Source organism: Ascaphus truei, chromosome 18 (genome assembly GCF_040206685.1).
Source record: "Ascaphus truei isolate aAscTru1 chromosome 18, aAscTru1.hap1, whole genome shotgun sequence".
In the NCBI taxonomy this organism is placed as follows: Eukaryota; Metazoa; Chordata; class Amphibia; order Anura; family Ascaphidae; genus Ascaphus; species Ascaphus truei.
Window position 1 is genome coordinate 13,306,836 of NC_134500.1, and position 112,953 is coordinate 13,419,788.

The 112,953-nt window shown below is 44.6% G+C and overlaps 2 protein-coding genes and 1 pseudogene across 3 annotated transcripts; all 3 read right to left on the reverse strand.

The window, feature by feature from the left end:
• Positions 1-8,709: 8,709 nt before the first annotated feature.
• Positions 8,710-15,685, reverse strand: LOC142468918 (transient receptor potential cation channel subfamily M member 7-like). Its single transcript, XM_075575601.1, has 6 exons — positions 15,650-15,685; positions 14,527-14,725; positions 13,769-13,982; positions 12,336-12,460; positions 11,612-11,783; positions 8,710-8,888 (listed from the first exon to the last, which is right to left on the reverse strand). Exons 2-6 carry the CDS (start codon positions 14,668-14,670, stop codon positions 8,710-8,712), a joined length of 834 nt encoding a protein of 277 aa, XP_075431716.1. The 5' UTR covers positions 14,671-14,725; positions 15,650-15,685.
• Positions 15,686-30,970: 15,285 nt separating this feature from the next.
• TRPM7 (transient receptor potential cation channel subfamily M member 7) lies at positions 30,971-101,896 on the reverse strand. 2 transcript variants are annotated; one of them, XM_075575602.1, is made up of 39 exons: positions 101,627-101,894; positions 71,143-71,222; positions 67,063-67,101; positions 66,329-66,527; positions 65,844-66,057; positions 65,009-65,133; positions 64,750-64,921; positions 64,333-64,507; positions 64,104-64,227; positions 61,124-61,196; positions 60,907-61,007; positions 60,247-60,381; positions 59,128-59,181; positions 57,976-58,116; positions 57,371-57,508; positions 56,489-56,769; positions 55,269-55,497; positions 54,528-54,677; positions 52,510-52,653; positions 51,869-51,997; positions 49,498-49,806; positions 48,345-48,519; positions 47,398-47,524; positions 46,376-46,560; positions 45,790-45,922; positions 44,356-45,074; positions 43,686-43,765; positions 42,656-42,752; positions 42,235-42,308; positions 40,868-40,908; positions 39,462-39,487; positions 38,656-38,706; positions 38,495-38,560; positions 37,109-37,392; positions 36,815-36,897; positions 34,375-34,580; positions 33,791-33,842; positions 33,451-33,557; positions 30,971-32,054 (listed from the first exon to the last, which is right to left on the reverse strand). In XM_075575602.1, exons 1-39 carry the CDS (start codon positions 101,627-101,629, stop codon positions 31,930-31,932), a joined length of 5,646 nt encoding a protein of 1,881 aa, XP_075431717.1. In that variant the 5' UTR covers positions 101,630-101,894; the 3' UTR covers positions 30,971-31,929. The 2 variants fall into 2 exon arrangements, with proteins under 2 accessions (XP_075431717.1, XP_075431718.1); XM_075575603.1 differs by lacking the exons at positions 30,971-32,054; positions 33,451-33,557; positions 33,791-33,842 and having other exon boundaries at positions 34,381-34,545; positions 101,627-101,896.
• On the reverse strand, positions 78,340-78,444 carry LOC142469361 (U2 spliceosomal RNA; annotated as a pseudogene).
• Positions 101,897-112,953: the final 11,057 nt, after the last annotated feature.

Genomic DNA, 112,953 nt, shown 5'->3' on the forward strand with positions numbered 1-112,953 from the left:
AGGACAAGCTGGTCATTCAGAGAAGCGTTGGTGCCTGAAAACAACGAGGCAAAAAAAATGTTCCAATGGTTCTTTAAAGTCGGAAAGTACGGAGTAGTTTAAAGATGGCCACCCAACGGCAAGACGTATGGAGCAGCTCAACCCGTACTGCATTATCTTGGCATGTGCGGGGAGTTGTTATGTTCTTTCACTGCCAGTAACATACGTGTGGCATTAGTCTACAGTGGAAAGGATCCTGGTTGATGAGGACGTGTTCCTACTATCCTGCTTCAGCAACTTCTTGCAGGCATCTCTTAGATTGTAAGCTCTTCGGGGCAGGGACTCCCTTTTCCTAATGTTACTTTTATGTCTCAAGCGCTTTTCCCCATTACGTGTTATATCATTAGTTCCCGTGTATTACTGCTGTGACGCGTGATGTACATACAAGGCGCTATATAAATAAAGATGTACATTCATAATAAAGCAGGTGATATACAGGACAGGTTAAAGCTCCCAGCTTTGCAAACCCAGGGTCAGATACACCAGTGGTGCGCAAAGAGGGGGCGTGAGATTTTTTTTTGGGGGGGGGGGGGGCGCGGGCGGTTGTAGAGGTCCCGCGCTCTCCCCCCAGGCATTTAAATTAAATGCTGGGGACCGCGCGAGGCCTCTGCAACCTCTACTTACCGGGATTCTGCCGGATTCAGCACGCTTGACCATGGCAATGTGGCGTCAAATGACGCAGTGGGGTTATGTGATGTCACGGTTGCTATGGTAACGTCACATCAATGGACGCCGTGGGTCACGTGACGTCACACTATCCCGCGGTGCCATTTAACGCCGTGCGAGGTAAGGAGGGGGGCGACCAACGGAGAAGGTAAGGCAGGAAGGGGGGACGCCGCAAAAAAAAGTTTACGCGCCCCTGAGATACACGAAGCTGCTTTAAATCAGGGTAAATAATGTCAGGTGACCTGAGTTAGTAAAGGGTCGTTATTTTCCCTGAGCTTAACGTATATATCCGCAAAAGTAATTATTTGCACGAACAGTCATTGCTGAACTCCTGAGCATGGGCGAAACAGCAGGTTAAATAAGCACTGGTCTGCGTTAGCTTCACATAAGGCCGGCCTAACCTAACCGGGCACTATTCCCATCCAGGCCCTGGGGTATGGGTTTTCAGAGTGGGAGAGGGGAGCTGGAGATTGGGTGAGGAAAGGTAGTGGGGAGTGGGGAGCAGGAGTGGGGAGCGGGAGAGGTAGTGGGGAGAGGTAGTGGGGAGCGGGAGAGGTAGTGGGGAGAGGTAGTTCAGAGCGGGAGAGATAGTGGTGAGAGGGAGAAGTAGTGGGGAGCGGGAGAGGTAGTGGTGAGAGGGAGAGGTAGTGGGGAGCGGGAGAGGTAGTGGGGAGTGGGAGTGGTAGTGGGGAGCGGGAGAGGTAGTGGGGAGCACGAGAGGTAGTGGGGAGCAGGAGAGGTAGTGGGGAGCGGGAGAGGTAGTGGGGAGCGGGAGAGGTAGTGGGGAGTGGGAGAGGTAGTGGGGAGCAGGAGAGGTAGTGGAGAGCAGGAGAGGTAGTGGGGAGCAGGAGAGGTAGTGGGGAGAGGTAGTTCAGAGCGGGAGAGATAGTGGTGAGAGGGAGAAGTAGTGGGGAGCGGGAGAGGTAGTGGTGAGAGGGAGAGGTAGTGGGGAGCGGGAGAGGTAGTGGGGAGCGGGAGAGGTAGTGGGGAGTGGGAGTGGTAGTGGGGAGTGGGAGTGGTAGTGGGGAGCGGGAGAGGTAGTGGGGAGCACGAGAGGTAGTGGGGAGCAGGAGAGGTAGTGGGGAGCAGGAGAGGTAGTGGGGAGCGGGAGAGGTAGTGGGGAGCGGGAGAGGTAGTGGGGAGTGGGAGAGGTAGTGGGGAGCAGGAGAGGTAGTGGGGAGCAGGAGAGGTAGTGGGGAGCAGGAGAGGTAGTGGGGAGCAGGAGAGGTAGTGGGGAGCAGGAGAGGTAGTGGGGAGTGGGAGAAGTAGAGGGGGACGGGAGATTGGGAGGGAGAGAAAGAGAGACAACTGGTTACATATGCTAAATGAAATCCTTTGAATATACTTTGCATATCCAAATATGTAAATTTCCCAGGTGTCTCAGCGGTGTAATCTCTCTCACATCAAATATATACAATATAAAACATATTCACCTTTTAACAGCGCTGTAAGTATCGCAACATCAATGTCCTGATGTTTTTCAGACCTGACATGAAATACAGTTATCTGGGAAACAAAAATAATATTAAAAACATCGTCCATATATCAGAATAGGGTCTCCCGTGATTTATTACGCCTGGTTTATGCCCCGAATGTGGCTGTGAGATAGACTAGCAATATCTTGCAAGTCAACACATACTGTAGCTGGATAAGACTGAATCTGGCCTTGTTGAATTGATATATAAGTTAGTATGTTTGAATGTAAAAAGTATTTTTTTTTTTTTTCCTCTTAACTCTGTGCTGTTAATTGACCAAATGGAACAAGGTGACTGATTGGGGAGGGTCATGTGACCTTTTTTTGTGTATAATACTAACAGCTCAGCTGCATTGGGCAGGAACTGCATTAGGCAGTGTGGCATTTAAAGTGAGGTTTTTAAGTGATACAGTTAGACTACAGTTAGACTAGAGGTGACTGGGGACTGCTTTTTTCTGCAAACTCTTTTACTCACTACAACAAATGGTAAGCTATTCAGATCACACTATGATCCCATGCTTGTTAGCCTGCATAGTTTAACCCCCCACCCCTTTACAACTTCTTTCACTGCAGCCTCTCCCAAAACTGACTGCACAAAACACTGAAACCCTGACTTGACCCTAGCATTGCAATGCAGCAAAACACATGACAAGGTACAGGTTCACCCCTGCTGTTTAGTCTGCACACACTCACTCTGCTCATAACAGCTCCATGCAACACTGCCTACCTCTGGCATCATGAACCTGCTATGTCTTCTAATTTTTTTCTTTCTCCTGGCCTCATGGAGATGTTACTCCCTCTATCCACTACAAACTCCTCCATCCTGGCCCACACCCAACATCACCATACACCCTGGACTACTCAAAAGCCTTGCACTATCTACTGAATGTTGGTGGAGAACTCTAAAAACCAGCACACCAACCACTGCTCACTCTAATGGAAAACACCACAAATTTACAACTTGTAAACAACTACCCAAATTTCTTCTCATACTATTACTCTCTCTAGCAGGTGATATTGAAACTAACCCAGGTCCTCCCATTTCAGCTCTGTCCCATGCCCCTGAGAATTCCACCTTTAAATTCCAAAAAGGGCTATCTGTCGCCCATATAAACATCCGGAGCCTGCTGCCCAAACTAGACAAACTAAGGGCATGGTGCCTTATGCATAAACCCAAAGCCATCGTTCTTACAGAAACATGGCTATCCTCTAAAACCCCTGATGCAAATATCGCCATTCAGGGATACTCCATTTTTAGGAGAGATAGGTCAAAGAGAGGAGGAGGGGTGTTATTTTATATTGCAGACACCTTACAATTTACACTGCTACATTGCCCACCAAGTCCACCCTCTTTTGAAACTCTAGTTGGCAAAATCTGCCTCCCCTTTTCTAAGCCCATCTTGCTTGCTGGCATCTACCGCCCCCCTAAAGCCCCTCTACAATCCTTGACTGATATCACCCAATTTCTTGCCTCCATTTCCTCTCTGAATGAGAAGAGTGAGCTGCTAGTTCTTGGGGATTTCAACTTCAATTGGCTTGACCCTAAAAACCACAAAACCCAGATACAACTCAAGTCACTTAACCTATCGCAACTCATTTCCCAACCCACACGAATAAACCTGAAGTCACATAACCATTCCTTGCTAGACTGGATTCTCTCCTCAAACCCCAGCAGAATCCAATCCTCTGGCATCCTTCCTGACATTTTCAGTGACCATGCAATAGTGTACTGTGTAAGGAAAATTAAACCGCCCCATTCAAGCCCCAAAGTTCTCCTCACTAGAACATTTAAAAACTTTAACCCACAACAGTTTCTGGATGACCTTACCAACTGCCCATGGCACAGAATCGATTTAATCCCCGACCCTGACTCTGCGCTCGACTATTTCCAATCCGAGTTCTTAAAACTCTGCGATACCCATGCTCCACTACGCAAAATAAGGGTACGGGGGGCCCACCTTCCATGGGTTACACCTGACCTTATAGCACTCTACCAGTTCAGGGATGCCTTGTGGAAAAGCTACAAAGTAACTGGCACTACCAAGGATCTCAATCACTACAGATGCCAGCGGAACGTGTGCACAAGGCAAACAAGGCATGCAAAAGCACAATATTACTCTGACAATCTCCTCCAGAATACATCAAACCCAGCTAATTTCTGGAAGGTTATCAACAATATATTCCAGCCTCCTAACCATCAACAACCAAGTAATATCACTAAGGGGGATATTACTCTGACAAACCCCACTGACATTGCAAATGCATTCAATGATTACTTTGTGGGGTGTGCCACTAACTTATTAGCGAAACGCAGCACAAACCCCAAACCTGAATCTCATCCTGGGAGTACCCCTATAGTTCCACCCCCTCCCAACACTGCCCACAATTTTCAATTTAGCCCAGTATCTGAAGAGGAGATTACACAAGCGCTCCTCAAACTAAAACTAAGCAGCCAATGTGGACCCGACTTACTACAATCTAGGTTCCTACGACTTGGTGCCCCAGCCATTGCCAAACCAATTGCGTCCATAGTCAACTCTATCCTGTCTGCAGGCCATATCCCTAAGACCTGGAAAACTGCCAGAGTTGTCCCAATCTTCAAAAGTGGGGACAAAAACACTGTCTCAAACTACAGGCCAATCTCACTTCTCCCAATTCTATCCAAAGTAATGGAAAAATGTGTCCACTCCCAATTAAGCGATTTCTACACCAAGACAAATTTCCCTAGCCAATTCCAGTCTGGGTTTCGTCCCAAACACTCCACCGTAACTACCCTGCTAAAAGTTTGCAATGAAATCCAGTGTGGAATGGAACGGGGACAACTCACTGGTGCAGTATTCCTAGATTTTGCAAAGGCTTTTGACACAGTTGATCATGCTATCCTGCTTAACAAACTCCAGAGCTCTGGAATAGGGAAACATGCTTTAAACTGGTTTCAGTCCTACCTATCAGGAAGATCCCAACATGTGTCCATCTCAGGCTCTAACTCCAACCCCCTGGATATCACCTGTGGTGTCCCGCAAGGCTCTGTTCTGGGGCCCCTACTCTTCTCAGTGTTCATTAATGATCTTCCCACAGCTTGTAAGGAAGCCTCAATACACATGTATGCAGATGACACAATCCTGTATGCACACAGCCATAGCCTCTCTGACCTTCAACACATACTTCAGTCTGACTTTTTGAGACTCGAAAACTGGATTTCCCAAAACAAACTGTTTTTAAACACTGACAAGACTGTAACAATGGTATTTGGGACCAAGACTAAATTTGTAAAGCTTCCAGTGACTGAGCTCCTGATTAGAACCAACGCTAAAACCACCCTAACACCTGTCACTAGTTTTAAATACCTGGGCTTATGGTTTGACTCCCACTTAACATTCGGGATGCACATTGATACCCTGACAACCAAGACCTATGCCAAACTAGGGGTACTTTACAGGAACAAATCCTCCCTAAGTCTCCTGGTCAGAAAGCGTATTGCACAGCAGATGCTAATGCCAATTATTGACTATGGAGACATCGTATATGGCTCGGCTCCTCAAACCCACCTTAGCAAACTTGACACCCTCTACAATTCAATTTGTCGTTTTGTTCTCCAATGCAACTACAACACACATCACTGCGAAATGCTCAAAGAACTAGATTGGTCATCACTAGAGTCTAGGCGCAAAGTTCACCTTTCCTGTCTCACCCTCAAATACTTTCTGGGCAAGCTACCCAGCTACCTGAACAAGCTCCTCACCCCTACCACATGCAGTACCTATCACCTGAGATCAGACTCCAAAAGACTATTCATGGTCCCAAGACTCAACAAAGTATCCGGACGTTCCTCCTTCTCCTTCCGTGCACCCCAAAACTGGAACAACCTACCAGAGACTCTCATATCCACCACCAGCTTAAGTTCTTTCAAATCTAAGGCTGTCTCACACTTTAATCTGGTCTGTAACTGTTTCATACGCTCATAATATATATTTTCTTTAACTGTGCATGCAATGTCTTGTATATAAATGTATACCTTGTTCATTTATGTAACTGTATTTGTAACCATGTATTATTTGTTTTACTCTGTGCCCAGGACATACTTGAAAACGAGAGGTAACTCTCAATGTATTACTTCCTGGTAAAATATTTTATAAATAAATAAATCTTGCATGCAAAATAGAGGAGTACAAATTGATTGGACTCCTAAGAGAATTCACTTAACTGTACACCACTAATTAAAATATAACCTTTAATGAATGACTTAAAACATATATTACCAAATGAGTGTATAACGTAAATAAAAAGAGATTAAATCAAATATTAATGGTAGGGTATAGGGGACTGGTAGTACAAATAGTCAGGGTAAAAACCCCTCTGGGTCAGCTTGCAGGACAAATAATAAATGGGTGGTAACAGCAGTGAGGGAGAAAATAGCATAAATGAATTGATTGAATAAAGACTCCACCTAATGTTAATATGTGCTGTTCAAACACCCTAATACATAAGTTAATACAAAATACAGGGTGTAAACACCATAAGTGTAGCCAAATTGACTAACACTCGTAGTGCAGCTAGCGTGACAGTGAAATATATCCACAGCACATGAGCTGCAAATAGCACACTCACAGCTAAGTAGAGAGCTGATAAACTCACTGGCTGACAGACACTAAACCAAATAGAGTAGTGACATATGAACTCTGCAAGCCGAAGCATGCATATCTTTTATTATATAGTGCCGACAGTGTTCTCAGCGCTTCCCAAAGACAATACAGTACAGGGAATTATAATAATACAGTAAGTGCAACAAAGTCGGACAATAGGAAAGGAAATCCCTGGCTCAGAGAGCTTACAATCCAAGTGGTATGATGGGAGACTTACAGAGACAGCAGGTGAGGGAAGAAGTGCAGTAGATGGCAGTGCTTGGTTACAGTGGTTGGTAGGAGTGACTGTGGGTGTGGGACAGTAGCCAGGAGTCCAGGCTATTGGAGTGCTTCATTTAAAGCTTGTCTTGAAGGTGGGGAGAGAGAGTGCTTAGCGTATACTGAGTGTGATCGAGTTTAACAGGTAAGGAGCAGCCAGGGAAGAGAGTTTAAGGCAAGAGAGTGCAGTAGAAGTGGAGATGTCGAAGTTATGGGTAGAGCGCAGGAGACGAGCAGGGGCAGAGCGAGAGATCTTAGCTGATATGTAGGGAGGAGCAGAGGAGTGGAGCGCCTTAAAGGTAAGGAGGAGAACTTTGTGGGTGATCTGAAACTTGATGGGAAGCCAGGAGAGGGATGTAAGAAGGAGAGGAGCAGAGACTGTTCTGAGAGACAGTGAAATGATTCCAGCAGCAGAATTTTGCATAGATTGCAATGTAGAAAGTTGTGAGGCAGGGAGGCCTGTCAGCAGTAGGTTACACTAATCCAGACGGGAGAGTATAAGGGCATGCATTAGGGGTTTAGCAGTAGATTGACAGAGGAAAGGATGGATCTTGGCAATATTATGTAGGAAGAAGTGACACCTTTTGGCCAATGTCGTAAATGTGAATGGAGAAGGAAAGAGTCAAACGTCACTTCTAGGCAACGTGCTTTGGCGACAGGATAGATGGTAGTTCCAATTAATGTGATGGGGAAAAGGGATATTAGGCCAGATTGAGGGGGGGGGGAATGAGGAGCTCAGTTTTAGCCATATTAAGTTTAAAGCAGCGGAGTGCTATCCCTGAGTATACAGCCAAGAGACAATCAGAGACTTGGGACTGGATTGCAGGAGGGTCGGGGTGGATAGATCTGTGTATTATCTGCATAGAGATGATACCCAAAGCCTAAATAGTTGATAAGGTCACCAAGTGATAGTGTGTAGAGAGAGGAGAGGTCCCAGAACAGAGCCCTGAGGTTACATCAACAGGGGACGAAGACATGTTAGGTGCCCGAGACAGAAAGTGTGCGATGGGAGAAGTGAGATGAGAACCAGGATAAGGCTTTGTTGCTTCTTAAAAAACAAACAAGGTACTGACAAATGGAAGACACTCACAAGATCTTTAGTTCCCATACAAGCCATTAAAGTCTGAAACAGGTGAACGGCCTCACTCTTGTAGAGATTGAATGTCTTTTGAATAGTAGCCGTTATATCGGATTCAGCTCCTTCTGGGAGATTTCTAATATGAGGAGAAGGAGAGAGAAGGCCCAATTAAATGGCTAATGTAGAATGGGATCTTTTACATTCAAAGTGGGGTTTGCAGACAGTGACTTGTGGGTGGGGACTCGGGGGGGGGGGGGGAACGAGGGGTGAGGACACGGGAAGAATAACGTGGGGAGCACTTGGGAGGAACAAGATGGGAGGACTCGGAGGAACGAGATGGGGGCTCTAAATGTGAATAGATTTGGGGGTAATTGAAATGGAGTAGGTAGTAGGATGATGTAGCGGCACAAGGCAGGGGGGGAGGTTTAGGAGTTGAGCGGAGACTCATTAAAGTTGATTGGGGGAGGGGTCTTCAGCTTCTAATTGTCTCCTTCCACGTACAATTATACAGCAAATATACATTTATTTCCCTGCTGTTTAATGGGCTTTTCTTACCCTCTCCGATCCGTTTGTTTATAAACATACGCCAGGAGGTCCGCAGCCCGGCCACTCCCCTCACAGACTACAACGGGTACCGCAGGGCTGCGCTGAAGGTATTCCAAGACAGTTAGGATGACGTTGGGTCCACCTTCTAATATAAGAGCCACCAAGGGAACCCGCCGGCCAATCCCTACAGGAATAAGAGGAGTTTAACATCCATTGGATAAAACCAATAATCAATAATCAATAATAATAAAGTATGCTCATTACAAGCAAAAACGGAAGCCTGGAACTAGGATAATCGTGTGTTATAATTACATGTATGAATAATATAGGAATTGCTTTTTCTTTCTGTAAGCAGTGTTATACATCAACGTTATCAGTCCCTAAAGCTGTGGTTTCCAACCTTTTTTTGGTTAAGGAACTCCAAGTGAAATTCTGAGAAACCCCAACCCTCTCTAATAGCGCGTCTGAGATCAGATGCATTGTAAGGAACCCCAACCCTCTCTAACAGCGCGTCTGGGATCAGATGCATTGTAAGGAACCCCAACCCTCTCTAATAGCGCATCTGGGATCAGATGCATTGTAAGGAACCCCAACCCTCTCTAATAGCGCGTCTGGGATCAGATGCATTGTAAGGAACCCCAACCCTCTCTAATAGCGCGTCTGGGATCAGATGCATTGTAAGGAACCCCAACCCTCTCTAATAGCGCGTCTGAGATCAGATGCATTGTAAGGAACCCCAACCCTCTCTAATAGCGCGTATGAGATCAGATGCATTGTAAGGAACCCCAACCCTGTCTAGTAGCGCGTCTGATATTAGATACATTGTAAATTCTTCTGTATTTGATACAATTTTCAAATGACCAGAAAATTGCAGGGAACCCTTTAGGCTGAGTCCCCAGTGCAGGCTGCGGAGCGCGCTACGGCATGTGCGCCACACCCCAGCCCTCTATGGGGCAGGCCCCAGTGGCTGTGTGCGAGTGGGCGCTCTATGCGCTGTGACATGTATGCTGGCAGGGAAGAATTTTGTCTTCCCATGCTGCGGTCACGTGCTCAGTGGGCAGCCAAAGGAAGGGCAGATATGCCCCGTCATGGCTGCGCCCCACCCGTCATGGCCCCGCGCATCCCATCGCTGCCCTACGGACCGCAGATCGCGGCTGTAATCCGTGCACGCGCCGCCAGGCGCGCGTGCAGCAGTAAGTACGGGGGCTGCAGCCTTATGGAGGAGCAGGGAAACACTGCTGTACAGAGCTCAGATTTGAGTGTGCGAGACATGGAGAGATACAGAGACTGGACCAGCAGTTCTAAAGACCTGACAATGGGAACTTCAAGCTTGAAACGCAAAAAAGAAAGAAGCAATAAAATCCTATAGAAGGTTATACAGATACATATATCTGTGTTGGCATCTGTAAGTATATATTTTTATGTATTTAACTTCTGTAAATGGATTTATATACTGTTTTTTTTTTTTTGTATATCCTTTTGAACATTTCTTTTCTTGTAACTATTTGGTAATATTCAAAAGATGACCACAGAGAAATTCAACTGCAGTCACAGCACTTCTGTTTTAACCTATCGTAGTACAGGTCCAAGGGTCAGAAGTAAAACAATGATACTTACCTTGTAAGGAATAAACTGTTCTAGCTACACTGTAGCAATCTATGGGCAGAATAATGATTATGGATATATTACCCTCACCCCCACAATACATATGATAAAAATATCTAGTGCTGCCACCTATGTCCAACAGCCCTCTAAGCACAAACAGCGATATTGGAAGCTAATTAAATATTTAAATATTTGATATTTGACTAAGGATAACTTCTTAGGCTAAGAATCAATAATTGTCTCGTATTTACGAGTATTACTGACCAAGGACTCTATATTTTGCACTCGTCGTATTTATGTTGATACCCCTTTATTTTAATAATTAAATTAATTAAATTATTTTAAAGCATTAAACTTTACATAGCATATTAGGGTACTAGAGTGCTTTCAATAACCAGGTTCTTGTTTTCTTTGGTTTCTATATTATACTTATCCTAGGAATAGCACCGTAACACAACTAGATTTAGCCGAGATGGGGTCGCTTCCTTTCCATTAATTGCACCTACAAAGTCTCTGCACTGGTGTCACTATTGAAACTGCGGCTAAAACCCGTTTGATACATGTATCTCTTTGAGCTTAATTTTTTCCAGAAAAATTACTAGTGTGAGGAGTTGATGCGGTCAGAAAGTGGGCAAATCCAGAAGCAAATCCCCTAACAGATATCAGAGAAAAGTCGCACTGATCACCGGTGCTTTGCATGAAGGGTGACAAACCAAAAACAAATTCAATTACCGTTTCTCATTCACCAATTCAACATCTCATTTCGGTACGTAGCCGGACTATAGACAGTTTACTGCTTTGGGGCTATAATGCAATGGTTGTTAGGCAAATGCTTCCGAGTTAAAGTATTAAGATCTTTAGAGCGATCTTATCCCCCCATTGTACTATGTTAAGCAGATATTCAGAGAAGCCATGACTATCAGCTGCTACATCTGTATTCGGACAAGGAATAGCTCAGTGAGTTTAGGCGCTGACTCTGCAAACTCCGTGTGAAGCAGGGTTCAATTCCTGGCGTCGGCTCCTTGTAACCTTGGGCAAGTCACTTTATCTCCCTCAGGCATCAAAATCATAGATTGTAAGAACATCTGGGCAGGGACTGTGTCTGTAACATTCCTATGTGCTGCGTACTGCGCGCTATACTGTCATTGTGACGCGATTTGAATCCCATTAGGAAAAAAGCGCGATATGAAACAAAGTGATTATAATTATTATAATCAGAGAGATTTGATGAAAGAGAGTGACCTACGCTTTTGCCAGCCAAAATAACGCCATGATTATTCAAAAGGAACAGTCAAAACTCACTTGCGTCGAATTGCTGAAGACTGATTTGGTTCTCCAGCTTCCTTCTCACATGGACCTCTTCACCGTACTTCCCAACGGTCCCATCATCCACCAGTAGGAAATGGGAATGGATGCTATTCAGGACATGGAGTTTGCTTAGAGGGTTTAGCAAGGATTGATATGGAGTCACAACCTAAACCAAATAATCACCAATTAAAAACTAATTCTACGTGGAGGAGAGCAGAGCACTTTGGGGGCTTATTCTAGCAGCTTCGAAATGTGATGTAACGCATCTAAAATGCTCTTAAGTGATTATGCTGTAAGCCGTTATCGCATGTCCAAATCGCCTGAAAACAGGTTTTTTTTTTTTTTAGATGTGATGTCACTCTTGCTCTGACCATCTGATTTGTTGGGTAAAAAAAAAAAAGCGCAACAGGCATTTTTTTACCAACAACGGCAATTCTCGTAGCTCCGTAATGCAAATCGCGCTGAAATACTCGCTTTTTGAGGGAAATCGCACCTTCAGGTCATTTCGCTGGTAAAGCAAGGACAAAATCAGGCGGTTTGTCACTTTTTATAGACGCGCTATAGAAAATGCCATTTTGCAATAGAGAATACCGGGGGGTTTTTTTTCTGCCCATTTCATACCGCGAGTTGTGAACATGTCATTGCCGAATCGCACGTTTTGGCAGCTTCAGAGATACTAGAACAAGCCCCTTAGAATGAGAAGGGAACGGGGTCTTACATTTTTTCCAAGAAGATCATTTCTGCTTTCAATGACCCCCCACGGAGCAATCCCAACCGTGCAAATCTTATGCGACACTCGCGAGGCGCCTTCCTTCAGGGCGTCGCCAATGTGTTCTGCGACTCCTATATATACGCCAGGAAAGGGTAAGACAGGCAATGTTGTACCACAATGTCCTCTGTCAGCAGCTGCGTCAGCTATATCTGCACAATATTTAGGTGTAGTGATGGGAGCTGTATTGGTCCAGGTGAGGTGTAGGTTTGCTGCAGGTTATGATAGGGCATGGGTGGAAACTCCAGTCCTGAAGGGTCACCAACAGGTCAGGTTTTCAGGATATCGCCGCTTCAGCACAGGTAGCTCAATCAGTCCCAGCTTCAGCACAGGTGGCTTAATCAGTCCCAGCTTCCGCACAGGTGGCTCAATCAGTCCCAGCTTCAGCACAGGTGGCTTAATCAGTCCCAGCTTCAGCACAGGTGGCTCAGGCAGGGATATCCTGAAAACCTGACCTGCTGGTGGCCCTTGAAGACTGGAGTTGTCCACCCCTGTGATCTGGCTTCGAATGAAAACTAAAGTTCTTCTGTAAAATGTAATGTTAATCCGGCTTTTGAGACCCCTCAAGTCTTTTCTTCAGAAGAACCGTAGTGTGTGCAATATTACAACTATATCTTTCCTCCTTGTGTTCCAGCAATAATAACACCATGCTCGTTACCTCTCTCAAACAAACGGTATTACATGTCACGCTGTATTGTTATAAATCACATATACTGCAGAAAGCCGTTCGTTTATTTCACACTGTAAACCCTGCCCCGGCACTATTATTTTGATGTACATACAGTAGGATAAGAGGACTCGGGTTTCACTGCCACCATATATTTTGAAGGGGATTTTCACAGATGTCCCCCCCAATCGTGCTATGTTAAGCAGGTAATAAGGGAGAAGCCGCGTAAGGCTTGCTACATCTGTACCGGGAGAAGGAGCGGCTCAGTGAGTAAAGACGCTTACTCTGATAACACTCAGGTTCAATCAGGGGAACCTGGTTCAATCACCGGTGCCATAATACATTATTAACGTGTCCCACAGTTTAGAAAAGGTTGGATCCCCCTGGCTTACAGCTGATGTAGTGCCGGCGCCAGAGATCAATGACCATATTTATTAAGAGATGCCAAGTCATTAGGCTCCATATGGCTCATTCATTTGAATCAGCTGTAATTGCTTAGCAATTAGCACCATATGGCCCCCAGTGAATTTCCCAGCATCCCGTGCGCCGCCGCTGCTGCCGCCGCACTGAGATATCCTAAAAACCTGACCCGTTTGGGGGGCTGGAGGACAGGAGTTGAGCCCCCCTGCATTACAAGGTCTTCCAATCTGTAACTACCATACACTCCTCCAGCACAAGCACGACACCCCAATATGAACAGACATAGAGCCATTACCATTATTGACCCCTCCGGTTATAATCCAGGCCCCTGTCGTCACTGCGGCTTTAACGAACCCCCTGCTCAGCGTTTCTTTGATGGAACAATGGAGTGGAAATTTCTGCATGCCGCCATGTACAGAGATAACAAGCTTCGGCAGCGCCATGCGCCATTCCTTTACCATGAGCTGCAGGATATCTTCTGTTTTACTGTCATTTGATAATCGGACGTACTACAAAAATATAAAGCGGTTAAAATGTATCCAACAACACTCTTTCTTTCAAGGACATATTTTTTTTTTTTAATATCATTGCATATAGTCTTAGGCCCAGATCCGCTAAACCGTGCGAAGCGTTAGCATTCATACGAATGGGCGTAAAGACGTGCTAAAACTTGGCACCCTTTTGTGGATCTGCACCGTAGTCTGCTTTTAAATTGAATACGTGTCAGTCTGTTGTAACGCAGGTGTCGTTCTTTTGCCGTAAAATATCATAGTCCTCCCTCCCCTGTCGCTGAATATGTTGACGCCGTACAAATAAAAAATAAATAATAACGTGTAAGGCCAAAACCAGAGGGGAAACAAAACGCTCTATTTTGATGATAAATAAGGAAGGCGCAAATAGTTAAAAGTTGCAATGGATTACAGCACTTAATGCAGTAGCAAGTACATCTGGAAAGTCAATGGGTGAGATGACGAACTTGATAGATTTTAGTCATAGAGTTGGCTTTGGCTGGTATGTCCAGCTGGATTATAATACACTGGTGGTCTCATATACCTTTGCTTTGTAGCCATGTGATCCCCCCTGGAAGCTGATGGTGCCAAAGGCATCTGTTGAGCTTTTCACGGTGTGATTTTCCACTGTCCAGCGTTCTGATTCCTGATTGGGATCTGCCCCCAGATACACATCGGAGAAGCTCATACCAGGATTTCCAGTAGAACAAGCATGTTGTCCGACTAACCGGCCACAGCAACATCTAAAGGAGACAGCATAAACACAGGCATTATTCTACTCAGGACTGTGTCATTCATTACCCAACGATTACAATCCACCACTCGCCACGTTTATTAATGCCTGTTGATATGTATTGCAGAAGACAGCGTTTTTTCACTCCTAATGAGACTACTGTGTGAATTATAGTCTAATCCAGGAGTGGTCAACTCCAGTCGTCAAGGGTCACTGACATGTCAGGTTTAAAGGATATCCCCTGCTTCAGCACAGGTGATGCAGTAAAAATGACTGGGACACTGATTGAGCCATCAGTGCTGAAGCAGGGATATCCTGCAAGCCTGACCTATTGTTGGCCCTTGAGGACTGGAGTTGGCCTCCCCTGTTCTAATCCCTTACAAACCACGTGGTAAAGGTGCTATTTACAAAGCAGTGGTGCTGTGTGTGAGCACAGTACTTTAGAACAGGGGTCTCAAACGCAGTCCTGAAGGGCCACGGACAGGAAAGCTTTTATGGATAGCCCTGCTTCAGCAAAGGTGGCTCAACCAGTGGCTCAGCCGAAGACTGTGCTGCAGCTGTGACTGATTGAGGCACCTGTGCTGACGCAGGGATATTTGTAACACCTGGCCTGCTGGTGGCCCTTGAGGGCTGAGTTTGAGACCCCTGCTTTAGAACAAGAGCGTAAAGCATTGTATACACCAATTTGAATCTATATATATGTCTAATACTAAAATAGAAAGGGGTATTATTATTAATTTTTTTTAAAGATCCACTATTGTTAAAAAACAAGTCGAAATACTAAGCAGCTGTAACCTATGTTCCCACGTAGCATTAAACTTCAACCACCAAGCCACGTTTTCTAGGCGTAACATTGTATAGTTGTTGCAGATGATCAGACATTATAAAAGGTACATATTGCACTGACACGATCATTTATAAAACAAGAAATTACCGGACAAGTTGCTGACAGATCTGGCATCCTGGAACACACCTAAATAATAAATCAGGGAAGAAAAACGCACCTTTAGTTACCACAGTAAGCGGAAGAGGATCAAGGAACAAACTGCAGTTGCACAACCTTCCACGGAAAAGAAATGGTTTCCAACATGTTTTTATCCTACTTAAAGGACACCGACAGTCTAAATTGTAACCGCTTCACTGCCAAAGGGGAGAACAAGTGGCTAACACGGGAAGGAAAAGACCCTTGTGGGACGCACTCGAACCTCTACTAATAGTAAAATAAATCAATGTTATTAATAAAATGTATTTATTTTACTATTAGTAGAGGTTCGTGTGCGTCCCACGAGGGTCTTTGCCTTCCCGTGTTATCCTGTATACTCACCCCGACGGCACCACGCTAGAAAGTTAGTGATTTCGGTAGCTTGAGCAGGCATCGTGTGTGTGTGTGTTTGTGAAAACAAGTGGCTAACAGAGTAGAAAGATACAAACTATTTGAACAATCAGATCCCTTCTAAGGCTGCGTCCATAGAAGGACAAGCAGCGCTGAGGCGTGCGGACGCTCCGCGCGGAGCCCCTGCATCCTCATTTAGGATGCCATGAGAGGGGGCTCAGGCGAGCGTCCGCAGGCGTGCTGAGGAGTTGGATTTTTTAGCCGACAGCCAAAGCTGTTTTTCAGCGCGCTGTCGGCTGAAAACATCCAATCAGCGCGAAGCAGCGTCAACGTCATGGCGCCGTGACGTTGACGTCAGTTTGTCGCGGGCTGTTGGCCCAGCGACGTCACTGCCCCGCCTCCGATCGCGCCCGCTGGCTCAGCATCAGCGCGGTTCAGCACTGCTCCCCCCTCTATGGACGCAGCCTAAGGCTACGTTCATGGAGGGGGGAACTGTGCTGACGCTGAGGCTCGCCTGCTCGGTCAGGAGCGATTTCATGGACTGGCAGGCGAGCCAGCGTGCATGATCGGGGGGGGGGGGGGGGGGCGGGGGGAAACAGGGCAGTGACGTCGCTGGGCCAATAGTCCGCGAAGCGCCAACGTCACGGCGTCAACGTCATGACGCTGCTTCGCGCTGATTGTGTGTTTTCAGCCGACAGCGCGCTCAGAAACAGTTTCTGCTGTCGGCTGAAAATCCCAGCGCCTCAGCACGCCTGCGGACGCTCGCGGGAGCCCCCTCTCAAGGCATCCTCATTGAGGATGCAGGGGCTCAGCGCGGAGCGTCCGCACAGCTCCCTCCTCTATGGACGTAGCCTTAGGGTTGCCAATAATCTGGGATTTAGTGGAACCAGTGATGTGTTTGTAGAGGAAAAAAGGTGGTGAAACGCTAAGCCAGTGGCGGCCAACAGGTCAGGTTTTCAGGATAATCCCTGCGTCAGCACAGGTGGCTCAGTCAACTGAGACACTGATTGAGCCACCTGTGCTCAAGCTGGGACCGATTGAGCCACCTTTGCTGAAGACGGGATAGCCTGAAAACCTGACCTGTTGGAGGGTCTTGAGGACTGAAGTGGCCACCCCTGCTCTAAGCAAAGAAAATGGATTTATATCTCAATTACAAATAATAATTCAGCTTTAAATGTAAAGAGTACAAAAAGCATGTATTTATTTGAATAAAATATTTTACCAGGAAGAAATACATTGAGAGTAACCTCTCGTTTTCAAGTATGTCCCGGGTATCCACTCTCAGATAATATTTCATCCCCATTTCTGATAATGTAATCATTACTCTATGGATTTTATGGTTGATCCCTAAAAACAAATCTGCTGGAAGAATATTGAAGGTAACATTCTCTGCCCAGCTTTAAAAAAAAAAAATCTAAATCATAAAGAGTACTGATGATGAATGAATACCTGGAGTGAAAATTTAGTGCACAAACAAGCGCTGTTATCGCAATGAAAATACAATACGTGTTGAAAATACAAAATATATATATATATATAATTAGTGTCACTAGCGGTGAATCCAATTCTTCAGATGACCATTGGCCTCAAGGAAAAGGGAGACAAAAACATGGAAAACACTACCCATAGGGTACTACCCAAGTGGCAAATTGACAAAATAATTGGCAGCGTTGCTGGCAGAAACTATTTAATATTCCATATGGAAATAAGATTGAACATCAATCAAATAAACTGTGTACATGACAATATTACAATATAAAACCGAATGCTTCTTGCACTCAAAGGATATCTGCTCCGCCGGTGTGTAAAACTTGGAATCCTACTCACAGCAGGTGACTAGGACATGAGCCTTAGCGTGGGTTTCACCGGCGCCTTTCACCGCTCTTTGGTAGGTGTTGGATTTCCGTCCTCTCAGGATGCCTTGCCGCCCAGACTCCTCCAAATCCGCTCCGCTCGGCACCTCTGCTGACGTCGACCACAAGTTTCTCCTACTACGGTGTCCGCGCTGTGCCACAAGTCCGACGCGTTTCGAAACGCACAATGACGGGTCTCTTCATCGGGGATAAGCGGTGAATCAAGGCGCCAGTGAAACCCACGCTAAGGCTCATGTCCTAGTCACCTGTTGTGAGTAGGATTCCAAGTTTTACACACCGGCGCAGCAGATATCCTTTGTGTGAAGGAGCATTCGGTTTTATATTGTAATATTGTCATGTACATATTTTATTTGATTGATGTTCAATCTTATTTCCATATGGAATATTAAATAGTTTCTGCCAACAACGCTGCCAATTATTTAGTCAATTTGCCACTTAGGGAATACCCTATGGTAATGGTTTCCATTTTTTTTGTCTCCCTTTTCCTTGAGGCCAATGGTCATATGAAGATTTGGATTCCCTGCTAGTGACACTAATTATATATTGCACGTAGGGTGTTTCTTCCAACCACAGCGCCAGAAAGGTGTGTCTTGTTCTACATTAATGAATACCTGTATGCCCACTGCTGTCTAACTAACGTCGTAGCTGTAGATACATTAAGGATGTCATTTTCCAAAGCAATGGAATACTGAACTTGTTCAAATGAAGTCATATGTAACGTTTAATCCTGTGCCTTATATTTGCATTGATAGTAGTATTATCTGTGGTACCCCCTTTCTATTTGGCACTTACAGTATGATACAATTAGGGTTGCCAGGTGTCTAGTATTGAACCGGACTGTCCTGTTTTTGGACACGCTGGTCAACAAAAAAATGAGAGGTAATACCGGACATGTATGTGAATACCGGTATTATCTTTCTGGACATAGTGACCTGAACCGGCTTGGGGGGGCCGCGGGATTCCCCTGAGCAGGGAGAGAGCAGAGATTTTGCTAGGGGGCTGGGCAGCTTCCGCCATCATGTTTGGCTGCTGCTGGGTAATACAGCCGATCAATCAGGAGGATATCAGGAGCCAGGGGGTGGGGTCAATGAGAGGAGGAAACAGCATGGAGCGGAGAGAGGTGTGTGTCTTTCATGATTATGTCCAGTATTTTTGGCCAAGCCGTCTGGCAATCCTAAATACAATCTGCGTTACTTACCTATGAGGTTCTTTTGAACTTGGTATTATTTGAACACATTCCCGCTTAGAAAACGTCTTTTCGATCCAGGACTTGTGAGACTGCAAAGCAAATACACAATGTGAATGAACAGACCCTCGTACAGTGCTGGGTTTTGAACTCGTCGTCTTTCCTAGATCCTGCAATTTTACAGGGCAATTTAAAAATCGAGGTAAGGAACTAGGTGGTCTGTACAAAGTACATGGGGGACACAAAAAATGTGAAACCAGAACTGGCAGAACCTGCCCTGATAATCTGAACTCGGGTAAAGATCAAGCCCCCAGAATCATCATGCTCCGTTACGGGTTATGGGTTTCGGTGGATTAACGCAGGGGGTGCTAAACTCTAGTCCTCAAGCCCCCCGCAACAGGTCAGGTTTTTAAGATATCCCAGCATCAGCACAGGTGGCTCAATCCATCCCTGCTTCAGCACAGGCAGCTCAGTCTTCGACAGCCACTGATTGAGCCACCTGTGCTGAAGCTGGGATATCCTGAAAAGCTGACTGCTTCGGTGGGGGAGATGTCAAGGACTAGAGTTGAGCACCTATGGCTTAACGTTTTAGTAATGAGTTGGGAATAGCGGCAGACGGCACACGCCATGCTCAGTAATATTGATCCCTGGCTTATTACGTTACTTGTTGTTCCATTCTAAAGTGACAGATAGTTTAACCAGTTAAATACTTTAAAAAAAATAATAATACAATTCTCCCTTGGGTATCTCCAGCACGTATTTCCGTCTAAACGATCTAACTCGTGACCCCCCTCAGAGGGACAGGCTGAAAATGTTAAAAATCTGGGTGTTTGGAACCTCATTGCAGGAGAATAAGTCTTTTGGGACTCAAAGTGAGATTAAGAAATAAGAATGATTAACTATCGGACTAATTGAATGTAGCCCCTCCCTCCTACATTGCTAAATGTGACTACATATTATTTTCTCCCAAAATTTTATTTTTACATGTTTGTAAAAACGTTCAATAAAATGGTAATATATATATATATATAAATATATATATATATATATATATTGTGTGGCGAGTAGATTTTTTGGTGATTTGTCAACCACTGGCCGTGATAGTGCAGAATAAATGAGTTCTTCAGTATTAGGTGATACCTTTTTTATTTGGACTAACAATTTATGTCATAGGACAAGCTTTCGAGAGTTTTCCTCTCTTCCTCAGGTCTGGCAATACTGCTATTGCCTGACCTGAGGAAGAAAGCTTGTCCTATGACATAAATTGTTAGTCCAAATAAAAAAAAGGTATCACCTAATACTGAAGAACTCATTTATTCTGCACTATCACGGCTATTTCCGTTTTATATATATATACTAGCTGATATACCCGGCGATGCCCGGGATGTAAATGCGTAATAGGTAGTATTATTTATAAATCGTGGAACAATTGGTTGAGTATTTGTTGGAAAGGTTGGATAATAATGTTGAAAAGAAAGATGGAAGAAAATGTAATACGATGTTGTATAAAAATGGTTTATTGTAAACACACCACAGTACAATGTATATTTTGGTGACATAAGTGATGTAAAAATGTGAGGCGTGTGTCCTGCTAGGGTGTGAGCGTGTGTGAGGCGGCGGGTGGGTGTTCAGTACGGGTGGCGCGTGGGTAGTGAGTTCTGGCTGTGGGTCGGGGTCCTGCTAGGGTGTGAGGCGGCGGGTGTGTGGTGAGTGCGGGCGACAGCTGGTCAGTGATGTTGGTGCGTAGGGGCGGGAGGAAGCGGGTGTGTGTCGAGTGTGGCGGGTGTCTGTTCAGTGCGTGCGGCGGCTGTGTGGCGCAGGGGTGTGAGCGGTGGGCGGGTGAAAGGCAGAAGTTTGTGGGGGATGGGGGGAGGTGAAGGGGGGAGGTGGGGGATGGGAGAGGTGAAGGTGGGGGATGGGGGAGGTGAAGGGAGGTGAAGGGGGGAGGTGAAGGGGGGATAAAGGGAGGTGAAGTGGGGTAAAGGGAGGTGAAGGGGGGTAAAGGGGGGAGGGAGGTGAAGGGGGGGAGGTAAGGGGGGAGGTAGGGGGGATGTAGGGTGGGAGGTAGGGTGGGAGGTGAAGGGAGGGCGACAGGAGGTGGAGGGGGGGCGACAGGAGGTGGAGGGGGGGGGCGACAGGAGGTGGAGGGGGGGCGAGAGGAGGTGGAGGTGGAGGGGGGGCGAGAGGAGGTGGAGGGGGAGCGAGGGGAGGTGGAGGGGGAGCGAGGGGAGGTGGAGGGGGGGCGAGGGGAGGTGGAGGGGGGGGCGAGGGGAGGTGGAGGGGGGGGCGAGGGGAGGTGGAGGGGGGGCGAGGGGAGGTGGAGGGGGGGGCGAGGGGAGGTGGAGGGGGGGGCGAGGGGAGGTGGAGGGGGGCGAGGGGAGGTGGAGGGGGGGCGAGGGGAGGTGGAGGGGGGGCGAGGGGAGGTGGAGGGGGGGCGAGGGGAGGTGGAGGGGGGGCGAGAGGAGGTGGAGGGGGGGTGACAGGAGGTGGAGGGGGGGGCGAGAGGAGGTGGAGGGGGGTGATGGGAGGTGAAGGGGGGGAGGTAGAGGGGGGGAGGTAGAGGGGGGGAGGTGGAGGGGGGGCGACAGGAGGTGGAGGGGGGGTGACAGGAGGTGGAGGGGGGTGACAGGAGGTAGAGGGGGGGGTGACAGGAGGTGGAGGGGGGTGATGGGAGGTAAAGAGGGGGGTGGGGAGGGGAAGTGGAGGGGGGTGTGAGGGGAGGTCAAGGGGGTGGTAGGTGAAGGGGGAGGGAGGTGAAGTGGGAGGGAGGTGAATGGAGGGGAGGTGAAGGGGGGGCGGGGGGAGGTGAAGGGGGGGCGGGGGGGAGGTGAAGGGGGGGCGGGGGGGAGGTGAAGGGGGGGCGGGGGGGAGGGGAGGTGAAGGGGGGTGGGGGGGAGTGGAGGTGAAGGGGGGCGGGGGGAGGGGAAGGTGAAGGGGGGCAGGGGAAGTGGAGGTGAAGGGGGGCGGAGGGGAGGTGAAGGGGGGGCTGAGGGGAGGTGAAGGGGGGGTGGAGGGGAGGTAAAGGGGAGGTGAAGGGGAGGTGAAGGGGGGAGGGGAAGGTGAAGGGGGGATGGGGGGGAGAGGGGGAAGGGGGGAAGAGGGGGGGAAGGGGAAGGGGGGAAGGGGTGGAGGGGAAGGGGGGGAAGGCGAAGGGGGAGGTGGGGGAAGGGGGGAGGTGGGGGGAGGTGGGGGAAGGGGGGAGGGGAGGTGGAGGGGGGGTGAGGGGAGGTGGAGGGGGGGTGAGGGGATGTGGAGGGGGGGTGACGGGAGGTGGAGGGGGGGTGACGGGAGGTAGAGGGGGGGTGACGGGAGGTGGAGGGGGGGTGACGGGAGGTGGAGGGGGGGGTGACGGGAGGTGGAGGGGGGGTGACGATAGGTATGAACATAGCATAGGTATGCATTGCATAACGTTGGATTAGCCATTCGTTGTAAAACGAGGACTGCCTGTATTGCTGCAGTATCCCATCTGCAAGAACTAATATTTTTCCTTTGCAGGTAGACAGGAGGAGTTTGTTCCATGTTGTGCCATCCCCAAAAATACCTTACCGGGGGGAACCTGTTTGCATTGCCCCTGGGAACTTATCAAGTAATCGTAAAAGTACCATAATGCCAGTTAACCCTATCAATGCCAAATGAGCCTTCCCTACATTGAATACCAAATCAGCAAGCCAGCCACTTTGGGGGAGATTTATCAATGTAAAGAAAATGCAAAAAAAGAAGTTTATTTTTACGGATTGTTCCATTGTCTCCTCAAATTTGCGTCAAATGTAGGTATGGCAGTGTTTCTTGCATCTGACACAAGTTGTTGGCGGATCTTTGGGACGCAAAGACAAGAGGCAAAAGTGACGCGCGGAGACGCAGAGTTTGCACCATCTCTTTATAATCTGCTCCCTCACACCCCACTCCGCAAGGTGGCGCAAAACCTGGAGCAAAGATCTCGATACATTGATGCAAAGAGACGCAAGATGAAAAAAAACTCGTACAACCTATGCTAAAAGGATGTTATCCATATGGTTTTGATGCTTATAAATAAACCCCACAGATAGAAGCAACAATCCTAAAAGCGAAACATTTTTCTTATAACGAGTACAAAAGACCTTGACGTTAATACGGGTAACATTTGTATATTTGGGGTAAATCTAGCCACGATTTCCCTGTTAAAACCAAATGATCTTGTTAACAAAATCAGATTATTCGAGTAAAGCCAGTTCCCCCCCCAGCAATAAAACTGTTCCCCTTGAACACCCCCAGTGGCAAAATGATGGAACCCCAGTAAGGAAGAACCCTCGGCAAAAAGATCAAAGTATCCCAGTGAAATCACATCCCCCAGTAACAAGACCCATTTTCCTGTCACCAAACCAATTAATTCCAGTAAAATCAGAACACCGCAGTAATCAAACAAAAAGTTACCCCGGTAAAATAATATAACCCCCTGTAATAACGACTACATTCACGTGGGAAGATCAAGCAATACCAGTAAAGATAGATCACTCACAATCTATTTCCATCGTTAAAATCAAATCCCCCCCCCCCCTACACTGTTAACAAGGCTAAGTTATCCCAGTGCCAAAGTAAGGTAACCCTAGGAAAGCCAAGTCAATTCATCCCAATAAAATCAGATGAGCCTAGTGATAGTCCCAATATTAAATGCCTCTCGTACCATTCTCATTCAGACGCCTCTTTGGGATCTCTTCCACGCGCAATGCGGCTCCTTGCAGGTCTGCAACTCTACCTGCTCCTCTTTGGAATCTGCGATACCAGATCGGACTGGTACGAAGTGACACACGGGAGGAAGGTAGTTGGGTTTCTTGCTCAATTTGATCCCGCATCACCGGAGTATTAAGAGAGCATGTGAGGAATGTCACCTTCCACCTGTGCGAACTGCTGCAGGTTAGAGAGCCTTTGATGTACATGCTGGTTTTAGCCACGAGTTATAGGCACCAGGGTGTCAGGAAGAGAACAGACTGATCTCAGGCAAGAATAGGGTGAGGTTCTTCTGGGAACGTCTTCCACCCACAAAATCTGTGGAGTGGTCACGTAGTCTTTAAAACTCTAGTGCCACTCAGAAGCAAATATTAATGTGTCAAAGTAAATGCACCAAGATACGTCAAACCATTCATACCACTGTTAATTGAATTTGCACTTAATCAGGGCCGGTGCAAGGGTTTCATGCGCCCTAGGCGAAACTTAAAATTTGCGCCCCTAAAATAAACAGTGGCGGAGCTAGCAGGGCTACAGGAGGTGCAACCGCACCCCAGCGCGACGCAAAATAAAAATAATAGGGTGTCAAAATACCAGAAAAAAAAGAATAAAAAATAAGAGGAAAAAAATTATTATTATTATTATTAATGCGTCCCTAGGACCTTTACGCCCTTTACGCCCTTTACGCCCTAGGTGACTGCCTAGGTTCAATAGAGTGCTTAGCACTAAAACCAGGAATGACCCAGTGAAAGTGATGCGCTGGTGATTAGGTGAACAAATCACTCACAAACATCTGCAGGAGGATGGTCTGATCTTGTGAATCTCTCTCTTAAAAGACACATGGAGAGTACATAGCATAATACAGTTTTATGCACAAAAACAGATGGATTCAGATTGGGAGTTCCGTGTAACCCTTTCTGTGCCAGAGGGGACAGTTACAGATGTCAGACGGCGCTGCGGGAGGGGGGGGGGGGGGCATGCTTCCGGTTGAAATCCCCCAGAGTGTATATTCTCTAGCGCTGCAGTTGGGTGACCACAGCTTATCGCGGTGCCAGAGACACTCAGGTTCGCTACATTGGAATGCTAGCACTGGCACTGAAGAGGTTAAACACTCACAAATTTCCTTGATGCTGTTTCCCTTGAAGAGCTGAATAAAGAGGACATTTCAATACTACCTGAGTTACGATCTAGGACATTCGGGGGTGGCCGTTCTGCCGCGACAAAGTTGCCACAAGGACATCTCTCCGCCGGCCGTTTTGTCGCTAAGGTAACCTTACCCTAAGAAACCCTAATCTTAATAGAAACGCTAATCACCTACCCTAAAAACCTAAAACCCCTTACCGTGATTCCCTACCCTAAAAACCTAACCCCTTAATCTAAAACCCCAGGGAAGCGGCTCCGGCAAAGGGTCCCTTGGTAGCCAAATGACAGCAGCGCTCCAAAAATGTTCTACATGCGTGCTCCCGCCTTCACCCGACCGCTCCGACAGAAAGCGGGTTCTCGCCACGCTTGACCAGCCAGCTAGGATAAGCGCATGTTTAAATGTCCCGAGCGGGACCGCTACACCGCACGCTCCAACACGCCATCTTTAAATGTTCGTGCGGGACATTTAAACATGTGCTTAGCCAAGTTGGCTTTTCGGGCGAGCGCTTTGTCGGAGCGGGCGCTCAGGCACCGGACATTTTTGTAAGCGCGGTGAAATATGAAGCGGCGAGGTGCCCTGCGGCCAAACTTCCCCTTCCGGGCCTATTCATAAAACGGCGCGTTTCCCCACGCAAAATCGGGCAAACATAGAATACAACGTTTGCCTACTGCACGGATTTGTATCTATTTGTTGCAGTTTGGACATGCGAGAGCTATTTTGGAAATACAGTGCAAAAACATTATTCACACACTATGCGTCTTATAACCACAAACTACTGTTTTTATGATAGAACCTTTCAGTTCGTCTTTTCCCCACTAGCTAGTGATTTTAGCTAGTTTTCCGACGCTTCTCCTACCTTTTATGCCTCAGGGCGTTGTTTTCGCTAACAAGGTTACTGTATTACCTGTTTTCCAGTACACAGTGAAATTAGGATTTTGGAGAACGCATAAACTGCAAAATAATATAAAGCACAATTTAGGCTTGTGTAAGTAAAGCGGCCTATGTAGCAACGTACAGAAAACCGTGTTTCCCGCTGCACTAGTTTTACGCCCAAATGGTGTAATTTGTACAAAGCCTGTTGCTCCAGTTTCATACATTTTTTTTGCCAGAAAGCCATCACCTCAAACCTGGCAGATATTTGGGCGCAGATAGAAAGGAGAAGATGGCATGCAGACATGTACAGTTTGATACCCGCGCGCCATGTAACTCCTCAGCACCTTTTGACACTCCCTACAAAAAACAAGCTGATGCAGACAGTGCTAAAACTGGTGCAAAGTGCTGGTCAACGACTGAGCCATCGGTGCTGAAGCAGGGATATCCTTAAAACCTGGCCTGTTGGTGGCCCTTGAAGACTCGAGTTGCCAACCCCTGCCCTAGGCAATGGATATTATAGGCCATCATGCCCTGTGCGTGTACAGCGAATGAGTAATATGTTAACACCTTGATCTCACCTCTCTCCCTGCATCTCAGTATGCCCTCCCATTTGCTGTTTTCTCACCAACTTCCCCACTCCCCTCCACCTTTGTGCCCATACCGTGCACCACTATTTGCACACCTCTTTCTCAACAACTTCTACACACCTAAATAAAAAGCACCCCCACAAATCCTCTATTCACCTCTTCTCTACGCCTCCTCCTTGCTGCTGGGGATCTCTCTCCTAATCCTGGACCCAGCCATATACAAATCTGCTCTCATCCACACCTCCTGCCCACCTCTTTCCCTGCTAATGTTAACCCATCTAATTTAATACCGACCAACCTTAAAACTCACATAACAAAAGAATTATCCCAAGAGCCTGCACTCCTAGCTACTGTCCCACACTCAGTCACTCCTACCAACCATTGTGGCCAAGCACTGTCATCCACTGCACTTATTCCCTCACCTGCTGTCTCTATGTCTCCCATCATACTACTTAGATTGTAAGCTCTCCGGGGCAGGGATTTATTTTCCTATTGTGACTTTGCTGCGCTTATTGTATTATAAATTCCCTGTGCGGTATTGTCTTTGTAAAGCGCCAAGTACACTGCTGGCACTAGATAACGATAAATAGATCCCACTCAACATAAACAAATAAAATGCAATCTACTTTCCTATCGTCTTTAGGAGCTGGCAAGTTGTCTTCTATCACAAAACGAATCAAGCTACAAGGATGTGTAGAAAGAGCAGGAGGGAAAAGCATGGTGTCCAATACCTGATACACCAGTATTTCCTGGGGAGCGTGTTTCAGTAAACTCTTCATACCAGTTTAAAATGTGTTTTTCCGCCTTACCCAGTACACAAGATAAGTGTCCCTTTGTGCCTGCACCTCTTTTTTGCATGATCACTGCCAACCACATTTTTTTTTAACCCTTTGACTGCCTTGGGAGTCTGTCAGCAAAAGGGTTATTGCAATTCTCAGCAATTTGACACGCTTCCACGTCATTGTATTGTAGCAGCACTTTGGATATAAGCCCGCGTCCATAGTAAGCGCGATGGCGTGCGCACCGCACACAAAAGCCTGTAAGGCAATGCGCACGGCCATAGAGCTCGCGCGTGCACGAGCGCGAACGATTGCTCGCGAGACAAACACTTTTGATTTTGCAATGCGACGGCCGAATCACGTGCACAGGTCACCCAAATAAGGGCGAACCGCTCACATGACGTCACGGGCACGTCCCCCCCCCCAAACACGGAATTGCAGCTGCTCTGTGTTGTTTCCTCCTCCAGACCCCGCAGGCCATGGATCGCCTTTGCGGCAGGCGCGGCGTGATGTCGCGCGCCAACTATGGACAAGCCCATATGGTGCCAAGTGCTAAGCAGTATGGCTGATGACTGCACCGTTTAGTAAATCTTGGCCAATATAGATCAGCTGGTAGACTTACAGCACTGGAAGAGAATCGTTTTTACCAAGTTAATTCCCACACAGTACATATATTGGGGTTAGAATAAAGTAAAAACATCTGTAATAACCCAATTCATCATTCACATCACTTAAAGCAAGAACTTAAAAAAAAAAAAATTTACACATTTTTTACTTAATGTCATTAAGTTCAGCACCAGGGACCCCCTGCTTCTGGAGATACTTACCTCCGTGGGGCAGGGGGGGGCTGGTAGCCGGCTAGCAGGGATCAGGTAATGGCCCCTTTCAAAGCTCCTGCGCCTTGCGGGCCAATAGAAGCTATGACGTCATCCGGTGCGGCTTCCTATTAGTCACACGGAAGCTTTAAAAAGCAGAGAGATACCGGCATCCCCTTCAGATGTTAAGTATCTCTGGAGGCAGGGGATCCCCAGAGCTGAAACTAATGGGGTTCAACTCCGGGGACTCCCGGTGTAAAAACAAAATATAAAAAAGAAAGCGCTTGGATTGCTTCTTTAATACAACTTGCACCTGAAAAGCCTAACAAAGATCACAGTATCTCAAATATATTCAGTATGTAACCCATCTACCCCCCTTCTCCCGGGAGATACCTGCGGTTGGTGCTACCTGTTATGCTCAGGGCCTTTCGTGAGCCTCTGCCGATGTTGTTGGTGATAGACTGGACAGGCTTTCGGCGCTTGGATAGTTCTTCTCTTGATGGTAGAGCGCCTCCATTCCCACAGGGCCTATCCCAGATGGGTGCAGTCCCCTGTGGAAAAGGCGCTCACACTCCCCCAGCATAACTGCAGCCTCAGGCAGGAGTATATAACAGATAACTTGGATCTTTATTCTTTATGGCACAGCATCAGCATGCTGACATCATACGGTATACCTCAGTACACCCTTCTCTTTGTAGCAAGAGCGATTAGCCCCACTGTACCCTACATAACCCAGTGGAGTGGCACCTCGCAGCTTGCTATTCTCTTGGTCCCTGGACTCAACCCCCAGGGCTTGGGGCCCCAAGGGTCCATCCCTCACACGCCCTGGTGGAGTATGGGGTAGGGGATCCCATTCCCCTGAGGGAGGGGATAGAAAGTGAACCAGAGCCCTGGCTCCTCACTTCTACAACTACTAAATTTGGAGCTGCAGACCCTTTTTGTTACCAGGGGAAGGCTCCATGTCTCAGCTCCGTATGGGCAGTACCCAGGCCATAAGCCATCCCCTTGTCACTCAAGGGAACTGCTTACTACAGTATGGCAGATTTAACCCTAATACTGCCTGCGCTGGCACCAGGACTTGTGTTAGACAGTGAAATTAGTAGCCCAGAGGGTTACCTGGCTACACATACATCAGGTCATTTTGGGTTTACCTGAGCAAAACTCTAAAAAGTTAGTGATTAGGGAAAAGATATACAGCAGATGTGTAGATCACAATTATGCCCAGTTTTAGAAATACCGTCAGAAAAATGTTTTTATGTTCTACATTCTTCCAAAACCAAGAACAGCTGGAGTGTGTCACAATGAAGCATGCAATGAGGATCAAAAAAAGAGAGAAAGGTAAAAGCAGTTTGTGTAAAGCAAGTCAATTTAAATCATGGAATTAACACATTTTATTTATATTTTAATGCATACGTGTGTGTATACATATACACACATATATATACATATATATACATATATATATATATACACACACACACACCTAAGTACTTTTACATTGACAGAGAGAGTATGTATACACACCATATACAAGCAAGCACACTCCAGACACTTACTGACCTGCATGATGTACAGTTGACAGGATTAATGGGAGAGGTTGCATTTTCCTCCCATGTGCAGCCTGGGAGCAGAGAGGCAGAGGAGGAGCGAATGAGTATTCAGGCTGCTCAATGGCGCCCCCTGCTACGCCCCCTCCCATCCTATGTTTGGAAGCAGTAACTGCAGCCAGCATATTCCAACTCCAGAAGGCAGCTAATTGTGGTCCTGACCTACGGCACTTCTAGCAGCCCAGGGAAGGGGGCACATTTCCCCTATTCCACCCCCCCCCTCACTAGTCTACCCCGACTAAAATTAACTACATGCCCAATTAAATCAGAGGTTGCCAATAAAACGACAATTGCTCTAAAACTATAATGTAAAGGACCTGCAACTTTAAGTATAAAAAGGAGCAAACACACAGATTAGTGTTTAGGACCTGCGATATTATGGTCATACCTTGAAAGTGTCTCGCAGGCTTATATGCTTTGGCCAAAGGGTTAACTAAATGACCCCTTTTTTCAAGAGATATATAGGTATTTCACTGCGTATTTTTGTCACATTGGATGTTGCTCAGGACGTTTGTTTCTTGTTTTATATAAAAAGGAGCATTCCAAGTTAAACGCCCTCTCCCCCACCCCTTTTTGTTCAGCCTGGGTGGGAAGTGGGAGGGGTCTTTGGAGCTGAACTGCATTCATTTCAGCTCCGAGGACCCACATGTTCCGGAGATATTTACCGGGGAAGGTGCCGCAGGTACATGATGGAGGTTTAAAGCTCCCGCGTCACGCATGCCAATGGGAAGCCAGCATCATAAGAAAGGGGTCCACAGAAATGTAATTAACGCGGAGGACCGGAATCGGCCGTGACCAAGTCTCCGCTGGTGTGTGGTTGCCGAGGAACCCTTCGCCGCCGCGGGACACTTAACTGCCGCGTTTCATCAATAAGGTAAGTTCATTTAAGGGGTTTTAGCGGTTAGGGCAAGGGGTTTTGTTTTTTTGGATAGGGCGTAATATTAGGGGTTTTTAGGGTAACGGGTAAGGTTAGGGGCTTACCTTGGTGAAGAAGCAGCTGACAGGAGCAATGTCTGGCGGCTAAACGCCGGTGGCGATTTGGACGCGGCAAAACGGCCACGACAAAATATACTAGACCGAGGGTGGAAGAGGTTAAGAAAAAAAATGTTCTGTAGTGGGAACTGATCCTTTAAGGTTCTCAATTCTTATATAGCTTAAAGGCTCAACTGGTTTTAGCTGGATTACATAAGATTTTCCGCTCCTCTACTTGTGTCAGGTAACTTCAATTACATATAGTAGAGATATTTCTATACACAGGGCAAATTAGTGCAAATTATTATGGTCAAAATATGTATACAACTGGCTATAATTAACAATTGTTCGAGGACAACAAAAAGTGTGTAAGGAAACCGGATCAACATTTGTGTAAAGAATAAATTTATTTTTAGATTTTTAAAGATTTAAATGATATATAAAATGTATACAGTATTATATTTTAACCCTTCCCCATCAACATAAAACAATTTTAACAGCTATTTTGTTCGTGCCTTTATAAAGGACTGTATCTATAAGATACACTAATGAGTAAAAACATATAGAACCGTATATTGTTCTGTAGTTAAAACTTGCATTTAGTACCTCTAACAAAATATAAAATAAAGTTCATATGGACATATCTTCTTGTTGTGTAACATTGGGAATAATTAAATTACATTTCATTGGCCAAGTTGTATTGCAATGTCCCATAATTTACAACCACTTATTACTTAAAATAGGTACCACATAACAATGAAGATCTTTATACAGAAGTTTAAATACATTTAAAAATGAATGAGAGATTGTGTACATTCTCATTTGATATACAGGTTGTACAGTCTGAGGTCTTTGGAAGATAGAACTTCTAAAGCAGTCATGAAACACAGGGGGAAAAAGCACTTGCTGTATTTATCTCTCTACAAGGCAACGTTTTGGAAAAAGAAAGCTTCTCTCTTCCATACATACATAATTCCCTGCTGATCATGGCGTTATTAAAGAACTGAAACAAATTGAAATGTATAAAAGATAGCCACGATGCACAGTTCAATCTTAAATTACAATCGCCTTGCGTTACATTTTAGCGACACGTCGTTGCAGAGTGAGGCTGCAGCACATCGCACCGCAGCGCATTGCAACCTTTGCAGAGCAGATCGTTATTCTGTGTGGCTTGGAGGAGCACAGGCAGGACCCTTTCAGAAAAGGACATTTAAAAAAAAAAAAAAAAAAAGAAACACTTAGCAGCGTGCACGTGTTTGTGCAATTCCTAACTCCGCAGTCACTTCTTGGGAAGATATTAGGCGTTAGGCTTTGTGAATTGTCATAAACTGGTGCTCATGCGGTTACAACATCAGCCGAATGGAATTCTTTGATTCTTCGGTGGAATTATCAGGATCGGTTGACGAATCCGCGTTGTCGTCCTGAGAGAATATCACTTTATCCGGCGTGTAGTCGTTCCTCTTCAAGTCTTTCACGGGGGAGGGGGAGAAATAAAGTAAATAAAATTAGCCTATTCCGGGAAAATGTTAAAACTATTTCAATTATTCTAAAATCAATTGAATTTGGTTTCCACAACGACAACTACAATATTACATTTTTCTTTCTTTATTGTCAAACAAAGAGCACAAGAAATTTGTGCTCAGGATTACACGACCGAAGTGGAGTACATTTAATTATTTTTAAACGGCAGTGAAATTTAACTTGCAACTTTTTGTAAAATGACAAAGCAACGAGAGCCTGACCCTTTCAGCAAATTAACGCAAAGTCGGCAAGCAAGACCACGGGTTTGAGATTGCTTTACCTATTATGGAATATTGCAATTTTGAGCAATCAAGTTACAGAAAAAAACACGTTGCGTCTGCTGTAGATAACGGCCTGCTAAAATAATACAAATTTTATTTCATATAGCGCTTTTCTCCCAATAGAACTCAAATTGCTTCACAATTACAGTATAGCGCGCGGTACGCAGTACATAGGAATTTTACAGACACAGTCCCTGCCCAGCTTACAATGTATGTTTTTGGGAGATAAAGTGACTTGCCTGAGGTCACAAGGAGCCGACACCAGGAAATGAACCAGTTTCCCCTGCTTTAAACTCGGTTCTCAGTCAGCGCCTTACACTCACTGAGCCGCTCCTTTAGCTCTTCAACACCTCATTCAAAAAGGTTTATTACACCCCTGCCCCCCCTTTATGGGTGGGAAGCAGGGGGACCCAAAAGCTGAACTGCGTTAATTCCAGTCACCGAGACCTCCAGGTACCCATGATACACACTGGGAAAGGTAGCCACGTTACGTCCGCATATTTAAATCCACCTGCTTACAAGGGCCAATAATAGGACAGCCGTCCTTTGTGACACAGACGATTGAAACAGCCACTTTGTTTCGCCTGGAGGGTACGGTACCAGCGCTACCTTTACAGGTATTTATATCGGGTGCCAGGGACGGTTCAGATCTGGGACCCCCCTGCTTCTAGTCCATGTAAAATAGAGGGGGCAGTGGGGCCTCCTCCTTTAAGCTTACTTGCTATACTACATCTTAAACTGTACAGCAGTCGCTCACTCAGGTTAAATGTTATATGAAACACAAAAGCATGGCCAAGCAGGGGGTAAGGCAACTCCAGTTCCCAAGGGCCACCAACAGGTCAGGTTTTCAGGATATCCCAGCTTCCGCACAGGTGGCTCATTCAGTGGTCCCTGATTGAGTCACCTGTGCTAAAGCAGGGATATCATGAAAACCTGACCTGTTCGTGGCCCTTGAGTACTGGAACTGCCCAGCCCTGTGTTATTATTTTTTTTTTTTATTAATACACACACACACACACACACACACACACACACACACACACTTTTTTAAAATGTATATACCTGGAAGTTTGAGCTTCCTGCAGCAAGAATTACAGTGATGCCTCGCACGAAAATTTTTGATGGCATCATCTCCAAGGTTTGCGGGCCCAAACACCATATCTGATGATCTGCAGAGCAAAAAACACACAGATTTAAAAAAAAAAAAAAGCTCAATACTATTTTATTTACGCATGCAGAGGATGGGATTTCTAGATATACATTATGTAACAGCGGCCTATTAATCAATTTAAACTAATCAAACCATAGTGGAACGTTAAATTAGCAAACTTTCAAATGACTTTAGTACAGGAATATATTAATAGAAATAAAATCAGTTTGTTCACATGAAAGTTTAACCCACCTTTTTTCTCCAGACTTTATGACTGACGGGTCTGTTAAATTTTCACCGACACCTTTGTAGAGAGAGATTTTTTTTTGTAATGTAAATCGTTAAGCCACAATCATTAAAGATTTTAAACATTTATAAGAAGTTCCCAACGGGAATTCTATGCTAGTGGCCATGCTTTTGAAGTGCCTCTTTGATATTAGCAGAAATGTATAACAGCCACGTGCATGGTTATTGTTCTATTATATACGACTGTATGTAAAAAGACTGCAAAACACTGACTTGTCGGATTTGTACCCAACAAGCAGCTGGGTTTTACCGAACCCCTACTCCTCTTTCCCATACCCGGCCACCTCAAACGCCTCACCAGCATCCCCCAGCTTAAACATCAACTCAATATAGGTTTATTAGGCCTTTTTCAGAAAGCGAGGGGCAGCATTCAAGAGAAATGTCATTTTTATATCTGAAATCTTTCTGGACTGCATTCATTCACATGTAATAGATCTTAAATGTGTCAGCACTTTCCTTGGTATGAAAACCGCCTTCACATTCAAGTGTATAATACACATACGGTACCGTGATGGCAGTAGAAATCTAACCTTGCAAATCCAGCACCAGAAGCTCCCCTCTTGTATATTCGAAGGTCCAGTGACTGAAAGCGAGCATGGTTTCCTCCAGCACGTTGGTGGCAATGCTCTCGTCTCCGTTGTTGTTGTTGTATTTTCTGAACTCTCCGGTCATGCACTCCTCAATAGCAAACCACTGCCCAGCTGAATGACAATATAAGAGAAAAACTTCCAGGAACCTTAAATACAAAGAGCGACACGCATTCAGGAAACGGTACATCCTCACGTTATGTTTTCAAGGTTCGGTTTCTACCAATCGTTCTCAATCTGGTGTTACAGATTTTACAGCAGGGGTGCTCAACTCCAGTCCTCCCAGCAGATCAGGTTTTCAGGATATCCCCCGCTTCAGCACAGGTGGCTCAATCAGAGGCCGTCTTCGACTGAGCCTCTGATTGAGCCACCTGTGCTGAAGCTTGGCTATCCTGAAAACCACACCTGTTGGGTGAGGCTTGAGGAGTGGAGTTGAGCACCCCTGGTTTACAGGATTCATCTTCGCTGGTTAGGTATACAGGCAAGTGTCTCTAATGTTCAAACGTCATCGCAAAGGGTGGTTACTGCTGCATTTTGCGAATACAGTATTTAATATACAGCTTCCAATATTATAACTTTCTACATTGAAGGTGTGCTTCACTAATGCAGATTCTGCTGAAGATGACATTGTATTGTTACATGCTTCTACTTTAGACATGCATTCTTCATTAAGAGGTGTTACCTCTACCAAGTGAGGCTTGTATTGCATCAACATATTTCTAGGACTTGGTTTGTTAAAGAACACATTCCTATATGCAGTTAATGACAAACAATACTAAAAGTATCAACACATGTGCATGACCCATGATTTCTAGGTTGTCCTAAAATGCCAATACTTAAGTCGCCCATCAGATTTATTATGCAAAAAATCAAGAGCTTTCCTTTTTACTCCAGTGCACAAACTATTCAAGCTTTGCACTCTGGTTTTACACCAATAGAGCTTTTTAGTACGACGTTCAAGAAGAACGCATATAAGCTAATGAGGTGGTACCTCACCCCATTAAAACTTTCAAAATGTATCCAGGGGTTACTCCTCCATGTGCCCCAAACAATGTGGAAAGCCGGCGGATCTGTTACACATGCTGTGGGGTCCTGCCCTCGGATAGCCCCAATTTGGGAGCGAATTCGAGATTGGCTGGAGAGGATATTGGGCCTCGAAATTCCCTGGGACCCCTGGCTCTTCCTGCTAAATAAACCAGCACAGGAACTAGCCAGAGTGGAAAATAAATGAGTTGCACATTTTGCAACAGCAATGAGGTGCAAGATAGCAGCATTGTGGAAACAAAATAAAATTCCATCTATTGATAAAATTAGAAACAGAATTTGGTTTGTTTGCCAGATGGAAAAATTAACAAGTTTAGTTAATGACACTGGCACAAAATTTCAAAAAGTCTGTCTGCCTTGGTTGGCACAGACAGATATCCCAGGGGTGAGCAATGCCACCGCTTGGCTATGATAGTGTTAGATGCGTTCTCCTCTGACGGGTGGAGCTTAGCCACACTCCAGACAGGGAACCGCTGGACGAGTCAGATGACATTTCACATAAAAAAGTAAAGGAATATCTAAAGTCTGTGGCACAGAGTTAAAAAACAGACAAGAACTCTGCTATTCCCCCCCCCCCCCTTCCCTATCTTACCCTCCCAATGTGATGTTCTATGTTATCAGTGAAAATAGGTTTTCTGACGTTTAGTCAGGCATATATTTGAAAACGAGAGGTAACTCTCAATGTATTACTTCCTGGTAAAATATTTTATAAATAAAAAATAAAATAAATATACCTGCTAATACAAATTTAAACATTAAATTGTGGGTAAACACCTGCTGCGCCAGAGTTAAGATGCAAAGACCTTGTTTGCTTGACTTTATGAAAACTCAATATAAAATTTAAAGTTGAGGGAGGGGGGGGGGGAGCTTTTTATTTCGAAAAACTGGAGTACAGCTCAACCCCCTTATAACGCTGTGCTTGGGGTCCAAACATTCAAATCGCACTATAAGCGGATCGCGTTAGAAATAATGTACAATTGTATGCATGGTACAATAAAGTATTTAAGATACCAATAATCGTGTTGTAAATCATTCATAAGCAGAAAAAAACCTATAGGGAGGAAAGTGGAACACTGCGCAGGGACAAAGTGCAGGAACCGGCACACCAATAGTAAAAAACTGGTTTATTGAGCGACTAGGTGAGACACCAACAACATAGCCACCACCCACTCTGACGCGTTTCGGGCTAAGCCCTTTGTCATTCATAAGTACAAAAATTGGGAGCCACGCTTGCATCGCGCTATAAGCGGATCCGCATTGTAACAGGGTTGAGCTGTATGTATTGTCAAAAAATAAATAAAAATACTACCCTACAATGTTTATAACGATACACACTTACCTTGGTGAATATGGAATGGATTTTGGCTTCATTGCATTGAAAGCAAATGTCATTTTCTGTGCTGCCCTCTGCTGCTGTATTTCCTATGAATCAAAGTTAAACGGTTAATAGAACATTTCATTTTTTTAGCTCTGAATATAGCACGTGGATAAAATAATATTAATTCAAGGGTCACTTGTGTCCAAAAAGGGCTGCCTAGTGCAGTCATTTGTTGCTTGTTAGGCCTTTTAAGAACAAATGGATTATAATCACAAAATACAAACACGTGTCCAGTTATGAGTGATGGTCACTTACTTTAAGGCAGAGATGCAGGACAGTATCTTCTTTGTATATCCCTGACCAAGTATTGACAACCTCAGGGAGAAAAGACTTGATGATATACAGGTGGCCGGATTTGAGGATGTCGTATTCAGACCAGGTGCAAGCGACTTTCACGGCGCGTCTCAGCCCCCCGCCCATCTCCTCTTTACTCAGAAATTCAATCTTAGCGCACAGCCCTTTCTGGGACCAGGAGGACATGCTGTTATTCAGGATGTTTGGGGAGCTTTCTTCCAGGCGATACACAGTAACCAATTCACCTGCAACATTTATATACAGCAGCATTAGTGCAACTCCAACGACATTTTATTCTCATCGGTGCTGGGGGCGTTTGCATTGCGGTGGAAGGTGCAACATACACTATTTGCCCAGAGCATCTGTAACTAAAAAAACCAACAACAAAAACACCTTATTGCTGCTTTAATTAAAGGATTGAAGCAGGTGGTTCTCCAGAGCCGACCTATGTCATTTTCAGCTCCGGGAACCTCCTGCTTCCAGAGATACCCTCTCAGTAGCAGGTGCCGGTATCTCTTTTCAGCTTAAAATTACCTGGTCACATGTGCCAATAGGAAGCCGCGACGGATGACTTCACAGCAGCTTCCTATTGGCCCACGTGACATTTAAACTGCGCCATTATGTTAGGCACAAAGTTTCTCTCACTGCAGAGATACCGGCACCACTATAGAGGTAAGTATCTCTAGAATCAGAGGGTGTCCGGAGCTGAAATTAACACACGTCACCTCCGAAGGCCCCCTGCTTCAGTCCTGTAGTAATTAAAAATACAAAGTGTAACTCGTATTGCTGCTGTAAACGCATGTAATCCCATTTAGTGCCAAAGTATGCAATCATTTGATACCGCAAAGTATATGCCTTTTTGCTACAGGTTTCTAAATATAGAAAGATGTTAAATTAACTCAGTTGGGATCTTCCACATTTACTTTTTTGGGGTAATTGATCTCCATAAGGGGATACAAGAAATCGACATTTGAACAGCTAAAAGGGACAATCCCTCCTAGGACCAAAGTGAAGTAATTCCAGTAACATATTTAAGGGGTCTAAATTGTTTCTTTTGGGGGTGGGGGAGGGGGTTATAGAAGGGGGTGGTGGTTTGATTCACTGGTTGTTCCTTTTTGTGATCAGCAAGTGCTTGTACAGCCAGTTCCCCCCTCTCAACCTCTCCTTATCTTTGTTGGTTCTCCGAGAAGAACAGGGATAAAGAAAACACTCGATTGTCAACCATTTCCCCATTCAGAGGCCCCCTAACAAATTCAATTGGCCGACTATGTGGGATTAAAGAACTGGGAGAAGTGTATATGTTTTTGCGCTTCCAGTGTTTCGCTGCAGCTGGTGACACAATCTTACCTTTTGGAGGTACGGGAGTAAAAGGAATACTCTGGGACAACCGCATCAAGTTGTTTCTCTCCACAGCTAAATGCAAACAGAAAGTGTTAAGTAGTGGAATACAGGCGTGCCACGTAAGGAAGGCAAGTTTCTGCTCCGTGTGAAGGCTGCAAGTAACTGACCTGAGTAACAATAATTGATGTCCACAATAGGTTTGAATGGAGAACCTAGACCTGGGAAAATAGTGGGGGGTAAAAGGTAGATCAGTACAGTGCTAGTAGTTCTATTATTTCTGGGGAGCTGAAGATGTGTTGCAAATTGGTCCCTTTAAAAGGGGCAATTCCTCCTAGGATCGAAATGTACTAATTCCAGTGACATGTTTAAGAGGACTTATCTGGCTACATTTTATTCAAATCCGACAACTAGAAGTATTTTTATGTATATTTTAAACTAAGGACTTGGGAGGTGTTTGATTCCCTCTGGCTGCTCCCTTCTGGGTGATGTCACTGTGTGATGTCACTGTGTGATCAGCGAGCGCTTGTACAGCCAGAGTCCCCCCCCCATCCCACATCTTTATTGGCTCTGATAATGACAGGGTTAGATATGGGGGGGAACCCCACTTGATTGACAAACACTTTCTCATTCAGAGGCCCCTAAGAAAAACAACTCATTTACCAAAATGAAAGGTATTATTAGATTTGTTTTCGGAATGCCCGTTAGTCGGCCAGAAAACACACTTAATCTTAGTCTATGTGGGATTGCGCCATTAAATGGACAAACCGCAGAGCTCTGCGTAGATATAAGCACAGAAGACTTTCCCAAGTCTCCTTCGTAGATATACTGCTACAACATTAAAAGATATTACTCTGCTCCCGGGAGGGTATGGGGCCTGTGAGACATTCCACCAATGACAAAAGTGGAAGTCCCCTTTTAATCGTTGGGGTGGTTACCACTCTGAGCCATTAGAATCTCCCAGTTCCTTTCTTACCATTTAAAGCATCCTCTGCAGGAGGTCTGTAAAAACAAAGGTTATTGTAATATCTTTTTAATATATACAGTATATATAAAATATTTTTTCTGATGTTGCGCACATAGAGAATATATATGTAGGGTGACCAAATGTCCCATTTTTTTTTTTTGTACTTTGTCCTGGGTCCTGACTTTAATTTTTTTTTTTTTTTTATAAAATCCCATTTTTTTTGGTGCTTGTAGGCCACACATGCGCAAAATTTGTCCCGGGGAAAATATGGTCACCATCACCATATATGTCACGAACTGGCCACTGACACTTTATCTTGACAAAAGGTTCACAAACAGACCTTGTGCATTAAATGTATGATCTTTGGAAGACCAGTGGAGTGCCCAAATTTTTCTATTTCTAGTACATCTTTACAGATACACAGAAATAAACACTGCCAGGGCTGTATACTGTAATCCGTGCTGTAGTGGGGGGTGGGAATTCAGTGTGTATGTGTATGTATGTGTATGTGAGAGAGTGAGAGAGTGAGAGAGTGAGCAGGGGGGGAGAGAGGAAGAGATGGGGGGGGGGTGAGAGAGGAAAAGATGGGGGGGGGGGTGAGAGGAAAAGATGGGGGAGTGAGAGGAAGAGGAGGAGGGAGGGGGGAGTGAGGGAAGAGGAGGGAGAATAGAGGCGGAGGGGGTGTAATAGAGGGTAGAAGAGTAAGAAAGGGGGAGAGTAAGAGGGGGCAGAGAACATGGGGTGAGGCAGAGAATGAGAGGGGGGTGAGCAATGGGAGAGAGAGAGGGGGTGTGAGCAAGGTGGTGTGTGAGAGGGGGTGGAGGTGCCTTCAGGGATATTGGTGGAAACGCTAGAATTATTTTGCGTTTTTTATTTGGGGGGCCCTTTATAAAAAATACAATTAAAAAAATGTGAATCTTCAGGTAGAATGGTACGGTATACCGTCTGAGTTTTTCTTTTTACAACTACAGCACTGACTGTAACAAATGCCAACAGCTGCATTGCAAATTGTAGGAGCTTCTATTGCACAATTCACATATTGACTGTTTTAGTGACTATGAATCCGAAGTGCTGTCGCAGCAATGCAAATGGAAAATGTCTGCTTCAGTCCTGGGAGACAGCAGCGCTTTTACTCTGACTGTCGCATAATCTCTTACATAAGAAAGTGTCATAATTCCCTGTCTTGCCAATCACCCAATACAATGTAGAAATAGCCACAATGATTGCTGTGAAGATGGGGAAATGTATGATGTAATAATCGGAGAGACTGAATACAACCGTAACCGTATATTCTAACGTCTAACCTGGTCTGCAAGATTTAAAAGGCCGATCCAATTAGATTTCAATACTGACATACTTCACATCTATTACTACAGTACCATCACATTACAATTCATAATCAGTAGAAAACTTACTTTGGCTTGCTTGAGGAAGAGGAGTGAGCTTGCAACCAATCCTGGAAGAATAATATCACATTACAATGTACAAAAGGCCATGACTTGTACATAATCTTACTAGCAATGAGCATGTGAAAAAAAAAACGACATTTAAATGGGTAACATTACAGAAAACAATTCACAACAAAGATCTTAAATACAGCCTTTCCCATATATAATGATGGCGTTCTTGTCACTTTTTCCATTTGTATTTGTGTACCTGTGGTAGAAGAAAAGCTAATTCTGTCTGTGCACCAATTACCACCGCTCTTTCGGCAACACCTTCTTTTAATGTGCCAATCCAGGCGCTTTTCTTTTTTTATTTTATTTTTTACACAGGATTGAAGCAGGGGGTCTCCGTTAATCCCGTTAGTTTCAGCTCCAGGGACCCCCTGCATAGTAGGTGCTGGTAGCCGCTCGGCTAGGATCACGTAATGGCCGCTTTTCAAAGCTTCCACGGCCTATGGGCCAATAGGAAGCTGTGACATCAGGTTAAGCTTTCTATTGGCCAACGTGACTTGGGCGTTTTTAAACTTTAAAAACCAAGCTAGCTCAGCCGGAGCGGCAACCCCTACGGAGGTAAATATCTCTGGAAGCAGGGGGTCCCGGAAGCTGAAATGAATGGGGTTCAGTTATGGAGACTCTGATTCAAACCCGTGTACAAAAACATAAAATAAAAAATATGCTTGGATTGCTCCCTTAATCACAATTCAGCAAGAGAAATGTAAATGTGTGGGGAGAAATAGACACACTGCACAAACAAATAGAAATGTTATATGTAGATCTGGTATGGCATTTTAAAATCATACAACATTGCTAAATCACATAACTTCATTCTAAACAATACTTCTCTAGAGAACATTTTTAAGGTGCAGTCCCGTCTAGGACCCAGAGTTCAAGACAAATGCTCATGGTAATTGTTAATCACTAGACTTTTTTTCCGTTACTTTAAGGGGTAGATTCAACAAGCGCCGGCAAGGCTTAGTAACGTGAATGGGCGTTAACGGCGGCTTGCGTGCGCTAACTCGTACCTGCGCTTGATACATCTGCCCCTAAGAGCGTGCTGCTCCAGTTTCTTAACACACAACCATCACATTTGTAGCATCCATGCTTCCAATCTGTACCCTTTCCTCAACTAATTCCGTGAGAATAGTGGTGTCCTTGACATTTTGTTTATATATTGTGGTGTATCATGGTTATGGCAATAGATTGAATAGATGCATACAAGGCCATCTGGTTGAACGTCTGTATAAGAGCTGTAATTTTGTCTGTGCTGCTGCCATGAATGTGAATTATTTACCATTCCATTATTTTTTCCCCTAAAGCAAATCATCGTTTGTACAAACCGTTAAAAAGGTTTCCTTAGAATCTTCCAGCTTAGTATCTTCCGTCAGGGATGCTCTCCTACTACTGATGTGCACTAGAAAACATACATGTTACAAGGTGGTTACAAGCATAGAAGGGATATAAAACTTCTATCCAGAACCAGAAATCATACTGGTGACAGGAGCGATTGAAGGAACTTTAACACTATGTAAAGCTACCAAACATGCCCCAGTTTACCAGAGACAGTCCCAGTTTGCAAAGTTCTGTACAGAAACAAAAACCAGGTCAAGCAGAACTGCGAACAGCATAAATATGTGTTAAAGTATCAGCGGATTACATTTTGCGAGCAGCACTTAATTTGTATCCAATATACTCCTGCTTCATTTAAACCGGTCCTGGTTAAGCCGATCAGTTTAGCACATAATGCTCTGTCACACTTACACTTGTCTAAGAACAGGGACTGGGAGACTTTATTGAGCTCCATAAAACCAGCACATGACCTCACTTGTTTCAAGCTGGAAGGCGGGCACACATCCACCTGGAAGAGAAGTGGGTGGGGAGGGGGGGGGGGGGGGGTGAGAGACTATATTTTTTTAGCTAGTTTAATATATTTACCCGAGTAACGTTTGAAAATATACAAAGCCAAAAAGTTTGACCATGTTTACTACGCACATCATTTCTTACAATGTAACAACGGATATAAAGGCCACTCCACTTTTGGGGCATTGCATATGCATTAGGATTGAGAATAAAATGATGAAAATATGTTCACATTTCTCTCTTGCCCGTACATGCAAGGAAAAACAAAGATGGCCGAGGGGTCACCCAAGCGGAGTATGCAAGGTCTTCTCATGATGAGGTCACAGCTTTGCGTTGGCTGCCAGAATGAGGTGGACCCTCTGGCCATACAGTTTCTCCCGGACAAGAATGTTTGTAAGGGAATTTTAATATTAAGCATGTCCAGCACTGACGGGTCACTTAGGTTGTAGTGCTACGATTCAACTGTGGAAAACGATTGGTTTACAAAAATACAAATCAATATATATCTAAAAAGCAATTGAACTGCACAGATGACTGATTTAAGGGTTAAACCCCTCACAAAAAAATCTAAAAACCAAAGTACAGTGTTTTCATTTTTTCTCTCTATTTTTAAATCCCAGAAATAATAGAAAATGCATTTAATTATTAGAAGGCACGATCAATTTTTAGTAGAGACATGGCAGTCCTTTTATATTGTCAACAGAATAACTTTGGCAGAAACGAAGAAATAGAAAATAGCAGAATCTAAAGAAAACTTTCAGGCTTTCTGTTTATCTTGATGCATTGTTGCAGAGATTGCATGTTAAGAACAAATATCACCAACAGGTCATTTCTACATAGCACGTCTACTGTGATGTTAGTTTTAGGTCTGCAATTTTGGTAATAGGCAAACAGGTCATGTTTTACGTTACTGCTAAATCAGGCGTCTTACCACATCCACTGGCTTTGCTTCTTCCTTGCTTGTGTCTTCTGGCTCTTTAAGTTTATGCAACATTACACTGTCTCTGTGACCTGAAGGGTTAAAACATACATATTTATATATATATCCGATTGATTACAATGCATTCTCTACTTTATTCACTTACAAGTTGCAGCAACTACTGTTCATGTAGGCCTTCCATAAATTAGAATACATGAAAGCTTCCCAAATGTTGAACCATAACATCACACCAAACTTGTGCCAGAACTAGGCCATGGTCAGGATGTATCCCACTGTACAACCAGGCTATCCCTGCTTTAGCACAGGTGGCTCAATCATTCTGACTGAACCACCTGTGCTGAAGCAGGGATGTCCTGAAAACCTGAGCTGTTGGTGGCCTTTGAGGACTGGAGTTGGCCACCCCTGACCTAAACCATTATCCCTGTCCTACATCCTCAGTGACCACATGGATACTAGTATATAGGAAATGCTCTAAATATGTCAACATCTAGATGGAAAATGTCACAAAATAAAAACAAAAGTAGACCGTTTAATATAAGAAAACTTCTCGTCTACGACTAAAAATTCTGACTGGAAAGTGTAACGTAAACTGACCAAATACAATGAGAACGTTGTAAATGTGAAGACACTGCCAGACCGTAAAAACACCACATTTACTTACCAACAAATGCCCCAAATTCTACACTATTTTCAGATTCTTTCGCCACTCTTTCATTTACAGGCTTTTCCTGCTTATGTGCAAGTGCCAACTGGCTTCTAGGACCAGGCTGTGTTGGTGTGCTCACAAAAAATGTCGCGGTTTGGGACGGACAGGTTGGCATGCTACTAGCAGAGTTACCAGCTTCCTGGTTTCCAGGAGCGGATTCCGAAACATCTGCTCCTTGTGTGTTTATCTGTAGTTCTGGAAGGTAGTCAGTGCTAGCAAGTAAGGCACATCCAGAGGTACCAGCCTCCGGAATATTTAATGTCTCTCTCCGAGGTGGGAAAGATAAATCCTCGCTCATCTTGTTCTGGGCATTTCTTTCATCCCGCAGAGAGATGTTGAATATAAGATTACTGTTAACCTCCGGACTTCCTTGTGGAAATGAAGACCCAAATACATTTCCAACGCTCTGTTTCTTCCTCATGGAAGACCGCAGGGGGCCGTCGTCCACTAGATTCTGCCCCAGGTGCTTTGAAATGCTTAGCTCACGGGTTATTTCATTGTGAACCTTGCTCGCTTCAGATGCCTTCTGGGCAGTTAGAGTTTTTAAAGTGTCCACAGTGAGAGCAGAAAGATCCTGCAGGTGACCAATCTGCGAATCCAGCGAGTGCAATGAACGCTTAATATAGTTGACACGATCTCCAACTTCTTTAATCTGAATACACATCTGCTCCACTCTGCAAAAACCCCCCACCAAACAAAACAGGTGTGAAAGTATGTTTCAAACAGGATATATGCTGCAAACAAAAAGCGCTAATTAAAGATGGACTGCCATGCTACAAACTTGCCACTGTTTATCTCTGCAGTTTACCAAAGTACATAGAAGGTGACAGAAAATATTTAGTTGATTAAGGCCGTGATTATACCGTAAAACTCTTGCAGCGTCGTATGGCGCAACGCCGCGTGGCTCAAAAACAAAAGGCATTAATCCAATTTCAGTTAGCATTCCAGTAGCGGCATTAGCGCAGCCTGGAGCTGCAGGGCAGACGACTGGAGAAGAGAGGATTTTGTTATTGGCGGTGACGGTCGCGTCACGTGAGTGGTTCCGCCAATGAGGGCGAACCGCTCACAGCCAGGCCCCCAAGCCTCCTCTGCTACTGTCTGCGCCCGTCTCCCTGGTATAATCAAGATGCCGCTCGGGGGCAGGGCGACGTCACAGAATAGCGCTGCCGCCCTGCAGCTCCTTGTATAAATCGAGGCCTTACAGCTCAACAGCCTTGTAATCTTTTTCTAACAGCCTTGTAATCTTCAGTATGACACGGATATATTTAATGGTATTTAAAATTGTGTGGCTTCAACAGTCAAAATGCATGGAGCAGTGAATGGAGGGGAGTTTTTCCCCTCAACCAACAAAAATGTCATCTGCTAAAAGAATGGTGGCTTGTGTTTTACCTTTCGGATGTAACACGAATTCTCTCTTCACTTCCCAAGTGAAATTTGTCATCCTTCTCATTGAAATACATCTCAACACATTGTTCCTCAAAATCATGCAGCTTCTTTTGGTCTTCCTCTGTTAAGAAAAGTTCTAAAAGACAAAAACACAGACTAAAATAAGAACGATTGCCACAGCCTGGTAGACATAATAAGATGGAGTTGGACATATTTTTTTTATATATAATTTTTAGGAATGCTGAAAAAAGTTTTATTAAAAAAAACAAAAAAAAAACCATTTAGATGAGGCTTTTGACCAGTTCATTTTAAAAATCGGCAGCTTTTTGTGTTAATTTAGATATGGATGCCAAACAGTACATCAGAAATCAGAGGCAAAACGTAACAGTTCTTGGGTCCAGATACCCAAAAGGGGGCTAATGACTGGGAGCAAAAGGGGTGCTCACGTTTAGCACCCTTTTGTGGTTCTGAGACTTAGTATCCAAGCCGGCATTAAATATCCAGTAACCCTCCATGAACAAGAACATGCTGCAATCAACAAGATACAGAGTAGCCGAGAAGTATAGAGTAGATGCAGCCAGATGCTTACTTGGTCCATCTGATGCTTTGTCTTTTTTCCTCCTTTTACATACAAAGCAAAACAGGGAAGCCAAATGACTTAGGATGATTAAGGGCGGAGGAAGGACAGGTCTCTCGTGATAAGCCATAATGAAATGGTAACGCTGGTACTTCCACACAATGTTGGATATGGCCTTTACCTGGAAGTATACATTGCTGGAAGGAGAAACGGTTTATTTTGGTTCAACACATATTAAAGTTTTAAATACCAAAGTAAACTGCTAAACATGAAGCTATGGGTGTTATCTGCAGGCAGCAAAACTGATACATCTGAGGGTTTTTTTTTTTTGTGCTAGTTCTGCCACAAAGAAAAGTTGATGCTTTTTGGTTTCTGTGATCGAACCGATGCGGTTTCTTTTCACGAGTTGAATTCATATTTTTTATACTGTAATGGGTACAATATGAAAGCAATTTACATTCTTAACTACAACCTGAAGTTTGTACTACATTTTTCAGCGATTAAGGTTGGAAAAATATTTGAAAAGAAGGGATCCCATGTTACTTAAAGCAGCAATACCGTCTACAACTGAAATTCGATTCTTTTTACAGTATTCGGGTTGGGGGAACCCCGGGAGCTGAACTGCACTGTTTTCAGTTCTGGATACTACACCCTCTTCTCCTCCTCCTCCTAAACCCCCCCCCCCCCCCCCCGGTTCCTGAGATACTTAAGTTTTCCGTGCCAGATATTTTCAAAGATGGAGCCCGCAACCATCCAAATGGAAGCTGCAACATCATCTGTTGCGGCTTCCTATTGGCTGGCAGTTTGGTGGCTGTCCTGACTTGGGAAGTAGAGGAGACACCAGCACCTAAAAGTAAGTATCTTGGGAACCGGAGGTCTGTGAAGCTAAAAAGAGAGTGGACCAGGTCTGGGGGACCCCCTGGTCCAAATATTTGCCGCTTTAATTCGTATCCAATGTCTACTCAAATCATCTTCAACTTATTTTAATCCTCTGTAATAGAGGTGTGTAACAAATTACCAAATAGTTCACTTACTTAAAAAATGCAATGAGAAGATTGACCATAATGATATACTGTACAAAGAGGTAGACTGCTTGAAGAAATGGGGTAAGCCATGCCCCAACACCACAGAGGCTCTGTACTTGAGAGTCATTGGCGCAGGCTACAGAAAGAAAAAGTGAAATACAGTTTATAGCCATGAACCCATTTGGCAAAAAGCAGTTTGTGTTCCTCCTCAGCCCATTCTGTAACTTCCGGCGATCAATCCCCTTTTCAAAATGTACACTGCTTGTTAAATTCAGATGCATACTGTATACCGACTGTAATTACTTTAACGTGCTTAGTAACAGGTCTGCACCTTTATATCACTCAATCTGACCAACTCCCTAAGAAGGCGCAGTGGCCCAATTGTACTTAAGTTTACAAAATGTAGCCAGACTTTCTTTATCCCTGAAGCAGCGGCACAAAGAAAATCCATGGAACGAGGCCACTGACCACTAAACACACGGCCGCGCTTCAGCGGGGGAAACAGCGGCAAACTGTGCTTGCGAGGAAAACGTTGTGTCTGATCTGTGTATAGCGGTAACAAGGAACTAAACACAACAGGTATTAGTATAGTGAATTATACTACACTCAATGGATTGCAAGCTCTGCTGGCAGGGTTTCTGCCTTATGTGCCCTTTTGTTTTGTATTATAACAGAATTCCTTGTATGCCAAGAAGTGCTGCAAAACAGTAATAAACAACCAGAAACAATCCTGCCTGCAGATTCCAGGCCAATTACCTATGTATGGTTATTGTAGGAAATCCTTCATAGGCTGTAAGCTGTTCGGGGCAGGGACTCCCCTTTTCCCCATGTTTTTATTTACTTGTTGCTCTCACCCTCGCGGTTTGTACTTTTATTTTCCCTGTAATGCAATTTTGTAAAGCGTTGCCTGCCCTGTTGGCCCTATACAAATAAAAAGTTACATACAAGAATCTCACCATCTATTTCATAAGCGTACACTTCACCAAAGATCATCCAGTATGGCTGGAAAACAATATCTCTGGCAAGAGTCCAAGATGGCTCTTCATAGGGGTAGAGAATGGCCTTTCTTGGAACACCGAAACTCAGAAGTACAACAGCCATAATGACAACTATGTAAAACATGTTTGCCACCTGTAGGTAAGAGAATGAGAGAACATCATTACATTCTTAAATACACAAAATCAATAAGATAGTGTTTTTGTGATATAAAGTAGATAAGTTAGAACTATATAGTCTTATTTTTTAACCAATCTCATCTAGGCATGGGTTGAAGAAAAGGTATACCTTCAAATGAGCACAAGATTTGTATACATTATATGGAAATCTCATCTTGAGAAAGGTCCATGTTTATTACTGAAATGTTGATCAGATTAAATAAATGTTTTTATTATGCTTTAAAGGTACATGTGAGGGCTAACTTTTCTTTTAACCTCTCCTTGGTTAAGGAACCCTATCATAATGTGAAACTCTGCGGGACCAAAACCCTCTAATAGTGCGCCTGAGATCAGATGCATTGTAAGGAACCCCAACCCTCTCTAATAGTGCGTCTGAGATCAGATACATTTCAAATTTGTCTGTATTTTGTACAATTTTCAAATGACTTGAAAACTGCAGGGAACCCTTTAGGGGTGTCCGGGGAACCCAAGGGCTCCTAGTAACCCCTGTTGAGAAACACTGTACTAAGTGATACACACAGTTATTCCAGCTGAGCTCTCGAGATATTTCATCTTCAGTTATCGTGACTGCCTTTTCACTATAGACTATGGACAGCTCATCACACAGCCACAAAACAGATATTCAACATTGATTATTGATGCACTTGAGTATCCCAAGTTACAAATGAGTTGGTTGATTGTTCTTCATAGTTTACTTCAGTGGACTTTCAAACTATATATGGTAGATCTGTGTCCCATTAAATAACTGTGCCCTCTGTTAAGGTGTGTGCATGAAAAAAAAACAGGTGACACTTTGGGACATAAAATACATTTACCCTGAACACAATTATTCCAAAAACCAACACACAGGAAATAGCTAATAGAAAGGGGGAAAAAATGTGACTGCATCCCTGTAATTGCATTTTTTTTTTAAGAAATCTGTAACAAAACTTACCATTTTTCCGATCATCATTACATATGGTCCAGCTTGCTGATTAACAGCCAAAAAATCCAGTAATCGGACGTACCAAAATATAATATTGAGGCAGTAGGTCAGCCTTCCAGCCACTAAAATATATCCCCCATCAGGGAGGTCGCCTGATGTCTCCTCATCTGAAGGGTTTGAAGCAAAGTTATTCGCTCCCAATCTTAGTCCACATCCAATGAAGAAAGTAATGATGGCGATTGTGTCTGTGATGTTAAAATAATCCCCAAACCACACCTTCACTTTCTGATTAATCTTTCCAGCTTCCGACATGAAGATCTGTCATCATAAAAAAAAGCTCACATTACATTAGTGATACAGTTGAACATGTAATGCTTTCTTATATTAAATGAATGAATGCGCAAACTATTGGCCATAAAGCTGCAGATACATTTCGTTCCAAAGTGACGTCGGCAGTGAAGGGTTTTTATTAGATGGCATTTTGGTATAAGTATTTTAAATCATTTGTGGTTTATTTTGTACGGCTCCTCTACCACAAGGATAATGTCAAAGTTTATGCATCGTAAATACAGTAAAGGGAAAATGCTGCACACTTTAAAAAAAATTAAATAAAGGATACAATACCGGTGCTCCTGATTCAGGACTCTCTGTGATAATCCAAAGTATAATGAAGCGTAAAGGAACAGGGCTCCACGGATTTCTAAACAAACTAATTTATTGCCAACAAGATAACTTGAGGTTTCGGCCACACTTGGCCTTTCTCAAAAGCAGGATGGCATGATGACTTTGAGAAAGGCCAAGTGTGGCCGAAATGTCAAGTTATCTTGTTGGCAATAAATGAATTTGTTTAGAAATCCGTGGAGCCCTGTTCCTTTACCCTTCAAAGTTTATGCAGCCCCACTCCCGATTAAAGAACCAATTAGGAAAGGGGTGTACTTAAAGCTGCAGTTCAGTCTTTTTTTTTTATTTTTATTTATTTTTTTACTTCAATAGTTTCATGTGGGCAATCTCTAATTACCTAAAGAACTGTATAGCTGCCGGTCAATTCGTTCTCCATGTATGGATCGGCGAAATTTGGTAACAATTAGTGAAGGGATCTGTTTATATTCTGCTACAGTCCAGCAGTGGAAGCTCATGAATATTCATGAGCACTCCTGCACTGACATGTGCAAGAGGGAGGGCAGGGCTGACAAAGGGGTGTGCCAGGGCTTGTGACAGGACATGAAGGGGCAGTGCCTTAGCAAATGGCTGTTAAAATAGAATACAAGAAAATTGGTCTTTCAAAGTTGTTGTTTTTTAAAACAGAAAATGCTAAAAGTATTTTTTCTTACTACAGAACTGATTTAGTAAAAAAAACACACATGCAGGATATTGACTGAACTGCAGCTTTAACACGGTATCACCAAGATCCCCTATAAAAACAAACATCACTGACTTTCGCTCCATTTCGGTCCTATGTGGGACAGCATCTTTAAAATTCTTGTTTAGGACCAGTATTTAAAGGTGGCGGCAGTAAATAAAATATAAACGGTCAATGCAGAAAAGCTCAGCACCATATTTCTGTTTGAAATAAAAATGGTAAGCACAAATATTTAACATGGCTACTTACTACAATATCCATTAAACCTGCATAAATAAATGTGCTTTTACCATGTGTGTGTGTGTGTCATTGTTTATATAGCGCCATCCATGTATACAGAGCTTGACAGCAGTAACACACGTGACATAATATAACAGATAATGGGAATAAGTAATTCAGGACATGCATAACAATAGGAAAGGGAGTCAGCCCTGAGGAGATTAGAATCTAAGTGGTAAGAATTTACAGAGACAGTAGCAGGGTGGGCAAGAGCGTCTTGAAAGGCAATGTCAGTGCAGATGAGATGTATAGTATCAGCCAGCGGAGCTACCCATATGCTTTAAAAGAGATGTGCTTTAAGAAAATTCCTGATGGTGGATAGAGCGGGTGCTAGTCAGGTATTGAGGGGAAGGGCATTCCAGGGGGGTTGGGATGTCAGTGAGAAAGGTTTCAGGCAGGAGAGGCCTTTAGACACAAAAAGGGGTAAAGAGAAGATATCCTTGAGCAGCATGCAAGAGTCGGGATGGTGCATAGCGAGATATTAGGGCTGAGATGTAAGGAGGGTCAGAAGAGTGTATAGCAAGGAGGAGAATTTTGGAAGTGATACAGAGTTTAATAATTCGGGCCACATTTAGCAGTGCTAAGCCACTAAGTAACTTACATGAGCCTCTAAATGCCTTACTGCTTACCAGCGTTTAGGCATTTGTAAGGTTCCGGCTCTACTTACTGTTATCAAATAAAAAATGTACAAAAAAAAAGATGTTTTATAACAATATAACAAATATTAAAATATACACAAACCTCTCGGATTTTTTCAACAGCGGAGGTGAAAATGTATGCAATCACAATCCATTCCTGTACAGAAGGCAAGAGCTCCATTTTCACAAGAACCACAAATGTGTAAAGCATGAGAAATCCCAAGTACGCCAGCTAACAGAAAGAAGAGAAGGATTACAGTACATTTCTCAAAGAGGAATATCATTCACGTTTGAATTTAATATAGAAATGACAGTGCACACAACGGAAGAGACATGTTATTGCTCAAACACAGATCTGATTGCGTAAAGTTTAATTCATTTTTTTTAATGTATCTTGTCATATTTGCGTCAATGTGAACGACAATGTCAGGGTAGTGAACGGACATGAACGCCGGGGCATCCAACTCACTTCATAAGAGGGGGCCTGATGAGATTCCCTTTCAGACCGCTAAATATCGCAGGTCTTGTGGGCTATTAAGAGGTTGCTGCTTCCTATTGGGCGGCCATCTTTAAATGTGCACCAGCAACTAAACAAGAAAGTATCTCGGGAATCTTGCCGCCACTCCCGGAGATAAAAAATACTGGTTAATTGCTACGTCAAAGAACGGTCTGGGTCCACATTACAAGTGATCCGACTCCTCACCACTCCCGTTCCCATCATGTTTCCAAGACACAGATACTCACGGTGTTAAACCAGAACTTCACAATTGGCGCATGGTAAAATGCATAAAACTTCTGTGCGATTGGAAGTCTACGAGGTTTTGCCTGAGTCTCGATTTCATGCTTAACTTCAGTATTGTCAAAGACTCGAACTTCTTTAAATACATTCTAAAATAGGAAAGGGAGACTGGTGAATGAACGATTATGCACCTTTACAGCGTATAGACACGAGAGGCTCTGCATATCATTATGCTCAGCAGAAACTCTGTGTTAGAACATGGCTTTATATATCAGAGGATTTGTGAACGGTGGTTTTGTTATGCAGAGTCGTTTCATTTGCACTTGTATCGAAGGGGTAGAAGTCTAACCCTTCTATAAAAATCTGCCCATTTTATGCTAAACAAATTCTGAAATAAACACTTTCCCAACAGCATTCTAGTTGGTGCAAATAAATATATACATATATAAGACTGTGGGACTGGGTTTTCAGCTCGCCAAGATTGTGTATGTCTAATTGTAAAGTGTTGGGAGGTCTGTGGCCCCTCTTGGTTTAAGCGCACGGATCCCACCCCTGTTTAATCAGCTGGTCCCAGTATACATAGGTAATTGTAGTAGTCATTGAGAGATTGCTTCCCCAAGGAGAAAGGTGGTGATAACCTTTGCTGCAGCCATAAGTTTGGGAAGTGCATAGATATTTTCCTGGCACATCTGGTTTTCAACCAGTTTTAACTGCACTGTAACTCACACATAGCCAACACAATGCTGCTAAATGTTAATCCCGTAGGCACCACATATGTCCAGCATCCCAGGCTATTGACTATATCATTGTTTTCTCTACACAGTGGTGGTGGTAATACAAAGGACACATTAGAACTTTGGTAGTGTGTGATGTGATGTGAGGGTCATCTTGAGGTAGTTACAGGCATTGTACATAAGATTGAACCAAAATTACCCATACTGATGAGAATAACAGACATATACAAATAAACAAAATCATTTGCCATATATTGGATGTGGATTTGGCTTCTTTGTTTACGGTTGTATATCTGAAGTCCCTTTTCCAGATGCCCTTGAATAGGCACAATTAAATATATAATATACAGTGGTCAATACTAAGCTTGCCGAGATTGTGTATGTCTTCATGCATAACATAGAATTAACCTGTTTTTAAATCTCATTTTATTTTGAAATGCAAGATATTCTTCAAAAACTCTCAAAATTTAAGCACGGTTTTAATGTGATGTGTGTGTACGTTTGTTCCAAAAATGGAGGAGAGGTTTTTTGCTAGTTTGTTATAACCATCATTTTATAACAAATGTCACTATGAACATACACATATGGTTTTCTTATAGTGGTGAGCTCCACACCAAGAGGACAAAGAACGTTGTATTCGCAGCTGCATTCACCCTGAACCCCTTCAGTGTACATCTGCGTTGCCCAAAAGGCAGACAGCCTGATGGGGCTTCACAAGAGCTGCTCCCCTCTGCACAGGACTAGCGTGCTAAGGGTTAACATTTGCTTGTACTTTGTGGAACGTTAACTCCACCCACTGGAATGTTAATGAGCCAAGAGGACACAAAGAAATTTGTATTCACAGCTGCATTCACCCTGAACCCCTTCAGTGTACATCTGCGTTTCCACAAAGGCAGACAGCCTTTGATGCAGCCAAAGGGTGTGAGCTGTTTGCTGATGTTAAAGCTTCTCTATTTCAAATCTGAAACTCACCAGCCCTTTATCCCCTGTACCCAATTTTCCAACTCTACCGGACCATGAAATGTCTATGAATGGACTGTATAACCCCTGTTCTTTTACTGTAACCATGTATTAAAACGCTATGCCCAGGACATACTTGAAAACGAGAGGTAACTCTCAATGTATTACTTACTGGTAAAACATTTTTTATAAATAAATAAAATAAACTCATTTAGCATACTACAAAACACATAGAAGTGAATGAGCCACACTAATATTCTACAAAATGGTGATGGTTTATAAAAGGTAGAATGAATTTTGCAAAAAAAAAAAAATACAAGTTAATTTACCATGGGGATGTTTTCTGGTAGGTGCTGAAAGTTGACCTCACTTTCATCCATTGTCATTTGATGGGCATCCTGAGGTATGTGGGACATTTCTGCCTTGCTTTTATATTCCAGCATTAGGATGGCAGGAGCAACCAAAATGCTGAGAATTACCTTTGATAAAAAAAAGTTACAAATATTGTACTAGAGACCAATACTATGCATCAGATACACATAGGCCCACGTTTACTAAACTGTGCTATCCGGGAAAACACACTCCAGCACCACAAGACACTTTTATGGCCATTCACAAGGCGCCTTCCGGCACCAGAAAGTGTTTTATGGAATAGCAGCACCGCGTGGGCAATAATGTTAACTTGAGAAAAATGAATACATGTAAATAATAACTATAGTTTGAGTCATGAGTAATTCTGCTCATGGGGCAACAGTCACAATTACTATTTTTGTTTTTTTACTGGTCCCTCTACTGCAGGAGTGGACAACGCCAGTCCAAAAGAGCCAACAGGTCAGGTTTTAAGGATGTCCCTGCTTTAGCACAGGTGGCTCAATCAGTGGCTCAGTCTTTGACTGAGCCACCTGTGCTGAAGCAGTGATATCCATAAAATCTGACCTGTTGGCGCCCCTTGAGGACGGAGTTTGGAGACCCCTGGGTTATATGAACCCTGCTATGATGACCCTATTCATGATAAAAAGTTGTTGGTAGACTTCTGATGGTTAGAACTTTATACGGATTAAGTAAAGTACCTTATACCAGGAATTCTTCCTCATGTTCAGCCGTCCCATCCACATGTCAGAGAGCAGCATTTGTGTACAAGTGTGGGCCACAAAAGCCCGGAGTCGTGAGGATACTGCCAGCTTCAGGCAGGTAGAGTTGCTCCAGTTTTTTAGTTCGTAGGTAAGAAGCTTCATTGCCATGGTTTCATCCTGTTTGAAGGACTGATCTAGCAGATCAACTGCCAGTTGTCCAAATTCACTATATTAACAAAAAAGGGACAAACAGAATATGCAATATATATAAAATTTAAGAAAATATAGAAAAAACGCCTGTATTATTCAAACACCCTTTTATTAGCTTCTTTTGGAATTAAGTAATCTGCGGCCTGAGAAACAGAGCACTACTAAGCCACAAATAAATCCAGTTTCCGTCCCATGCTAGTATTTTGTCACAATACTAAGAGCCTTATTCGATATGCTCTGAAGCGGACGATCTCACTGCTAACGTCCGAAAACACCCCAAGAATAACCCTCTAAACATTTAGGGTCACAATCTAGAACAGTGGTTTCCAACCTTTTTTTGGTTAAGGAAACCCGAAGTGAAATTCTGAGGAACCCCCAACCCTCTCTAATAGCGCGTCTGTGATCAGATGCAGTGCAAATTCTCCTGTATTTGATATAATTTTCAAATCAGAAAATTACAGGGAACCCTTTAGGGATGCTGGGGAACACAAGTGTTCCTAGGAACCTTGGCTGAAAAACACTAATCTACACATTGATTGGATATGTACTATCCCTTCAAATGTCTCCCTTCATTTCTGCTTGATTGACAAGTAGCCTGCAATCTATGCTATCCTGGATTAAAAAAAAAATTAACAAAATTTTTTTTTTTTTAAATGTGAACCCCTATTGAATGTATTATCACAGTGCAATTCCTTCCTTCCCCTTCTGGTTTAGTTGCTATGTTTCTATATCACAACCAGACTGACGAGTCAATCACGTTTACAAGTAATGCCAGTCATTAATAACTAGTCCAGCTAGCCAGGATGCAGACTGAACCCACATGGGCTTGTGTATTCAAGACCAAATCACCCCAAATATATGCCCCCTTACTTATATTATATTAGTACAAAAACACTTAATCCTCTTTGAACGTTTATCAGAGGAAAGTTCAAGATCATGTTCTTACAAGATTTCCGTATATCATTTATTATTAAAAGATAAACTCTACAAAGAAATAAGAGCTATACCATGAATGTTCTTTAAGTTCTTCTGATGCATCATCCACAACGTCGCTTTGTTTTGCTTCGTAAGCCATAGAACGACACAACTTGCAGGCAACTAAAGCTTTGGCCATGGACTCTTCCCCATGCTGCCAAAAGAAAAGTGACATTTTCTGCCTCTTCATCAGCACGGCCCAGACCAACAATTCATTGAACGGGTATGGGAACCGTTTCATTTCAGGGTCATCAATGTCTACGATGTCATCTTTGGTCCTTTTCTTTTTTCCTTCATCTGCCGAGGCATCTTGCTGCAAAAAAATAAACATATAGTATGATGGATAGAAGTAGATTTACTGTTTAAAGCAGCAATACTACAATACTACACCCCCCCTTTACTTTTTTTTCTTTCAATATATAAAGCATGTGGCAATGTATAATTCTACATTGTTACCTAAGCTGGCAATCTTTTGGTGCTCCAGTTATAAATCTGTCAAATGTTTATTGTGTGCCTAACAAAATGGTCGCCTTTCAGTTTCAATGAATCCTTCAGTCAATCAGTGTAACTCAGCTAAAATGTATCCTTTTATTACTATGGAAACATTATCTATTGTTACAGTTTGCAGCTCAAACTGCTGGGAACACTGGCAACAAATGATCACAAACAGAAATGTGTTGCAAAGATCTTGCACTGCTTGGGAGGTGTGCTAAAACCTGCTATAGAAATCAAATGATGCTTTAAAACTCATTAGAAATGGCGGGGAGCTGAATAATAATAATGTAAAAAAATATGCAGTATTATCTAATACTACAGAACTGATTTATTAAAAAAAACAAAACAAAAAACGTATAAAAAGATTACACGTTTTGCTGCTACAAGCAGTAAGTGTTCGAAAATAAAAGTGTAAATACCTTTGGGTTGTAAGGCTGTGCAGTTTTGATGAAGTGATTGTGTCGCATTTTCTCCTTCTTATCTGCCCGGTTGCCAAAAGATTCGTTGTTTTTACGCAGCTGAGGTGTATTGGTTGATGAAGGGTTTCTCCCAGACCTCTAAAAAAAAAAATTGTATATTTCATTTATGTGCATCGCTGGAAAATTAGAGTTAAAACATTAACATACTCCGAGAACGTTCAAGCAGCAGTGCTGCAATGTACATACTTGGTAGAGTGGTTAGTAACCCAAGAGAGCACCGCAGTATTGAGAGTAAGTAATAATGACTGTAACTTGTCACTTCAGGCCTCACCTTGACAAAGGCTGCCTGGCAGCCTAAACTTTGGATGTTATGGCTTATTATACACTATTTCCATACAAGTTAGTTGTGCCCATGCTGGTTCCTTGAATATACTATTGTCACTTGGGACTTTGCAGGATTTTCCTTTCAGCAAGGAGCACAGGCACGGTTTATTTATATGCCTTACTTAGGAAGTGTGCCTGCATGACTACCTCTATTTATCAACACATCGTCCTCGTAAGTGGACAATTTGTCTGCAACAGAGATAATGCCGTCTTGCACGTACCCGATTACCGCCATGAAGATTGTTGTAAATAATGCGAAAGCGTTTCCTTGTATAGTTGCTTCTGTACGTCCCACCCATCAGATATTCGATAACAAGTCCCACGTCAATCAAAGTAATTTTATAACCTGGAGGAAGATTACCCTAGGAGCAAAAAAAGTAATTGAAATAATCTTCAAACTACTGACAAAGTTGTTTGCGTTCTTTACAGCTTCTAGCTCTAGAATATGCCGACTTGCACATTATAACATAACAGCTATGTTGAGAGACTCCATGAGAAGAATCAGCATGCAGCTAGTAACATTAATGGGGAACCTGTGTGAAGTATGTAGATACACGTTTTTGTCATTACAATGCCTTGTATGGTAGAGGGTTTTTGCCTCTCTCCTAATATTGAGTTGCCAGGAAGTAACTTCTGGTTCTGTACACAGTGTAAACCCTTATTTCTAACCCTAAGACATGGTGTAACGTCTACTGCAAATCCCCACTTGTCATTGTATTTCTTCCAAAACATAATCCAAAGACTGAGTTTGACGTTTCCTGAATGCGTCTTTGGTCCAACGTATGATTTGGATTAATATGGTTTAGTGGGTAAATGCAAAGATGTATCTACATGCATTAAAGCCGCAAACCAACAATTTTATATTTTTGTCTTTAATGGAAGCAAAACCACACTTTTCATAGCGCTGCGAATCACCCGAGTCCAGAAATATTTAACTTTTTAGACATAGAATAATTAACGTGTAATAAAATAGGGCTGCCAAAGTCGTCAAATAGGAAGCTGTAATTCCATGCTCTGATGACATTGCAACTTCCTATTGGCCTGTGGGAGTGAGGTTTGAATGACAGCTATATTGATTTCCCAAAAGAGACCAAAAACATTGACATAAAGGTGAATATTTCAGAGAGAAAAAAACCAGTGGGTGGCGGAGGTCCCAGAAGCAAAAAAAATAGTGCTGTTTAGCTTCTGGAGACTCCTGATTAAAATTCTGTTAATTTAATAAAAAAGAGCATAAAACAAATGCAAAAAAAAAGGGGGGGGGGCATGGCTAGTTTAAAAAAGGCAATTAGTTAAACGCAAAGAATAGCAAAATGCTTGAACACATTTATTTATAAGTATCCGTATGAAATAGGGAACACAAGTGTTGCCTTTACCTGCTTTACATCTCGAACAAGGTGAAACAGAGTTGGGTTAGTAGGGCCTTGTTTCTTTAAAAACAGATAAAAGAAAATACGTCAATAATAATGTTAAGACTTAAGTTAAAACATGGCAATATTTATTATACATACACAGACTACGAATAAGAACACATGTAAAACAGCTTTACATTTACACAAAGGGCAAAGCGCTCCACAGAGCTTAAACTCTGCAATCCTACATAGTTGGCTAAAAATCAAACTTCACAGTCTTCTTAAACAAATCTAATAATGTCAATAGTAAATGTTAGGCTGCTTGAAATGTGTGGGAAATTAGTTACCAGTTGAATTTCCTAAGAGTCTCTGAATGGGGAAGTGTTTGTCAATTAAATGTTTTCTTTACCTGTATCAGAGAACCAATAAAGATAATAAGGCTAGGTCCCCGCTGCAGCAGGCTGTGTGTGCGCCTCTCACAAGCCCCTTACCTCCTTCCTGGCTGTCCCCGGTGCCTCCTCGCTTCCTGGCTCACTGCGACGCGTCAGCCAGCAGGGGCTACAACAGGATTGTGATCCCGTGCGGCAACGCATCACGTGGTGCACCAGGGAGCAATCAGCGGGACCCTAGCCTCTGCCTCTTTTCCACTTTCTTTTAATTAAGTGCTGCTCCCTCCGACTTGTATCTGGCAGCTGGGGTAGGGGGAGGGGTGAGGGAAGAGGGGGGTATTGATTTGCCCCACCCCCCTCCAACCCAGCGCCTAAAAAATAAAACTCCCTACAGACTGCAGATCGCGGTGAAGTGCTCGCACTGCCAGGACGCAAGGCGGGCACACCTGCATGCGCAGTGGGACCTTAGCCTAAGGGAGGTGGGACGCAGGCTGTACAAACACTTGCTGAACAAACAAAAAGGAGCAGAGGAAAACCAAAACCATCCCAAGTCTAAACTTTAAAACAAATTAAAAATACTTACAGATGTTAGATTTGGATATTTCCAAAAAAGAAATTAAAAAAAGTGTCGATCACCCATATGAGACACTTTAAACACAACACTTTGGTCCTAATAGGGATAGGCCCGTTAAGTTGGCTTTGCATAGCTTAAAATCAGAGGAAAATGACCTCTACAATATCGAACCTAACTTACCGTGTTGTACAGTTCTTCGAGCCTGGGTATTGTTAGGAATTTGTGCATGCTGACTCCATTTTCTATTAGGAGTTTGACAAAGGAAACTCTGTCCATTACAAGGGCATCTAACATGGCTTGTTCCAAAGACCCAACCTGAAAAGAATACTTCGTATTAATGATCATTTTAAAGACGCACATTTACATTCAATGGTAAAAATATTAAGTATTATTACATTTGTGCAGCATGAAAAAAAATTATGGAAGAGATTATCATAAAAACTCAGGTCAATTTGGTCTTTAATTGCTTAAACATGTATTTAGAAGAAGTTGTAGCTACGTCATCATGTTCCTTCTCGTTTTTCGAGAGGAGATCGCATCCTGTGATCCAGATCTAGAAGGAAGTGGAACGTAAGGATTCCTCCCCAACAGTCACCAGACACAAAACAATCAGGTTATAGCGAGTGCAGAGGCACCTCCGGCACTCAGAGTTCTAAAACCGTTTTAGTGAAGCGCAAAGCTAGGTATTATGCAGTGTACAAGTATTTAGAACTACAACACAATACACGTAATGTCCGGAAAACGTGCATATTACTAAAACAAAAACTAGAATATAAAATAACAGTCAGAATAGCATTAACATTCACAGACTAAAAACTATTTGTGTTTAAAAATACCTACCAGCCACTGTTGTCCATATACAAAAACATGATTTTTGGCAATATCCACTCTGTCCCATGCCAGTGTTAGAACCAGTTGATCAAGAGCAGATGCATTTGTGCCTACACAGATATAAAAAGGAGTCCATCATTAATACAAATGCTTTCTGAATCACTAAAAAATTTAAGTTATTGAGCCCTTGCATGTTTAAACTGATGTGAACCATCCGTAATATCACCTTTTAGAAGGGCGGTAAGTATTGCAACATCAATGTCCTGGTGCTCATCGGAACCGATGTGAAAAACGGTGATCTGGTTAAAAAGAAATACATGTACACGTTACTAGTTTCTAAATGCTACAGAATTTTTTTTTTTTTTTTTTAAATGGGTACACATGATCCAAGTTTGATGTGATATCTATATGGCTGTCATTCCAGAGATGTGCAAAGTTTTCGCAAGAGTTCACCAACGATGAAAAATTTGCAATTTAATCAAACTAATCAGAATTCGCAGGCAAATAGCCAAGCAGTAAGTCAATGTACATTTCAATTTATATCCACTCCCACCCAGACCCTGAAATAGGGCTTTGGAGGAGACCAGAGTCCTATTTTGCTAGAATACCCCTTGACTTCCAAACACGTGGAGCGATACCAGAGAACACACCTGAGGTATATGGTAAATATGCCAATTGTAATATACTTTGCATATTGTAAGTCAGCATATTTCCCAGGCACCTCTCCACGTGTTGTTTGAAGGCGTGCTTGAGGAGGTATACAAGCCAGTGGGCTCTCTCACGAGTGATTGAAATGCATGGCGAAGCACTGAGAATTGTGACGGAGCTGCGATTTTCTGGTGAAAAAGCAAATTGATGGTGGAAATGTGCCATTTCGAGGACATTTTTAGCTACAGTATTTAAAGCTCAACTAAACATTTTGCCAGGAATCCAATCATTTTGCATTTGCACATCTCAACTATGTAGGTTTAGGTTGTCCCCTAAAACAGTGGAGCTCAACTTCAGTCTGCAAACCCCCCCCCCCCCCCAACAGGTCAGGTTTTAAGGATATCCCAGCCTCAGCATGGGTGGCTCAATCAGGCCCTGCTTCAGTCTTCGACTGAGCCACTGATTGAGCCACCTGTGCAGAAGCTGGGATATCCTTCAAACTGGGCCTGTTGTGGGTCTTGAGGACTGGAGTTGAGCATCCCTGTCCTAAAAGACAAAATGTAATCACCTTCTACATTCATGTTTATGTTCACGTGTGAAGAACAATGAGACAGAGAGGAATAATCCTGTTATTTATGGAGTGGAGTGATATTTGGGTTACGGATGAATATATTAGTATTATTAGGTCAACTTTTGTGGAGTTGTTCAGTTTTAACATCTACGTCAAATTAATAATATTACTATAATCTTCTTGAATATCTGCTTACTTTTGATGTTTGGCAATAACTGCAAACCGATTATGACCTGATAAAAGTGTAATTTAACCATCTTTTGATTTAATGACTTGTACTTTGTGTGGAGTACCTTTAAAATAAAAAGGAAAAAAAAAAAACCATCTACTACTGAGTATACCAAGAATGATGTCAGACTTAGATTGTAAGCTCTTCGGGGCACGGACTGCTTTTTCCTAATGTTACTGTTATGTCTCAAGCGCTTATTCCCATTATATGTTATATGTTATATTATGTCACGTGTGTTACTATATAAATAAAGATATACATACGAGATCAGACCAAAATCAATTAATCAAGACGAATATTTAAAATAAAAAAAGTGTATGATAAAAGTTTTCAACGTCTCTGAAGACTTTGAAGACTTTTCTTGTGTTCTGTCATAAGTTGATTTTGGTACAATACAAAATGTATTTTATGTTACTATATATTGCAATAGAAGATAATACAGGACATTAAACAGCCAAGGTTATGCTTCATGTCAAACAGAATTAATATTATTTCCCCCTTCCACTGCCACCGCTACACCCACACCCGGTGTTTAGGGGTCATCTTTGACTTGGATCTCTCCTTCATTCTTCACATTCACGACGTCCTGCCGTCTCCACCTCCGAAATATCACCACGATGAGGCCTTTTCTCACTCATGATGTACCAAATCCTAATCCACGCTTACACGTCCAACATCAATTACTGCAACCTTCTCCCAGTTGGCATTCCCTTGTCTGCCTCTCCCAACTCCAATCCATCCAAAATGCTGCTGCCAGACTCGTCTACCTCACTCACCGTTCCACTACTACGGCTCCACTACCATATCCCTACTCTGGCTTCCCATACCCCCTAGAATTACATTTAAACCCTTAGTAAAGGCGTATAAAAGGACTCAACGACACTGCCCCCCCCCCCCCTACCTTTACATCTGAGCCCTAAACCACAAATTCATACCTAAATGCCCTTTATGTTCTGCCAATGACATCTGCCTTTCCTCCCACCTTAATTACCTCCAGTCACGCCTACAAGACTCATCCCATGCTGCCCCCACTCTGGAGTTCCCTACCACGTACCATCAGATTCTCCCCCAGCATTCAGATGCTTAAAAACTCCCTGAAAATTCATCCTTTCAAGGAAGCCTGCTCGTCATACCTTTAACATACAACTGCCCTCCCCCTCCAACCTCTCTAACCCCCCCCTCCGCTCCCAAAAACCTTAATGGCTTTAACTGTCGGACCATATTTTAACCTGAGCCACACCTTATCCTACAATGATTTACCTTCTTGTTTCAATATTGTCCCTCATTCACTCTAGAGTGTAAGCTCTCGCGAGCAAGGCCCTCATTACCTCTATGTATCTGTTTGTGCTTGTTAGTCCTCACCTGTATGTAACAGTTTGTCATATATATAACTCTGTACCCCATTGTACCGCGCTACGGAATATGTTGGCGCGTCACAAATAAACGGCAATAATAATAATAATAATCTTGTATCTATTGTAAATGTACTTTATAATTAAATGCAAATACATTGAAGTGTATATATGCATCACCTTTTAACAATATCGATCATGCTAGATTGCACTCAACTCCCTATACAGGAACTTCTTTGCAACATATAGATATATAGAGATCAATATATATATATATAGATATATATCTATATCTATATCTAAACAATTAAAAAGATATGGCGCACGGCAGTAACAGAATGCAGTACAATAGCAAAATGTAAAATATGACTAGATCTGCATGTTCAGCCTTAAGTTACCAGCTTACCAGCTCTTTGCTTTTCATGCATTCCATCACAGTCTGGAAAAGATGGATTGCTTCAGACTGACTAAAGTTGAAAGTCTTTTTGATTGTTGAAATGATTTCGGATTCAGACCCTTCAGGAAGATTTCTGTAAATATACATACATACAACACAATGTTTATTTTCTTTAGAACCCTGGATCTGTAAATCTCTGCCCCCCCCCTCCCCCAGAAGAAATGGAAATCCTTCCTACCCCCCTTCTTCCGTTTGCTTATGCACATATGCCAATATATCAGCGGCTCTGCCAGTTCCTTCACAGACTACAACCGGGACGGGCGGAGTTTCCTGAAGATATTCCAGGACGGTTAGGATGACGTTAGGTCCTCCTTCAAATATCAGTGCCACCACAGGGACGCCCTGGCCAATACCTGAGCAAATGAAGAAAAATCACACTTAAAAAATACAACAACATGGATTTTATTTAGTTATTCATATGCTTTGCTATTAATCTTGTTAGTGTTCATCCACAAGCTATACCTACAAAAGAACTAATTTATTCAAAAGCATGACAATCTACAAAAGGTGTGAAATTACTGGAGTACAAAATCTCTTTGCATAATTTATACGGAGCACCTGGTTGGAGAGTCATATGATTGTCGTAATGACTTACGTGCATGGATTCGTTGCAAGTTGATTGTTTTTTCCAGCTGTCTTCTTAAACTCACTTCTGCTCCGTATTTTCCAACGGTTCCATCATCCACCAGTATGAAATGGGAGTGGAGATTATTTAGGACATTGAGTTTACTCAGAGGGTTTAGCAAGGTTTGATATGGGGCCATAACCTAAAAAAATAGAGTATTGTGAAACACCCCGTTTGAGAAAATGTTACCTTCCAGTAAGCACTTTCCAACGCGGAATATTCTACTTACGTCTCTGCCAACAAGGTCATTTCTGTTTTCAATGACTCCCCAGGGTGCTATCCCAATTGTACAAATCTTTCGCGATGATCTAGACGCGTGTTCTCGGAGGGCATCACCGACATGTTTTGCGACACCTGTTTCCAGATAAGACAAGTCGCAAACATGAACCACATTTCATTTAACCTTAAAAAGATTCCCAAAAATGTCAGACAGTGACTTGAAGGCGCAGTCCGACTTAGAAATATGCGTTGGTATTGGAAGCAACGTTCAAAGATCTACCAGTTTTAACAGTTTCAAGAATCAAAATCATTGTATGGGCTTTCTAATGTGGGACACAAATAGAACTACAAAAAGCACAATAAGGAGCATCATGGAATATACATAACATCTTTTGATTTTATCGTACATGTATCCGAGAAGTAAAGCAGCTGCAAGTTGTAATGATCAGAGCCATGCAAAAAGAAGTGTAAAAAAAAAAAAAAAAAAAAAAAAAACCAGCAGTTTGACACTTTAAGCATCACAATAGAATTTACAAAAAAAGAGAAAATAGAGATGGTAAAATAAAGATGTTTGTGACCCCCAGCTATGTTTGATTACACATTTAAAGAAATAGCTAGGTATAAAAAAAATTACAAAAAAAAAAATGGAGCTGTAACCACTAAATATCAATTTTGGTAATTACAATTTAGGAAAACATTTAGTCGAGACAGTAATTGGTAGAAACGGTCTCCATGGTTTGCTGACATGCTTTGATTTCAGAAGCAAGCTCTCATTAATCTACAAAAGCTAGTTCAACTGGCACTTGCTACATAAAATACATAGGACTTGTTTGTTTGTTTTTTACCAGCATTAACTCCTCCAGTTATAATCCAGGCTCCTGTTGTCACGGCTGCTTTGATTAGACCTTTGCCAATTAATTGTTTGATGCGTGGATGAAGTTCAAATTTCTGCATTCCACCATGCACTGAGATAACGAGTTTGGGTAATTCCATTTGCCATTCTCTCAGCATCAGCTGCAAAATGGCTTCAGGCTTGGAGTCGTAGGACAGTCTTACATACTGAAAAGGCAGAAGCAAAGAGCTACCAGGTTAATTCAATGACCGCCAAACATGAGAATTTATTTTTATTTACAGCTCTGAGACGTCATGTACTGTCTTCTTAAATTATTAACTCATCTCCCTCTGTACGAGGAGAAAGACCATAGAAATATTCCAAAGAATAAATCTAAATTTCCCACAGCTGTATCGAACATTTGAATAAATAAATATTTCATACAATGCCAAGGCATTTCAATGGAACTATAGCACTTGATTTATTTTATCTCCGTACCTTTGCTCTGTACGAATGTGACCCCCCCTGAAAGTTTATAACGCCATAGGCATCTGTCGGGCTTTCTTCTGTATGTTTTTCCACCGACCATTCTTCGAATTCTTCATTGACATTTTCACCTAGTTTGACATCGGAGTATTTCATTGCAAGACTTGCGGTGAAGCATGCATGCTGTCGGACCAGGCGACCGCAGCAGCATCTGTTTGAAAAACAATGCAGCATGTTTATTCTGGTTAAGAGCATGGGTAAGATGTCATCTACAAAACGTTCAAATGCAAAAGAAAAAAAAAAAAAGTTTCATGTGTTGATCTATCGACCAAGTATTTGTGAGTGTTTTACTGCAGGAAAAAAATGTTACAAAATATTTAACTTGCAAATGTAAAGGAATCCAAACGATGTGCAATCAGTCTCCATATTACCTGTATTTTGCACACACTCGTGTAAAAGTGTAAAGGACAAAGTAGGCAATGCATTTAAATAAAGTGCATGGATCGGTTATACTACCTATGTAATCCAAGTAGAGAATCTTAGCAACATGGAAGACTTTAAAAACTGCAATTACAACTATATAGTAATTACAGGTAAAAGTGCAGCTGTGTGTTTCTTTCTGAATTAAATACAGTATATGGGTGAGGCGTCTCATTTTGGCTTCTGTACAGTATTACAGTTTACAGGAAGACAAACAAAAGTGCCAAAAGAAAAAGTAAATTAAAATCTAAATGTCGACTACGAACCTCACGAGTTGCTGGCAAATCTGGCATCCTGGAAGGCATCTGGGGAACAAGGAAAATATACTAACTCAGTCGTGAATCACTAATATGCAAGTGCACAGGTGGGTATTTCAGAGCTATCTCCCAGAGGTAACATGAACGAGCCAAGTAAATGTTGCATTAGAGATATGGGGGGAGGAAGAGGAATAATATAACAAAGAAGAGGAATTTGGGGTACCTCTGAACAACTTAAGTGACCAGATTTCTTTTTCATTAATTGATGGTATGTTAGTTTTTTTGTTATGAATTCCTTTACTTTATAGTAAGAATAATATTAGGATTAAATACTTTACTCATCATTTTGCAATGCCAATGAAAAGTAATATTGATTTTTGATTATTAAGGCAGCAAACCCAGCTGCTTTTTCTGTCCAATCGGCTCCTAAATCCCGCAAGATTTAAATGGCCATTCTGTTTTCCCCGAGTCACGGGCACAAAAAGAATGAGCAGCCAGAATTGCTGCTTTAAGGCATTTATTTTGTTTTTCGAAACAGAAGAACAAACTTACATTCTCTGTGTTTCACAGGTTAATGCAGGGGAGCTCTGCCCCAGTCTCAAGCCCCCCCAACAAGTAAGGTTTTCAGGATATCCCTGCCTTAGCACAGGTGGCTCAATCAGAGGCTCAGTTGACCGTTGGAAAATACGGATCCTCTGATTGAGCCACCTGTGCTGAAGATGAGAGATCCTTAAAACCTGACCTGTTGTGGGAGGGGGTAGGGGGATTCTTGAGGACTGGAGTTGAGCACCCCTGGGTTATTGTATTCCCACACTTTGGTCAATATGAACCAAAAGCAACTACAGAACATAATAAGTAACTGTGCTTACAAGATTACTTCCTACCATCTTATAAATAAACTTGTAAAAGCAGGTCTAAATATAAAAGCTTGGTGTTGAAAAAGGATTATGCTCCAAGTGATGTGGAAATTGAAACACCCAATTACTCATTTGCAAATTTTCCACCAGTTCCGTGATCAAATGATGGCAATAAAAGGTAAAAAAAAACTTTGGATTAACATATACCTTGTGGAATGCTACAAAGTGTCACTGTTACTGAGTATAATCACTTAGTTCTTAAACAGCATAACAAAAGGGAGTGCAGCATCATTTGATAAAGATACCAGCTCTCACAACTCTCCTCCCAGGACTTATAATAGCACTACTTTGAAGCCTCATCAAGAACACGCTTGCAAATACAGTAAGAGGCTGTATTTATTTCAGCAAAGACCCCTTATGTAACAGCCAAAGAAATATAGATTTTGTATTTAGCTTCCTTAGGAACTTTCAATCACAACTAACATTTTCACTTAGTTCGTACTTTGGTTAAAAAAAAAAAAAAAAAAATCTTTTTTTTAGATTTATTTTGGGTCGAATATCTGATAATTCTTGTTCTTCCCCAGTATTGCTCCAAACACAGTCTGGAACAGCAATTTACGTGTATACAAAACACATTAATAAGGTCATGTTACAAAAAAATAGAGGCGTTAAAGATCGTAAACACACTCCAAACCATTTGGTTACTATGGAGACATTAAAGTTAAATGACGTATACTTGTCTGACTTGTTTAAGAATGGTCTCAAATCATTTGCATTTTACCTATTAAACATGCCACTGTCATTAGTTCACTTTCATCCTAGTAGGTACTGTTCCTTTATAGGTCATCCTTGTAATGATGGACAAAAGCATTCCATATATTTCACTTAATTAGCAGCACTTTACCACCCATGAACAAAAGAACAATGGAGGAGTAAATACAGTATTAGGGGGGCAAAGAAGGGTGGGTCGACACATTGGTTCTTTCCTCCATGTAGCAACAAAGGAGAGAGAGGGGAGTAGGGGGTATGATACCTTTTATTGCATCAACAAGTAGTTGATATGTTACAAGCTTGTGAACCTACCCGATGAAGAACCCCGAGAGGTTCAAAAGTTTGTAACATTTCAACTACTTGTTGGTCCAATAAAATGCATTATACCACATACTCCCTCTCCCCCTCTTGTTACTACAGTATTAGATGGGCTGTCTGTCCTAGAATCAGCGTGAAGGATAGGGCGGGCGTGTTTAGAAGGTAAAAAAAATAAGCAATCAACACAAAAAAAACAAAACACAAGTATACGTATTTTAAATACAGTTTAAGAAAATGAACGTCTCCATAGACACCAAATTGTTTGGAAGGTTACTACAATCTTTACCCATCTCTCTTTCGATGACAGTTTGTACATGTTTGTTAATTCACATTTTTCTTCTGCCGTTTTTATGTAAACCAAATTATGCTGCAACATTAGCCAAAGAGATAAAGGGGGGGAAAAAAACAAGTACCACCAGATAGTACAAATTACACAGGACCCGAAGAAAATATTTGTAGTTTAAATTTGAGTTTAAGGAAATAACAAAATGTTTACTTGAAGGTCTCCTGCTAGGGAAAACAACTTGCACTGACAAGTTAAACTCCTCCATAAATCCTAACAAAAGACATACAGGCTATACGACGTCCATTATCCGTTGAACGGATTATCCGCAGCCAGATAATGCTTTCCGCTGAACGCATTATCCAACATCGAAACGGATTATCCGATGCTCACCGCCGCCAACAGACATCTCTCCAAGCCAGGTACTCCAAGGCTAGTGGAAAATTGGGGGGTCGGGGGGAGGCGGCGTGTGGACCACAGCTGCTGCAGAACATCTTCAGAAGAGCAGTCAGCGCTCTGCTTCTCAATGTGGCGCCCTGTAAAGCCTTTCGCTGTGCTACGCAAGGCATTGTGAGCCGTGACTTCGAGAAGCAGTGCGGAGAGCCACAGCTCGGCATACAAAGACATTCTGCAGCCGTTGCTCCGCAGGGGACCAGTGCAGCTAGGGGATATTTTTCCAGTCCCGTCTCCATGTAAAATCAAAATTACACAGGTGGCAGAGTTTAACCTGTTTTGTAAATGCCTGGAAGTTACGCTGGTAACCAAGACTAAGGTCTTTAAACAAAAAATCATTTTACCAAGCAGTGCTAGTAGCCCTTTAGTTGCCAAAAGGGACAGCAATGCATTGCAAAGGGTTAATAGCAGGTCAGCTTCACCATAATCTTCAATTCCATCAACATTAATTACTGTGCTGCCTTGTTTAGTTTGCAATGGAATACTAATGTATTCTGGAAAGTGGCATCACATGGTACACATTCCAAAACAGCAACACAAGCCTCCTCTTAGAGCAGTGGAAGGCAACATGATCTACCTCAAGTGCTGCATGTGCGGCCACGGAGCCCTCAAAAGGGATATATATATATCTGTCACAGACAGGGACGTTGCAGCTGAGGATAAAAGCTTCTCCCCGTCCCATACTGATAAAAACCTTCCCACTACTCTTCCTACACTGTGAACTCATGATTAACACGGTCATTAGGCAGCGGATTGAGTGGGAAGCTACAGCAGGGGTGCGCAAACTTTTGGCCCTGCGTCGTCGCCCCCCCCTACCTGGTACCCGGCGTCAAATGATGCTGTGGGGTCATGTGATGTCACATCACATGACCTCCGGCGGCATTTGACGGAGCCATCGGAGAAGGTAAGTGAGTTACAGAGGCCTTGCGCGCTCCCCGGTATTTAATTGACATGCTTTGAGGAAGAGTGCGAGACCTCTAACAGCCATGGTCCCGCCAAAAAAATTCTCGTGCCCCCCAGTTTGCGCACCCCTGAGCTACAGTACAATCCACAGTAACATCTCCGCTCATTTTGCACTGGGGAGAGAGGGAGGAGGCTGCAGGGGAGGCCAGCCAGTAAAGGGACTGCAAGTAAAACCCCTGAGGGCCGTCTGTTGTCCACCAATGTCAGAGCAGGGATGGCCAACTCCAATCCTCAACGGCCACCAACAAGTTAGGTTTTAAGGATACCCCTGCTTCAGCACAGGTGGCTCAGTCAAAGACTGAGACACTGATTGAGCCACCTGTGCTGAAGCAGGGATATAGCCTTAAAACCTAACCTGGTGGTGGCCTTTGAGGACTGGAGTTGGCCACCCCTGTCTTAAGAGGAATACAGGTATATTGTTCACAAAGAGGTTTTTACATTTACCTGTGTGGGTCTTTTGAACTTGGAATAATATAGATACATTCCCTCTTGGTGAAAGCGTTTTCTATCCAGGATTTCTGGGACTGCAAAATAAAAGTTGAGAAAATACACATTACCAAGAGTAAATCTATTTGCAGCTATAAATAGTCGTTTTGTACAATAAAATTTTTTTTTATAATAATAATACGCCAACCTTTTGGTGACATATTAAACCGACATTACACAATGAAAATATATTTTTTCAATATACACCAAAATATGGTATTATGATTTAAAAAAATTACACATTTGTTTCAGTATTAGTAAGCGCAAGTTAAAACCTTCAATATTACACGTTAATTTATAAAACTACTTAAAGCAAAATATATTTATAAAAATGTAATGGTTATTAAAGGTTACGTAGCTTTAGCCAGGATTAGAAAATGAAATAGAAATGTACGTTTTGGTCATACCAAATGTGGCTTTTAACAAACTGAACAAGAGCAGGCAATATTATTTCTCACTTTTTTTGCAGACCTATCCCATCGGTTTAAATATATTACAACTGAGAGCACATGTAATACTTGGTATTCATGTTTTACTCACAACTGTTTATGTTTTTATTAAGAATTATTTAGCCCAGAAAGATCTACAAGTGACTTGACAAAAATGACAATGGGACATATCATTGTTACAGAAGCAGTGCTGTGAAACATTCCTCGCACGTACAGTATCAGTTGGCATCTTAATCCAAACCTTAGATAAAACGGACTCGGCTGTAATACGGTGTTAATAGCATGACATTAGTTTTACTGTATTGTTAGATTTCTTAATTGCTGTGCATATCACGCAGAGAGCGAAGCTCTGCATAATTAAGCAAAATATATTTTGTACTTCATGATATTTCAGCAAAGTAGAATGAGAATAATAGCCACAGAAAAAAACAACAACATAATTTAAGTGCATAAAAAGCACTAAACTTTGACGAGTGTGAGCTCTTACAGCAGATCCATATTATTATAAAATTGATGTAATTTCAAGTAAAATTACATTGTTGAAACAATGAGTCTACATTTTCACAGTGTTCATAAAGACCAGACGTCTTAATGTGGGGTATACTTAAATATCTACAAAGAAAATAAACCGTTTCAACAGAGCTAAGGTGGTTAGCAAACAGAAATCCATGCAGTACATCTAAACCAGGGGTGGGCAACTCCAGTCCTCAAGGGCCACCAACAGGTCAGGTTTTCAGGATATCCCTGCTTCAGTACAGGTGGCTCAGTCACCTGTGCTGAAGCAGGGATATCTTGAAGACCTGGACCAGGAGCTAAATACAGAGGACAGCGGGACCCAGACCAGGAGCTGAGTTTAAGGTAAGGGTCATTGCCTTACTCAGATACTCCAGTCACCCTCGTGGCCCTTTACTGCTTCCTCTATACAGCCCCACATGACGACCTGGACACCTTTGGGTGGGTTTGCTATACACCGAAGCGCTTGACAGTATTTTCTTTGCAAGTGGTAGTCCTTGAGGACTGGAGTTGGTCACCCCTGGTCTACACAATGCTGAATATAAATAATGACAAATACTTTCTGCTTTCACATATTCTCCCTTTTTAAGTGAAAAATCCTACGTTTAACTCATACTGTTAGTATCTTGTCCCCTAAGAATGTTCTGCTTTTAAAAAAAAATCATGATTTTCTTCATTTCTAGCTTCTGGGGTGACTGTTAAACTGCAATGGGACCTGGGGAAATCTTCATTTTAAGTTCCCAGGCACTTAGCCTTATCCCACCCATATCTCCTTAACCAGGAAATAAAATTAAATAAAAAATAAACGCTTTAAAAAACAAGGGCAAGAAGAGATCTCTTAAAATACAAAAAAAAATATCTAACATCAAACTCAAACACACTTTTCTTAAATCTTCTGAAATGTAATTACAATTACTTTTTTTTTTTTTAGAGTAGATTATGACTTTACCTTTAGAGACTGCTGCAGATTAAGTCAAATAACGTTTGCTTTTATTTTAAATAACCCTAAAAGATGCATAATGAAGTGAACCTGTGTCCATCTCAGGCTCTAACTCCAACCCCCTGGATATCACCTGTGGTGTCCCGCAAGGCTCTGTTCTGGGGCCCCTACTCTTCTCAGTGTTCATAAATGATATTCCCACAGCTTGTAAGGAAGCCTCAATACACATGTATGCAGATGAGACAATCCTATATGCACACAGCCATAGCCTCTCTGACCTTCAACACATACTTCAGTCTGACTTTTTGAGACTCGAAAACTGGATTTCCCAAAACAAAGTGTTTTTAAACACTGACAAGACTGTAACAATGGTATTTGGGACCAAGACTAAATTTTTAAAGCTTCCAGTGACTGAGCTCCTGATTAGAACCAACGCTAACACCACCCTAACCCCTGTCACTAGTTTTAAATACCTGGGCTTATGGTTTGACTCCCACTTAACATTCGGAATGCACATTGATACCCTGACAACCAAGACCTATGCCAAACTAGGGGTACTTTACAGGAACAAATCCTCCCTAAGTCTCCTGGTCAGATGCTAATGCCAATTATTGACTATGGAGACATAGTATATGGCTCGGCACCTCAAACCCACCTTAGCAAACTTGACACCCTCTACAATTCAATTTGTCGTTTTGTTCTCCAATGCAACTACAACACACATCACTGCAAAATGCTCAAAGAACTAGATTGGTCATCACTAGAGTCTAGGCGCAAAGTTCACCTTTCCTGTCTTGCCTTTAAATTCTTCATGGGCAAGCTACCCAGCTACCTGAACAAGCTCCTCACCCCTACCACATGCAGTACCTATCATCTGAAATCAGACTCCAAAAGACTGTTCATGGTCCCAAGGCTTAACAAAGTATCCGGTAAAATATTTTATATATAAATAAATAAAACCTCTTTTTTTTTTTTTTTAATTATGTTAATAAAAACAAAACTTTTTAAAATCCAAATTGAAAAATAACTTGCACCCTTATGTAAACGTTTTAAGCAGGTGAATGGCAAATGTGTTCATAAAGAATGTAACAATCTCAATATGGTATGGTACTTAAAAAAAAAAAAAAAACACACACACACACACACACACACACACACACACACACACACACACACACACACACACACACACACACACACACACACACACACACACACACACACACACACACACACACACACACACACACACACACACACACACACACACACACACGACCTTTCTAAGTACCATTTGAAAATAACACTTAAAAATAACTGCATTAGAAGACTAACAATAACACAAATACAGTACCTGCTCAAGATACACTGTAGCTCTGAATTTATCCTTCCTTAAATCCATGACAGAAAAAGCACTAGTAAGTTTATGCCAAGCCTTTAGCACTCAGAAAACGTAATTGTAGGTTTTCAGCTCAGCAGGTTAAAACAAGAAAACCAACAAAATAGTACAGTATGACGTCTATAAACTCATTTACCGCTTTGTAAAACCATATATTTAACGCTTTGAGTGCAGGAGGGGCTGCGGCAGCCCCTCCGGCAATCTCTCCATCACTGATGATGGAACGGCCACCCCCTTTAGGTTCCTCATCAGTGTAGATAGCATCCTGCGCTGATCTCGCCTAACAGAACAAGATTTATTTTTTCCTAACTGTTGACATCGCTACTACGTCATAGGACCCATGGAGCGCCAGACCCCATAACATAGCAGCTACGTCTCGGGGTACTCAGTAGAATTAAAGCAGCAGTCCCGCCTGGCCGTGTGCATTTGTTTAACACTACGGGAACCAGTAGGTCCACTGGAGCTGTGCTGCATTATTTTCAGCCGGACCATTGGTTCCAGAGATACTTACCAGTGAAGTTAAACAGTGCTACATGACCCAACAGGGAAAACGAAATGGCGAGCATCCCACAGGTCCGACAGGCCAGTAGGAAGCTGCAGTGTCATAGTTTGTGGCTTTCTATTGGACAGCCATGTAAATCCATACGAAGAACCGCCGCTAAGGCCTCGTTCAGGGTGCCTGCTTTGCGACGTGCGCACGTTCGAAACAACGTATTTAAAGTAAATAGCAGTTGTCAGGGTAGAAGCTACCCTGTCGCCGAAGTATGGAGTTGACGCTTGCTACAGTTTGCATAAACAACTCAAGTTGCTTTTTCAAGCTGCAGCAGCGTCACTGGTACTTCGGCAGCCAAACAAATCATTCTTGAAAATGATTTGAACAGTGCAACACCCATCCCCAAGCTGAGGTCTGTAGACCCGCCTCCTCAACGCTAGCAACGGTCTGCTGGGGATGATGTGCACACATCGTCCAGCAGACTGACGCGCGCACACACACACACACACACACACACACACACACACACACACGAACGCACACGAATGCGCGCCCTCCACCTCCTGTCTCTGTCATCCTGAACGAGGCCTACGAATCTCCCAAGTTTCCCGTGCACGCTGCGTCACTTCGACCATATTGGAAATACACTTGCACCGCATGAATCGCGTGGCAGGAGCGGTTTCTAGGCTGTGTGAGGGACCTCCTCACGTCCAGTAGGTAAAAGGCTCTCGCACTGGTCTTGGCACACACCATCCTGTGTTCACACCCCACCTCCCCCAACAAGCACCATTGGGCGCTGAGCAATGGACAAATCTATCCTTTAATAGTTATCCCTTTCCCAAAAATATTGCGGTACATTTTCTACAGGGACTTTAAAAATGGCCACATTTGTAATCTCTGCTATAACTGTAATGGAACCTTGAAATTGCCGCTACATACCGCTTGACTAGACCTCTATGACATTTTTATCACATTGTCGGTCATGCTTTTAGCACTAAACTTGCACAAAAAAAATTCCACAAAACCAAGATATAAAGCGTGACTGTTACTCAGATTGTAATTAGTACATGTATATAATTTGCATGATTATTGGAGTTACGCAGGATAAATCCCTTAATAAAAGCTAGTAACACGTCATTGTTACCATAATATGGTGGCAACTATAAAAAGAAAAAAATATTTTATTGCGCATATGAAGCATAAAAGAGATGCCATGTAACCTGCAGCCTACAATTACAGATCAAGACCCACCAATATTCAAAATCTGACTGCAATCAAAACGATCCTTGTAAATGACAGTGCAGTGACCTCATTAATATCTTAACGGGTAAATATCATAAAGCTTGCAAGATTTTCAGGACGTCTACTTGCAAATTGAGCAAAAAAAAAAAAAATATATATATATATATATAATGTCATAACTTTTTGAATAAGAATTGTAATACAGAAACAGACTGTCACAGAAATCTGTAATCTTCCAGGAGGAAATGGCTAAAATAGTGAATGCTAGGGATTAAACGGATTTATCCGGTCGTCATTTAAAAATCTCGTAGTGCAGCAGTCTACAAGATGTATTGGTCGTAGAGAAGTGTAGATTAAATCACAGGTTGTGCAAGCTATTTTATAGCTGTAATGGTGCACACAGAGCTTTTAAAACCGCTCTGTGTACACTCCTAGGCAGAACTCATATTCATCCACTTAAATTATATCAGTTTGCAGCAAATCGCTTATGTGCCAAAAGTTGCAGTTTGTAGCGTTGCGCTTTCAGAGAGAAACTACACGAGTTTGCAATTCCACCTGCTATTAAAATGTGACCCTCCTTATCCGTGCACTTTACAAAGTACCCGACATGTGACAGATCACCGTGCTCTACATGTGCTCTACATGTGCTCAGCATGCCAAGCTCCACTGCCATAGCTTAAAGGCAGAAATTCCAAGCCACTAAATGTCTTTATCTCCCAATCTCCATTGGCACTGTGGAAACTGGAATAGTTTATATAAATCTGCAGTCAAGTCGGAAGAAACGTGTTAAATTCTCACAACTCTTTTCTAGTGCTTTCGCACAATGACACAAACCATGATAATCTACCAGGAAATAGTTATTCCTCATGCACAACATACATACATTTTAAGTTATGGTGGGTGAAAAAGGCAACAAACCTTCTCCGTATTGCATATAGCCAATAAAGAATCACTTGCGAGCACATTCACATGTCTAAGGCCGCCCGTACAGTGCCCGCGACCACGACGTCAACCGTCGCCGCTAGCGAAAGTTGAATTTTGCTTTGCGGCGGCGTCGCGGGCGACCAGGGCATTGATTGGTTCGGGGGCTATCACATTAGGCGACAGCCCCTGAAAAATCAAATATTACCGGCTTCCAAAAATCGCATTGCCACGTCGCTTTGTCGCCATCGCGCTTACTATAAGCACACGCGGTGGCGACAATGCATTTGTTTTCGGGCGTCGTCGCCGACACTATAAGCGCGGCCTTAGACAGGTCTGTAACCCTTGCCTTTCAACCATTAACACCTAGCATACTGTGATCCCACTGCAAGGGATTATGGGAAACGACATGCAAATGAGCACACGTGTCACCTTTTGCCTGGAATATCCATTCACATGGAGCCCATTTAAGCAAATGCAATGCTTTTCACACAGCTTTTAAGCACAGCATGGGACTAGATACAAAGCAAGTCAAACCACTCGCAGACATTTTTTATTTTATTCCCTCCCCCTGAACTGAAGTTGCTTCAGCGGCTTGGGTGCTCTAGCTTGAGACCGTCCTCCCGAAGTCAGACAAGTCCTGTTACTGCTCCCAAGGATCTTCAGCCCGATGGCCAGGAAGGTCCGAGGGTACCTTGACGCCATCTCATCAGGGTTCTGGATGTCCTCCTCTTCGTTTCCCCGCTCAGAAGGCCCGTAAGGAAGTCCAAGACTGGTTTTCGGCCAAAGCCCACTTCCCCAGGTCGTTTTCTCTCCGAAGAGAGACGGTGACTAGCCGTGCTTCACTGCATCTCCTCCGCATACACACACAAGGTAAGTGCTATGTGTAAGTGGGTGCCCTGCTACAGTGACCATAGCAGGACACCAAGTGCTGCATGTCCGTGCTGGAGCACCCCAGCCATGATGGGCTGGGCAGGTTTAAAAAAATTCGACCCCCCCCACCCCCCTTAGTCAGAAGGCCCAGGGGTGACAGGAATGAGGGAAGTAGATCTGTAAAATCCAGGGTCCAATGCTGGTAACTGTTCCACGTATCATCTGTAGCTTCGGAAGGGCGTAACCTTGCCCACAGTGAGCCTCACACAGACGGAGGAACTGTACTTGGAACACCCCACCCCCACCTCCTCTGTGACTTCTCCAGCGGGGGTGCATGGTCCAAGAAATCTTGGGCTCATCCCACCTCCTACTCCTGCCACAGGTAGAACAGATACTACATTTGATCTTAGCCAAAAGGCTGAGAAGTGAATGAGCACACAATGTGTCACCTTTTGCCTGGAATATCCATTCACAGGCAAAAGCTGACACATTGTGTGCTCATTTGCATGTCATTTCCCAGAATCCCTTGCTGCAGTGGAAGCACTATATGCTAGGTGATAATGGTTGAAAGGCAGGGTTGCAGACCTGTCTAAGACATGAATGTGCGCACAAGTGATATTCTTTATTGGCTATATACATATACGAGGAAGAGAGGAGAACTCTCGAAAGCTTGTCCTATGACATCAATTGTTAGTCCAAATAAAAAAAGGTATCACCTAATACCGAAGAAATATCTTTTTAAAATCATGACATGGCTGAAAACAATGAAATCCAGGAGCTTCTGAATTTTCTGGAGTGTTCCGCCATCTTGTGATTCTGGCAATACTTAGCAATAGTGATGGGTTATCAAACATATGTTAGTGTGTTGTGCAGAAGGAAATGTATCAACACTTCTGTTAATACCTCCCTTAATCAAGTCAGATATGATAAACCCTGCTGATGTGCAAAACTGTGTTTATCATGTAAAAAGACAATGTACAAATTCATTGCAGGTCTCTCTAGGATGCTAACTAGATGGGGGTATAAACAATGTAACTGAAAAAGTCAAACAAATACTTGCCCTCATTGGAATGTTGTGTTAATAGAACAGTGGTTTCCAACTTTGTTTGGTTAAGGAACACTATGTGATATTCTGAGGAACCCCAACGCTCTCTAACAGCAAGTCAGAGATCAGATGCATTGTAAATTGTTCTGTATTTGGTGCAATTTTAGTATGACCTCAAAATTACAGGTATCACTTTAGGGATGCCCAGGGAACCCATGGGTTCCTAAGAATCCTGGTTGGAATTTTTTTTTTTTTGTAATAGAACATGGAAGGAGCTTCCATTACACTTGCATTGCAATTTATATTTGTTTTTAGGTAGAACCAAAATCAGGCAGTAATAGTTTGGTTGAGTAGATTGACAACATAAGAAAGGACGCCGACTGCAATTTAGAGGCGGATCAAATTGAACTAATAGCTTGGTAGTGATATGCTTTATTGGTTACAACTAGATGATTGATGAGTAGGCGAACATACAACTCTCTTACTGCAAAAGAAAAAGGAAAACATATCTTGTCCTTTCAAAGCCTAGCGTGCACTCAAGAAATCTGCTGAAAGCATTCAAGATAGACAAGACATATTTTAAACATTTTGCTGCTGTTTGGCAAAACTGTCCAAACTGCTTTTGCAGTATTGAGTTCAGCTAATGCTTAAAATGTATTCGGCTTATTGATTTCATAAAAGGCGCAGAGTGGAATGTAGCTCTTATGGACAGAACTCATTGTCTTAAAATAAACCCCCTTATCTGCCTCTCACATCTTTCCAACTTCTATCACGTTCTCATTTCTCACCGACCTTACACTTCATGAGCTTTCTAGCAAACGGTTTCACGCTACAGAACGTACTATAATTATTAAAAAAAAAAAATCTTAATTAGCGTCCCAAAATGTATTCAACTGAATCTGACCAAAACTGGGTATTGTAAAGAGTAAACTACGAACCTTTCTTTACAAAAAAAATATAAAAAATTCCTTCAAAACAGCCTTTAAATATTGCCAGTGGGATTCTTTACATTGATGTTAGAAAGTCCAAACGGACACTGCTTACCATCACTATAGTCTGCGGTTTTATTTTGAACTAAATTAATCTGTTAAACTGAATTGGCATTTTCCTTGGAGTGATCAAGAAACACTGGTTTCAGGAGAGGTCGAGTAAAACACGCCGATAATCTTTATCCTGAGGAATTTACAGAATTAACATTCTGAATTCAGCATTCTAGCTCCAATAGCGCCGTGCCAAAGCCTCAGGTTTTATGAGCAGCCTCTGAATTGTTCCAGGAAATGTAGAGCTTCCTATAAAGCATATAACATTTGGTTTATGACATGAAATCCAGATCACGTGATCTAACTTATCTATAAAAGAAAAATGTTTATTAAGTTGACATTACCTGCAATACCTTGTGGAATGACAGGATTGCCAAGGATTCAGGCACATTTTGGTTTATTTAAAGTGAAAGAAATTAACATAAACAGACCAAAAGAAACACACACAATATCATGTGTTCAGAGTCAAGCAATTCATATATATCGAATGTATTCTGTTTCCCCACTGAAGTATACTGTAACAGTGATTAGGTGACGGTGTAAAAAACAAAATAAAAGCTTCTTCCTGCTCCTCTTCTACCCACCCCTCTCCCGCCCAGGGCCCTACCTGTGGAGCAGGGCAGAAGGAGCCAACTCAGCAGGCGATTGCTGAAGTTGGGCCTGTTTCGGCGAGTAGGAGGCTGGGCCCCTGAAAGTCGTGGGCCATGGTGCAGCCGAACGGCAGTAGTTCTGCCACTGACAGGTTTCATCTGGCTGTAAGCTTATCATCCCTCTAAAGGTCAAGAACACTGCAACCCAATGCTTAATTTTGGAATATAGTGAGAAAGACCATCGCTAATAAGGTAAACCAAGATGTATGCAAAAGTGTATAATAAAGTGCAATGTGCAAAACATGCACGTAAACAAACTATAATAATATAGCACAACAACAGTGTAAATACTGAATAACCTCTAACTTTCCCTGCAGCTGTTAGCGTTGACAAAAGACATTGAGCAAAACCTTTTGTTCAGGGGAAAATGAATATAGGTAGAACAGAAAAATATGTAGCGACAATCCCAAGATATCTCTGGAGTGAGTATCAGATGTAGGAATCGTGTCAGGGAACCTCCAAAAAATCTCTAGTCCTCACATGGAATCCGAGTTCAAAAAAGGAGAGAGAAAATCGGACATAGCGTATATAGGGTCTCACCGCCACTCCTAGCTCCTGTCCTGAATGGCTAATTTGAACTTTTCTATGCGAGTGATATTGGGTTGTTCCGCCATTTCTTGTTTATAAAATAATAATTACGCTATGTCCGATTTTTCTCTCTTTTTATTAACTTGGGATTCCATGTGAGGACTGGAGATTTTTGGAGGTTCTCTGATACTACTCCAGAGATATCCTGGGAGTGTCACTACATATTTTATTTTTCTGTTCTACCTATATTCATTTTTCCTTGAACAAAAAGGTTATGCACTGGGGGGGGTTTCCCGCCATGAGCTATAGGTACTTTTGCTCTGACAATGTTTAACTTTGCATGCTGTCTCGAAAATAAATTTATCTACTGAGAATGCGCTAGACATAACTGCTACGAAAAAAAGGTACGGTTAGTTAAAAAATAAAAAATAAATTTCGTGATGGACAAAGGCTACTCTAAATACAAAAGGAAGCCAAAGATCGAATAGGGTCTGAGGTTTTACGGCAGATAGGAAAATGGGCAGATTAGGTGCGCCGAATGGTTATCAACTGCTGCCAAAATTATACGTTTCTATTACATTTATAGGGAACAATGGTATGGGCAGGGTAAACTTCCCCCTGTGTAAAATCACTCTGCACTTAAAATTACACATGCATGCACACACGTTTGTTGCATTACTAGCTTTATTCCATTTTATAGAAGAAATTAGTATCCAGGGGTGGACACAAATATCAAATCTTAGGAGCCAGGGAGAATTTTTAGGAGCCAGAGTTTGGCTATCACGGCACTCCCCCTCCCTGTAGGCGGTTGCGTGTGTCAGTATGTATCTGTGACACACTGACAGAGAATATATTTTAAATGAACAAATCAGGCAATCTAAATAATATAAAGGGAAATAGCACAAGCCTAATGGTAAATAATGTCTAGATCAGGGGCTCTTAACCTTTTGTACCCTAATCACCCCTAAGGGACCAACAAGGTGCCAAATCACCCCATACTAATAATTTTATATATGAAGTACTGGTACCATTTCAATATTTTGATTTCATATGAACGACGGAGTTCAACCACGCCAGTAGTTCGACTGAAACGTTTAGTATAGGGCCCTCTCTTTTTCGTAAGTACGTGTAACGAACAGAGACGAAACATAATGTGTGGATCCCTGTCGACCACGCATTTATATGGCAGGAGATAAAGAAGCTGTCACACGATGTATCAGCCACGTGTTATTTAAAACAGAATAAAACAGAATAAAAGTAATACAATTTTACAAATAAAGAATGGAAACTAATGTTTGATGTCTCGAGTTCAGATCATTTTTAATATTCAAAAAATTAAATCTTCAACAAATCCCAGCACCTTCTCAATCTCTCCCTAAACCCCCTTCGATCAACCCCTGGTTAAGAACCCCTGGTCTCAGCGGAGCATTTGAAAATCCACCGCTCCATGGCACTTAGCTGGCTTAGAAAGCACCTCCTTCTGAGCCAATGTTGTCGCGTTGCCATGGTAACATGACATAATTGACGCTGCAACAAGACGCCGCTGCGGTTCAGGAGGAGGAGGGCGGCGGGTAAGGAGGCGGCCACAACAACTAAGTGACTTCGCTCGACAGCGCGGCAAAAGTATATGGGGATGGAAAATTTTGCCGCCCTAGGCCCGGGCCTAACAGGAAATCCACCACTGCCTGGTCTAGATAGTGTAGAAAAATAGTAGCCAATATAATATTAATGTATAGAGACAACTGTAGCTGGTAATTAGTCACTGTTAATCTTTCTTAGGCTGAGATTATAATGAGCGGTTCAGCCAATGAGGACGAACCAGCCTGGTGATGCGTCCGCCACGCCTCCCCAATCGCTGCAAGCTCAGTTCACCCATCACTCGGGCGAGAGGCGCAAACAAACCTCTTCTCTTAGAGGCCACCCATAGAGCGCGCGACAGATGAAGTGCGACTGCGCACGCGATTCTGGAGAAGATAAATAATCTTTTCGTTACGCGCGATGGCCGGGTCACGTGCGCTTCAGCCAATGTGGATGAACCACTCACGTGGCGTCACGGCCACGCCTCCGCTACGGACCTAAGTGCAGGTTCTGCATGAGTGGCAGGCGTGCGTGACATCACGCGCTCCGTCGCACGCACATGGCAACTACAATCACGGCCTTAAGAGTTGCAGTTTTCCTGCAAGTCGCAGTAGATGCCGTGTGTCTGAGAGTGGAGTTCACATTATGTAGTCTCTCTGTTCTACGTCTTAGTTTTTTTTGTTTTTTTTTTAACTTTATTGCTTGTTTACAAGGATATAGTATCCAAATGTAGGGGAAAGACACCTCCTGTGGCGCTGAGGAATGGTTTAAATGTGATTGTAGACAAAGTTCTTTTCTTGATGGATTCCTCAAGAGAAAAAGAGAAAACAAGCATACACACTGCAATAGTGCATTACCCAGGGACAACTAGGATGTATAAAGAGAGCAATTTGAATACAATAATAAAATACAGTATAACATATAAAATAAAACAATTGATTACACTAAAAATGCAAAAATGTATACGAAAAAGAATTATACTAAAAAGAACTATCTGTGCCTTGGCATAGGAACCAGATGTCTTGAAACTTGCTCCGTTTGGTGTAAAATTGGAAACCTACTCACCAAAATTGACTAGGACATAAGCGTTATTGAAATGGTCTTATCAGCATATGGGACCGCTTGCTGCGAGGTGAAATTGCGTCAATCCACGAAAGAGGATCTCCATTTCTGCTCGGGTATCTGCTTGCTGCACACTGCTTGCTGCTTTCTCCCAGAGTTCAGCCGATCAACTCCTCCTGTGACGTCACCGCTTGTTCTCCACAGCTACGGTGTCTCAGTAATGCCAAAAGACCTCCTACATGTTTCGAAACTCCTAATAGTGGGTTTCTTCCTCAGGGAGCTCTATATGACTATATCACAGGTTTTTTGTAATTCATTGTTTGCATGAGCGCTATTGTTCACCTTTATTTTCACTAGATAGTATCCAAATGATTGATCTGTGGGCCGCTCACAGCCCTGGTTTGCAGCCTTAGGGCTGGGACCCGCTGCGCCCGGCGGCACGGACGTTCCCCACCAGCAGGGGAATCCTCCCGAGCCAGTCCCAGTCCCCCCTCGCTGACGGCTCACTACGCACTGTGACACGTCAGCCGCCAGGGGATTCAAGAAAATTGTGATCCCGAGCGGTGACGCGTCACGTGGTGCGCTGATGAGCCAATTATCGGCGGGGCGGGAGCGGGAGCTGTCATTAGGCAGCTTCCTACTCAAGGTAGTGTGTGTGTGGGTTGTGGCAGAAGGGGGAGGGAGCTGCTTACCTTACAGCAGCCCGCAGCAGCTCCCTCCTGCAGCCCGAGCCCGTGGATGGAGGGGGGGGGGGAGGGGAGTAGCGGGTCCCTCCGCTCAATCCACGCCCCCTCCCACTCCCGCCCACCTCCCACTCCCTACAGACCGCATATCGCGGTCTGTGTCTGTCAGCGCCCCGCCTGTCTGCAGTGCGGGCGCGCTGACTGAGGGAGCGGGGCCTTAGCCTTAGGCCCCGCTGCCACAGACCACGCGCCCGCACTGCAGACAGGTAGCGCGTGGAGAGGCAATTGACCACTATATGCGGTCTGTAGGGAGCAGGAGCGGCGGCCGGGGGTTTCAGCGGAGGGCTGCAGCAGGGACCCCCACATGCCCTCTGCTGCTCCCGTCCGATACCACCCCCCCCTCTCCAGCGGATGGCTGCAGCGGGGGTCGGTCTCCCGGGCTGCAGGAGGGAGCTGCGGCCAGCTGTATGCTGGAAGGTAAGCAGCTCACCCCCCCCGCCCCACAAATGCCCTCCTCTCCGTGCTGATCCCTCCCCCCGGTATAGACACACACAGACACACACAGACACACACAGACACACACAGACACACACAGACACACACAGACACACACAGACACACACAGACACACACAGACACACACAGACACACACAGACACACACAGACACACACAGACACACACAGACACACACAGACACACACAGACACACACAGACAGAGACACACACAGACAGAGACACACACAGACAGAGACACACACAGACAGAGACACACACAGACAGAGACACACACAGACAGAGACACAGAGACACACAGAGACACACACACACACACCACCCCCTACCTTGTGGAGGAAGCTTTCCGACAGCTCACGCTCCCACCCCGCCGCTGATAGGCTCATCAGCGCACCACGTGACGCGTCACCGCTCAGGATCGCAATTTTCTTGCATCCCTTGCCGGCTGACGCGTGACAGCGCGTTGTGAGCTATGCAGCGAGGGGGGACTGGGACCGGCTAGGAAAGGATACCCCTGCTGGTGAGGAACGTGCACGCGGCCGCACACGCTGCCGGACGCAGCGGGACCAAAGCCTTATATGTGGTGCTGGCAGCTGCTGCGGAAAATACAGAAGTAAACAGAATAGAAAGACATTGCTAGCTCCTTACAGGACTAATGAAACTCCCAGTCCCGGCGTACGCTCATCAAGGTCTCTCCCACAGGAGCTATGTCAGGGGCTGCACCAAAGGATAGGTGCCAGGACTAAAATGTAGGTGCACAGATTGTTTAATAACAGGGATGGAACAAACATAAGTGAAATATACACACACACACACACACACAAAGCTGGGCAGTCCTTAATTAAAAACTTATATATAGGCAAATGAACTTGTGCACGTAACAACACAACCAAATATACATCCCCACACCAGGAACTCTGGATAGAAGACACAGCACACTGGGTATCGTGAAGGGAAAAAAAAAGGTGTATTGTGGTCCAAATATGACAGTTCGTAAGTAAACTTTAGCGTGGGGGGAGGCAGAGAGTGTTGCAGCTTCCTATTGATTCTGATTGTTGGCAGCCATGTTATTTCCACTAAGGGGAGATTTAAACCCAGTAAACATCCTGGTCGCCGGTGGAGTGGTGGTTGTGGGTGGGGGAGGGGAGAAACCCCTCTGTTGCCGTCCTGTAAAAAGAAATGGGTGCCCCCAGAAAATGAACCACATGTAGGTGGGCTTGCAGTACAATCAGAAGTACAGCGACTCATACCAAAGCAAACTGCAACACAGGCCAGCAGTTCCCAGGTGTGTCTAGTTGCCAAGAGGATATAATTTGTTTTTAAATTACATTAGAATTAAGTGCCAGAATCTACAACTTAAGGGGAGATTAATTACAATAACGTTGTGTCACTCTCAGAAGTCCATGTCTAATAAAGGATATATAGATAGATAGATAGATAGATAGATAGATAGATAGATAGATAGATAGATAGATAGATAGATAGATCTGGCTGTGCTCAAAGCTGTGACCATGCAGCAAGCTTAAGCCTATAGGGAACCATGTTAAAAATGGTTATTGAGGCAAAAAGTGACACTGTGTGCTCATTTGCATGTCATTTCCCAGAATCCCTTGCTGCAGTGGAAGTGCTGTATGCTAGGTGATAATGGGGAAAGGCGGGGTTGCAGACCTGCCTAAGACATCCAGATGAGCATACAGTTATATTTGCATATCTATATATAGATATAGATATAGATCCCCCTTCTAAAACGGTGATTTAAGAGACATGGAACAAGGTGTTACATCTTTTCACTGCTCTAATGCTTTGCAGAGGCCTCTGGCTGCAAAGGGGTTAAAGTTGAAGTGCAAGTAAAGTCAAAAATAAAGTAGCTTAGTAGCTTGCACGCCAAGAGCTGTTCTAATGTAACCTGTTCTCTCATTGCAACACGGACGTATCCGAATGTAATCAACTAGTTTCCATAGACAATCTGTTGGCAGCTTCTGTACTGCTCAAACTGCCGCTCACTCAAACACATAATTCACACAAAAAGGATTTCCTGTTGCTCTTGTGTTTAAAGTTTGGGGACGAAACTTAGAGCTTGAAAATGCCGTACACAACACACAAGGGTAGTGTAGAAAGCTACAGGTCTGTGTGTTATAAAGGACATAAAAAAAAAAAAAAATCAGAAAAATACAGATAATTGACTGCCGTGCCATTTAGGCTACTCAGTCTGTCATTTTTTTAACCTACTAGATACAACAGTTTTATGCCATGCGTCATTGCAATTCAATTAACGATGTGCCATCTCTAGAACTGAATTTACCTAACCACCTTTGCTGTAAGCCTGCTGCATGTATCTAATACTTTTTGACTAATTAAGCACTTTCTCTCACTGCCATTAAGTATACAGTATCTCCATGTAACATGTTCTTCTGTTTCTTTGTTGAGAACAATGCTTCCTGTCTGTACATCATTTATACACCCTTTAGATATATGAAAGTTTCCCCACACCCCTCTTCCATCTCCTTCCTTCAGGAACATACTTATTGATGTCCTTCATTTTTTGCCTCACAAGACATTTCTGTATAGACCCTGCACAACTTCTAATTGTACTTCTCTGGACAACTTGTAAACTCAAACGAGCAGGGCCTTCATTACCTCTTTGTATCTGTTCGTGTATGTGCGTCCTCATTGTATGCAACTGTTTAAGCAATTATCAAATCTGTGTAACTATATACAAATATAGACAGGGACAATACAAGGAGCTTTCAATAGAATTATTCATGCCGAGGCCAGTACAAACGACACAAGGACATCCCTTAAGGTGAGAGGAAAGGCGATTTCACCAGCAACAAAGGAAAGGGTTCTTTACAGTAAGGCTAAGGCCCCGCTCCCTCAGTCAGTGCGCCCGCACTGCAGACAGGCGGCGCGCTGACAGCCAATTGACCGCGATATGCGGTCTGTAGGGAGCCGGAGCGGGAGGGGCTGGGGCGGGAGTGGGAGGGCATGGTAAAACTTCATGAAGATCGTGGTGCCGTGGTGCCGTCCACCCCCCCCCACACACAACACATACACACAACACATACACACAACACATACACACAACACATACACACAACACATACACACAACACATACACACAACACATACACACAACACATACACACACACTTTTCCCCCGCAGCTCCTTCCCTGCTCCACTCCCAAGCCGCCTCCCATCCATAGCTCCTTCCCTCCCTTCCTTCCCTCATTGGCTGACTGCCGCACCACGTGACGCGTCAGAGCTGCAAATCACTAGGAGCTTGCAGCATCGGCCGGCTGACGCATCACAGCACGCAGTCAGCCAAGTAGTAAGGAGCCAGCGGGGACCTCCACACTGGAGAAAAGGGGCTGGTGGTCCGCTGCCGCGCGGCCGCACGGGCTGTCGGAAGCAGCGGGACCCAGGCCTAAGGGCTGTTTCAGTAGTGGATTCATTACCCATGGAGACTGTGATGCAGATACAATAGATATCTTCAAAAAAAAGGTTGGACATCTTTTTAGAAAGGAAAGGTATACAGGGATATACAGAAAATGTAAACATGGGGAAGGATGTTGATCCAGGAAGTAATCTGATTGCCAATTTTTGGAGTCAGGAAGGAATTTATTTTTCCCCTCATGAGAGATTATATGATATTTCACTGGGGTTTGTGTTTGCCTTCCTCTGGATCAATATACAGTAAATACAAATATAGGATAAAGTATCTGTCGTCTAAATTTAGCATAGGTTGAACTTGATGGACGCCTGTTTTTTCCACCACGTCTACTATGCAACGATGTAACTGTGTACCCGCCATTGTACCGCGCTGTGGAATACGTTGGAAATTGCAAATAAACGATAATAACGTCTACCCTGCCTCTGGATTATATACTAATAGAGGAACGCATGGTTTGTGACAATACAAACAGAAGAAAAATAAATTGTATTGCGACCAAAGAAAAACAAAAAGGGATTTGAAGTTAAAATGAAAGAAAAAAAATACATTAAAGCTATGCATACTGATTAACCCTTTGGGCAACAGAGTGCCATGGCCCCTCCAGCCTTTAACATGGAAATAGGACAATAATTGTTTATGAAGATTTGCACTGAAGAAACATTGATATTGGAAATACTGTACATTGTATTTTGGTGTATTGCTTATCTGTAATAGATATATATATAGATATATATATCGTAAACAGGGGCCCTCTTCATTTCCCTGCACTCCCCTAGCAAAAAAAAACAACACATTTTTTTTTTACGTAGCTACATCATGGGTTTCCTGGAGTGCCAGACGCCATGAAGTAGTGGATATTTCTTGTGGCACCCAAAGAGTTAAGCAGTGCTAAAAGACAGGGGAGCGCAAACTTTTTAGTCAGTGCCCCCCTGCCTGCTCTCCCCCACTGCCTACTCCTCTCTTACCTTTTATCTGGCGTCACGTGACCACCAGAAGCCGCCGGAGAACCAGAAGCCGCCGGAGATAAGGTAAGGGAGTTGCAGAGGCCTTGTGCGCTCCATCTGTATTTAATTTAAATGCTTTGGAAAAGAGCGTGGGGCCACTGTATGTTACACACATCTTCTCCCCCACCCCGCCCAAAAATCTCACATCCCCCAGTTTAAGCATCCCCGCTATAAGACACTTTCCACTGGAAGACACCTTACAGCCGATTCAAGTCAATGTCTTTCGAGGACCAAAAGGTGTGTTATTGCAGAAGGCTGAGCAATCCATGCAATATCCTACATGTGTGGGGTTTTTTTTTGTAAGAAATCAGTTCTATAGTATTATTATTCAACTCAATGACATTTTTAATTAGTTTTCATTTAGTTCAGTATCCTGTGATTTCTATAGCAGGCTTTAACACACTTCCCCAGCAGTGCAAGATATTTGTAACACTTTCCTGTTTGCGATAATTTGTTGCCAATATTCCCAGCAGTTTGAGCTGCAAACTGAGACAATAGATATTGTTACCGTAGTATTATAAGAATAAATTGTAGCTGCTGAGTTACACTGACTGAAGGATTGATAGAAACAGAAAGGCAGCCATTTAGAGAACCCTGGGAAGTATGATCTTTGCTGATCGATTGGCATCTTAGGTAATTAGTTTTCAATAAAGGTAATCTATGGCTGCATATATTAAAACAAAAAAATATATATTTCTTTTTTAAAGTGTCGCTTGGATTGCGTCTACATCTACATCAGAAAAACGTGAGAGTTGCAAAATCTTTCATGCTGTTACAAAGTACAAGCATGCCTTGCAGCCATTATCTCTGAGCAGCATCAGTTCACAAAGAACTAGACAGCATATTCCGAGATCCTGTGTTCCACCAAGATAAAACATATTCTGTGTATTTGCTTCATTAGAACAGTCCTAACAGTTTGCCCTTAAACTCATTCAAAACATAACTTCAGCACGTTCCCAATTCCCCAACACAGATACGTGGGGACGCTTGATTATGGGGCTGGAGTAATAAATAAAAAATATATATTTGCACACAAAGTGCACCACTTTGAAGTTCCACAATTATGTGAGTATGTCCTTAAGCTTTATAATTCTGCACCTGCTTGGAAAACATTTATCTACAAAGTATTCTGTGCTCATTCAGAACCATAATTTTTCAATGACTTCACACACGAATATTTATCTAGAATTCAATAGGAAATCTTAATGCCTCCGCGAGTTTAACTAGAATTGTACAATGTATTTAATTGTATTGTACGATGAAGCCCGGTCTTTGTCGGTGATATAAGGAAATTGTCCGGATGTCCACAGAAAAATGTCAAAACACTCCTGCAGCACTTCCATAGACGGGGACAGAGCCAACACTGCCCACATCCACAAAAAGGCGCTAAACTAGAACACACCTGAGCCTTAATGTTAAAATCACAAACGTCCTATGTAGTTTAACATAGGACATTTCTAAAGCGTAATAAATAGATGCACGGCATTTCTGACGATGGATACGATGTACATAGGACCAACACAAATACCTTACTCTAGTACTATTCTTTTACATTTACATTAGTTGCACCCAACATTTGTCACTCCCGGAGACACTTCAGTTGTGAGAAGTTTTGGAGTACCATTTTCCAATAACGATTTTTAAAGCGTCACCAGAACTTTCTTGCAGCACAACAAAACAAACTGTAGGGTGTAAAGCCGTCACATGCAGCAAAATCAGCACACAGCTGGGATCTATTACAACCAGCAGATAAAACGGGTAAGAAGATCCCCATTTGGAGAACATTAAAATCTGACTTAATCACCTATTTTTCTTCAAGATATTTACTATATATTTCTGAAAGCACTGTATGTCTGCGTCCCTAGCGGCAATCTCATTGGTCCCTTGGCCTGCCCGCCCCCGCACACCTCTCATTGGGCTCACACACTCACACCACCCCCTTGGCCCGCCCCCCCACACCTCTCATTGGCCTGAGGCGGAGTGACGGGCCAAAGGTCCAAAAAAAAAAACCACCCACACACACACACACACACACACACACCAAAACCCCCCCCTCCTCTCCCGGTGCCCCTCACTCTCTCTCCCCACCTCACCCAAATCCCCACGCTCCGCAACATCCCCAGCCGCACCATCACCCTCACCGTGCGCCGCGGCCCTCCTGCTCAGCAGCAAACTCCAGGCTCCACCCCCCTCGCGGCGCGGCCCGGGCCTCCTGCTCTCCCCCTCACGTGCGCCGCTACCGGAGAGGGGAAGCGCGGTGCGGGACTCCCCCTCACGTGCGCCGCTACCGGAGAGGGGAAGCGCGGCGCGGGACTCCCCCTCACGTGCGCCGGCTCCCGGACAGAGGGGAACCGCGCGGCGCGGGACTCCCTCTCACGTGCGCCGCTACCGGAGAGGGGAAGCGCGGTGCGGGTCTCCTGCCACTCTTGCCCCCCCCCCCAGCTTCCCGAACTCACCTCCTGCCCCAGCCAGATGCCACGGGGTCAAGGTAAGTCACCCACCGTCTCCCACCCACGCACTGTCACCCAGTCACCCACCCAGTCACCCACACACCCACCCAGTCACTTTCACCCAGTCACCCACCCACCCAGTCACCCACTCACTCAGTCACCCACTCACTCAGTCACCCACTCACTCAGTCACCCACTCACTCAGTCACCCACCCAGTCACTTTCACCCAGTCACCCACCCACTCACTCAGTCACCCACCCACCCACTCAGTCACCCACCCACCCACTCAGTCACCCACCCACCCACTCAGTCACCCACCCACTCACTTAGTCACCCACCCACTCACTTAGTCACCCAAAAACTCACTTAGTCACCCACCCACTCAGTCAAGTCACCCACCCACTCAGTCAAGTCACCCACCCAGTCACCCACCCACCCACCCAGTCACCCACCCACCCAGTCAAGTCAAGTGTCACCCACCCTGTCAAATGTCACCCACCCACCCAGTCAGTCACCCACCCAGTCAGTCACCCACCCACCCAGTCACCCACCCAGTCAGTCAGTCACCCACCCACCCAGTCACCCACCCACCCAGTCACCCACCCACCCAGTCACCCACCCACCCAGTCACCCACCCACCCAGTCACCCACCCATCCACTCACTCAGTCAACTCAGTCAATTCAGTCACCCACCCACTCAGTCACCCAGTCACCCACCCAGTCACTCAGTCACCCACCCAGTCACTCAGTCACCCACCCAGTCACTCAGTCACCCACCCAGTCACTCAGTCACCCACCCATTCAGTCAGTCAGTCAGTCACCCACTCACCCACCCAGTCAGTCACCCAGTCAGTCACCCAGTCAGTCACCCACTCACCCACCCAGTCAGTCACCCACTCACCCACCCAGTCAGTCACCCACTCAGTCACTCACCCACCCAGTCAGTCACCCACCCAGTCAGTCACCCACTCATCCAGTCAGTCAGTCACCCACCCAGTCACCCACTCACCCACCCAGTAAGTCACCCACTCACCCACCCAGTAAGTCACCCACTCACCCACCCAGTAAGTCACCCACTCACCCACCCAGTAAGTCACCCACTCACCCACCCAGTAAGTCACCCACCCAGTCAGTCAGTCACCCAGTCAGTCACCCACTCACCCACCCAGTCAGTCACCCACTCACCCACCCAGTCAGTCACCCACTCACCCACCCAGTCAGTCACCCACTCACCCACCCAGTCAGTCACCCACTCACCCACCCAGTCAGTCACCCACTCACCCACCCAGTCAGTCACCCACTCACCCACCCAGTCAGTCACACACTCAGTCAGTCACCCACTCACCCACCCAGTCAGTCACACACTCACCCACCCAGTCAGTCACACACTCACCCACCCAGTCAGTCACACACTCACCCACCCAGTCAGTCACACACTCACCCACCCAGTCAGTCACACACTCACCCACCCAGTCAGTCAGTCAGTCAGTCAGTCAGTCAGTCACCCACCCACCCAGTCACCCACCCACCCACCCAGTCAGTCAGTCACCCACCAACCCAGTCAGTCACACACTCACCCACCCAGTCAGTCAGTCACCCACCCACCCAGTCAGTCAGTCACCCACCCACTCAGTCAGTCAGTCACCCACCCACCCACCCACTCAGTCAGTCAGTCACCCACCCACTCAGTCAGTCAGTCAGTCAGTCACCCACCCACTCAGTCAGTCAGTCAGTCAGTCACCCACCCACCCAGTCAGTCAGTCACCCACCCAGTCAGTCAGTCACCCACCCAGTCAGTCAGTCACCCACCCAGTCAGTCAGTCACCCACCCAGTCAGTCAGTCACCCACCCAGTCAGTCAGTCACACACCCACCCAGTCAGTCAGTCAGTCACCCACCCACCCACCCACCCAGTCAGTCAGTCAGTCACCCACCCACCCAGTCAGTCAGTCACCCACCCAGTCAGTCACCCACCCAGTCAGTCAGTCACCCACCCAGTCAGTCAGTCACCCACCCACCCACCCAGTCAGTCAGTCACACACCCACCCAGTCAGTCAGTCAGTCAGTCACCCACCCACCCACCCAGTCAGTCAGTCAGTCAGTCACCCACCCACCCAGTCAGTCAGTCACCCACCCACCCAATCAGTCAGTCAGTCACACACCCACCCACCCACCCAGTCAGTCAGTCAGTCACCCACCCACCCACCCACCCAGTCAGTCAGTCACCCACCCACCCAGTCAGTCACCCACCCACCCAGTCAGTCAGTCACCCACCCACTCAGTCAGTCAGTCACCCACCCACCCACCCACCCACCCACCCACTCAGTCAGTCACCCACCCACTCAGTCAGTCAGTCAGTCACCCACCCACCCACTCAGTCAGTCAGTCAGTCAGTCACCCACCCACCCAGTCAGTCAGTCACCCACCCAGTCAGTCACCCACCCAGTCAGTCAGTCACCCACCCAGTCAGTCAGTCACCCACCCACCCACCCAGTCAGTCAGTCACACACCCACCCAGTCAGTCAGTCACCCACCCACCCAGTCAGTCAGTCAGTCACCCACCCACCCACCCAGTCAGTCAGTCAGTCACCCACCCACCCAGTCAGTCAGTCACCCACCCAATCAGTCAGTCAGTCAGTCACCCACCCACCCAGTCAGTCAGTCACCCACCCACTCAGTCAGTCAGTCACCCACCCACCCACCCACCCACTCAGTCACCCACCCACTCAGTCAGTCAGTCAGTCAGTCAGTCACCCACCCACCCACTCAGTCAGTCAGTCAGTCAGTCACCCACCCACCCAGTCAGTCAGTCACCCACCCAGTCAGTCACCCACCCAGTCAGTCAGTCACCCACCCAGTCAGTCAGTCACACACCCACCCACCCAGTCAGTCAGCCACCCACCCACCCAGTCAGTCAGCCACCCACCCACCCAGTCAGTCAGTCAGTCACCCACCCACCCACCCACCCAGTCAGTCACCCACCCAGTCAGTCAGTCACCCACCCAGTCAGTCAGTCACCCACCCAGTCAGTCACCCACCCACCCAGTCAGTCAGTCAGTCAGTCACCCACCCACCCAGTCAGTCACCCACCCAGTCAGTCAGTCACCCACCCACCCAGTCAGTCAGTCACCCACCCACCCAGTCAGTCAGTCACCCACCCACCCACCCAGTCAGTCACACACCCACCCACCCAGTCAGTCAGTCAGTCAGTCACACACCCACCCACCCAGTCAGTCAGTCACCCACCCACCCACCCAGTCACCCACCCAGTCAGTCACACACCCACCCACCCAGTCAGTCAGTCAGTCAGTCACACACCCACCCACCCACCCAGTCACCCACCCAGTCAGTCACACACCCACCCACCCAGTCAGTCAGTCAGTCAGTCACACACCCACCCACCCAGTCAGTCAGTCACCCACCCACCCAGTCAGTCACCCACCCAGTCAGTCAGTCAGTCAGTCAGTCAGTCACCCACCCACCCACCCAGTCAGTCACCCACCCACCCAGTCAGTCAGTCACCCACCCAGTCAGTCAGTCAGTCACCCACCCACCCAGTCAGTCAGTCACCCACCCAGTCAGTCAGTCAGTCACCCACCCAGTCAGTCAGTCACCCACCCAGTCAGTCAGTCAGTCAGTCAGTCACCCACCCAGTCAGTCAGTCAGTCACCCACCCAGTCAGTCAGTCACCCACCCACCCAGTCAGTCAGTCAGTCACCCACCCAGTCAGTCAGTCAGTCTCCCACCCAGTCACCCACCCACCCAGTCAGTCTCCCACCCAGTCAGTCTCCCACCCAGTCAGTCACCCACCCACCCACTCACCGACCCCACCCACCCACTCACCGACCCCACCCACCCACTCACCGACCCCACCCACCCACTCACCGACCCCACCTACCCACTCACCGACCCCACCTACCCACTCACCGACCCCACCTACCCACTCACTGACCCACCCAGTCACCGTCCCCAGTCACTGACCCACCCTGTCACCAACCCTGAAAAAGTCACCCAGTCACCGACCCACCCACGACCCAAAGTCACCCACCCACCAACCCAGAGTCACCCACCCACCGACCCAAAGTCACCCACCCACCGACCCAAAGTCATCCACCCCCCGACCCAACTCACCCACCCAACCACCGACCCAAAGTCACCCACCGACCCAAAGTCACCCACCCACCGACCCAAAGTCAAACCGACCCAAAGTCACCCACCCACCGACCCAAAGTCACCCACCCACCCACCGACCCAAAGTCACACACCCACCGACCCAAAGTCACCCACCCACCGACCCAAAGTCACCCACCCACCGACCCAAAGTCACCCACCCACCGACCCAAAGTCACCCACCCACCGACCCAAAGTCAAACCGACCCAAAGTCACCCACCCAGTCACCGACCCAAAGTCACCCACTCAGTCAAGTGTCACCCACCCACACAGTCACCCACACACTCAGTCAACTCAGTCACCCACCTAGCTGTCAAGGGGGGGGGGGAGAAGCCTAACCCTGTCGTACGCCCCCCCCAAAATTACATCCCGGGCAACGCCGGGTCTCTCAGCTAGTTAGTCATATTTTTCTTTATTTGCTGCATCAGTTCTCATTGATTTCATTTTGGGGAAATGCTGTTCAGGGTATAACTATTATTATTGTTATATTATTTTTCCCTGGTTGCTTTATCTCTTTTTTTCCCCTCTGTTTTTGGTATACATTCTAATTTTTCCTGGCTATATACTGGGTCATTGACTATATACTTTTTCCAACGCAATGATTTATTATTCTTTCATGCATATGTCAGTGGGAATATATTTTGTATTGCCTATTATGTTAGACTAAACTACTTTGTTGTCATTATTTAAACTTTATTTAGACACATTTTAGTTTTTTTTTCTTTTTGTAATACTGATAGTGTTTGATTAGTAGTCCTCTCTTTATATTTTTGATACATATATATTTTCATAGGCTGTCTTTAGTATTTTTATGTTTTTAAGTTAGTGTGTCTTGTTGTTTAATCAATAAAATCTTGTTCATTTTTTCTGAATTGGCGGAGCATCTGTTTCTTTTTAACCATCTTTATCTTATAGATTAGTTTAGGTGTAATTTAGAGTGCTACTAAGGGGATTGTCTTTGTTCTTTTCATCTGTGTGTCTTATATATATATATATATATATATATATATATATATATATATATATATATATATATATATATATATATATATATATATATATATATATATATATATATATAGCAAATGTAAATATACTGTATGCTCATTTGCATGTCTTAGGCAGGTCTGCAACCCCGCCTTTCACCATTATCACCCAGCACACAGCACATCCACTGCAGCAAGGGATTCTGGGAAATGACATGCAAATGAGCACACAGTGCCACTTTTTGCTTCAAAAACCATTTTATACATGGTTCCCTATAGGCTTAAGCTTGCTGCATGGTCACAGCTTTGAGCACAGCCAGGGTTAAGATGCATAGCCAGAAAACCCACCCACAGACAGCTATTATATATATATTATTATTTTTTCTCCATTACGTGCACCAACGGTTTGCAAAATGGCTCCAGAGGCAGGGGTTGAATATCACCTTTTTAAGGATGTATGAATAAGTAGATATTGTTTGGGACTTCTTTCAAAGCTTAAGCCAATCAATATCATAGACGTACGTACGATACAGCACTTTGTAGGATATAATCCGTAGAGTACGCTCCAAGAGAAGGAACTTTCTAGTTGCCAAGGTAAGCAAAGTGACTTTAAGGTGATGACAAATGAAATTACTTAACCCCCTCAGTACTATGACATGTCAAGCTCAGCTCTAGAGAGACGATAGTCTAAAGGCCAGGGCCATGGTCAAAAAGACCGTGCTGACCCGCGCCGAGGGGGAAACATCATCCCTATTGAGCACGGCTTTAGATGGCGCTTCCGCAGGCATGCGGAATTGAAGCCGACAGCACAGTTTAATTTTTCTTGCTGAGGGAAGCACAGGGCCAGTCACGTGACCGCCAAAAGCCAATAGCAGTCCGTGACGTGGCACGCTAGCCACGCCTCCCAGCCCCCGCCCGGCTCCCACCCAGCTCACAAGCGCGCCCGCTGACGCTCATGCAGGGACACAAAAAAGCTCCTGCTTGAGCAGGAGCGCATGAGCGTCAGCGCTGTGAATGTCACCATGTCCGAGACCTAAGGCTGCGCCCCCGCTGCCGCTGACCGCGCTCATGCTTGAGAGCGATGACGTCACCAGCTCTTCAAGCATGAGCGCCGGGTTTTAAGCGAGATTCAAACTTTTTTTTGTCTCCCCAAGCGACAAACTTGGGAGAGCGTGCATGCCCACGCGCACCACGTGAGTGCACCGCGGGGACAGGACAATTTAAATTGCAGAAACTAAACTCGGCAAGCGCCGCGCGCTCAGCGCTAGCGTGGCCACAACCTTAAGCACATATGTTATTACTTATATTACGTTTGATGTTGCAACTATGACAGAGAGTAAGCAATAACTTTAAATAGACACGTTGTAAACTTGCAGCAATCCTGTCCCTACCCTTAGACCCAAATTCACTAAAGGATGCTACGTTTTATCATACCCTTACTCCCGTTCCAGTAAGTGGGAGTTAAGACACGATAAAGCTTAGCACCCTTCAGCGATTATGGGTCTTCGTACTGTGTGTGCTGCAGACTTTAAAAGAAGCAACTGAAGGTTTAACTGTAGAAACATCTGATTTCCACATCAAACACGTTGATAGGTCTTGACTTTTCTATTTTATGAACAGTTAACACAGGAACATATGCTTTCCGTTTGGCTTATTTTGATACCTCTCCAAAGACTCCAACCAATCACTGTACAACATCCTTACTAAATTACTGGTACGTTGAACAGGTTCTCACAAACCATGCTCTTGGTCGCACGGTTTCAATCCCCAGTAAAATGCTCTCTCCCCCGGACTAATATAAGAACTATATATAACAACTTCCCTACATGAACTTTAAAGAGCAGCTACAGTAGGTCACTTCAAATTTGACAGGCTGTAGCATGATCCATGGAGTCTTAAGAACTCAAGCAAAGTGCACGGATATTATAATCTACATGCCCATCATCATTTACAGCAGCCATAATCCACAATCTGTTTCAATAAATGAAATGATAAAACCTGTACCTGGTATTTCAATGACATCCATTTCTTAATTCAAAAACATTTGTGCAAGGTTACCTACCCATTTTACTCATTCCAAATAATCCCAGCATTTACAATCTAATGTCATCCCCAAATTAAAAAAATACAATGAATGAGCTGTTCTCCATTTGTATAGAAGGCCTCTCGCTTTGAGGAATGGTTTACCTGACATGTACACGACAGTGGTACAGTACACTCAGAAAGGTTCTATGCACTTTAAAAATGTCTGCAGCTCGAATTGTTTATTCAGTCTATTTCAGCGTTTGTGGGAGATATCCATGGACATTCACATACATGTCAAACTTTCTTGCCTAGGAAAATATTTGAAGTAAGCAAGATATGGACAGTCATTTTTCCATGTCGTACCAGACGCTGCCAGAGCAACGTGTTGCAGGCCTCTCCAACACTGTAGATAAAGCATAAGGCCTTGCACCCGCTGCCTACTACAGCGTCCGCGTGGCGGATGCTGCACGGACGAGAGCCCTCCCCTCAATGGCGCAGGGCCCGCTGCAAGGGGGGGCCGCAGCGCTCGGGCGAGAGCTGCTCCTGCTCTCAATAGAATTGAGAGCAGGACTCGCGTCGAGCGATTAGGCACGCCCCCCGGTGGTTCAGCCAATGAGGGCGAACCTGCCGGGTGACGTCATGGCTGCGCCCCCGCCACGCCCCCCGGTCTCTCCTCCTGCAGTGAGCTGCAGACCGGGGAATCGGCTGAACGCGCCGCCAATATCGCGGGCGCACGTTACAGCGGCGTGACCGGGGCCTAAGCCTAAAGAAGAAACTAAGGCCTCGGCTAGTGTGGTGCTGAGCGGGCGGGCTCACGCTGGCTGCGATGTAACACATTGCGGCAATGTGTGTGGCCAACGTGAGCGAGTGCCTGAGCATGCGCGGCGCTTAGCTGCTTGCCAAGCAAGCAAATTTGAATTTGCCGTTTGCTTGCGCCGCCTCGCCTGCACGCTCAGCACCACCCTGGTCACAGCCTAAGTCCCCTATGACTGTGTTGAGCATTGAGGCGCTTCCTTCAGTTAAAGGCCATACAGCCTTCGCCCGCGTGGAGGCATGTGAAGGCTGTGACGTTGCCCGCGTGAAGTGGGTGTGTTTTCTGTCCATGGTAGACGCGCCGTGGGGGGGTCACAGAGCTGGTTCGCCCTCATTGGGCGAACCGCTCACGTGACCTGGCTGTCGCGCCGGGAAATCAGTTTCAACTGATTTCTCGTGCAACGCGTACCCCCTCCTGCTGCCGCCCCGTCTATGGGCGCGATCAATGCCTTTAGGCAATGTGATCGCGCCCCGCACGGTCTGCAGCAGTATGGACCTGCCCTTAGTTTACATCTATCTAGAAGCACCTCTGCTTTTCCACTTGATTTAGTTTATAACCTTTTCATAGATGGGGTTCTTAAATTTTCGTATCAGAGACCACTTCAATGTTTACAATCTCGTGGAGGACCACAGTATTTCTTTAACTTTATTCATCAATAGATACAGATTATATTTATGACACACATAAAACCGCAACATGAATTGGAATGTGGTACCAGTTTAACTTAAGAACCCCTGTTTCACAGAAGCGTGAACCCGGTTCAAAATCACATTAAGTTATCCTTGTGACCTTGGGCAAGTTACAATCACCCTTTGCCTCAGGCAGCAACATTAAATTGTAAGCTCTACAGGGCAGGGGCTCACTGAGCCTGCAAAATTACATGAATGTGCTGCATTTCTTAACCTGACGTCTACTTTTACGTGTCATGCCGTTAAACCAACGTTGTGTATAATATCACATATAAAAGTTATCCATTAGGCAGATGTCTATGACTCACAGAAATGCATTAAGGATCCAGACTCACCATGCAGTACATTATCCTTTTTTTATCTACACATACATACACAAATAGTTATACATATAGAAATATACATGCACACATGAATATACATAAACACATACATGCCTGGGGTCCCATTGAGAGGGGTGTACCTCCCCCCCACCCCCTCACTGGCAGGCCCCCTCACTCCTCCCCGGGCTCGGTGTTGAAGGCCCCCGGCTACCACGTGCCCCCCCTCCCCCGGGGGGGCCTATACGTTCTCTCTCTCTCCCCCCTCCCCCGGGGGGCCTATACGTTCTCTCCCCCCCCCTCCCCCAGGGGGCCTATACGTTCTCTCTCCCCCCCCCCTCCCCCGGGGGGCCTATACGTTCTCTCTCCCCCCCCCCTCCCCCGGGGGGCCTATACGTTCTCTCTCCCCCCCCCCTCCCCCGGGGGGCCTATACGTTCTCTCTCCCCCCCCCTCCCCCGGGGGGCCTATACGTTCTCTCTCTCCCCCGGGGGGGCCTATACGTTCTCTCTCTCCCCCCCCCCCCCCCCGGGGCCTATACGTTCTCTCTCTCACCCCCGGGGGGGCCTATCCGTTCTCTCCCCCCCTCCCCTTACTTACCATTCTCTTCACCTTGCAGACTCAGGGAGGCCTCCTCCGGGGCTCTCAGCCATCTATCGGGGATATCCTGTGTGGGGTGGGATCCCTCCGCCCGCGGGACGGTAGTACAAGCAGCCACCTCCGCTCCGGACCCAGCGGAAGGTGAGTCTTTCATAATGGTGCGACTACCTCCGGGCTGGCGGGACGGAGGAGGACGGCGGTGCTGATAGGAGCGCGCGCGCGTGCCGAGCGGGGGCTGGGGTGGCAGTCACACGCGCGCGCCTGTGCGTTGACGTAAAGGAGCGCGCGGCGACAAGGAGGCCTTGGGGCGCGCGAGCGCTTGGAATGTTGGTGCGCGTGTCGCGCGCCCCCGGAGGGCGGGGCAAGAGAAACGAGGGGCGTGGCCTGCGCTTGCCGGAATGTCACGTGGGGCTGTTAGCTGTGCATGCTACCTGCAGTGCTAAGCATGTTGTGCAAAGGCTCATGTCTTCCTGTGCTGTGTCACGTGGTGGGCAGCTGGGCACACTACACACTATTTCATATAGTGTTTTTCTCCCAATGGGACACAAAGCACGTCACAATAAAAGCATAGTGTGCCCCTAATAGGAATTTTACAATACAATAAGCTTACAATCTATGCTTTTGGTGCCTGAGGCACAGGGAGATAAAGTGACTTGCCCAAAGTCACAAGGAGCTGACCATGGGAATTGAACCAGGTTTGACTCAGAGCCATCGTTTAGAATCAGTGTCTTTACTCACAGAGCCTCTTCTATATCTATATTTTTTTTAAAAATGGGCCAATTTTTGCTCATGTGCGAAAGTACCGCGCCGATTGCGCATGTGCACATACGGACAGAGCCGACCGCGAACGACCAACACCCATTGCGCATCCACGTGGCTGACAAAAGCCAGTTGCACATGTGCGGCTGGCAGGAGCCCATTACGCATGCGCAATTGGCAATTGCCGGCAGGGTGCGAAAAACGGGGACGTTTGGGGCTTTTGAAAAAGTCGTCGGGACACCTGGATACAAGCCCCAAAACTGGGACAATCCCGAAATGTCTGGTCTTTGACTGAGCCACTGATTGAGGCACCTATGCTGAAAAAGGGAAATCCTGAAAACCTGACATGTTAGTGGCCCTTCAGTTGCCCACTTCTTGTGCTAGGTTGTCATGTTAGGTTTTGTCGCTGGAATACACTTATTGTAATTCCAATTAATGACATCAGACTTGCACCGCAGTGCTTGGGAACGTGTTGAGGGGCAGGTGTTTGGTGCTGTACACAGAGAGTATATTATAGGGTGCATTTGTAATGTGTTCACCTTTTTGCAGCTGATGATGAGGGATCGCCTGAAACGTTTTGCTACTCTGTATTCTACAAATAAATATCTGAAATGTCATTTTGACTCATGTGAATAGTGAGTGCTGAAGCCTTCCTGTCTATATTTCTTCCAGCACCTAATAGGATTTCCAACTACTTCAAACAGGCTTCTTCTTCAATGACTTCCTACTTACTCAATGCGAGTCCGCATTCTCTTGCCCACTTACCTGTTACACCTTGTGTTGTAACACAACCCCAGACTCCTTGGAACTGGCCTAATGTGCGTACAATTCTCAATAGGGATGACATATATCGGCTGAATCAGTGGCTTTGGGTTTGAAGGAGCGTCTCACGGAGTAAATACACAGACTCAAAATAAAAACACGGGAAGACGTGTCCGCACAAAGAAAGTGCAAAAAAAGTGCAAATAGAAGGTGGTTTTGGCGCAGTGCTCCATTTTCTGCTCGCGTTTGTGTCAAATGTATGACAGTGTTTCTTACATCTGACGCAAGTTGTTGGCAAGAAAAGTTTACGCCACCTCTGGTGAAAGTGACGCGAAGGTTGTTACATCTCATAATAATCTGGGTGTCATATAACTCCTCCTGTCACTCCCCAAATCCCAAAGTTGGCGCAAAACTTGAAGCAAAGACCTTAATATATTGATGCAAAGTGAAAATAAAATTTGATACCAAATTTGCTATCATACTAATAACAACTTTATTTCATATAGCGCTTTGCTCCCAAAGGGACACAAAGCGCGTCACAATGACAGTATAGCGTGCGGTATGCAGCGCATAGGAATGTTACAGACAGAGTCCCTGCCCAAATGAGCTTACAATCTATGTTTTTGGTGGCTGAGGCACAGGGAGATAAAGTGACTCGCCCAAGGTCACAAGGAGCCGACACCTGGAATAGAACCCCGGTCCCCTGCTTCACACAGTGTCATCTCTATGATACATCACCCCCACTTACTGATACAGGGGAGATTTTGTTTGTATCCCGGTGTTAGCTCCTTGTGATCTTGGTCAAGTCATTTTATCTCCCTGTGCCTCGGGAAGCAAAATAAGATTGTAAGCTCATGGGGGGCAGGGACTCATAGTCCCTGAAAAATTCTATGTACAGTGCACTGTCAGAACTACATAAGACTAATATTATTATTTTAAAAAAAACCTGCATATGTTACACACAATTGTTTTCCCCTTATATAGTCATGGAAAACCATTACGATTAGAGAAACCTAAGGGGGCCATTTATCAGTTGCCTAGCTGCACCATTGGTGCAAAAAACTGTCCCGGAAGGAATCCCATTTGAAAGCAATTAGTCTTTTCCCCTTAACCCTGCTGATGTTTTGCCTGGGGTTTTCATACACATAACCCCCTAAATGTTTGTGGGGTTTGTACTAAGAAATGTCAAGCTGCCGTTTAGAGACATCACATTCTGCTAAACCAGGGGGTGGCCAACTCCAGTCCTCAAGGGCCACCAGCAGGTCAGGTTTTCAGGATATCCCTGCTTCAGCACAGGTGGCTTAATCAGTCCCAGCTTCAGCACAGGTGACTCCATCAGTCCCAGCTTCAGCACAGGTGGCTCAATCAGTTGCTCAGTCGACTGAGCCCCTGATTGAGTAACCTGTGCTGAAGCAGGGATATCCTGAACACAAGACTTGTTGGTGGCCCCTGACGACTTTATCTTACCCATATAAAAAAAATATTTATAAATATATATATATATATATTTTTTTTTTTTTTTAAATAGCACAATTGAGCTGATTGGAAAAAGTGAGTATAGCCGAACCGCAATTATTTTTGACATGTGCCAGATTCCATAGAAAGCGTGTATTGAGGACGGACCCCCCTCCAGCAAATGGGCTTCATTTTTGCTCATCTCTGACCCTCTTTGAAGAACAATGAAAGGCAACAGGATGGAAGAGATAGTACACATGAAAGAGAGTGTTACAAGAGAAGGGGAAATGGAACACGAACAGAAGCAGAGAAAGAAGGGAGAAGTACATTCATGGGTTGGCCCATCGTACATTAACCTGTTCACTGCCAGAGGAGGATAGATGCACAGTTACACATGGGGAATGTAACTATTGCCTTGTAATCGGGAAAGGTCTTTGCGGTCCCAATGTGGAGGATATTGATCGGAGTCCGCCTGTTTCCTGCTTGGTACAAATGTAAATAATTAACGAAAAATAAAAGTTCTTAAAGTCTCTGCCAAACTTCCACCACACGTGTGGCACTTACTCTTATGGGGTGGATAAGTGTGACAAAGTGAACATGCTGCAAGCCTAAACCAGTGCTGTGTATGACTTGTTATTAAGCTAAAATGTGTCCTTCGTCAAGCTATCGGGGTTCCAAAAAATTATAGGAGCATTCCGGTATTTACAATTGCCCTTTAACAAGCCCTCTTAACCAAGGGTGGCCAACTCCAGTCCTCAAGGGCCACCAACAGGTCAGATATTAAGGATATCCCTGCTTCAGCACAGGGGGCTCAGTCAGAATGACTCAAAGTCCCCAGTCTCAGGGCGAGAAATGATGTCGGAAAGTGCGTAGATTGTAGCATTCTCAAACGACTGTGTCCCATAAGCCAGTGGTGCTCAACTCCAGTCCTCAAGCCCCCCAACATGTCAGGTTTTCAGGATATTCCAGCTTCAGCATGTTAGAAAAGCGAATAGGTGGTTCAGAGCCTCTAATTGAGCCACCTGTGCTGAAGCAGGGACTGATTGAGCCACCGCTGCTGAAGCAGGGACTGATTGAGCCACCTCTGCTGAAGCAGGGATATCCTGAAAACCTGACCTGTTGGTGGCCCTTGAGTACTGGAGTTGGCCACCCCTGCCACAAGCCATGCTATTCCATGAGACACCTTTTCAGCACCTCGAAGACGCTTTACAGCTCATTCACTTAAATAGTTTTGGGATCAATTACCTCGCCGTACCGTAAGCAATTTGGTGCGCAATGTCAGCCGGGTCACCCTGGGCCGGACTGGAAGTTGCATGCCGTTACTGTAACTGGAACACGTTCTATTGGAACAGAACATCTTCTTTCATAATAAAGGAAATACATTTCCAGTTCCACCCGCCCGGTGCTAGAATGAAAGCAGCCAATTCAGTTAAAACAATGCTTTTATTTAGTGCTGCTCGTAAAACGTTTAGAACAAATCCAACAGACAAGCAGTTCTGTACCCCTAAAAAAAAAAAAAATCTTCCGCTGAAGCGTTTCCTCATTCCTGACTGCGGATGTCGAAACCAAAGTGCCGTACGCAATAGAATTAGTGATGCATTTATGTTCAATCTGTGCAGCTCATTCTCACGCTGCTCATCTCGTACACAACTCACCTTTCTATGCAAGAGAGGACTAGTCTAACAGCTGAAGGAGCGGCTCAGAGAGTCTGCAGCACCTGGTTCAATCCCCCCTGGTGTCGGCTCCTTGTCACCTTGGGCAAATCACTTTATCTCCCTGTGCCTCAGGCATCAACATAGATTGTAAGCTCCACGGGGCAGGGATTGTGGGTTTAAAAATCCTATGTGCAATGCTGCTAACCGCGCCCTATACTGCAATTGTGATGCACTTTGCGTCCCATTGGAAGAAAAGCATTATATACAGTAAAAAGTTATTATTACAATATCATTGCCTGCTGCTCATGATCAGGGCAAGTAACATCATATCGGTGAGTATTAGATACCCACGATTAATGCTCCCCCAGTTCCAATTGCCTCTTTGCTACGGAAGCCGTTTTTATTTTATTTCCCCCCCTCCCCCCCGCCGTTATTGTATTGAGTTTTTATGGGGTACAGAAAGCAGGGAAAAAAATGGATGTGATAGAAGTCATTTTTAAATGTTTCTGTCCATGTTTAGTGAATGTAAAGAGAGATGGTTTTTGCTATATTCGCTCCCATCACTGAGCTAATAAAACTAAGATTTAAATGACCCTGTACTGACACTTCTCTTTATATCGTACCCATACTTATTATTCAGTAACTAATCGAAATATCTTGTAATCAGGTGCTTCTCAACTCCAGTCCTCAAGCCCCAAGCCCCTCACAACAGGTCAGGTTTTCAGGATATCCAGCTTCAGCACGGGTGACTCAATCTGTGACTCTAGTGTAGATTTCCAGCATGCAAGCAGTTAATCTCCCCTGGAGAGGCTTCTATTCTGTGCAGTTGAAGGTGGAAGCTCTATGGCAGGGGTGGCCAACGCCAGTCCTCAAGGGCCACCAACAGGTCAGGTTTTCAGGATAGCCCTGCTTCAGCACAGGTGGCTCGGTCAGTCATGACTGAGCCACTGGTTGAGCCAGCTGAAGCAGGAATATCCCTAATACCTGACCTGTTGGTGGCCCTTGAGGACTGGCGTTGGCCACCCCTGCTCCACGGTATAATTCCACAGGAAGTTTGTGTTAAGAAAAAGACTGTGTGAGGGAGAGTGATGGGCGAGTGATGGGCGAGTGATGGGAGAGTGATGGGCGAGAGCTGGTCCTTCTGAAAACATCTTATATTCACCGACCAAGTCTGATATTATACAATGGGAACGCCTCCCGTGTAGCGGATTATACGCTTAGCCCTGCTAGCTGCAGTTCAGACAATGAGTCCATGGAAAAATAATAATCTTGCCACGTGCTCTGTTGCTAGCGTGGCTTCTTGGACTTTACCTTTCAACAAAGAGTGTAGCGAGATAAATTCCGTGTTCCACACGCAAAATCCTTCCCCACTCAGACCTCGGTGCAAGATACCTGAAACAGAGGGGGTCCCCTAAAGCAGAGGTTCCCAGCTGCCGTCCTGAGGGATCACTAACCGCGCAGGATTTAAGGATCTCCTCTCATTCGCACAGGTGGCCCAATCATTTTGCCTGGCCCACCTGTGCTCGAGCAGGTGTGTGCGTAACAACTGAGGGTGAGTTTTTGAGGATCGGAGTTGGGAACCAGGTTCTCCACCTCCAGTCCTCAAGGATCACTAACTGCGCAGGATTTAAAGCTGCAGACCATGCAGTATCCTACATGTTTTTTTTTTTTTTTTTTAATAAATCAGTTCTGTACTATGAGAAAATACTTGAAGCATTTAAAAACAACAACGCTGAATTACATTTTTTATGTATTATAATGTAACAAGCATTTTCTGTTTCTATAGCAACCCTTTACAAAGTCACATTCCCTTCCTCTTCTGAAACAGGCTCTGGCACACCCCTTTTTGAGCCCGTCCCTCTCTCTAGCAGTGCACTAATTGGATCAAGTGACTGCCTGGTCACATGATCTTCCCCGCAGAACTTTGCATCTTTGGTCCTCTTCTGCTGCACTGGCAGCCACTTAGTGAGCCCCCGAGCCGAATCTTCGCCGATCGATCACAGGAGAACAGATCGATCAGCAACTTAGCTAATTACTTATCATTGTGTGGATTGTATTAGTGCACATATTAAAAGGGAAAATAAATTAAAAAAAAACAAACAGGCAGGGGGGTATCCTTAAAACCTGCACTGTTAGTGTGGTCCTTAAGGACTGGACTTGGGAACCTCTGCCCTAAAGGATGACTCCATTTAATGACATCAGTAAATGATGGTGTTAACAAAAATTGCCTTGACGTATGCGACTCATGTCTGGTCTAATACCACAGTCTGTGCTCCTATACCCAGTCTGAGCATATTCATTTTACTTGCAGATTATCCACTTCAAGGTTGGCTAATATCATGTTGCTGCCAAGACATGAATGACTGTTGCAAGCAGTGACTGTGCTCTCCATGTAATTGCCAGAAAATGATTTGCGTTTCATATTAAAGTTTTAATTCACTAACATTTCTTATAAGTCATTGTGAATAGAATGCAGACACATGCATTATTATCTGTTGCAATTTTTAAAAAAAATGTTTAAACTTATATTTCATCGAGAGTTATTTTTGTCAAAGGGGATGGGGCAGGGACATGGGAGAATTAAATCTTCCATCAACAACGTAGGTCACAGTAGATAACAGTAGGCACATTTTGGGAATATAACCTACATTTGTTTGAATCCACAAATATATACAACCAAATCCAAACAAAGCGAGCGCGGAAACAAACGACTATTCCTTGGTGTAAAATGCGGGTGAAAGGTTCCAGAGTCTCGAACCCAAAGGTGGAGGGGGGGGGGGGGCCCTACGGTACTGTATAGTGTTGCAGGAAAACCCAAAACAGAATCTAGTTGATCCAGGGATCCCACAATTTATTAAAGGATTTGATATCGTGTTTCAGGAACGCTGTGAGTTTCTCCATCAACATTATTTCGTTAATCTTTTGGGTAATCAGATTCAGGGGCAGGGCCGCCTCTTTTTCCCCCCAGACGGCTGCGATAGTGTACACATCCTAAGGCTCTAAGGCTACGGCCGCAGCACGCGTGACGGAGCACCTCCCGGTACTCTCCCCCCTTCAGCCGAGCGATCTGATGGACTTCAGATCACTCGCAAACTGGTGGGAGAGGGCACGGCCATGACGTGGTTCGACCCTCATTGGCCATGACGTGGCCATTGCTCGGCCGCCGCACCAAAAGAGAAAATTCTTGTCTGTAGGCAAAGACGATAGCGCATTGCGTATTGTGCAGGCACGCGCGGACAGCTACTGGGGCCGGCCCCTGTGTGCGCCGCGCACGCCGTTGCGCGTAGAGCCACTGAGGACGATATCTAAGGCTTCACTCAGGGTGCCGGGGTCGTGACGTGTGCACGTACGATCGGCACTCTTACCTGTATTCCTATGGTAGCATCTGAAGTGGCCGCAGCGCTGTAGCGCGTCGACGCTGCTCCATTTTGGCCGCGACAAGTAGATTTGTGTTTCGGGCTGCAGTCGCGCGACGTCGGCATCACGTGAGCTGGTTCAGCCAATGAGGAGCGAACCAGCTTCGCGACGCGTCCGTGATGCGTTTGCCATGCCCCTGCCACGCCCCAGATCGCCTCCCCAATCTCCTGCAGCCTTTGTGCACACATCGCTGGGGCTGCAGGAGCGCGCACGGAGGCGGCACACTGCGTCAGGTTTTCAAAGGGTTTGGCTAGTAAAAAGGACGTCGGGTCTAGAATAATCTTGGTGTCTAGGACTGACTCACTCAAATCTTGCATCATGATGCAGAATCTGGCAACCTTCGGGCGAGACCACCAGATACAGATCATGTCACCAACCTGGCCGCAGTTTCTCCAACATTTACCGGACACTCCCGGGTATATGATACTTAGTCTCTTAGGGGGGCCAGGTACCACTTAAACAAGATTTTGTAGGCATTCTCCTTAATAGTGGGTACCGCGACTTTTAAATTACACGTTTGTTTGGTGGAGGGTTAAATGTGCAAATAATTTCACCTAAGATTTTTCAATTAAAAAAAAAAAAACCTTTCAAGTAGATGAGATGCACTAAGGCTTAGCATTGTTTAGTAGATTTGGCCCACTGTGCATGACCTCAGCCTAGCCACTAACTCACTGTCATCCTGTGCACCTTGAAGGAGAAATACACACGGGCACATTTTTTTAACATTTGTTTAAACATCGGAATGAAGCAGGGGGTCCCTGGAGCTGAACCATGTTAATTTCCGCTCCGGTGGCCTGCTTCCAGAGATACTTACCTCTCAAGGGGTGCTGGTATCGCTCTGCTTTTTAAAGATCCCACATCACATTGGGGCCAATAGGAAGCCACACTGGATGACATCACGGCTTCCTATTGGCCCGCAGGGCACGGAAGCTTTCGACAGTAGCCATGTGATTCCCCGCTAGCCGAGCAGCACGGCTCCCGGCACCCCAAACGGAGGTAAGAATCTCCGGAAACAGGGTGTCCCCCACAGCTGAAATTAATGGGGTTCAGCTCCGGAGACGCGCTGCTTCAATCCTACGTTTAAAATAAAATAGCAAAAAAAAAAAAAAAAACACTGGCCAGCTTGGATTGAGCCACCTGTGCTGAAGCACAGAACCATGTGCCCCAGGTACCAGAAAATACATTGCTCTTCAGGGCAAGCCATTTATGCCCCTTTTACAGGGCATGAGATTTCTGATCACCGGTGGCAACCACAAGATTAAGTGCGGCGATTGTGCTGTATTACCTCCCTACTAGGGCTTCGCTGTAAAAGTATTTTTGGGGGCAGCTGGAATAGAACTGATGGGAAGTGCAATGTAATCAGAGCACTGAGTCAATGACACAGCAGCAGAAGCAGTGCCCCATTAAGCCATGCGTTTTGCACCTTTCCTGTGAGAGGATCTCTGGCAGGTCACCCGGTTTTTAATGCAGCGGAGGAGAAGAGGTAAAATAAGTGGGAAGCACGGGAAAGAAAGACACGCACAGGGAACAAAAAGTGCAGGCCCTATTTCAGTGCCTGGGTCGGAGTAACGCAAAGTTCAGGTATAACTTAAAGGAGCTTTGCCTGTAACAACAAAAATGTCCTGTAGCTTTGAAGCAGGGGGTCTCCGGAGCTGAACTGCGTTGACTTGAGCTCCAGGGACCCCCTGTTTCTGGAGATACTTACATCGGAAGGTGATGCAGGTATCTCTGCCCTGTTTAAAGGTCCCGCATAGGGTTGCCAGGTGGCTTCTAAAAAAAAACCAAAAAAACTGGACACAATGGTGAAAGGTTCCACGCGCCACGCGCCACGCACACACAGTTTCCCCCACTCCCAGGCTCCTGACACTTCCTCCTGATTGGCTGCATTATCCAGCGGCAGCAAATCAGGATGAAGGAAGTTGCCCAGCCCCCATCAACAGCCCTGCTCAGGGGAAATCCCGCTGCCCCCCCAAAGCCGGTCAGGTCACTAAGTCCAGAGAGGTAAAACCAGTATACACATACATGTCCAGTATTACCTCATTTTTTACTGGGCAGAGTGCCCACATACAGGACAGTCTGGATCAATAATGGACACCTTAGTCCTGCATCACGTGGGCCAATAGGAAGCCGCAAGGGACCTTTAAACAGACATCAGCTGTGTCCAGCCGAAAGCTGCCACCCGCAGCCCCGTCCGATGGAAGTATCTTGGAAAGCCCAAGAGGTGGCACCACTTTCAATAACGTAATAGACTTTAGTGTATATATGCGGTGATAGACAATGCCTCACGTGCATATCATTATTCTTAACGTCCGTTATTGTTTGCGCTCTTATTGTTAAAATGACATTCCGTTGTTGCCCTTTGAAGATACATCACTAGTTAGGTTACCGCTATATTAAGTGACAAGTGGATATGGGGCAAAGAACTAAAAGCAAATGAAATGTGCAAGTGAAAAGGAGGGTCAAGAAAGGAGAATAGGAAGAACACTTATTGTCATTTCACGCAGAACTGTAGGAGGAGCAGGAAGGCTGCACAGTTTAAAAGAGATTACAACAGAGGTTCTCAACTCAAGTCCTCCCCTACACCCCCCCCACGCTCAGGATATCCCTGCTTAAACACGAGAGAGAGAGAGAGAGAGAGAGAGAGAGAGAGAGAGAGAGAGAGAGAGAGAGAGAGAGAGAGAGAGAGAGAGAGAGAGAGAGAGAGAGAGAGAGAGAGAGAGAGAGAGAGAGAGAGAGAGAGAGAGAGACCTAGTTGCAGCAGAGGTTCAGCAAGGCAGAGCGTTACAGGATACAGACGGGGTGCAGGAACACAAGGAAAGATACCATACTCGGCCAAAGGGCTAATCACTGCGATGATCATTTATAGTCCAGGTGCAGACAACTACCAGTTCAAAGAAGAAGCTAATTTCCTGTTTCGTTGGCCATCTTAATGCACCCAGCAAAATCAGAGGTGTGTCCATGTTGGTGCACCTTGCAAAATCAGAGGAGTGTCCATGTTGGTGCACCTTGCAAAATCAGAGGACTGTCCATGTTTGTGCACCTTGCAAAATCAGAGGAGCGTCCATGTTGGTGACTCCTCACACCAACTAATTCCAGTTCATTGGTGTAATAATGTTCCAGGATGGTCTCTATGTTCCCAAAGTTGTGAGCAGCTTGAACATGGATTTTCCTTCTGCTCCGGCCGGGTCTGATCAGATTTGACCTGTAGGAGAAATCCAGGGGTCAACCGATTGCTGCAATATCAAATTTGTGCCACTAGGCATTTTGTGTGCTAGATTA

Bases quoted from the DNA above. Each gene is read 5' to 3' on its own strand.
- TRPM7 (XM_075575602.1), bottom strand. The intron at 59,182-60,246 runs GTAAGTTAGGTT...CTGTTTTTAAAG, and splicing joins TCGAAGAACTGTACAACACG to AAACAAGGCCCTACTAACCC. The intron at 39,488-40,867 runs GTAAGTTTTCTA...TTGTTTTTACAG, and splicing joins TCTTCCTCAAGCAAGCCAAA to ACCTCCTGCAGAGGATGCTT.
- LOC142468918 (XM_075575601.1), bottom strand. From the start codon at position 14,670: ATGAGCTTCTCCGATGTGTATCTGGGGGCAGATCCCAATCAGGAATCA. The intron at 12,461-13,768 runs GTAATGGCTCTA...GCGTATATATAG, and splicing joins AACCGGAGGGGTCAATAATG to GAGTCGCAGAACACATTGGC. The intron at 8,889-11,611 runs GTGAGTTTTGAC...TTATTCCTGTAG, and splicing joins TCTTCAGCAATTCGACGCAA to GGATTGGCCGGCGGGTTCCC.